General features: G+C 41.0%; 1 protein-coding gene across 3 annotated transcripts; it reads right to left on the bottom strand.

Annotated features, from left to right (window-relative positions):
- Positions 1 to 64,637: 64,637 nt before the first annotated feature.
- SNX13 (sorting nexin 13) lies at positions 64,638 to 128,230 on the bottom strand. Of its 3 annotated transcripts, XM_033165645.1 has the most exons (26): positions 127,991 to 128,230; positions 106,494 to 106,606; positions 105,067 to 105,169; positions 103,789 to 103,878; positions 100,609 to 100,730; positions 98,183 to 98,304; positions 97,100 to 97,201; positions 96,564 to 96,652; positions 93,615 to 93,698; positions 92,345 to 92,483; positions 91,726 to 91,814; positions 90,598 to 90,697; positions 89,905 to 90,098; positions 89,109 to 89,213; positions 87,954 to 88,086; positions 86,518 to 86,555; positions 84,956 to 85,025; positions 82,524 to 82,696; positions 81,354 to 81,461; positions 79,023 to 79,133; positions 75,368 to 75,529; positions 73,464 to 73,535; positions 70,939 to 71,084; positions 69,735 to 69,803; positions 68,659 to 68,771; positions 64,638 to 68,385 (listed from the first exon to the last, which is right to left on the bottom strand). In XM_033165645.1, exons 1-26 carry the CDS (start codon positions 128,000 to 128,002, stop codon positions 68,138 to 68,140), a joined length of 2,907 nt encoding a protein of 968 aa, XP_033021536.1. In that variant the 5' UTR covers positions 128,003 to 128,230; the 3' UTR covers positions 64,638 to 68,137. The 3 variants fall into 3 exon arrangements, with proteins under 3 accessions (XP_033021536.1, XP_033021537.1, XP_033021538.1); XM_033165646.1 differs by lacking the exon at positions 127,991 to 128,230 and having other exon boundaries at positions 82,524 to 82,663; XM_033165647.1 differs by lacking the exons at positions 75,368 to 75,529; positions 127,991 to 128,230.
- Positions 128,231 to 129,333: the final 1,103 nt, after the last annotated feature.

Here is a 129,333-nt window from a genome sequence, read left to right as displayed (position 1 = left end):
GAGTTCAGCATGGTTTATTTCTAGGAAAAGGTGCATGACTGCAGCCAGAATAGCATTTGTATGAATAGCACTTTCTAAGAGAAAGTTTTGAGGGTTGCCGCCATAAAAATCCAGACACCAAAGTTCTTGAGCTCTTTTTTTCAGAAACCAATCAATCTTTATTACGCTGAAAGACCAGACAGCAGTAGTTAGCAACAGCAACGTATGCCAAATCTGCATCAAGACGCGGACGTAATTACAAACTCTCTATAAACTTATTTACATTAAAAATAGCACTCCCTTAGCTAACGTCTGTATTCCAGAGAATAAAATCAGTACTCATTGGCCGTCACTATCACCACAGCCTGTCTTGTCCTCGTTGCCATAAAACAGAATTTCGTGACAGGTCTGATGATATCAAGAAATCGACCAAACAGTTGTTGAGGGGTTTTATTTTTTTTTGGGGGGGGGGGGATGAATCTCAGAGTTGCTGAGCTTCTTAATTTGCCTCCCCAAAAGCAAAGAGTGATACTCAAATACACACTTCCTTGTTTCTTTGTTGTACACCACTTTGAGCATTATTTTTTTGGGGGGGGGGTGGCAAAGCAGCATGAAATTAAACTGACTGAATGAATGAATGAATGGGTGGTGGTTTGCTCCATAACTGGTTGAATGAATACCACGTTCCTGAGCAAATGAGCTGTTGATCAGCTGCACCTCCATCTTGTCAGGATTAAGTTTCGATTTATTGGGAATAATTTATTAGGAGGCAACCAATCAATCAACACTGGCTATTGTTTCCTGAACTAGCAGTAGCAATGCATGCAGTGTGCCCTTTGATGAAGTCTGAAAGACGGCCTTTCTTTTTTTTTTTTTAAAGGGACATGATGTCATCTAGCCAAGCTGCTGGTGGGCAGCCTTGCATTGAGAGATATCGGGAGAACCGAGCAGAGAGCAGAGCTATTCCAGCAACAATGCAGTATGCACAAATGGATATAGACAGTGCACTCGAATTCTTTTAGCTAACCCCTCGGGCTTGAGGTGACAACCCCAGAGAAACAGATTTCCCAAAAGGGGGCCTGCACAATGTTTCCCCTCTCTGAAAGAGAAGCAAAAGTCAGGGGGACGTCACAGTCAATGCTTGTTTATTATTTCTCCCTCTCTCTTTAGCAAGAGGGACATTAATAAGGTTGTGGAAATATCCGTCGACTCTAGTGGAAGGATGTAAATGGAGAGAAGAAATATTTAATCAGGAGACTGAAATGGATCTTGGCTGCGGTTTTGAGAGAGACTGAAAATCTACAAAGAAGGATGTCATGCTGAGCCAGAAAGCATTTTCTTCTTTCCTCTCCCCACCCCCAAACTAATGTTTCCTATATTGTAAACATGCTATTAGTTCTAACTAGGGTTTCGGAAAGGTAAGTACCGAAGGCTTATCTTTCCTTTGGCCTTTCTCTTGCTGAAATAACTTGCACAAGTCACTTAAGCAGTCAGATATCTTTTTTTCCCCTCCCTGCAAAAGGATAGTTATTGATTTTTTCATCTTCTGAAAGCAATTTGGATTCCCAGGAGGTATGCAGCCTACCCAAAAGTCTGTTTTCCCTTCTAAGTAGTCTAAGTGAGATAGAGTTGCCTAATCAATGTTAAGGGGAGGGTGTGGAACAGCAGGTTTCCTCTGCGCAAATTAACCTCCTGTCAATTTTAGCCTCTGTTCCCTCCCAATGTTTAGATTAGCAAACGTTTTAATTGTCCCCAAGGCCACATGGATAAAAGAGATTCCATGTTGCATTTCAAGATTTATTTATTTTTTTAAACAGATGACTTAACCACCCTTCGCCACAAGGTCCCAGAGCAGGCTATAGCCATAAAATCATACACTATTAAAACCCAAAAGAACAATTTAAAACACAGCAAAGAATGCAGATTGGCAACGGAGGTGATGTCACAAAAACCACACAAATCGTAAACTAGCAAAAGGCCAGGATAAAGAAAGTGTGTCCTCAGGCAATTGTGAATTCATCATCAATAAGAGGGATGAATTATGTGAAGCTGCAACAAACTAGGTGATGCACTTTTTAAATTATTTAAAATCATCCCACGCCCACACTTTTGTAAGCTGGCGTGTGCCTCAGTAGACCATGATGCTGGAGCATTAGCCCACCTTTAACTAAGCAGGTGCTATATGAGCCAGTTCTGTTTTGTTTGGCCTCCCCCTTCCTCTTCTCCTCTCTGTGACACAGAGTCGAAACTAAGGCCGTAATGTGAAAGAGTCTGGTACAAAGCAGCACGGTCTCCTCTGAAAAGAGGATTAAAATAAAAACATGTTTGGGCTGAAGCAAAATTAAAAATAGCCTCTAAAATGAATGTGCTTTTAAAAGTTGTCTTTAGGAGGTTTCATGAAGCTTTTGCTTCTTAGAGCGATATCTATAATCTGCCCTGGATATAACCCAAGTTTTCTGAGCTTACTGTGGAAACAGACCTTTGCTGTCCAGTGGGGAGGGGGCGAATGCTAGGAAGACATTCCCTCTTCATTCTGTTTTGCGGTCCAGTGATGGAGCCAGGCATCATCCAAACATACAGTTGATTCTTATGCTTACTTAACTACCAGTAGGAGTGAACCCCATGGGAATTATTGAGACTTACTCTTAAATAGATAAGCACGGGCTTGCACTGTCAGACTTCATTCAGTTCTACTTTCTTTATTGTCATTATTTTAGAGCTGCTATTTGATTGATTTCAACCAAATTACATTTTAAAATAATTAAGAATACATGTTTCGCACATGAAACTAAGATGCCACCCTATATCTGCCTAGTTTTACATGTATATCCCATTCTTTTATCACCGAATTAACAGCAATATATAGGATTCTGAGGTGGTCCTTCTGTAGTTTAATAGCACACAACAACTGAAAAGTAAATACCATTGAGTTCTAGGAGGCTCACACTTCCAAATAAATGTGGATTTCAGCATGAAACACCCATATTATCTTTCTTTTTGGGCTTGACTAGTTTATATGGTAACGTAAGAATGGTTTGCTTCCATTAATAATATAATGCTTTCTTAACTAATTTTGCTGACTTCTATTGTAGCATCACCCGCGTAGGATCACAGCAACATCCATGTCACTTCATTGTTACTGGTCTGGCCATTCATGAGAATTTATTTGCTAGGCTATTAATCAAAAACTAATGCCAAAATAGGAAATCATAGCTTATTTATCTGGATTGTATCAACAAGAGACATTGCTGTCTCACAGAATATCTACACTAGCAGGAAAGCTAATCCTTATTAATACTGGCTCTTTCCTTTCGTAGTAAATAGGATCCGAGTCTGTTTACATAACCTTGGTCATCATGTTCTATTGGGTAGATAGACACATATTGGTCTTTCTCTTTTTCCTGCATCATCCTCATGATTGCTTCTCCCAAAAGTGCTGTGACTCCACCCACCCTGTCAAGCCACTCCCACAACCAGAATCTGACAAGCCAAGGGACAGAACCTGGTGGGTTCAGGGCGGAGCTTAATGTGCTTAGGAGGTGCAAAGATTGCATATAGCTTACAAAGTCCTCCGCCTTCAAGCAATCCCATCCACACACTGCTAGCAGGTCACCACTGATCGATCAATCTAATCTTTAGTGCACTTCAGACCACAACTTTGCCGGCAGGAAGAAACTACGAAATAGAATGCAGGCAGAGCAGGCAACATAAGAAAATTAGAAAATTCGCAGGCAATAGATCCCACATTATATTCATTATATGACCAAGAAAGTAATAATTTAGACATGTGCCCATTATGGAGATGGGGAAGATAGAATCATAGAATTGTAGAGTTGGAAAGGGCCCCAAGAGTCATCTAGTCCAACCCCCTGCAATGCAGGAGCCTCAGCTAAAGCATCCATGACAGATGGCCACCCAACCTCTGCTTAAAAACCTTCAATGAAGTAGAGTCTGCCACCTTCTGAGGGAGTCTGTTCCACTTTCAAACAGCTCTTACCGTTAGTTGGAATCTCCTGTAACTTGAATCCATTGGTCTGGGACTCTGGGTCCTAGCCTCCGGAGCAGGAGAAAACAAGCTTGCTCCATCTTCCGTGCAACAGCCTTTTTTTATATTTGAAGGTGACTATCATATCACCTCTCAGTTTTCTCTTCTCCAGGCTAAACATACCCAACTCCCTCAACTGTTCCTCATAAGACTTGACTTCCAGACCCTCTAAACATTTAAACAGAAACCCAGATGACAAAAAGTAGAATCTTCTTTCTCTGACTTAAACACAGATAGGGTTTACATAACCACATCAAACTCATGCACCTTAGGAGCTTCCATCAATGAAGTTGTGGCCTAATTCAACCCAAGACCAGTCTCCTGTGTAAGTTGTTTCAGTCCTCTGCACCACCTGTGGACATCATGTGCCTGTGGCGGCAACTGCTGACACCTGGTGGGTGTGGGTGGGTGGGTGGGTGTTTGTTCCAGACTACAGGACCTCAGAGAGGTTACTTGTAGAACAAAAGCACACTAACAAATACCCATCAGCCCCTTTGAAAGTAAGGTGAGCACCACTAAAACCCATAGGACTTCTCCAGAATTTCCACTGGAGAGCGGTTTTAAAAGTTATATAATTTTTCAGCACAGCACTAGAAACAAACATCCTTATGAACTACTGCTGCCGTGAGTGCATTTTGACATTCTTCAACCCGAGCTAAATAAGAACATAGGTGGCCACAGATATCTGATTATCTTTTCTCTCTGTGTGTGTGTGTGTTTAATGCCAGCAGGGCATTCCACAGGAGAGTGTTTGGAAAAGCAAACAAAAGCATACTGCAGGGTTTGTAGGTAATTAAGTTACAGAGCTCTGAATATCATGTAAGCACTCGCTGATTACACAATGCATGCACTGTGTTCATTAGGTAATGTGATGTGTCTGGAGTAATTGCATGTTCTTGTAGATAGCTTAGAAATCCAAGGGAAGGAGGGGGCGGAATCTCTATAGTTATTTGACATTGCGAGAGGCCGACAGTTCGCACCGGACTTCTTCAAAATGTAAAAATGAATCTCTGTACAGCAAGTGTGAGCGCCAATGTTCCATACAGTAATTGCTCTAATCAGCGCAAATGTTACCTGCAAAGAGGAAAGAAATCAAGTAAGGTTATTTTTATTAAAAACAAAAAACAAAAAATGTGCACACCCACCGTGCCTCTTTCCAGTCAGAGGAAACCTCAGGCACTCTTGCCTGGAAGAAAGCTCTGAGTCACAGAACAAGCTCTGGCAGGTTCAAATGATAATAGAACAAGTTCGTTGCAGTTCAAGTGTTACGGCTGAGCGGTTTATACTGATCAGAGAAAATACATTGCGGCTGGGAGACAATAAATCATTTTAAGAAGATTTCTCTACCCCCCCCCCCCCCGGTAGCTGAAACATGATTTTCTCCCAGTTGTCTTTTGGGGTAAATATTAATTCACTCTTCCTTTTTCTAATGGTACCCAAGAAAAAAACTATTTAGTGCTTGCTGAATATATTGGCACCTAGTTTTTCTGAGTGTTGATGTTGGTGCCTAGTTTTTCTGTGTGTCGTGCCTAGTTTTTCCTTCTGTGTGGCTGAATCTGGTGACTTTTGAAGTCCTCAGGCAGGGAAGATTAAAATAACACCCCAAATCTTTTTAATAACTCAGTGCACAGTCCGGTAATGAGGGTGGACCAGAAAAAAATAAATTATGGAATTGCTTTAGAGTAGCTAAATTAATTATCCGGATGTCACGTAAATGTCCAAAGAAATTGGATCCAAACTCTGGACTGTATCTTAACTAGGATCCTATCATCACCATGTGTATGGACCTAGAAGTCACAGCCCATCTCTCAGTATTCATGTTACGCAGCACTCCATTCCAGCTGCCCTCTTTTTATATTCTAGAAACATCAGAAATTTCTGATGGTTTATAACAGTATCCTTAGTAGGATAGCTATCATCATCATCATCATTATCAATCAATCAATTTATTTATACTGTTTTTTCCCCTGACAGTGATTCATGTGTCCTACATTGCAGAGGCAGGCCCTCTATTTTTGAAGGGCTAACTGGCTTGAGTCTGGTTTAAAGATACAGAGTGTTAAGAAGGGCCTTGAAATTCCCTATCAATAGTTCACACCTGAGGAGCAAATTATGCTGGCACCCAAATCACCTGGTCACACTCTTCCCTACTGTGGTCAGTTGAATTTTATTTCTCTTTAAGTAATAGACATTATTTAACAGCAGCAGCAGCAGCAACAACAACAACAACAACAACAACAACAACTTTATGATTTGTACTTTGACTAGGTTGCTCCAGCCACTCTGGGCGGCTTCAAGCATATACCAAAACTTAATAAAACATTACACATTAAAAACTTCCCTATATGTGCGCTCATAGATATAAATTTGTATTTGCAAATGTTATGCAAATCTCTCCTCTGTGTATGTTCTGACTTAATCTCAGGCATCTTCTGTATTCTTCAATGGCTGGAAATGTGTTGTGTTTGGCAAGAATCTAATCCCCTTACTGGTTTTCGGGATCAATAGTAACATTCTCTCCGTTAAGTGACACAGCCTCCCCCAATCCGGTGCCCTCCAGATGTTTGGGACGACAATTCCCATCAACCGCAGCCAAGACCGGAAGGAACCAAGTTGGGAAAGCTGATGTAATGTATGTGTTTATGGGTGGAGCACTTACACAAAGCCAACAAAGAAGAGGGAACGTTAAAGTGTGGGCTCCATCTACCTGTCACAAATTATGACAATGAAATTATTTTCCTTATGAATAGGAATGCAAACCTGTGTTTGGTTTTTTTAACCAGCCCTTGATGCAATTTGAGAGGGTCACTAAGGATGGATGAGCACACGACATTGCTGTGCTGTGCGGCTCAGATCCTGGCCTTGTCTGAACTACAATTTACACCTCAGTTAGAACTGTGTGTCTTAAAAATGCTCCCTCGACGGTGCTGACTGAGAGCTTTGTACATCCTTTTTTTTCTGAAGGAAAAAGTTTCAGCTACCTCCAAATGCACCTGCAGCCATAGGCTATAATTATCTTCACTTCTCAAAAATGCTTTATGGGAAACACGTAGAGGGCTTTGCTGCCTTTTCCTGTCTGTTTTATGTTTATAGCAAAAAAATAAAGCTGTTAGACTTCCTCTAACAGATGGGTCAGCAAAGCATTTGATGACACTTTCAGATGTATCTGGGATGCAATTGGCTCCAGGCAATAGGTTTTCACGCAGTATGAGTTACCCATTTCAGGATAAAGAAAAAGATTCACCAGTAGGAAAATAAATGTATTCCTTTTGTAATAACTGGTTACCGGTAAACACTGTCTCCAGTTATTGTGGGTTGGAGATAAGACTGAACCCTTTAGCTTGCTCTTGTGAATACTTCCATTTTTCTTATGCCTTAGTCAGTCCATTGGGCATAGGAAGTGAGTAACCTTGCCTTATATTAAGTGGTGTTAGGAAAAATCAGATGTCAGATTACCAGTAATTTAATCCAGAAATAGAAGTATGGCAGGAAAGACTGAGACACTAGATTGGTACCTCGGGTTAAGAACTTAATTTGTTCTGGAGGTCCGTACTTAACCTGAAACTGTTCTTAACCTGAAGCACCACTTTATCTAATGGGACCTCCCACTGCCGCTGTGCCGCCAGAGCACGATTTCTGGTCTTATCTTGAAGCAAAGTTCTTAACCTGAAGCGGTATTTCTGGGTTAGTGGAGTATGTAACCTGAAGCGTATGTAACCTGAGGTACCACTGTATTTCCTTGCTGATGAAATTGCTGAGGGTGACAAAAAAGGCAACCTTTCTCAGTGTTTATGGCAGTAAAACCTATTCCCTTTAAAGAAGCTGAGCGCAACCACAAAATCCAGGGCATAAAAATGAGGCAGTGTTGCCAAAGATCTAGTTGGACACCTATAGGCCAAGGCCAAGCATAATTGTGGTATAATTCAAATTCCATAATAGGAAGGGCAATCAGGGTGCAATCTTGTGAGGTGTCTAAACACATTTGGGGGCACCACATGAGATCGCAGCCCTGAAAAAGTGCTTTTTGGGGGGGGGGTGAGATCACAGCACCCAAAATGAACGCCGAGATTTCACACAAAAAGGGTTGTCCCGTTTTTTCCCCAGGAACTTGGAGGATATGCATATGGTAGTTTGGGTTTTCCATGGATTTTGCTCTGATTCTGCAATAAATAGTGGGTTTTTGCGGGGAAAGCAGAAGGGCAAAAACAAAAACTGCTTAGACACTGCCCGGGAAAGCACAGGCCTGTGCCCAGAATTGTGGAGCAATGGCAAGTGTGGATGAGCCCTAACTGTACAGTTCAATAATTATCCAGTAGGCATGAAAATAGATACAGGGCTTCTATTACCATAGTCAGAGACAAGACTTACCAACAGTGTAAAGGAGGGCTTAGTGAAATTAAGGATTTACACTGGGGAAAATATCCCAGTCCTATGATCAGTAAGCATTCCAGCCATATATTAAGTGAAATGCGTACAAAATGGTGTTTTAATGGAAATAACGCACAAGGATGCATATGAATATTCATACAGTACTTTAAAAAAAAAAAGCTGCAGAATGATGCGGAAAAGAACTTAAATTTGGAAGAATAAGAAATCAGAATGGACAGTTTCGCCCATCCTAGTTCCTAAAGATTTTTTGTTTTTGTTTTTATTTTAAGACTAAATTGCTTCCATTAAACTCTTTTCCAAAATAGAGCCTGTAGGATTTCAGCCTTTCCATTGTCTGGAGCCTGTTTAATTCTGAGACTGTTTCCAGAGCTTTCAATGAAGAGGCAGACCAAAAAAAAAAAAAAAAGGATGAACATGACCAAGGGAAACAGAGCTGGTTTCCCCCATGGCCATCCTGTGGGTTTGCCTCTGACAAGCTATGCAAGTTCTTCTGGTTCAACAACCTCACTGAGGTTTAAGGGGTCATACTGTCACTTTTCAGCCCTGGCAGTTGAAAATAATGCACACAGCAGAGCTAGATCAAAGGCTAAAAAAAACCCAGTAGCAACCAGTAAAAATAAAATATGAAAATGACTCTTTGGTTACATGTAGATATACAGAACCTGTAGCATCTTCTGTTTGCTGAACAAATATTTATATGGTTTTTCTGTGTGTGTGTGTGTGTGTGTGTGTGTGAATAAACTATGGAAGCAGCTCTGGGGTTTTGAAGAATATTCACCCAGTTTAAATGCAGACACATTTCAAATATATTCAAACACACTGCCTGAGTGACTCCATTCAAGTGGACAGGAACACATTTTTCGTGAAGTTCCAACAAACCAGAGGGGATTCCATTGTATGCAAAACCCAGAGGTTCAGATAACCATTTTTGCTCCAAAAACTTAGTATAGGAAGGAGTCTTCTGCCAGTCTTCTGGTCCATCTTGCTCAGTATTATCTACATGGATTAGCAGCGGCTTTCTACGGTTTATGACAGGGGTATCTCTCAGTCATATCTAGAGATTCTGGAGTTTGAACCTGACACCTTCTACATTCAAAGCAGCTGCTCCACCACTGAACTGTATCCCTTCCTATGGATGGTGACTCTTGCCATTGCTGAGAATCCAGACGACCTTAAGGTAATATTGTCATGATCTTTGTGGCTGCAGCAATTTCCACAACTTCGTTTTCACAGCTTGCCCATTGTTAGATGGAGCTCACAGAATCATAGAATTGTAGAGTTAGAAAGGCTCCTGATGGTCATCTAGTCTAATCCCCTGCAATGCAGGAATCTTTTGCCCAACATGGAGCTCGAACCCACAACCTTGAGATTAAGAGTCTCATGCTCTACCAACTGAGCTATCATAATGCATTCACCCCCAAATACTGATGAAATACATTTGTATATCAGATACAATGTTATATGTGCCTAGGTGTCTCATGCTAGATGTCTACACATACAGTATCATAGACAGATTAGCCCTTGTGTGAAATTGTGTGAAAACCTCTTCATTATTATAGCCACTAAATAATCTACGATCCCATTATGCTGAAGGCAATCCATATATTGTGGCAAGCTGCGCTTGACAGCCTATTTTTTTGCAGCACTCTGGCAGCAGCCACAGAATATTTATCAAACTCTTGATGGGCCAGGTGGGTTACACGCAAAATCCTAAATCACCCTTGTTTTGCTAAGGGGAGAATGCAGGCATTTTGAATGAGCGGCTTCTTGAGAAAGTTCCTATAAATATGTTTTCCTTCTCCTAATTCGTAGTGTAAACAAGAATTCCCTGTTTCTCCTCATACGATAAGCAGACTAAATCACAAGGAGTTCAGTCATTCAAATTCCACCGTAATCTTAAATGGAACAAGAGAGATTGTTGGAAGAGTGTATCTTTTATCAAGTTTGGAAAGTTGGTTTTCATCTGGAATTTCCCCCTCTGGCAATCTTGATCTTTTTCGCTTAGCGGGTTCTGTGACCTTTCCTGGGGTAATATTTGTGTTGCTATGGCAAGGTTTGCAATATTATTAAAAGGTGCTGTCAAAGCACATGCTTCTGCAGCGAGAAACACTTCAAGGGAGAAAAGCTGGCAAAATATTATACACAATGAAAGGAAAGGAATTTAGAGTTTCACCAGAATGGTAAGAAAGTAAACCAGAAGACACCCATATGCATATTTTTTTTGAAAATCTATAATGCTATTTTGCACCAATTGAAAATAATCAAGTGCCAAACTTGGGTTAAAATTTATGACAAATCTAGCAAAATATTTGTAAAGTGAAGTTACTCATCCAGAATTGTTCAGCATTATAGTTTCCTGCAATGGCTCTCTGAGAATAAAAAGACACGACTGAGGGCAGACGAACTGAATATTGATTTCATTTCCACTGTTGGCATCTCACTGGCTTTGTGGAAGTTGCACAGGCAATTTCTTTTTCTTAATTATTTTTTTGTTTCTTGATTGCATTTATATCTTTCCTTTCCAGTGTGGTGTAGTGGTTAAGAGCGGTAGACTCGTAATCTGGGGAACCGGGTTCGCGTCTCCGCTCCTCCACATGCAGCTGCTGGGTGACCTTGGGCCAGTCACACTTCTCTGAAGTCTCTCAGCCCCACTCACCTCACAGAGTGTTTGTTGTGGGGGAGGAAGGGAAAGGAGAATGTTAGCCGCTTTGAGACTCCTTCGGGTAGTGAAAAGCGGGATATCAAATCCAAACTCTTCTTCTTCTTCTTCTTCTTCTTCTTCTTCTTTCCTCTAAGGAGCTCAAAGTGCTGCACATAGTTCTACTACCCATTTATCTCCACAACAACCTTGTGAGGTAGGTTAAGAGACAGTGACTGGCCCAAAGTCGTCCAGTGAGTGTCATGGAAGGATTTGAACCAGGTTCTCCCAGGTCCTAATCAGACACCCTGTTTGCTCCTTCTGGCACAGAATAGTTCAGCATAAATTGTTCTATAGTTTAGCCTGAAGGGGTGTCTCATAAGATACCCATAAGAAAGGGAGATACTCTCTTATTTTTAAACAGACAGGATCACAGCCTTGATACTGGATAATTTCTCCATTCAACCCTTAGATCAGTGAGTCCTTTATTTTGCCAATTCCGATCTCCAAATGATATGCCATGCTCACTGTGTAACCAAGATGCAGGAGATTGTAGACAACACACATACACATACACACACACACACACACACACACACACACACACACACACACCATTTCCTGGAAAATGCATGGTCCCATATAATCCACCCCAAGGAGGCCTAATTAAGAGGATGCTCCATTAGAGTCCTAATAACAAAATGGTCAATTGTAAATGACTAAATTGGACCATTCTTTTCAATCACGGTCTTTAGTAACAAACCAACACAAAGATTCTTAGCACACTATAGAGACATTCCTCTTAGCCCAGACCTCTTCCACCGCATTCATTTTCTAAGCAGCTTAAGGCAACTCATATGACTAATGCAATCCTGCTATTCCCATCATTCATCAGTTTATTTTATACCTGTCCTAATGGAAACAATAATTTAACTCTGATTTATGGCATAGTGAGCAGCAACAAGAGCCTTTACACTTCCTATTGTTGCAAAATCAGATTTCCCATCCTTATCATACTAAATAATTTACTGCCCAGATTCCAGATTATTTAACACCAGTAGTAATTAGCTACATTCACTTATTAGCTAAACAACTCCTCATTTCTGTTGACAGTGGTGCTTCGCCAAGGAACTACCAAGATTTGTTGGCCGTTGCTACACGGAAGCTAATAAATGTGAATAGGATCAGGCTGAATGCATACATAGGATTGTTGCCAGGATCAGTTGTGAAGGCTGTGATCCTGGATCCACTTATTATACCGCACAATACGGATGGAACTCCATGGGACTTAACTTCTGTATGCACATGCATAGGATTGCGCTTCTACAGTCTTCAGCAGTCTATGCAACTCCCATGTAGAGCAACACTGAGTAGTCACTCCGCCTGATGTCTGTGCGTAAAACAGGGTGCAGCTGAGGATTACCGCTTCCAAAAAGGAAGCTCTCTCTGCTTTGGGACTGTGTACATTAATACCTGAATGCCTTGGTGAGGAGATGGAGTGGTCCTCCATGTTGTAACTAATACTTACTAATTAGAATCAGGCGTTCTTTACACTAAGAGGAATAGAAGGTATTATATTTATATGCTAACATTTCAGCTTCACTTCACTCTAAGGTCTGTGAGAAGGTGCTCTTTTAGATGGAACGGGGATGGAACAGGGAAAACCATACAAGTGAGTTTTCCCTCACCCTTTTTCCCGGAGTGCCTGTCTTTTTTAAGCAGCAATAAGAGTAGCAGTTTTAAAGTGGTCCTTGGCCCTATTCAGGCATTCACCATTCCATAACAGTAGGGATATGCAATCCCCAGTCATCAGCCTATAACTGCTTAGAATTACGGCTCCTTTTTTGACCCAGCTTACCACGCCAGCCTGCAGTCGCCACTTACCTTCATCTCATTTTATATAATTACTTAAATGTTTATCATAAAACAAACCATAAGTGTAGACTAGCAATATGCTGAACGTATATCAAGTATATATGAAAACTACCTTTTTGACAGTGAAATAAACAATATCTACGGCAGCTCCTGAAAAGGCAGAAGTGCCACAGAACTCTCTTTATTGGCCTAATTAATGAGACAAAAAGCCATTCATGCAAGTTGAGTTGTGTGGTCAACAAGAAAAGGCTTTCTACAGAGCCAGAGTTCAAGTTGCTAATAGATTTGGAATGAGAAACACTTTCGTGGTCAGCAGCAGGCTCAATGGGGCAATTTTGGAAGAGTAGGCTGTGGCAGGGACTGGCCCTGACTCCTGTATAGGGGTCGTTACTCCCTGGCGGATGGTGAATACATGAAGGGACAATGCAAAGCTTGAAGAGTGACTTCTGGGTTACATCACAAAACCAACAAACGAATTCCAAGCAAAGACAGAAATCCTGTTCAGGATTGTGTTATCAACAACGAAACAGAACACCACTTCTTATTGGGTGCCATTGAAACACAGGATCAGAAAGACGTTCCAGAATAGCTTCATCAGGCTGAAGGAATATGCTTGCTGTAAACAAGGCTTCCATATAGATAGACTTTCTCTGGAATTCAGGAATGGCTGGGGCAAAAGCTGAAGGGAGTTATGCCTTCCAGAAGGGATGAGGTGCAGTACCTGTGGCCCTCCAGATGGTATTGGGCTGCAGTTCTCATCAGCTAGATTGGTCAATGGTCAACGGTGATAGGAGTCATAGTCCAGCAACATCTGGAGGCCACAGGTTCACCATTCACCTGTGACACAGGATCAGCTGGTCCAAGCTTTCAAGGTGAAAGGAAGGACTTCCACATTCACTTCAGCATAGGAGCCATTTTCTCCCGTACAATGGAGATACACACATAGAGCCATTGTGGACACTAAAGCGAAAACTCCTTGTCACACACAGAAAGTATCTGTGTGTCTGAATGTGCACTATGGCAGCAGGTACAGATTAAAAGCACACTGGATAAAATAGCCTTCGTTGTCTGCCAAAAGCCAGTGGAGAGTTTTGCACAGTTGGGACAACACAACAGAGAAGACCTACCACGATTATGCCTACCTGCCACACCTCAGACAGCAAATGAATATTGAGGAGAGCATCTGGGCAGGCACACACAGGAGAGCCCTTTGTAATCGTCGGCACACATGTATTCACTATGTTTGCTGGTTCCCATCCACAACCGTATGGTCACCTGGTTCTTGAGACTCCTCTGGTTTCCATGGCGATTTCCAAGGAGCTGCTGGAAGAAGTGGCAGTTTAATAGACTGTGTTTGCATTTGAGCAAATCTGTCTTGGCAGAAAGCCAGAAGAATGGAATAGCAACAAGTTCATGCTCCCAGCCTGGATCTAGACACGTCAAAAAATGCATTTCAGTTTAAAGCATTGTAAATTTAAACAGGGAAATCAGGTAGAGAAAAAAGGAACTCCACATCGCCTTCTGGTGGCACAATGTTATATCACACATACAAGGCATATAAATTGCTGAGTCCCCAGACAGCATTCTGGGAGGTTGGAGAGGGGAGTAGTGGAGGGGGGTGTTTCACAATGCAATAGCTGGAATCATCCCCTGTTATGGAGATTTGTATCAAATTTGTACTGTGTGATGAAACATGTTAAACCAATTACTCTACTATATGTTGATAGGCTGTGATCCCCACTATCTTCCTCCTAATTATCACACCTAGTTGCTAGCTAGGAAAAATGATATCCTTTCCCAGATACTCTACATAGTAACTAGGAAAGTGAGCTCATGGTTTGAAGGCACATGAGGTCATCACCTTGCTGAAGCTAAGCAGGTCTGGGTCTGATCAGTGGTGGCTTGCTGCTTTGAGTTTCATAATGGAGGGGAAAGCAATCAGTCTTCTTTATGGTCCAGTTTTCACTTCCATACATTACTAGTGTATATATATTTTAGTGGAATAGACTCCACTAAAAATAGGTAACATGTTTGATTTTATTATGCATGAGAACGTTAAAGTTTATTTTTTATCGGGAGCTTTAGAAACCCTGAGTTAATATTCACCTAAGCAAAGAGACCCAACTTGGATAGCTTAGACTGTTCCTATTGACATCATGTGCAATTGATTTCTATAATCTCTGTTGACTGGAAAGTCATGAGGTCAAGTGACTCTTCTTAAAGCAGGCTCCATGTGACACACAGAATAATATTGGGTGACTTTGAAGCTTGTAAATAACTGCAGGCTGGGAGAATATGGAGTTTTTAGTAAGTAGCGAAATCCATTGAAAAGCGGATGATTTGTCAAAGGATACTGATTCCTAGTCAAGAGGAAAACTCAATTCTCCTGTTTGCTAGACCTTTGCCCCAGTCGCTGGCCACATAATTTTATGCCCAAAGGGAAAAATTAGCATTGATTTGCAAATCACAATCTGTTCTATTAGCTCTCTGAATCAAAACATCACTCACACTGTACACCAAGGGCAACTAGTGCTGCAGGATATTTGTTTGAAATGCTTCTCGTATATTGTCATCAAAGCCGATTACTGATCCCCGAACTCATAAATATAGATGGCAGAATTTGTTTCTCAGCTACAGTGTATCTAGCCAACCATTTGTCAACATTTTATTTAAATGTCAACTTGCAGGCTACTTTTATTAGATTCTATCTGGTTTTCGCATTGAATATTATTACACAGTGCCATTTCCATATCAGTTCCAGCAACACAGAATCTATATTCTTAGTTATTTTAGTTTTTTTATCAAATTGAAGAATACCAAAGATTCTTTCTACCTCCAAATCAGTATTCAGAATTTATGGGTTGCATGCAATGTTAATCTCACTCAGAGTAGACCCACTGAAATGAATGAACACGACAATGGGCTCATCTATACCTCTGTTTGCCCTGCTGCTTTCCCCCTCAAAAACTCTGGGTTTACCGCTAAATCGGACCTAACAGCAATAAGGTTTTCTGCAGAATTCCGTTTCTTCCGATTCAGCGGTACTGCACTGAGCATGCTTTCCAGGGGAAAGCTGCATGGAAACTGCAAAGCTGCTCAGATATGTGCTTTCTAGGCACAAGAAAAGTAGAAGTGTGGATGAGCCCTGAGTTAGGTCCAGTAGTTTCAATTGGTCTACTCTGAGTAGGACCTCATTGGCTATAACACTATGGATCAGGCTTTTTCCAAATGATTCCCCCCCCAATCCTTCCATCAGTAGAATTGGGATCGGGGCCATCTTGATAATTGCCCCTGCAGCGTCCTACCCACAAGCCACCTTTCATGCTTTTCTGATGGGTCACCCAACCTTCTGCAGAAGATTCTTGGGGGGTTGTGGGGTGCCGTGGAGGGCAGGGAGACCCCCTAAAGATCGCCTTGGTCCCTGCCCACTGGCAGATGGCTCTGTGGGATCAAAGAGACTTCCATCAGCAAAGAGGCACCAAGTGTTCTAATTAGTGTGCATACTTCTGCAGTAAAGTGTGAAGCTGCCTACATTTTCAACACATATCCTTGGAAAAATGTAATTCCTCTCCAGACATAACTGAATGGTGATAGTAAACACATGGTTGGGGGGTGGGGTGGGGCAGGGATGGCCATGCTAATCCTGCCTCCTCCATTGCTGTTTTTGTTACCTTCCACATCAAGGTGACAATATGTAGCAGGGAGACTTTTGTAGCCACGGGAGGGCATGTTAGACTCTTGTACAATTCAGGTTCCAAAATGCCCCCATACATTCAAAAAATGCATTGGTTTGTATTCAATACTCAGAGCAGATCTGTTAAAATTAATGGGCATGGCTAACTTAAGTCCATTAATTTCTACTCTGGGTAGAACTTAGTTGGAGACAGACCAGTTTATTTGTTCATTTCCTTACACCTCTGCCCCACCTTTCTTATGACATGGAACCCAAGGCAGTGTACAGATGGTTCCCTGGTCAGTGGACCAGGCCCACACCTGTTTAGTTTCAGCAAGGTGGTGGCCTGCTTCCAACTCTTACCTTCCATGCCATCTGTCATTGGAAAATTATTATTATTTATTTATTGAATTTAAATATCGCCCTATACCCGGGGGTCTCAGGGCGGATCACCCAATAAAATCAAGATATAAAACCACAAAATACCTAATAAAAATAAAAATAACAACCCAATAGCCCCCCCTTCCCCAAAAAACACACATTTTAAAAGGGCATAGGATGTAAATCGGATCAACCAAAGGCCTGGTTAAAAAGTAACGTTTTTGCCTGGCGCCTAAAGGTGTATAATGAAGGCGCCAGGTGAACTTCCTTGGGGAGGGCAGTGTACAGACAGGAAGCCACTGCAGAGAAGGCCCGTTCTCGTGTTGACAGAAATGGCAACTGAGGCAGTGGACCTAGGATGCTCAGCTGCATATAACACTCCTCACATATTTGCTGTAGCTGTTTAGTAATGCCTGAAGAAAGCTGAAGAGAATGGAGCAGCAAGGCCTTCAGGTTCCTGTATGGAAGACCAGCAATTAATAATCACAGGTGCTTTTATTCTGTGAAGCACCCAGAGATCTTATGATGAAGGGCGATATATAAAATTGAATAAGAATAATGGACCATGCGGTTCAAACTGGCCCAGCCTCACCACAGTTCCACTGCCTCATATGTCCACTGCCTCATCAGAACTAACTTAGTCCAGTGGTCTTCTTCACCAGAACTTAGTGCATCTGGATTTGCCCTAAGGGGGCAAATTATGCCATTGCTTCCCTGGTTCCTGCCTCTGAACCACCGACACCATAGGAAACTTATTTTAATCTAATAAGGATAAATGGAAAGTAATAACACACAAATTGAAACCCCCTACTTTGCCATTGTGTTCTCAGAACAAAAGATGTCTTCTGAGAACAGTTCTCAGTTTTCAGATCAGCTGCTCTTGTGGTTAACCAAGCTCTTTCCAGTTGTTATTACTTATTTCTGCCAGTTCCCTTCCCCCCACCCACCCAATAGGTTATTGCCAGTTTTTGCAAAGTATTTGGAAGAGGGGAGAGGGGGAGAATCACATTTTAACAGTCCTGGAAACCAGATGTTCTTGCAGCTTCAGCTCCAAAGTGGCCCAATACACACCGAGAGCCCAGTTCTTGCACTGCATCGGATGAGGTGAGAAACGTGAATGGGGAACTCGGCTGATTCAAGCAGCGAAAACTGCTCCAACAAACACTGCGGTCTCTTTTAAAGTGTTCCCTTCCCATATGAACGCCACTTTACATGGAACGAAGAGCCGGCTCTTGAGCCTAGCATGGGTGTTTTGCAACTCAAGGCACTGAGCTGAGGAAGGATTTCAAAACAGCCTTGAAACATTTGGCCACAATTATTGTGCTTGTGTTCCAACACAGAAATGTCAGCTGACACTAATCGGCGTCTCAAATATGTTGCCTGAGACGCTGTTGAACAGGCCCGTCGTAGGCTTGTTTTGAGATGCTGACACAGCAGCTGATGGGCTCAGATGGTGAGGACCCCCAACAACACATTAGTGCTCCTCCGCAGTCAGAGGCAGTAGGCCTCTGAATACTAGCTGTGGTCCCAGTCGCAGTGCCACCCTCCCCCCAGCAGTGGTTAAATTAAGGGGCGGTAAGATGAACTCAAGCAGACAATGATCTGGATTAAAAATGGCCACAGCTTTATTGACTACAGGTGTTGGTGGAACTTTGGCTCAGCTAGTTCAGGACGCCCAACCAAGAAAGGGGGTAAGTGGCCATTGGTAAGAATCGTGGGAGGGGAGAGTGTTCTTGTGCTCTGGTCCTGCTTCTGGGTTGTCGTCCCCCTCAGTCCTCTGTTTGGCCACTGTGAGAACAGGATGCCGGATTAGATGGGCCACACAACGTAAGAACAGCCTGCTCGCTCAGGTCAATGGCCCATCTAGTCCAGCATCCTGTTCTCACAGTGGCCATACAGAGGCCTGTGGGAAACCAGCAAGCAGGATTTGAGCACAAGAGCCCTCTCCCCTCCCGTGGTTTCCATGCCACTGGCATTCAGAAGCATTGCTGCCTCCAACTGTAGAAGCAGAGCATAGCCAATGTGGCTAGTAGCCATCAGTAGCCCTCTCCCGTAATCCTCTTTTGTGGCCATCTCTGTTGGTGGCCATCACTGCCTCCTGTGGGTTGGCCTGATCCAACAGACTCTTCTTCTGTTCTTACGCTGCAAGGAGTTTTGCTTTTCCCAGGTCCATAAAGTTTTGTTTTGTTTTGTTTTGTTTGCCAGAGTTGGCCATGAAGGAAAGTAAGCAGGGATGACTAGCACCAGATCCCAAGAGCTGTCTGAACCAGGGACGCCCGAGAAATTTTGTGTGGGTTTTGAGGTGGGTTTTGGTGACACAGGCTGCAAGCCAAACCTTCCCCACCTGCTGCTGGCAGGGCTTCCACAGAGCGCTGCATCCACAGCCTTGCACACAGCGGCTGGAGCAAAAAGTGTGGGGGTGCTAAGATTGCTACACCGGCCTTGAGCTAGTCTGGCTAACAGACCCAGATCAGGCCTAATGTTCTCACATGGCAGCCATGAATGAGATTAGCTTGGCATCCAACAGATCCTGGGCTAGCTCAGGCCCTTTCTACTTTTCAAATGATCCATTTGCATACCCTCCAACATTTCTCCAATGAAAATAAGGGTGTCCTATTCAATAATAATAATAATAATAATAATAATACCCCACCCATCTGACTGGGTTGCCCCCAGCCACTCTGGGTGGCTTCAAACATATATAAAAACATAATAAAATGTTAAACAGCTTCCCTATACAGGGCTGCTTTCAGATGTCTTCTAAATGTTGTATACTGGTAGTTACTTATCTCCTTAGCTTGTGGACCGCACAACTGTATACCCTACAACAGTTCTCCACTGAAAACAGGAAAAGCGGGGCATTCCAGGATAAAATCAGAAACTGGGATGGCTTCTGTAAATCCGGGACTGTCCCTGGAAAATAGGGACTCTCGAAGGGTCTGCATTTGGGGGTGTTTTGTAGGCTACTACAGTGGTACCTCAGGTTACATATGCTTCAGGTTACATACGCTTCAGGTTACATACTCCGCTAACCCAGAAATAACGCTTCAGGTTAAGAACTTTGCTTCAGAATAAGAACAGAAATCGTGCTCTGGCGGCACAGCGGCAGCGGGAGGTCCCATTAGCTAAAGTGGTGCTTCAGGTTAAGAACAGTTTCAGGTTAAGAACGGACCTCCGGAACGAATTAAGTACGTAACCAGAGGTACCACTGTACCAGCAATAGCCAGTAGGACCCTCACCTACCTGCATGTTTGGTTGGCAGAAGGCCACACATTCCTGGCTATTGCGATTCCCTTGGAGTATATGAGTATTACAACTTCTGCTATAGCCATTCATGCACTTTCACTTACGCACTCTTGTCAAAACAAAAATCTTAGCCAAATTACCTGCCAGAGCTTTGCCACAGTCACCAATAATGTATCTACCAGCGATGAAGATTAAACGTAAATGTCTTATCAAAAGCCCGGGGTTTTGAGTATATTGAAGATGGATCAGTAAGCTTCTATTTCCTGTTTCATTGGACGATATTTTTTATTTTTTATTATTGGGCAGACCAGAAAAGAGCAGATTCCAGATTTCCACTTTAAAAGTCTTTTGGAATGCATAGCTAATTTCCTGCAGACATGAGTTTTAGGCTTTTATGTAGTGTTGCAATAACTTGTCCAAAATATCAGTGGGAGAAACGTCTACACCAAAAGGCATGATGCAGCCAAAGTTGAGCAAAGTTTTGAAGGTCCATTGATATCAACTGGGGAGATGTGTTTTCTTTTGCCATTGATGTCGATGGGACTAAAAGTGCTTAGCTTGGATGGATGAATCTTAAGGCAAGTTCCCAAGAGCTGGCATTTCTGTGTGTTGGCACCATCAATGTATATATCGTGAAGCACCGTAGAATTCAGGCTGTCAAATATAACTGAAACTAAATTCTAAGTTTAGTTTTTCTCAGCAAAGCTGTTAGGTCTAACAAGAAAAGTGCTGTTCTCCCACCTGTTATCAGTAATTCTGAATGGCACGACTGGTATGGTCAACTATAGCTTTAAATTGACTCATACCAGCAATCAGAAAGGCAAGAGGGACAGATTTTGGCCAATCATGTTGAAAGTCCACTATCTGTAGGAACTGATTCAGGCATCCTTGATTCACCAGATTCCCAAAACTGGCAAGAGTGAAAAATAATTGATTTTGTGAATTGTGCAGCTCTGTAACCCCAAGGAGAATGAAAATAGATTTTTGGAGTTCATTCCACATTACTGCAAAATTCCTTTTCTGTTATCCACCATGATAAGCTTTCAAATGGTCTTGTAGTTCAGAATTATACACAGCGCTCTTGTATAACAGTGCCTTTATCAGTCAGTTTACCATCTGTTCTCTGTTTCCAAACACAGACATGTGTTCCTCTTTATCCACTATGTGTCACCAGTTTGCTACAACAAATTTAGTGAAGTGTGGAAATCAGGTCAAGGTGAAGTTTATTTTATGTGCTTACATTCCAGTTCATTTGTATAGCTCGTCACGTGACCATCAGTTGTATTTAGAACAGCAGTTTTTTAAAGCGTGAATCCACAGTCCAACTTCTCAGTGATGTAATTGCTCCGTTCAGTGAATTTCATTCATCCATCTAAGAATGACTCTGGCTTATGATTCAAAGAGTCTCTTAGACGTGCACAAATATGTTTGTACATGTTCTGAGGCTTTCCCCACTTTTTTCTTTTTATTTTCTTTTTACATATACCTCTTTGCACAGTTACACAGATCACTCCTGAAGCTTCACTGAGTTTGGGGCACAGATGGGATCAGATGGGTTGCAGTCAGCAAACAAGTCAGGAAACATGAGTAGGGCTCATCACACAACCTCTGCTCATGGATTCCTTGAATGCATCTAGGGGAGCAGGGCAGGATCCCATCTATGGCCACATTCCCAGCAGCCATGAATAGTAAGGTAAAGGTAAAGGATCCCTGGACAGTTAAGTCCAGTCAAAGGCGACTATGGGGTTGCAGCACTCATCTCGCTTTCATGCCGAGGGAGCCGGCGTTTGTCAACAGACAGCTTTCCAGGTCATGACTAAACCGCTTCTGGCTCAACAGAACCCTGTGTTGGAAGCCAGAGCACACAAAAATGCCGTTTACCTTCCCGCTGCAGCGGTACCTATTTATCTACTTGCACTAGTATGCTTTCGAACTGCTAGGTTGGCAGGAGCTGGGACAGTGCAACGGGAGCTCACCCCATCGCGGGGATTCGAACCGCTGACCTTCCGATTGGCAAGCCCAAGAGGCTCAGTGGTTTAGATCACAGTGCCACCCGCGTCCCGGGCAGCCATGAATGCTGTGTTAGTGAAAAGTGGGCCCTCTGCAAGTACAGCTTCCTGCCCAATCAGGTCTCTCAGATAGTAAAGGAACTACACATGTACAGCCTTTCTTGCTAGGGCTCAATGTGCAGCCATTTGGGAGGCATGGCAAGTAACCAAGGGATGTGACCAGTGGGCATGGTGCTTTTCCATCCTCATGTGTTCACTAAATACATGGGTGGTCATGTGAAGACCCTTCGTTGACATAGCTTTTGGGAGTAGTTAAGAGCAGCCTTTCTCTGATGCATGTGGCACCCTCTCAAACTGCTATAGCTCTAAGAAAGGGTGGAATTTTGCAGTGGGCCAGTGCTCCCCACAATTTGACTTACGTCAACAGACGGTGAATAAACAATGGTGTGCGTGTCTGTATCTTGTTTACAGAATGCAAAAAAGTAATTATGCATATTTACCTTCTGCTTTTAATATAATTTTAATTTAAAAGGGTCCTACTTTGCCCACTCTTGGCATGAGACTCTTGGAAGGCTGCCCATGAGGGAATTTCTCGCTCCTGGGTTAGAGACATTGCTTTTAGCAGAACCTTGCCTGCAGCATTTTTAAATGTATGGATTGCCAAGGCACCATAAAGCACATCAAGGCCCCTTGCTTCAACTTGTGCCACTTCATACAGTTCCCGCTTTTCATCTGATGAGCCAAAAATCTTTCTGAGGCAACCCGCTTCCCTCACTGGGATTCAGGATTCATCAGAATCATAGCTGTCAACTTTTCCCTTTTCTTTCGAGGAATCCTATACAGAATAAGGGAATTTCCCTTTTTTTAAAAAAAAGGAAAAAGTTGACAGCTATGATCAGAATATGTTGCACCTCCCTGGTTCTTGAAAAACATATTCCATCATACAGTTGGGCTGGCAGGCAGAATAAATGTTATTCTAGCTAAGTAACTGGGATGGCCGGTTACACAGCACCGAAAAAGAAGACAGAAGACGGATTTGTCTAAAATTTGAAAATAATTTAGAAATAATGGCTATAATTTATCTAACATTGTTATGAATCTCACCACACTTGTGTTCTTTGTCTTTAATTTGGACCTGACAGTCCTTTGAATAGAAAATGCCTTAAAAGAGGAGACTCAGTGACTCAACCACCTGTATCTTTCCTGAGGAACCAACAGCCCCACTTTCTGATGAAGAACATTTCCATGGGCCAGGCTCCATGGTTAGGTCCCAGAAAATTGACTCCAGTTGTCCCAATCACAGATAATGTTTAAAGACCAAGTGAGACTTGGAGATTTGTTGGGTAACTAATATTAGTGCTACCATAGAACAGAACCAGAATCGCGGGGAAACAATTATGGTGTTAGCAAATTGGGTTCTCCCCTGGGAGAGCACGCGTTGCGGTGGGGGCTGGCAAGCCACCTCCCTGGCAGCTGGGCAGGGCTAGCTAGCTGGCCACAGCTTCCATAGGACCCTGGGTGTTGCTGGGGTGAATTAAATGTTGTAATATTGTGATGGACAGCCCAGCGTCCTTTATATTGCTCTGCACACAGGGTGATCTCTCTCTTGGCTGCGTGCTTCGGACCCTCCCTCCCTTTATTTTAGGCCTCTGCATTGACCTTGCAACTGCCTGTCATGGGGACGTCTGCTTTTGGGGCAGGGGCCCAGTAGGATTTTTTTTCCATTTGGCTGATTGGCTGTTGCCATCTGGTTTTCACCTACTGCAGTAGCAACTAGTCATAACTTGTAAGGTTGGCGGTTAGGCATTGGTTATTGTGTTGGTACTGGTGGGGTGATGCCCCCCTCCAGAATGATGATAGTGTGCAGGGAATTTCATTAAAGGAATCCAAGGGCTCGACATGCTTTTGTCCGAACCCCCGGTAGGGGGACAGGGCCACACAAGAGCCCCTGGGACCTCTGGGGAGAGGGAGGCTCTGACCCCAGCCTCCTTAACTCTCCCCAGGTGGCATTCTCCCTTTGCTGACCGAAAGTCAGATCTGTCCCGGTGGACAGCTAGTCTGAACCAATGCCTACGCAACCACTTACATGATTTGTATTTGAATAAAGTTGTGGCCTAAATTATTGCTAAAAACCCAAACAAAATTATGTCTGCAGTGTGAATTTCTTGGGGGGGGGGTGGTGGCTTGGGGACCTGAACATGCAAATACTGTCACATGTCCACTCCTGGGTTTGTTTTGTTTTGGTTGGTAGGAGGACTATAGTAGAGAAGTAAGTATCTGTGAAATGAAGGGGCAAAAGTATTTTCCTTCTGTTTGGTCAAAGAGGCAGGCAGCAGTGGGTTGGATCTTAGTGAGTTAGCTTCCATCTATGTTTGGACATTTCCACAGGCCGCAAGAGCAAACCGAAATGGAAGCCATTTCACAATAGTTTGGATAATATTTCTATCCAAAGAAATTATCAAACCAAAATAATATTCCATAATTCTATAAATAACATGGATCTGTTATAGAACTAAAAAGGTAATTGTCATTGCCGTTTTTGTGGGAAAAAATAATCCTTATGGTAAAGCAATTAGCTTGAGGGAGGGAAATTCAGTTACTGGATTACGCTAAGTAGCTGACATTCTGTAAGGCTGCCAAAGGCCAACCTAAACTCTCATTATTTTCTCTGTCAAAACTGTTCAACTGTGTAAATTTCTGGACCACCAGAAATACCTTTGGCATTTTAATTTAAAACAAAAACATAAACATAAACAAACTAATGATAGTATTGGGGCTTTGAATGGTGAGGTTATTTCTGCTCACTTTCTGCATATGTAGGCTACTACATCTTAAAAGCAGTCCAATTTTTGTATTTGTTTAATTGCCAGCTTAATGTTTGTTTGTTTAAGGAATTGATTTGCTGTGCTTCAGATCATCAGCTAACATGGTTGATGCATTCAAGCAACAAATTAAAAGGCAGCAGAAAATAGCAGCAGTGGAAAAATTAGTAATCTGGACTATAACATAGATTAAAATTCAGAATCTAAACGGTCCTGGCAAGTAAGAAAATCCTGGTTGTAAAAAAAAAAAGGACCTGATATTTGGAACTAGACAAGCTTTCCTAGGGAGAGCATTCCCAATCTGGGTGCCACAACTAAAAAGGCCACTTTTTGCCTTAACCTTGTGCACTGATTCTCATTTGAAAATACCTTCCCATTATTCTTTTAGCCCTTTTTCACTGCAAAACAGGCTTCCAAAATAGGTCAGCCAGCCCACTGAGACAGAAAGGAGGCACATATAGGCTTCAGTCTGCTTCTTCTGATTTCTCAAAAAAGAAAAGAAAAGAAAAGAAATGCTTCTATATGTGTCCTTAGCTTTGTTATGTTCACAAGTCTGGATTCCTATACCTGAATTGTACGCATCTGCAGTTATAGTTTTCTCTTTTTTTTAATTGATCCATTTATTCCTCAGTAACGAAGCCATAATTAAAATGGCATATGGTTAAAAGATGGGCTTTTATCCATATGCCATTTCAATTATGGCATGCGGCATTTGGCTGGCGTTTTGCTTGTCGATCCCATGTTGTAGGGATTTTATGGCTGTGCATTGCTGAGCACCCCAACTTTTTATGTGAGCAAGAACATAGCTGCTCCGCACACAAAGCAGCTTGTGCTGATCATGTGTTGTGAATTCCTGCCAAGTGGGGAAATCCATGTCCCATGTGCTTACTGTCAACTTGTTTGCAATATACATTATTAGAAGTTACAGCCAAACGTTTAGGCACATAAAATTGGGCCAACACAGCTGGCTCAAGGCTGGTGAAACTGCCACGTAGGCAAATCAATCCAATCTCGATATAATAAGAATTTATTAAATTTTAACAATAAAAAAGAACACATAAAATACAACAAACACTACAAAAAAGACTATAAAAATACAAAAAACTTACAAACAAACACTTATTTAACTATCCTTCTCCTATTTATAAACATTATTTTGGGACCTCCTCACATCCTCTCTTCTGCGTTCATTTCTAAACTTTTTTAGTAACTTTATAACATTGTAAAATCTTCCTTCTCACCTAATCTTAATCTTAATCATTATAAACATTAATCAACATTTGACTCTATTTTTAATCCTAATAAAAATCAACGTAACATAATTCTAACTACTTCTTATATCCTATCTTAACCTAACTTCTGATATTACTGTAGCCTCAAATATCCTCTGATTTCAATTTCAAATGTCTATCTTTTCACGTCGTTTCAAATAGTCTTTGAATTTCTTCCAGTCCCCTTGCACCGTTTCTTCCCTCTGGTCTCGGAGTTTCGCAGTCAGTTCTGCGAGTTCCATATATTAAAACAATCCAACCTCATCCCTGTCTCTCAGGCCCTCTTTTCTCCATTCTGGGCTGAGGAACGACCCCATTCCAGGACCAGTTGTGAGCAATTAAGGCCACATTCACTCCACATATTTATAGCACTATGATTCCGCTTTAAATAGTGGCTTCTCCAAAAGATTCCTGGGATGCTGATGCATCCAGATTGGCCCATGTCGGACCAAGGCAAATAATTTCTGCACAATGCAGCTGTGACACTCCTGTATACCCTTCAAATGTCCCAATTTTCCTGGGATGCTTCCAGAATTACCAAAGCCATTTCAGCTTCTGATTTGATCCCACCGCCTCTGCCCTGCAATACTTGCTCACCTTGTACATTTGCAAATCTATAGAATACAAAGAACATTATATGCCTTCAAAGGAAATGGAGTCTCCTAAGTTTTCCCTCAACACCCCATTTAACCAAGGAAAGGGGATTGCAAAGCAGTGAAATAACCCCAGTCTCCATCTTTCATTTTTTATTGTGTGGTTTACAATTTGAGAGAGAGAAGCAAAGCTCACATAAAAATTAAAAAATGGAGACATTTGGCAAACCTGTATACAACCCAAAAAAGAAGACGAAAAGTGCTAGGAACACTTCTGAATCTGCTCTACTATAGTAAGAGAGACTCGTGGTAATCTTCACTGTAATGGAAGTGTTGGCAATCTGCTTTTGTTTTCGTCAGTCTATGGGTTATATGAAACCCAGACTGTTGCCCATTTTTGCTCATTATAGATTGTGACCATGAAGAAGACTAAGCAAAGAAGACTAAGCAAATGCTTCATGCAAATTTTTGTATTTGTTCCATGGACTCCAATAACTGTTCCAGTTCCTGTGGTTGCAGTATCATAATGGCGAATGTTCAGGCCTGCTGTGAAACACATAATAAAGTCCACATCTGCATGCCTGCCTCAATATTTCCCTAGTTTTGTAGATAATTTTGGCTAGATCTTGATCCTTGAATGTAACCGCTGCCCTTGCCCTATAGCCATCATGGTAAAGGTAAAGGTAAAGGGACCCCTGACCATTAGGTCCAGTCGTGGACGACTCTGGGGTTGCAGCGCTCATCTTGCTTTATTGGCCAAGGGAGCCGGCGTGCAGCTTCCTGGTCATGTGGCCAGCATGACTAAGCCACGGCTGGTGAACCAGAGCAGCACATGGAAACGCCGTTTACCTTCCCGCCAGAGCGGGAAGTATTTATCTACTTGCACCTTGACATGCTTTCGAACTGCTAGGTTGGCAGGAGCTGGGACCGAGCAACGGGAGCTCACCCCATCACGGGGATTCGAACCACCAACCTTCTGATCGGCAAGCCCTAGGCTCTGTGGCTTAACCCACAGCGCCACCCGTTTGTAGCCACCATGGTACAAACATTATATGGAGATAATATCATCTGGCATCATTGCTCTTAGTAGAATATAATTTATAATAATAATAATAATAATAATAATAATAATAATAATAATAATAATAATAATAATAATAATTATACCCCGCTCATCTGGCTGGGTTTCCCCAACAAAAGATTAAAAATACATTAAAACATCAGTCATTAGAAACTTCCCTAAACAGGGCTGCTATATGCAATATGTTATGCATTCTGTCCAGGTAAGAATTGGGGTAATTTGTGATAACTAGTTTTTATGGAATTATCATCAAGTTTCACCTTTTTTCTGATGAGTGTCTCTCTGGGCCTCTGGGTAATCAGTTTTATAAATAGTGTCTTCTCTATTTGCATGCCAGTCAACTGTCCCCATTTGACCGGGACATCCCAGAATTATAGAAGCCTTCCCGGCTTCTGATTGGATCCTGGGATGTCCCTTTTTGGTGCTGCAGTCTCACGTAGGTCAGCTGGCTCATGCAAGAGCTCAGCACTGAAAGATACATGTCTTTTGCACAAAAGAAGGCGACGAAGCAGGGGCCCGTGGAGGTAGAGGAAGGGAAGCTGCTGGTGGTACAGGCCAGGCTGCCCCCAATGAGCCCAGATGCCACACCTCCTCCGCTTGACAATGCAGAGGAGGAGCTAGAGGTGCTGCTTCAGCACCCACTGGGAGAGCAGCTGCTGGTAGTGGAGATAGGGAAGCACCAGTTGGCTTGTACGGGAGTGTGGCATTGAAAGACACTCATTCCGATTTTAATCAGCAAAATGTTGGAAGGTATGCATCTGCATGATATATTTAAAGCACTATTGTACCACTTTAACAGTCATGACTTTGCTGCAAAGCATCCTGGGAATTGTAGTTTGTTATGGGTTCTGGGAGCTTTTAGGAGGCCCCTATTCCCCTCCCAGAGCTACAGTTCTCAGAGTGGTTTAGCAATCAATCCCTCTTGCCAAGGAACTCTGGGAATTGAAGCTCTGCAAAGGAAACAGGGATCTCCAAAGAAGAATGGTTATCCAAGCTGACCGAGTACTTGGAACTCGTGAAGCTAACACAAATCTAATACTGTACAACAGTTAAGAAAGAATGGGATCATTTAAACAACTACCTGATGAATCAAGGTTCAGCACCTAAGAACTGGTTGTGCCTAGAATAATATAGCAATAGTGTCCTAATACCAAGATGAGGAACCAATTGTAATTACAGGAAAGTATCTTTACTAAGAACAATGAACTGTTGTGGTATTGACAGAAGTCTTTATTTGTTGTTTTGTAGGTAGCTTTGTATGTAGTTTTCGGTGTTTTAATTTAAGAATCCGTAAAATATTTGTCTAACAATGAGTGATTTACTGTTATCCTAGATGATAGATAGATAGATGATATATTCTTTTTTTCTTCTTTTCTTCTCTTTTATACTTCTTTTTTTCCCTTCTATATTATAATTTTACTTTTCCTTATTATTTTTTAATTTTTAATTTATTTACTTAATCTGTTTGACGACTGTAAGTTTTTTTCTAATTGTTTGTGTATGCAACATAATTCAATAATAATAAAAAGGAAACAGGGATCTCCGATCAACCCTCAATAGTCTTAACTAACTGCAGTTCCCAGGATTCTTTGGAGGAAGCCATGACTGCCATAGTGCTTTAAAAGTTTGTTGTGGAAGTGCCTTTCATTTGTGTTCCTATATCCACTTATATGGGATTAAGCCCCATTGAACTTATTGGGAGTGACTTCTCTGTAGGCAAGGATAGGATTGCACTATCAAATCATTAAATCCTACTTCTTACTTATTTCGCCAGCCCTTTATTAGGCATTGCAAATATAGGCCATCATAAAACATCCATATATAAAATGTTAAAACGTGTACAGTGGTACCTTGGGTTAAGAACTTAATTCGTTCTGGAGGTCCGTTCTTAACCTGAAACTGTTCTTAACCTGAAGCACCACTTTAGCTAATGGGGCCTCCCGCTGCCGCTGCGCTGCCAGAGCACGATTTCTGTTCTTATTCTGAAGCAAAGTTCTTAACCTGAAACATTATTTCTGGGTTAGCGGAGTATGTAACCTGAAGCATATGTAACCCGAGGTACCACTGTACAAATAAACAACCATGTAGAATATGTAATAGTGATGATTTTCCTTGGAGTTTCTTCCTGCTACAAACTATTGATAAAAACTCAGCCACCCTTGCAGTTACTTCCGGGTTAATGTCAGACAGAATCTGATTAAATCTGAAGACTAATATCAAAGTGCCATGGGTACCCCATTAAAAATACGAGTGAATGTACATTATAGTCTGACAAAAAAACGCCACAGACCTGGAGGCAGGGCAAACTTCACTGTCTCTCTTCCAATATGCTTTGTTTGCAAAAATGAAGATAAGAATCTCAGTGTATCTTTCCTCCAACCACCACTGCTGCCGCTGCCGCCTTCAATTCAAAGTTGACTTGGAGCCATGTTTTGCTAGACGGGAGGTCTTGGGTTTATCTAAATTAACTTAATTGCAAACATTCTTTAGAGAGCTTGGGAGGAAGATGGCAAGAAAGGCTTTTGTCTAAAAAGCTTTTGGTTAGAATTGCAGGCTCTGAATGTCCTGTAGCATATAAGACAGAGGGATGCAAAAAGGTCTTCGTGGTGGTTCTTGAGAGAAACATTGATGACTGAAAGGTATGGCAGGGAGGGAGACCTAGCAAACGGCTCATTTTATTGCTGTGAAAGAGCTATGAGATGGTCCCCATCAGTTCCAGAGCCCCAAACACTTCTCCAGTTTGCGCTTTTTATGGGATGCTGCAGTCCTAACTAGTGTAAGTACAGCCTGTCTGCAGTGAAGCTCTCTGTTACGTATACAATGACTATAAACTAATCATAGGGTCAATAGTTATAAAGAAAAGGTTTCTACACAATAGCCTTTTACACTTATACAATGTGAAATGTATGCAAATTTATTTTGCAAGGAAATGAAAAGCAACACAGTGGACGCTCGGTTTGCGAATGCGATCCGTGCGGGAGGCACATTTGCAACCTGCAGCGTTCGCAACCAACAACGCCGCTTCTGCGCATGCGCGGGTCATGATTCGGTGTTTCTGCGCATGCACGAAGTGTGATTTAGTGCTTCTGCGCATGCGCCGAAACCCAGAAGTAACCCATTGTGGTACTTCTGGGTTCGGCACGAGCGCAACCCGAGAAAACATAACCCACAGCGTTCGCAGCATGAGGTATGACTGTACAAACAAGTTGTGTTTTCATTTTCACAAAAAATGAAGAAAAAGCAAAACAAAATCCCATTTGCTTCATTGCTTCCAGTTGCTGAAGACACTGTTTTTCATTGTATACATACTTTGGAACACAATGTACAGTTCACAGCAAGGTGATAGTGATGGGTGGAGGTGAGGGAGTGGTAAAACGGACAAACTAGAAACTCTATTTTTAGTTCAAATAGTAGGTTACATCTGTGTTCCTTTCTAAACTGTACATAAAATGGGGACACTTTGTCCAATCTATCTGAAATTTGCCAGATTTGATGCTTTAGAGGGGCACTATAAAGCTTGTAAATTTAATGCTATTTGGATGTAAAAAAAAAAAAAGGAAACCAACAGATTTTATAAACAGAAGAAGGGCAACCGGGTTTCCCATTTAAAGTAATGGGAATCTTTAAATTGGTTCTAAAACCGAGCCTCATTGTCCAATCTCTCCAAAACTTGGCAGGACTAATGGCGTGGTGCAGCAGTGTGGCACAGTAGAAGGCCTGCAAATTCCACGCCACTGGAATTGAAAACACCAAAGATATAAGTGAAACAGAAATTTTAAAAATGAATGAAGTAATAATGAATGGAAAAACGGAATCAACACAATTCAAACCATCAGAAACAAAACGAATGGGAAAGCTACAGAGAGAGGTTTCGCAGTGCACAGAACTTGATCCCCTCTCCCTTCCTCCAGATTATTCATTTTCATAGTCATATTAAACTTCATCAGTCTGCCTTATTAAAATTAAAAAAATAACAGCATCAACGCAGTGGCAGACCTTAGTGCCTCAGATTTCCGTGGCGCCCTGGGCAACACCCAAATCTGATGCCCCCCTCACCTCTTGCATTTCATTGAACGTCTTAGTCATGGCTAATGTTGGGGGCCCATTGCAACAGGACCAGCCATGCCCCCTACATCCGCCTTTGATCAATGCTTCTGGTTACTGAACCATTTATGCGACTATGGTTTTGTTGTTGTTCTGTTCCTGTTGAAGTTCTCATCCTTTGTTTTGAACCAACGTAGCCCATGTGGTCCCCTCCAGGTTTTGCTGGGCTAACTCCCATCATTCCTGATCATTGGCCTTTTTTTGCTGGGCCTGATGGAAGCTAGAGACTAACAACATCTCACAGGCACCATGTCAGCTACCTCAGTTTTGAACTGTGGCATAGTGATTCAGGTTCAGCTTCATTTCAGAGTATAACTCGGTTCTGACTTTCCATTCTGGTTTGATGTGATTCTCTGATTAAAATAAGGAAGTATCTATTTTGATACTGATGCCTATAAGCAAATATGATGGACCATTTTATCTCCAGAGAGTACTTCTTTCACAAAAGGAGGAAAAAATCTTGTCGTGTGCTAATCTAAAAATGTCATTAAAAAAAACACAAGTTAAATTCAGTTTATTTCAATGGGATTGAACCACATGTATTTCTCTCTGGATTGCAACTGTTACTCCTAAATAATTCCATCACCACTTGGCACTCTCATCATAAATACATTGACTGGGACAGACATTTCACAGATTTAAGGTGCTTCCAAGTGAGGATCATGGTTTTAAGCAGTCTTACAGCTCAGTCCAGAACGTAGTTAAATCAAACTATTTGGAACAGAATCAGAGGCTGAGATCCAAGGGGCTGCTTGGGATCACAGAAAGGTTTTACATTAGCCAAGTGGAATTTATTTCCTTTTGTTATTTGGATAGTTGATTTCCCTCTCCCTTTAGGGAACAGCTATAACTCAGTGGTAGGGCATCTGTTTTTCATGCAGAAGATTTCAGGTGTTCCATTCCCAACATCTCCCAATAGGGCTGAAACCCAGGAGAACAGCTGTCGATCAGTACAGAACAGGGGTAGCCAATGTGGTCCCCTCCCATCACCGCTGACCATTAGCCATGGACTCAGAGAACTGTTTTCATAGTTTTGGAGATCCTAGCCAAGCCGACTTTCATTGAGTTCAGAAAGAACAAACCTGAATGAATTGACTTAACTAGATAGTTGGTTGAGGTGTTAGCCAGACTACCCAATGAGTGAGGACCTGCTTCTTGAAAAATAAGGAAAGTGTTATTGGAGCAGAGTTCATATTGGTCTGAGTTCATAAAAAAATCACTGCCTCTGTGTTTACTACAACCATCGTCTTTTTCGGCTGCTGCGATCGAACCTATATAAAATAAGGAACACCTCAGTTGAAAACACCTCCTCGATTGCCAATGCGTATTTTAAATGCTTTAACCACAGATCACAGGCACACAGGACCCAAATGTAAGGAAGCAATTAAGTCTGTGTTAAAGCGCAGAAGAAGCACTCCATTTTTTGCGTTCAACAGTATATCTTCCAGGGACAACGGAAAGAAACAAAACCGCCTTTTTAAGTGAAATGCCTGTCCCCTTGCCCGGGGCTTGGGCTGACTTTCAAAGGAAAAAGCCAAATATTAGATAAGCATAACTTGGCAGCGTTTGTAGAGTTTGCTGCCAGACGGGTTACAGAACTCAAGAGAGTCACAGAAGAAGAATCATTTTTATAATGACAGTGCCTTGGGATTCGAGAATGAAAACCTTCTCCTCGGTGGTACATTTCTTTTGTAATTAAACTCTTCCACATTCTTTGAGAGATTATGTAATGAGGTGGTGGTATTTTTTTTTTTTATTATTCCTGCATCTGCGTACTTCAGCCATAGCTGTGATCTGTTAAGTTTTGTTTTGACAGACACCATCTATCTCTACGTATTCTCTTTCTGGAAACAATGGACAGTTGGAGAGTGATCCCACCCGTTAGGAATTTGTGGAGATGAACCGTGTGGAGGGTCAAACTAAATGTTACTTTAATTGCACAGTTAACAACCACGTCAGGAGATTTTAAAGTTTATTTTTAATGTAATACTAGGCAGAGGAAGGCAGTGTCCAGTAGGACCACAGCACATGGAGAGGGAAAGTTTAACCATTCCTAAGTCATGATCCTAACAAGAATCACTCCCCTGGCAGCAATTAGACTTAGGGGCAAAAAAAACTCCCATTGGCACCCATGGGAGCTTTTACAGATAAAGCTAATTGTTAGGCAGGGTAGCAATTTGTGTGCAATACTGCTGCAACTGAACAGCCAACCTTCTGATTGGCAAGCCCAAGAGTCTCAGTGGTTTAGACCACAGCACCACCCGTGTTCCTATTTGGTAACCTAAAGAGATTAATGGTCATGTAGGATTTTTAAACCTAGCTCAGCTACACCACACTGGCTCGCAGTCCTGGCTAGTTATGGTATTATGGACCAATGTAGAGTTTACTCTTCCTCCCTGAAAAATCTCATTGAAGAAGACACTAATTAATACCTCGGCTTTCCTCAGTCTGGTGTTCTCCTAACGCTGTTGGATACCAACACCCATCGACCTCAGCCAGCCTGGCCAATTGTCAAAGACGGTGGTGGCTATCTGTGTTCCAGGGAAAGAGGTGAGAATGGGCAAATGAAAACCGAAATACCTGCCCGCACAAGGGATTCTGTGTCTCGAGATATAAAACAAACGTATTATTTGGGGAGAGGGAAGCAGGAAGGTCTTTGCCTCACTTCAGTAAAGCTGCAATTGATTTGCAATCCTTGGTTTAAAAATACACATGTGTTTATCCTCTACGGAGAGTTCAACTCTTGAATGTGCGATTCAGTATATAAAGATCTATAACATTCTGGCTGCAGGTACTCAGTGGCTGGCAAACATGTGAAGAAAAGAGCTTGAAAGTTACAGATGTTGTCCTTCGACTCATGAGAGAAAGGTTCGTGGTTTTAGTTTTGTAGGTCTGTGGTTCTGGACACATTGACAACTGGATGGTAGCATGAGATCAGCACTCACATCACACAATGGCCAGCCCCCTTATATTTAATGGCATCCATCCCCTTAAAATTACTGTTTTTGGAAAGCAAGAATAAGGCAGGGGGTTAGTTAATAGGAGTTGTGGTTCACATTAAGGGCTGCCTACCTCCCAGTAGAATATGAATTGTGAACCTGTGGCCCTCCAGATATTTTTGGACTACAGTTCCCATTATACCTGACTGTTGACCATAATACCTAGGGTGGATGGAAGCTTGGAGTCCAAAAGCGTCTGAAGTCCCACTTGGTTCTCCATCCTAAGCATCTGCAGGGATTGCTCTCCTCCTGCGGAGGCTTGGGGGCAAGCTGCATGCATGCCAGCCATATAGTTGGTGGGGCACAGCTTCCATCCTAAGCCTCTGCGGACGTGCAGGAGGGAAAGGGGAGGCAAAGCCGCACAGCTCCCCCACTTGCTGGGGCTCCCTTGAGAGGCCGGAACCTTTTCCCAACGGGAAAGCGGCTCTGATCACCCATCTTCTACCCTAACAGTTCTGGGAGTAAACAAGACGGGTGGTGGGATCAAAAGGCTAGACACTAGAACTTGTGGACACTCAATGAAACTGGAAGTTGGAAGACTCAGGACAAATACAGGGCTGCAGAAGATGACCTCAAGGTCCAGAAAGGTTCATATGGAAATAGGCAGTCCTTGGGGTATTGTGGTCCTGAGCTGTTTAAGGCTTTATAGGTCAAAACCAGCACTTTGAATTGGTCCCGGAAACAAATTGGTAGCCAGTGCAGTCGGACCAGGATCAGTGTAATATGCTCAAATGGACTAGATAGATGCACCATTGGCCCAGTCCAGCAGACTCTTCTTAAGGTCTTATGAGAAGCATGGCAGGAAGGCTCACAGCTTCATCCTCCTTTCCATATGTTGGGCTGTTGAAGATACAGCTGGCTCCGTGGGGTTGTAGCAGGGATGCTAACTTGAATAAAATATTGGGGGATGGAAGGTAAGCCCTGCCCCACATAATCGATCACAAGACATGGTGCGCAATCACCCCGGGGCCCTTGCTTAGAAATATCAAAAGGGCTAGAGTCTTAACATGGGGCGGGTGGAACTAAATATGAGCATGGATACTTTCCATTTCCATTTTTATCTTTGGGTGTGTTTTTATTCTTGCTGGAAGAACTTGAAATGTATTGGCAGTTGAGCCGGGCCAAAAAAAGTCAGCACTCGTATGTTCAGAAATGTAATTGAGCAATCCTAGGCTCCCGGAAAGCTTACGTTGGGCTTGAGAAAGAGCTCTTGATGGGAAGAAAAACAGTTCCTCATGAAAATGGCGGTGCTTCTGTTTCTGCTTTGGCAACAAATGCCAAAATGCGAGTCCTGAAGCTGGCACTATTAGTTACGTCGGGAGCCAAGTAGGTATAAGAGAGGATGCAAGAGAGATGGATGGGCTGTGTCCATTGCCTTCTGTCCAAACATCCGTGCCTGCCTGCCTACTGTGGTGTTCGATACAGAGATTACACCACACTGTGTTTCCTGCAGGGATGAGTGCTGAAATCAAACAGCAGCTGAGTTCCCCAGCTGTTCCCACACTTCTCCCAAAGGGCCTGCTGTGTGTGAAAATGTGCTCCACATAGTGCAAAATACCCACGAAGTGTGTTTGGGAGGGGAGAATGCATCCCTGTTGCTAAAGGAAAAGCAACAGTTAACAAGTTGCACCAAGACAAGGAACACCCATACTACCAAGGTAGAAGATTTAATCCAGCAATGGCGACGTTCCTTCTCTCTCTCCCGCCCCAACTGAGGGTAAGGGGTTGTCTTCATTTGCCCTCAGTGGTATCACCTCCTAGTTGTGTCCAATAGCATTGTCATAATTTCTTTGTGATACCTGATTGGCTAGGATTCCTCCAGGGAAGAAGAAAGAGGCCTTATCATGGTGCCAAACCAGAAGCAGAGAGGCAGAATATTTGGCGGGGAGGGGAAATGCGAAAGGCACAATAATAGTATTTTTGTGGGGTGACTTTTTGTACCCCTGGAAAGCCCACTTTTTGCCTTAAGTGCAGAAATCTTCTGGAGGCCGCATGACAATGGTGGGAAGGGCCAGAGGCAAAAGAGACAAGAAAATAGATACTTTTCAGCCATATAAAAACCAGAGGTTTATATGTAACACACTCACGCACATCTCTCCATCCAGACAAGCAATGAGGTCTTAGGACAAAGTCCAGTCAGGCAAAAGCACCAGAGGAGGGCATGGAGCAAGGGCTGTTAGGAGAGTGGCCTAGTGAAAGTTGTGGCCTGATATGATGTGTTTTGGGGGGTTTCCTAAAAATAAAAAAACCTGGACAGTTTCGTCGGTTTTCTTTAAAAAAGCTCACATTTGGGGGGCCTTTCCCCAAAATGTTCAACAACTTCTGTGGTGTCCTGGCTTTTACTTTTGCGGAACTTTTCTAGTGCTCTTTTTAAATTTGCTCTTAAAATGTAATCTGGAGAGATGTTTTGGCTCAGCCTCAGTGTTCCCCTCTGTCTTCCTCACAAGAAGATGTTACACTTAAAAAATAAGCCAGATCTTTTGTTCTGAAAAAAGCCACAAACCAAATGCAAGCACATTCCAAAATAACCCCTGGGGCGAGCAGCCCACAACAGACAACTCTCACCCACAAAATGATTTCTGGATGTCTGTACACTTTTCCGTTTTTGTCCAACATGACAGATAGAGATTCAACCCCCCCCCCCCAATGGCTGGGTGCATTTAACATACTTCAGAACAGAGAAAGTGGTATGTACCTTAGCCAGAGATTAAAATGACGCTAGCCTACAAACCTTAATGCTCATTGACAAGCTGACACAGAAATGTTCTGAAATGGAAGTTGCGAGTATGGTAAAGTTACCGGCAGTGTGCGTATAAATTTTTCCAGGACAATGAACATATGAAAGAGTTGCTTGATTTGGTCAATGTTGCCCTCTATAGCAGTGAAATGCCCACAGGGCCCTATAGAGACTATTTCAAACACACCAGTCAGTTTCAGGGCTCATCCACACACCACAGTAAAGGGCACATTTTTGTTGGCATCAGGTGAGATTCAGGCGTGTGTGCTTAGATGCTTATTGTCCTAAAAGTCCTGTCCTGGAAATGAGTGCTTTTAATTCTTGCTGTTTTAATAACCTTCTTCAGCCAAAACAATTTTTAAAAATTCCTTCGTGTGCATGCGAAATCTCATACCAATAACAAACTTAGTTGGTCTCTAAGGTGCTACTGGAAGGATTTTTTTTTATTTTCTTTCGACTACGGCAGACCAACACGGCTACCTACCTGTAACTTCTCCAGCCAGTTACCATTCAATAAATATTATTGTAAAGCACAGCTATATGTTATTCCCACTTAGCTCATCCAAGGCAGTTTTTTCTTGGGATCTCAAGTGCTAATTGCCATTCCTCCATTAACAGATTCACTACAACCCATAGGGGGCAAGGTCCCTTTACCCCCCCCCCTAAAATATTTGAGGAGGCCACCCCCAACCCCCAGTTGATGGGCACTGGCATTCAAATGGTGTGTGTGCACCACGTATTGTGGTCAATTATGTGGGGCAGGGCTTACCCGGACCCTTCCCCCAATATTGCCATCCCTGCATTCAACCAGCTTGCACAAGCTGGTTTGCATAAGCCAACCCAGGGATTCCTTGTCTGGCACAGTACAGCGGCTTACATTTTGCCTTCTTATCCCCAAATATTAGCTAGATTCTGACATTCATTCATTAATTTATTTGGTTTAGGGGATTCTCTCCCCTCCCCAAGATTCAATCACTGCATCCTCTGCAAAGCCTAGGCTTAACTGTGTGAACAATTAGTTGAATCTAAGCCTGTTGATTTCAGTGAGCATAAAGTGTGTAACTATGCATAGGACTGGCCTGGCATTTTCTTCAGCTTTGAATCGTTTTCTCTGAAATCTTCAAGCACTGCTAAACTATTATTTAAAGAGCTGAATCGCCTAAACTTTCACATAGGCACATTATTTTTCTGATTGCCTGGATCTTTACAGAAGGGAGATAAACAGAAAAAAGCACCAAATAATTTTGTGGATGTGCTTGAATTTTGCTTATTAGCTGATAGATTTGTTGGCTGATATGTTTGTTTTTAAAGTTTTCAAACACTTTCTTACCCAATAGATTTAGAATTCAGGGACTGGTTGGCCTACAGCTGTCTTTCCACGAAGGAATCAAAATCTGGTTTAGATCTAGACTTAGGGTGGATCTAAACACAGGGGGGGGGGAATGCTATAAATAACTCAGAAATTAGTTTGTTACAACAAAAGGAAAAAATCTCTATGGAAAATTGTGTTTTAAAATTTCCTGCTCTCTGGCACCATCTGATGTTGCATGTTTATAGCTCATTCAAATCACTGTTTCTTTACTAATGTACTTATCCTTAGGTGCCATTGAAGTCACTGGGGTACATTCGTGACACTGTAACGTAGTTCCCATTGAAATCAATGGGAGTTAAGGTCAACTCAAGTGTAAACAAGCAATGACAATCCCCATGTAATGTTTGCCCAAAAGCTTAATTTAGAAATACATTGAGTTAGACATCCTGGTGATATTAGCTTTGGCCTTGCTTTTGATAATACCAAGTTATCAAGATTCAACACCAAGTTTAAACTTGTCAAGCTTAAAGCATAGCCATAAACTCTGTGCAAAGAGCGGATCTTCACATCTTTACAGCACTTGGCTACACAGTGGGATCCAAGGAATAAATTTGCTGGTGTTCATTGGCTGTGAATTAATACTGATCTCCAAAGCAAACATGTTCAAAATGTGTAGACAGACTGCAGGGTGGGAAAAGAGCAAACTTTGTCACAATGCCCTCTGTTTACTGCCATTCAGTGTTAAGATAAAGGAACATTTCTCAGACGATGGGGAATGCAAGAGGAATTCTTGGATTTATTATATTTAAATGCATCTTGGCAGCACAGAGCTATCCCACATCCTGTTGACAAGTGTAATATAAGATATAAGAAAACAAGGAGAGTGTCTTGAGTGACCAATCCCAGATCTGTATTGCTCCGTATTGTAGAGAACATACTTGGGTAGCTTGAAATGTTATGAAAATAATGTTCACCGTCTGATTAGGTTTCTATAATACACACAGAAAGGAAATTTAGAATTAACACTGAAACTCCATCCTTCACCCACACAGCTGTGCTTATTGGATGGAATCTTTGGGTCTGATGGAGAACACTGGTTCCTCCTTATCTCTGAATCTTTTGTTTTGTTACACTTTCTCCTAGACCCTTGAAATTATATAATCCTTAATGCATGCCACTTTCTTTCACATCAAATATTTGCAAATTGGCTACCATCACCATGCTAGACCTTGGAGACTAGTGGTGGCTAGGACTGGGCTTCACATACCCCTAAGCTTTTTTTTCCTTTCCAGCATGTTTGAGCCAAAACTGGTAAGCAAAAGCCTTGAAGAGAGGATCTGATATCTGGCTGCTTCCTCAAATAATTTTCTAAACGTATAAAATTAGAATTTCCCAGGAAAGGCTAGCTGAGCACTTCCTCCTCAACATCCCAAGCACTTGTTTACGTTGCTGGAGAACATTTATTTCGTTTGAAAATTATTCCACTCTCCTCTTGTAGAACCCAAAGCAGCAGGCAGCAACCAATTAACTGCAGTGTCAGTAAATAAAAGGGGGTGTGTGTGGAGCTACCAGCATCACAGCACTGCCTGGACAACAACAGCTTCACATAGCAGCAAAAGTCATAGTATAATCACTGTGGCATAATACTTCCAAAAGTGGAGGTTGAACATAGGCATGAGGGTTTTCCGCCTTTGTTTTAGGGTAGAGTGGTCCAACTTTTCATACCAATTGGGCCGCAAGAGTACTTCAAAATGGAACCTGTGGGCCACACTCTGCCTTGTTGTGTGGGGAGGGAGCGAGGCCAAAATTTGATGTCCCTCTCCCCAGCCCTTGTGTTGCCTTCCCAATGCTGGCTAAGCAAGGTGCCAGGCTTTGGGAAGGAGGCACGAGGCTCTGTCAGGGCCCTAAAGCCCTCCCACCTCTTTCTCAAAGCTGGGGAAATGCTAACGAGGTTTGGGGAAGGAGGCAGAAGGATTCTAGGACCCTGTCAGAGCCCTCACACCAAAGCCTTGTTTACTCGGCATTAAGAATGCAGTGAAAAGGCATCAAACTTTGCCAAGGGCCACCAAAAAAAGGTCTCAAGGGCCACATGTGGTGCTCAGGCCATGTGTTGGACGGCCCTGCTGGAGAGCAAGCAAAACACTTCCAACATTCAGACATTCAGTACCACAGGCGACCGGAAGTGGTAAAGCTCAGCAACAGATACATCACACAGGGCTTCTACCTTTCTGTTTTCACTCTGAGAAGAGCCCAGCTGAACATGACCCCGCAACTAGTGTTTCTTTAAAATAAAATAAAAAACCCACCGTGAGCCTAATTGGAAGGAGGGTTTGGGATTTATATTTGCAAGTAACACCGTGAGTGGCAATTCCTCTTGGAGGCGTAGCAATGGGGTGAGAAAGATTCAGGGAATTGCCACTCTCACTCGTTGGCATGTCAGCACACACACACACACACACACACACACACACTTTATTGCCAAGTCATCCCGCAAATCTCTAATTTGATCACTGAAGGCTTTATTCCCCTTCTTCCCCTGGTGATCAAAGTGTTCATCAAAACCAAATAGCTTATGTCAAATTGGATTGAAAAGGAATCCAAATTCCAAAAGAAAACAAACTCCAGAAACTAAGTATACAGTGCAGTAGCTCTGGGAGTTTGCTGGTTGAGTGAGCTCGTGGCAACCCAGTAGATGTATTGAACCTGACACTGCTGTGTTGAACTTGCAGGCTTATTACTGGGAAACAGTGGGATTTGGCATCATAATGGTCCCATTTGTCCTCTCATCTCTCGTTGGAATAAATCAGCAGCAACCATTCCACCTCTCCAGTTTTAGGGCAGAGCAGCCCCAAAGGAAGATGAAAGATGTCACCGTTTTTGCTTGTCAATCCAGATGCAAATGATTGTCAGGGTGGGGAAATCACTCTGTGGCTGTTTGTTTTAAAATAACTTCACACTTAACTAATGTGGAGTGAGCTGTGAGGGGGAATGCAGTTAAACACTGGAAGCATTGTTGGGAAGTACTGACTGATTGGCTTATTTGATGTTACAGGACTTCACTCTACCAAAAAACAAGAAGTCCGTCTTAGAATTCACTGCTCTCTTAAATGATTCAGCTACAGTATCATGCTATGCTGTTAACATGAGACCATCATTATGAATTCACTGTGAATGAAAGAAATATGAGGAAATAACTGAAATCTGTGAAAATGGCAAATATTACGCGCGAGAAGAAAAGCAAATAAATTCTCGTCAACAGTACAAGGGTCCCAGGCTGTGGGGGAAAGGAGGAAAGAAACTACCCAAGTATGATGTTTGAGATTATGCCAAAATAACCTAGGATCTCTCCAGTGCAGAAATAGAAGGCGCAACACAAAAGGAAAGGGAGGGAGGAGGAAATAAGCAAACTTGGGTACTAGTTTTTAGTTACCAGTTCTTCTAATCACCAGTTGGGGTAGAAACAGATTGTAGGAGAGGAGGAGCCACTGGACTGGGCCTGTATAGCAGTTTAAACTATAAAATTGAACGTCAATTAAAATGCCTGATGGGATAATGAAAGGCTTTAAGTAGGGAAGTGGCCCGTCTCACCTCAACTAGAATAGAGTTTTAAAAAATTAACACGTGGTTCCTGGCGGATACAACCCATACATCTGAATCATTGAGGGATCGCTAACTGTTTAACCTCTGCCCAGGACTTCCAGGATTAGGCAGGGGTGTAAGGGACTGAGCAGTCCTCAAGGCACCCTGGACTCAAATTGTCACAGTTCTCGTGAATTAATAACAAGAACGTTGAACTGGCCTGGTGGCATATGGGCAGACAATGCACATTTCAGCATGGGAGTTATGTGCTGGCAATAGTCTGTCCCCATCAATGGTCTAACCACAGAATTTTGCACCAGGCCCCCATGTTACCAAGCCCAATTCAAGGTACTAACTGTAACAGATAAAGCCCTACACGACTTGACAGGAACACCTCATGTCCATACCAACCCCACGTCCCAAGCCATGAGATGGGCAGAGGGAGCCCTGCTGCTGTGCCTGCCAATGAGTGTTGCTCATTGTGCAGTGACCCAGAAGAGGACCTTCTCTGTGGTGGTTCCCCAGTTATGCAATTCTTTCCCAGTGGAAGAATCAATGGCCACAACATTAATGGGCTTTCGCAGGTTGGTGAAAACAAAATGGTTTTCAAACACCTTTGGAGGCTGCCTGTCCTTTTCTTTCCGTCGGCCCTTTCTCACAACGTTGTTAACCGAAATTATATTTTTATGAATTACAGTATCATGCATGCTTTGTGTTTTATGATGTTTTATTGATTTTGTTTTTATTAATGTGTGCTTTGGTGGAAACCGTTTTTAGGTCGGCATGATATAAAGCAGTGCATAAGAATTTTAAATAAAGAAAACATAGGATGGGCTGCATTCTAAATGCTGTATGGTAAACTTGCCTACATAGGACTGCAGTCTTGGTTTCATATGGGAAATTGTGGTGAGTAAATGGGCAAGGACTGTACTGCATGCAATAAATAATAACAACAATGTGTATCATCTTAAGAAACTGGCCAATACCAAACTTTTTGAAAAAGCCACACCCAGTTCCTTGGTAGAGCACAATGCAGTGATCAGCCCAAATTAATTCCCTCCATAGAGTTTATTTATGCAATGCCACCTTTACCTTACACTTCCTTCTGGTGGTAAGAGAAACCTTTCAGAGCAACAGTTCTGGTGCTTGTGGTCTAATGCTGCAGCTTGAAAACACAAATTGCCAAATCCTTGGACCTAGTAAATAAGCATTCCTTCCAAGTATTGCATAATTCAATTATGAGCTTTGTTTAATGATTCGGTGCGAGCTTTAGATCATTTTTCCAACCAGCTCTTTAACAAAATAATCGCCATTCTCTTTTTAATGGGATTAAGAGATATGGAGTCATTTACTTAAATTACAAGAGAATTAGTTCAACTAATCATTTGAAGAGATTCAGTACGGAATAGGTGGAAGTAATTTGAATGCCAAGACTAATTTCCTTAATTTCACAAAAGAATGTGTTCTTCTGATATTAATTACCATGCAGTAAAAGATTGTCAAGACTATAGTTGCCAAGCTATTCTTTTCAAGTTGGTTTCTAGGGATTGTAAAGTTAAATGTTCCAAAGCAAGCTCCAGAGTTACTGGAACATCAACAATGGCACAAATCCCGACTAATATTTAGATTGCTCAGCTCTCCTGTTACAGGATATTGGGACTCATTTGCCAATGTCCTGGTACCGTTTCGTCAGTGTCTGCAGAAACTTTATTTCAAGGTCTACAATCTCATTTTTCCAACTAGCTTGATGGATACCCAAACTGTGTTGATAATCAGGGTTACCACAATACTGAATTTATATGGGGGACAACGAATGAGTTTTAGGTCAGTTTAGAAATGATCCCCACAGTATAGCTGGGACACTGGTGGCGCCGAAGTCTAAAACACTGAGCCTCTTGGGCTTGCTGATCAGAAGGTTGGAGGTTCAAATCCCTGTAATGGGGTGAGCTCCCATTGCTCTGTCCCAGCTCCTGCGAACCTTGCAGTTCGAAAGCACGGCAGTGCAAGTAGATAAATGGGTACCACTGCAGCAGGAAAGTAAATGGCATTTCTGTGCGCTTTGGCTTCCAACATGGTGTTCCGTTGTGCAAGAAGCAGTTTAGTCATGCTGGCCACATGACCCGGAAAGCTGTCTGTGGACAAACGCTGGCTCCCTCGGCCTCAAAAGCAGGATGAGTGCCACAACCCCATAGTCGCCTTTGACTGGACTTAAGCATCTAGGGGTCCTTTACCTTTTTAACCACATGGACGGCAAACAGCATAGTTTAGCCCAGGAGTGAGGAAACCTCTGTCCCTCCATGTGGTGTTAGATTTCAACTCCCAGGCCAGATCTGCTTTTATTGATATTTTTTAATTAATTTCATACACAGGAAGCTCCCGTATACTGAATCAAACCATTGTTCCATCTAGCTCAGTACTGTCCACAATGACTGGCAGCTGCTCCCCAGGGTTTCAGACAGGAGCTTTCTCCAGACCTACCCTTAAATGCTTTGGGGTGGAAGCAAATGCTCTACCAACTGAGCTGTGCTCCTTCCCCAGGGAAGTTTACTGTTTTATGTAAACTTATTAGATTTTTTTAAAAAATTAGGCAGTCTATGCATTTGGCTAAATAAGTACAACTGTTTGTTGTTTTTGTGGGGATGATTAGGGAGGCAGGAGAGGATATATTATTTAATGACTAGTACATTAAACCCGTTAAATTAACGGGCGCTAGAAAATATATATTTTCCTCTTTGTTTTACATGGGTTCTCGGAGCTGTGGGACTCACGCGACTCGCAGACGCCACACGTCACCAGTTATTCAACAGTTTCGCCCACCCGCGCCTTCGCCTCCCCGGCCCCCGTGACACCACTGGGGCCGAGGCCTCACTGCTACCCGGGTCCCGCCCCAGGCCTCTCGCTCACCCGGCCTTTCTCCCTTCGCCGCCTCTTCCTCCTCCTCCGCTCACTTTTTATCCGGGCAGATCCAGTCGCCGTCGCTGACGCGGAAATTCTTGGTCAACATTTCGGAAGGCAGGCTCGGCCTGGTGTCTTGTTCCCCTCCTTCCTTGCTTCCTCTCCCCTTCCCCTCAGCTTCCCGGAATGACGTGGAGAGGGGCTGCTGCACCACTGCCAGCAAATGGGCCTCGGGTGAGGACCCCGGGGGGGTCCTTGCGGGGTGATGGTGCCGCCTCTGGTGCCGCCTGTGCCGCCAGGCCTGCAACTCTCACGCTCTCCCCTCCCCGCCGACCCCCGTGTCAAGCGCTCCCAGCTCTCGCGGCTTCTTGGAGCTGTGGGACTCGCACGGCTCGCAGATGCCACATGTCACCAGTTATTCAACAGTTTTGCCCGGCCGCCCGAAGTCTCTGCGTTCCAAGTCCCAACGGCTGTCCGTGGGGCACATACACAGTAGCACAATCCCACGGACACAGGGACTGGACGCAGAGACACTTGCACTTTATTATTGTAGATAGCCTTCCTAACTTGCGCTAGCAAGTTGCATATCTTAGCAGAGTTCCAAACATCCCCCTTTTTAAATTAGCAGTTAGCTTGTTGCTGACTCATCTGAGTCTTACTATTAAAGATTCCTTCCTGGTAAAATCCCTCCTAATTCCTCTTAAAAAGAATAAACACAAGAATCTGATGAACGTTAATATAAAAGTAGTTTACTCACAGATTCGTTCAGGTTCACAGACATATCCCTGAAGGCAGGCTTAGGTTACATAACAACTAGAACTATTCCATAAAGAAGTTGGTCCCAAGTGACTGAGACTTAAGCAGTCACTCCTCCAAACACACAGGAACGCACAAATTGGAGAAGACACACTGAACAGAACATGGAGGCCGGGTGCTCCTCCATGCTAGTACAACAGACCATAACCTCTTCAAGTCACACAAAGTGGAAGTCTGTCCCAGCTCAGGAAGTCTGTCCCAGTCTTCTCCTGAGCGGTAGAAAACATCCCCTAACATGTCCACTGTAGGAATGTTGTACTTGACTGCAGTTTACATCCCCCAGTTTTCATATGTTTTGATTTATTTATTTTATTTCACTTTTAATTTGTATATTGCTGTACACAATTGTTAGATAAATAGAGGCAGATCTAGGCATAGATATATATAGAGAGAGGGTGGGGAGAGATAGTAAATTGTTTGGAGACTTTTTGGTGTAAAGTGATATACAAGCTGGTCTGGTTGTTAGCATTGGGCATCGAGGAAATTCTGATGATGATGCCAACTGGTGCCAGCACTGCTCATAGACATGATGGGGGGGGGTTGGGAGCTTGAACGAAGGACCGCCTCTCATTGTATGAATGTAGCAGATGTGGGTGTTTGTTTGTTTGTTTGTTTGTTTGTTTGTTTGTTTCAGTACATCCTCCACATGTCCCTCAAAGAACACAATAGCATTTGAAATGAAACAAAATAAAAAATAAATAAAATTCCTTCCAGTAGCACCTTAGAGACCAACTAAGGTGCAGACCAACATGGCTACCTACCTGTAATTTGAAATGAAGATATGCATTTCATAACTCAACAGATGGAGAATGGCTAGGGTTCCTAGGTATATTTCTTCAAAGATGCACATTGCTCCTTTAAATATCACATTGCTCACCGTCTCTGCCACACACACACAAACACACACACACACACACACACACTATGAAGCCTTCAAAATTGCAAGATTGTTCCAGGCTGGGCATGCCAGCCGCATTCAGCCTGCGAAATGGAAATGGTAGTGACTTACCCCACACGGTCCCTATGAGAATAAAACTATGAAGCTGGACCTCGGCATTCCGAGAACAAAAGGTTGCGTCACAATTCAAGACAATAAACTAAAAAGGACAGAACGAAATCCGTTTTACTGGAGCATTCCAAGGGGTAGGTCAGTTCTCATTTCATTCAAGCCAATTCTATTTTGAGCCCCGTAATCCAATTGTGTACATTAATAAATAGCTATCGAGAGAAAGTGGATTTGCGAGTGCTCTTTTTATTTAATTTCTAGTTAGTGGATATTGTTAAGTGAGCCAGATGGTCATAAGGGAGCTAAACACTTAGAAGGATTTGAAAGCAGAAACCATTAGGAGGGCAGTTAAAAACAACAAAGGAGAGGGAGGGGAAAGAAGTGCTTGGCTATTTCAATGCAGCTTTAAGGAAGGCCTCCATCTGCACTGTACACTTAAAAGCAGTATTATACCACTTGTAACAGTCATAGATCCCAGGGAGCTAAAATTTCCTGAGTGGATTTGCAATCAATTCCTCTTCCTAGGAACTATTGGGAAAAACATGCAGACTGGTTTTCTCCATTCATGAATCTTGTTTATACTACTTTCATTATTTTTAGGGGTTCCCATGATCGGGGCCGTCTTTAGCATATGCGCCGCCGGGGCGCAAAGATCTGCGCAGCGTCCCCAAATTTAGTTTAGCTGCCCCCCAAATTAACTTTTATTGAGCTTTTGTTGGAAGGGGGAAGCCAAAGTTGTTGGTGGGGCAAACTCAAAAGTTGTCGAGCCTTTTTGGGGGGAGGGAACACTCACTTGTAACAACGACACAACAGGGGGAAAAAACAGCTTTTGTTTCCTGACTCGTTGGGAATATTTGACACTACACTACAGAATAACAGAGCGATGGGAGGGGGGACGACTTTCACTCCATTGCTTTTCACTGCCGCTGATCGAGAGGGACCAGTATAGAGTAGGTATACATTTGGCGCCCCCCAGAATTTGGCAACCGAGTGCCCCGCACCCCTTGCACCACCACCCCTGTAAAGATGGCCCTGCCCATGATGTTATCTGTTGTCCTTTCCTTTGGGACCTTCTCCTTTGTCTTTACCCCCAAATTTCCCAACAACCACTCCCAAAGGTTTCATATAGATGTTAAACAGCCTTGGGAACAATGTGGTAACATGTAGCAGCTCCCCACAAAACAACTACCTGAAAAGCAATCACCCAACACTCTTCATTGAAACCAACCCCAGAGATGGGATTGCAGCCGCTGTAAAACAGTGTCTCCAGTACCCGTCCTACTAAGTCAGGTCAGAAGAATACCATTGTGGAGGTTTAAAAAGCTACTGAAGATCAGACTCCCTGCTGCAGACATTATTCTCAACATGAGGACAGCAACGGGATGGGTCGGAGCAACACTGGAACTTTGAGATCTGGTCTAAAACACAAGCGCCTTTCAAACCGCTCCCCGCTACGCACTGTTTCATTGACTTGCTACTTAACTAGAAAGAAGTTGCATGAGTACTTGGCAGATGATCTATTTACCAAACACGAGCATAATTGGAAAACCAAAATAACTCATTGGCGCACCCCCAACACCATTTTACACAAGAGTTTATTTTCAGTCAAGGCCTCTTTTTGTGTTACATGGCTACATGGTTATGTGCACAAGGAAGCACATCTAGGCACTGACAGGGTGCATGCATTCAAAAAGCAGGTGTTAAAACTGTTCTGTGCTACATGCTCAAAAGTCTATTTTGGAATTCCACAGTATATAAATTAATTAATTTTATTAGTTTATTATTTTAACGTACATGCCCATTAAACAAATGGAAAATCAGAAGCTGGATTCTCGCCTGTTATTTCAACACAGTGTTCTCAGACAGCCACAATAAATGCAAGCTATGGGGGAACTTTGATGCTCCAGAGATGTTCCTCTTCTCCCTTGACCATCATATTCCATCCCTCCCCCCCCCTGTACTTAGCATTAGATTATAGCCACTGCAAACAAAGCAAGGTCATAATGTCATGCAAATGTTCCAGTCCTTCCTTTCTCATCACTTCCACTTCCTTATAGTGACACTTGCTGGTAGAAGATGGAACTAGAAGGAAAACCACAACGTCCCCTCCAAGCAACAGCAATACTAAAATAACTAAAGTACGGGTCCCAGATGAGGCTGGATTTGAGGTCCCATCAGTCTTCCAGTTAATGGCCAGAACTGATAGATCACCAAATGTGATGGGCCACCGGGATGGCTCTGACCTGAAGTTAATTGGTTAAACCTGGTTTATAACTGGAACCCCTCTTTGTGTCATTATTGTGGGATTTCTTTTAAAACATGAACTAGAATTTTAAGAAGATGGTGAAAGCCACCTCAAGTTTAGTAGTTGAAGGATAAAGAACATATTGATTCGGCAAAGCTTTCATTTATGGGAGTTTTACTGGTAATTTTAACTGCTAGTGCTTCAAGAGCAGTTTCAATTAAAAAGCAGAAAATGTGTTTTAGACATAAATTGATCCCATAATCGGGTTTATGGGGGGCATATATTTAAGTATTTGCTTTGGGGAAAGTCACATTCATAAACAGAGCAGCAGGCTCACTTTTATTTAGTTCCAAATCTTAATTAATAAGCAAAGGGGCATTTTCACCTGTTGCCTGTGAACAGCAATTGACTGGGTTTTTGTAATGTCATGGAATTGTCACAAACATTTCAACTGCTAAGGAAAGGTCAGTTGAGAAAACAATATACATGTGAGAGCAGCAAAAGGTCAGTTTGGGGTAGAACATACATTTCATAGAGGGCCTATGGACAGTAAAAACCTCAGTGGCATTTGCGGGAAAAGGAAGTAGAGAAGGAGGATGACTTTGAAGCAAGGAAGTTGAGCAATGCTCAAGGAAGCTGAATAAGAGGCAGTGAAGGAAGGAAAAGAAGAAAGACTCAGAAAGCAGAGGGACTGAGGCATTGACACTACTGAGAAGATAGTTGGAGAAAGCAGAGGGGTTAAAGGAGGAGCAGAGGAGGCAGGGATCTGAGGGAAGGACTATTCAGTGAAAAAATGGCACATAAGAAAACAAATATATTGAAGTGTAGGTGGGTTCCCACAAGGCAAGACATAGTGATAACAGCAAGAACTTTTATTGTACTAACAGAACTGGACAACAGGGACAAAGCAACTACTTATATACATTTCTGGAGGCCTGGGCCACTCCCACTCCCACTCACAACGTGATTGGCTGTCTAAACTCCCAAGCTGCAAATCATAAATCAGAGTTTAAGGGCCAATGGCAGAGGCCTAAATCCTGAAATGTTCTGTGACTGGATATCATGTATCGAATCAGAACACAGGAGGTCAGAATCCTTAGTCCAGACTCAAGCTCAGGCAACACAGACCACGGATACATAACATATACTGTACTATGTAGCAGTTATGAATAAGGGTGACTCTATACTATTGGTGAGCAAGACGGACAGAAACAGGAGCCATTATGAGTCAGTGAACAAGGGAAGTGGAGTGTAATGAAATATTATAATTTAGAAACACTTTCGTATATGGGAATAATAGTCAGCAACACTGACATTGAAATGTTTTGGGCAAGCCTTAATACCACACAGGGCCGTGAAAGCAGAGGAAGACATAAAGCTGTTGCATCCACTCTAGGGTCAACTCTGCAAATTAAAGTTGTTTTGTGGAAGCCCCCACACCTGTCTTTATCAATGAGCCAGGGCAGAGAGCCCAAAGGCACAGGGACGGGAGTGGAAGTCTTTAAAGAGCCAGCCAGATTTTTGGCTTTGGATTTGATGGCCCAATATTGGTGCATCCTCTAAATAAACAGGAAGTTAGTGAAATGCAGGAAAAGCGAAAGCTGAGGACAGGAAATGGTGATATATTGGAAAATAATGAATTTTCTCTTTGTATGCAATGTTGTATGCATAAAGAAGGCTGATCGCCGAAGAATTGATGCTTTTGAATTGTGGTGCTGGATGAGACTCTTGAGAGTCCCATGGACTGCAAGAAGATCAAACCATTCTTAAAGAAATCAGCCCTAAGTGCTCACTAGAAGGACAGATCCTGATGTTGAGGCTCCAGTACTTTGGCCACCTCATGAGAAGAGAAGACTCCCTGGAAAAAACCCTGATGTTTGGAAAGATGGAGGACACAAGGAGAAGGGGACGACAGTGGATGAGATGGTTGGACAGTGTTCTTGAAGCTACTAACATGAGTTTGGCCAAACTGTGAGAGGCAGTGAAGGATAGGCGTGCCTGGCGTGCTCTGGTCCATGGGGTCACGAAGAGTCGGACACGACTGAACGACTGAACAACAACAACAACAACAACAACAACAATGCATTGTTCAAATGGTTTCGGCCCAGGCCAGCACAGCTGCAGGAACTGGTTAGAGGGAGTCCCTGGCTAAGTTCCCTCTAGTGGGGCTCCTCCTATTAAAGTGCCCCCCGGCTGCTGCCATCCTCCTCTAGCTACCTGCTCATTCCCCTGGCCTCGGATTTACGTGGGAACAATGGAGAGGCCTGGGGAGCCAACTGCCATTTTGATTTTCCCATAATGCTGCAGCGCAACATTGAGCATTGTGTGAAAGTTGAAATGCCAAAAGATCTATGTACAAGGAAATTCTAGAGGGGCCAAACAACAACCCCAGTGGGCCCTGCAGGGGTGGCTTGGTCTCTGGCAGGCCTTCCTGGGTATTGCCACAGGTTTTGCTGGATTTGACCTAAGACGTTAATTATAGTCCACCTGGGACCACCTATAGAGGGAACTATCCCCCTTGACAGCCCCCTTGACAGGCCACGTGACCAGTGAGCTGCATACGGCCACTTGCCTCATTGGCCTGTCCTTAACCTTTCCTCCCTATTGATCTCTGCCAAATATGACAATCTAGTCCAAAGTGCAACTTGAGCATGAAAACGTAGAAGAGAAACGCTTCCCCCAGGACCAAAGCCAAGCTAGTATTTGGTTTCAATATTAGCTCTTCCTTCTATGAACACAAACAAAGAAGTCTTGTCACATGCATACTTCCCTTCAACAACAGCAAAAACACTGGGCATGAATGCCTAGCATTGCATGGCGAACGAAGACCCTTATATGTCAGCTGTTGTTAAATAACTTTGTGTGTGTGTGTGTGTGTGTGTGTGTGTGTTTATAAAAAGAGAAAGCTTGGTAGAGAAGTCCAGCTGGCTCTCATAGAGAGGGAGGCACAGATAAAGGTCCCTTCATTTATCATTTTTTCCCTCATTTCTGTTATTTTATTTCTATTCTGTTCTTCTTCCACAGGAGTCAGCCAGGTGGTCTCTCATCTAGCAGTGGAGGAGACTCAGGGCTGCTTAGCATTGGCTCCAAGACATTGGCTTCAAGACCACATGTCTCTGGAAACACTAATCAGTGGACAGAAGAGGGAATTTATGCAGGTACAGCTAGTTTTACAGCAGGGCAGGGGAACCTCAGGCCCAGGGCCAAATTTGGCCCTCCAGGCCTCTCTCTCTTGGGCCCTCTCAGCTTCTGGACAGTCTCCTGAGCCAGCTGGTTTTCACCTCCCTTGACTTCCACCCCTCCCCTATGACTGCAATGTGTCCTTGAATTCTGGCAATGCTTCTTGCCTGTATGGATGGAAAATGGAGAGGATTTGTATGTGTGAAGAAGCTAGCCTACTGTACCAAAGTCAAATTTACACCTGCATTTGCCTCTGGCCCTGCCAAGCCACGGACATGTGGTTCCCCCAGCAGGCAGTCCAGGGGGGAATGTGGCTCTAGGGCTGTGATGCAGGGATGCTTCTCCATCTGTCTGGCCAATTATTAAATACAGCAACAACCCTTAATTGAGCCAGAGTTACTATACCTATAAGGAGCCATCCATATCAGCATTGGGAGCAGGTAAAGGAGATGAGCTTTTATGGGGTTTTATGTTTTTCGGATTTTCTTGGTGTTTTCTAGAGATGGTTGCTACCTGCCAACAGATCCTAAGGGCGGGATATTCACAGTCTAAATAAATTCTAGATTCAGGTAGGTAGCCGTGTTGGGCATGTGCACGAAAGCTTATATCATGGGTAGGCAAACTAAGGCCTGGGGGCCGGATCCGGGCCAGTCGCCTTCTAAATCCGGCCCACGGGCGGTCCAGGAATCAGCATGTTTTTACATGAGTAGAATGTGTCCTTTTATTTAAAATGCATCTCTGGGTTATTTGTGGGGCATAGATATTCGTTCACCCCCCCCCCAAATAGAGTCCAGTCCCTCACAAGGTCTGAGGGACAGTGGACCGGCCACCTGCTGAAGAAGTTTGCTGACCCCTGGCTTATACCCAGAACAAACTTAGTCGGTCTCTAAGGTTGTTGTTGTTGTTCAGTCGTTCAGTCGTGTCCGACTCTTCGTGACCCCATGGACCAGAGCACGCCAGGCACGCCTATCCTTCACTGCCTCTCGCAGTTTGGCCAAACTCATGTTAGTAGCTTCGAGAACACTGTCCAACCATCTCATCCTCTGTCGTCCCCTTCTCCTTGTGCCCTCCATCTTTCCCAGCATCAGGGTCTTTTCTAGAGAGTCTTCTCTTCTCATGAGGTGGCCAAAGTACTGGAGCTTCAACTTCAGGATCTGTCCTTCTAGTGAGCACTCAGGGCTGATTTCTTTGAGAATGGATAGGTTTGATCTTCTTGCAGTCCATGGGACTCTCAAGAGTCTCCTCCAGCACCATGTCTCTAAGGTGCTACTGGACAATTTATTTATTTATTTAGTCTAAATAAAGAAAGACACCTGCAGGCATATAAGCCCCTTCAGATGCTATTCCACAACATTTACAGAGACCACGCGGTCTCGGTGGAGGCTGGTCCCTTAGGGCAACTGGAGCACTGCCCCACCAACCTCAGTCTGCCCACCTGACTGCCCTCTTACAACTAATCAGGCTGTGGCTCTGTCTAGCATTGGCTCTGCTGCCACCTGCTTCCAAGCTCCTTACTTTCTGCCCTACTGATCCCATTGGGCACCAGTTCCCAGGGTTCTTGGAGGGGGAGCCATGATTGTTTTCATGACTACAGTGGCACCTCGGTTCTTGAACGTAATCAGTTCCGGAAGACCATTCGAGTTCCAAAACGTTCGAAAAACGAGGCGCAAAGGGCTGTCTACAGATTCAGTTGAGAAAATTGAAAAACACGCAGTAGAAGCCGTTCAATTTCCGAGGCGCGTTTGAAAATGGAAGCATTTACTTCCGGGTTTTCGGCATTCAGGTTCCAAAACATTCATAAACAGAGACGTTTGAGAACCGAGGTACCACTGTATATACAATGTCCATAGTGTTGCTGGGACCTACGTTTCATGTATTCAGTAGGCCTCTCTCTCTCTCTCTCTCTCTCTCTCTCTCTCACACACACACACACACAGAGAGAGAGAGAGAGAGAGAGAGAGAGAGAGAGAGAGAGAGAGAGAGAGAGAGAGCGAGCCAGAAACAGTTTCCAACAGTTTCATTGGCTTTGGAAGTAGCCATTAAAAAGTCCTCTTTTGTCCCCAAATTGTTACCATACTAATCAACAACAACGGGGGATCAAATTGCAGTTTCTTGTTTTGCTTCTTGCCATAAAGCATTAAATGGAAACTGTGGCCTTGATGTAAACAGTCAGATTCCGGCAAATGGTATTAGTCATTCCTTTGTATGCCCGGCATTCAGTTACAAATAGCAAAGCCGGGGGTTGCAGATAACGTCCAGAGCTGCCAAAAGGATCCAAAAGCTTTCTTCAGAAAAACAGCCCTGGCGAGGATGAGTAAGACTTGACATTTTCAAGTTTGGAATTTTCGTAAATGTCCGCCTCCCAGAGGATAACTAGATTTCCAAATATTTGGTTCATTGTGGTGCGTCTCTTTTGATGCTGGAGCCATAAAATCCATCGGAGGAGCGCACTGAGTAGGAAAACAATTTATTTAACTCTTTGAGGACTAGGCATGTTGAACACAGTTATTTAAAATGACCAAACTAGCAGGGTGTTTGGGAGAAAGAGAGCATGGTGATGAAGTTAACAGGACAGTGTGCTGTAGTGGTTAGAGAGTTGGACGAGGACCTGGGAGACCAGGATTCAAATTGCCACTTGGACACGAGGTGGGAGAAGCACATGCACCACTTTGAGCAGCCTGGATGAAAGGTGGGCTGCAGATGTAACGCAATAATAAAAAACAAACAAAATAATCAGAATGATCAATTGCTCATGTGATCCACTGTGCATTGGGTTTGACGAAGTGTTGTATTTGTGATTGATGTTCCTTGTGTGCAGAGCAAGTGCTGAAGAATCCCTCCTTGCCCCCAGAGGCAAAATGTGAAATCTTTTCAAAGAGGCTGTTGAGGAGGCTCAATAAGAATTCACCTGTATAATGAACTTACATTACAATGGTATTTGTATCAAGTCTCTTGGTGTTTAATGACGTTGTGCTCTCCAGATACCGCTACAGCTCCCATTATCCCTGCCATTACTCATGCTGGCTGGGGCTGATGGGATTTGGAGTCCAACTTGTGGAAGGCCACAAATTCCCCATTCCTGGTTTTCAGAAAAAGTGTATCTTAGTACAGTGGTACCTTGGTTCTCAAACTTAATCCGTTCTGGAAGTCTGTTCCAAAACCAAAGCGTTCCAAAACCAAGGCGCACTTCCCCATAGAAAGTAATGTAAAATGGATTAATCCGTTCCAGACTTTTAAAAACAACCCCTAAAACAGCAATTTAACATGAATTTTACTATTTAACAAGACCATTGATCCATAAAATGAGAGCAATAATCAATGTACTGTACTATAAAATAAATAAGACAGTATTGTAGATGATAAAATTATAAAAAAAATATTTCTTACCTGCACTGATGATATTCATTGTTTGGATGGGGGTGGGGGCTTTTATCCATTTCCGGTCACACAATCAATCAATCAATCAATCAGTAGCTGTGTTCCACACAGTGACAAAAACAAAATAGCCAAAAAAGCTTCAAAAACAAAAATGCAAAATAAATAGCAAAAACAAAAGTGCCAAACTTAATCCGTTCCAGATGTCCGTTTGACTTCCAAAATGTTTGAAAACCAAGGTACAGCTTCTGATTAGTGCAGGCGCCCCGGAAACAATAACCGACAACCGCATCGGACGTTTGGCTTCCAAAAGACATTTGAAAACCGGAACATTTACTTCCAGGTTTTTGGCGTTTGAGTACCAAGGTACCACTGTATCTAACTTGTGCTGTAGTAATAATAATAATATTTATTAATTGTTCTCCTGACACACAAACATCAAGAGTACACAGATCCCATAGAAATGCATCACCTGTATATCCCCTAACAAAAGAAATATGTCTGGAACTATCAAAAGTGCATGGACTATCAAAAAGAGTAATCGTAGTCATTCTTTGGCCCCATTAACTCTCTCTTCACACATATTAGCTAGGTTTCAAAACTGATTCCACTGTATAAAAATCATGGCTGTGGTTTTCTGACACATATTTTAGATGCAAAGATTATGCCCTTTCCTGGGAAAGCCATCTTCCAGCATTTATAACATAAGCAATTGCATTTGAAAGGCTGCTGGCGACCACATGCATTTTTGCATAAAGGCATCATCTAGAGACTAAACAAGGTCAACATGATGAGAGATTTGGTGAGTCCACCTAGGAATAATTTCCTTTTAACATTTAAAGCTCATCCCCACACCCAAGTATTTCAGGAATTCTGCTGCATCATAGAGGAAAAAATAGCACATATACACCCTCAAGCTGAAAACCTCAGCGCATAAACAGAGGTGACCTTAAGTGGAAATCTGGCTTGGAAGTGAGAAGTGTTGTAAATGGCCTCTATATTTCTAATTCAGGCAATAAATTAAAGATGTTCTCTCCCGCCCCCGCCCCATAATAACAAAAGTCCATTAGTATTATCTTTGGACCATTACCAGTAAAGTTAACTACTTTTCATCCACCCACCCTGAATCTCAGCACACTCAGGCTCTAGAACAGGGGTAGCCAACAGGGTGCCATCCCATAAGCTCCAACCTACTTGGTCAGTGGTCAAAGAAGATAGGAGTTGAAGTCCACAGCATCTGGAGGGCACCATATTGGTGACCACTGCTACAACACTTGAGAGCTGTGGAGGCTGTGTGTGTGTGTGTGTGTGTGTGTGTGTGTGTGTGTGTGTAAAAGAGAGAGAGAGAGAGAGAGAGAGAGAGAGAGAGAGAGAGAGAGAGAGAGAGAGATTTCTCCAACGGCTGAGGTGCCCTGCGGGCAGGGCCGGATTTAGGTTTGATGAGGCCCTAAGCTACTGAAGGTAATGGGGCCCTTTATATGTCCAGCTGTCCTTTGTCAACAACAATTTGTCGCTGATTTTTGTGTGTTGAATAGATGCCATATGGTAATTTATGGACCTAGTAGGCATCTAAAGCCATTTGCACATAACAAATAGGAGCCTACACAACACAAAACACTGTTGCTGTATGTAGGTTTTATTTGTTTATTATGTTATATTTTGGAAATGTACATCCAGCTTTTTTCCCTTTAATTTTTTGGGGGGGCCCGAAGAGAGTGGGGCCCTAAGCTATAGCTTGTTTGGCTTATACATAAATCCGGCACTGCCTGCGGGCCTCGTGCCACCCATGGCACACTCCATGCTGTGTTCTCAGGCAGTTCTGGACTCGCCTGCTAAAGGGTGCCTGCAGCCTGTGGCACGCCCCCTTCCTTTGCTACTGCTTTCAGAAAGTGCACCTTTGGGAGATTGGGTTTGAAATGAATTTCTTCCCCCACCCCAAATTGTAGTGTGGACTGCTTCAGTTCAGGATTCCAGCTACTCCATTTCCCCTCAATATAGTCAGTTGACATTCTGCAGCCACTATGCATGCTCAGTCCCCATTGTGGGCATCTTGGCTTTTAGAGATAGTACTTTTCTGTCTATAAGATGCCTCCATGTATAAGACGCCCCCTATTTTTGGAGACTGAATTTTCAGAAAATGGGGGGAGATGGCAGAAAGTTGTTGAGCTTTTATTTTCAGAGGATTGCCCAGAGTTGTTGGGCTTTTGGGGGGGGGGATCGCTGGGGGTTGTTGAGCTTTTGTTAGGGGGGAATGCTGAAAATTGCTCATCTGCACACATCGCAAAATCCGCCTCCCGTCTGACCCCTCGCCAGCAGAAGCTGCCAATCGCCCGCCCAATTGCCACAGCACTGGCCAATCAACAACACCCATTGACACAGCATCCAATAAAGCAGCGGCAACAACCAATCAAACACCCACCCTATACACTATCCATGTATAAGATGACCCCCCACATTTTAGCATGATTTTTAAGGGGGGGAACCTAGTCTTATACATGGAAAGGTATGGTATTTGTGTGCTTGTCGAATCAAAAATAGATTTGTCCATTCTTGTAGTGCTCACCAGGTGGCAGCATAAGCCTAAAATGTTTCTGCAGTAAACTATCAAATAACTCCTTGCAGCTGTATAAAAACCCTGAAAGGATATATAATAGAATGGTTAGTTCCAAAATGGACTTGGTTTCACTCTCGGCTTTTGTTTATCCGATGGCTGAGTGGAAAAGAAGAAAGAGCACGTAAAAAGAGCTAATACAATATCACAAAAAAATAGTTTCAAAAGTATAACAAAATGTAAGTACAAACAAATCATAGAAAAGGACCAAGATGTCCTGACGTTACTAAACTATTCATTTGAATGTTAGATTGTTCATATCTGTTTCACTATTTAATAGACCTTTCTAGCTATCCTTAATAATAACATATGTTGCTTCATTAAATCCCTCTCTGCCTTTTGAAATTGCTGAAGGGTTAATTATTCACATACCATTAACGTACAAACACATGCATAATGTTATTTGTGTGCTGCCGTTCCACTGTTCAAACCATGCTCAAGGGGGCTTACGAAAAGGCAAATATACAAAACTACAACGTAACAGAAATAGTCATAAACAGTAAGTAAAGCATTAAAAATACATAGCTGAACTGAACAATTTCCACACGAATCACAAGAAGATCTAAAATAAAAATATAAGAAACCAACAGCAACAACAGTAACTACCCCACCTGTGGCTTATGAAGGTGTAGGTATAGGGAGTTGTTATAATGAGTACCTGCATTTCAGAATTTACCCCTACAGCCACCTGAATTTGTTATTATTGAAGCTGTCTCAAAACCAGGAGGAATAGGGTGGAAGTATTTGAATTAAACAACTTGGCTTACAATGATAAAATATGAATCAAAAGTTTAAAGCCAAGCATTCCATCTCTCTCCTCCAATCAGGCGCTTATTCTCCTTTCCCCATATCTACCCCCCAACCCCATCTCCTCTGCTCAAATCTCACAGGATTTCCCCTCAAAAGTTGTCTGTGACAACTAGGCCTTGGTGAACTTTCAGCTAAGCCTGGAGTCTTGATCAAAGCCTGGTTCAAGACTCAGGTTTTCATCTCAGACAACAGCAGAAAAATAAATATTATTTCTCTTCCTTGTATGGGCACAGGGTGGAGCTAGAGAACAAGTCTTTCAAAAAATCATTTGTATGGTAGTTGAACACATCACCTGCAGAAGGAAAATGAAAGGAGTAAAAACTGCTATAACAATAATAATGCTAAAAAGAGACAGAGAAAGAAGCAGGATCCAATAATAAAACTGCTCCTGGGAGGGAAATAGAGGAAACCCTGGAAGAAGCCCTCTCCAAATAAATGTCGTTTTGAAATCTGTGTTTAAAATCTGTGCATTATCTTGATTCAAAATGGCCTCCAGTTGCATTTAAAAGTCTGCTTCTTCATCTCAGGAGCCATAATGCAAAAAAGGGCAGTTCTGCCAATGGAGGAATGTAGACAGGGGAATCCCTCAAGGATCGTTGGTGATACCTGTGCTTTTAAACTTGTTCATACACCACATAGAGTTGGGATGAGCAGCGAGGTAGACAAGTTTGCTGGTGATACTAAATTGTTCAAGGACAGCATCTTAAAAAGCAGAGACATCACCTTGCTGACAAAGATCCATATAGTTAAAGCTATGGTTTTCCCAGTAGTAATGTGTGGAAGTGAGAGCTGGACCATAAAGAAGACGGATCGCCGAAGAATTGATGCTTTTGAATTATGGTGCTGGAGGAGACTCTTGAGAGTCCCATGGACTGCAAGAAGATCAAACTTATCCATCCTTAAAGAAATCAGCCCTGAGTGCTCACTGGAAGGACAGATCCTGAAGCTGAGGCTCCAATACTTTGGCCACCTCATGCGGTGGAAAAGACCCTGGTGTTGGGAAAGTTGAAATGCCAAAAGAATTGTATTTGTATCTGATATCAGCCGTTTTATTTTCAATTCCTTTCCTAATGGTAGAAATCAATAGGAAAGGAATTGAAAATAAAACGGCTGATATCAGATACAAATACAAATCTCTGGCAAGCCCACAATTCAAATGCTGAGCACAGCTCTGGCCATCTCACCTCAAGGAGGATGTTGTAGAGTTGGAAAAGGTTCAGAAAAGGACAACAAAAATCATCAAGGGGGTGGGGCAAGTCCCCGCGAAGGAAGGTTACAGCATTTGGGGCCTTTTTACTTTAGAGAGAGGGAGAGTAAGAGGCAAACGTGATGCAAGTGTATAAAATAATACACAGTACAGAGACAGGGGATACAACATAACACAAGAACTCAGATGCAGCCAATGAAACAGAGCAATGGGAGATTCGGGACAGGCAAAAGAAAGTCTTTCCTGCACGCAGTGCGGTCAAGCTATGGAACTGGCCTCAAGAAGAGGCAATGGTGGCCACCAATTTGGATGGCTTTGGAGGATTGGAAAAATTCACAAAGGCTTATCAAAGGCTATTAATCCTTCTGGCCATGTTCTACCTCCACTGCCAGAGGCAGTATGTTTCTTAATACCAGTTGCTGCAAACCCCCAAAGGGGAGGCTGCTGTTGTGTTTAGGTCCTGCATCCCAAAGGCATTTGGCTGGCCACTGTGAGAACAGGATGCTGGACAAGATGAGCCACTGGCCTGATCCAGGAGGCTATTCTTAAATAGCTTGGGCCCGTTTACTTGATGGAACATACTTCCTAATATACACACACTAAGATTTGCTTGAGGACCCTGTCCTGCATCCCACTGGTGGGAGTTGTATGTTATGTTGAAACATGGGAGAGGGCTTTCTCCACTATGGTGCCCAAGCCATAGAGCACTCTCCCCTTGGAGGCTTGAGTTGTGCCAACATTGACCTGGCTGTTTACTCAAGCATTTGGGGTTGTTGATTGCAACTTAGCATCATCTGCTCACTGCCTGATTATTGCTGATTATATTATGAATTGTTGGTTTAATTGATGTGTACCTGGTGCCCAAGATATGTGGCAGGTTAGATTTTTTTGTAATTATATTTTATTAATTTTCAACATTTTAAACATATAGTCAAAACACAATTTCATCTTTTCTCTTATTTTTGTCGACTTCCCACCCCTTTTCCCATGGAGTTGTTGTTCTTCCCATTCTGTTGCACCCTATCTTCTATCAAATCACAACCACAATATTATAATCTGATTACTTCTATTGCTCATAGCTCAAGTCCTGCTCATACTATATTTCTTTTGTCCAAAAAAGGCATCCATTCTTCTATAAAACACTCGTCATTAGTATTGCTGTTAATTTTGCCAGTTCAGCATAGTCCATTATCTGACTTATCCCTTCTTCTTTGGTCGGAACAACTTCTTCCTTCCATTTCTGTGCATATACAATTCTAGCTGCTATATTATTAATTTCTGACCCTATAATCCCTAATGGGTTAGAACTGTTTTAATTAACTAGTGAACTATGGTACCCAAGATTCCTTTTGTAAACTAGGATTGCTAGCTTCTTGCCCAGCAATGGTGTACATGCTCCTAACTATCAAGCAGGACTATAGACACCATTTCCCCACAAGTCCCAAGGTCTGTGTTCGTCCCCTGCTTGTGATGGGACAGAGTAGTGAGAGTGCCCCTAGCATCATTAAACCCTGCCAATCACTAACTTGCTAGGAATTCTCTTTTTTTAAACCATCATCACACCTGAGCAGGACAGCATGTAACATGTAAAGGGCAACTTTGTGCCAATGAAGAAAGAATCAAAAGCTTGCTCCCATCTCAACCAACCAACGTCAAATTGCAGTGGTCCTTTGCTGCTGACCTCAGCGACGTTTCAGATCAATCTTGGTGCTGCTTCTCGCTTACCATCTCATATAGTACAGCCAGCTCTCACTTGACAACATAAAAAGTTCACTTCAAACATGCCGCTCGGCCCTTAGCAGGTGCTCTCCGGGAAAAGGTGCTACCAGGGAGTGTCAGCTGCTGGAATTCACATTTTGGAGCTGCTCTTCCCATTAGATGGGTGTATTGGATGATCAAAGCAAAACTTCGAGGTCACACCTCCATCTGCTGTGTCTTATAATAGGATTATTATTTGAGTTGTACCCATGAAATGGAAACCAAATAGCTCTTCAGCCTTCAGAGCAAGCATGCATAGGATCTGGCTGTTAGGGAGTAATGTAGAAGCGTTGTCGCCATCTGCAAAAACAGTGTACTCTGGTTTGCACCCTAAAGGGTTTCTATTATTATTATTATTATTATTATTATTATTATTATTATTATTATTATTATTATGAAAAATTGTAGAGTTGGGATGGGAAAAGATTCTGAGGCACGTTAAAACTATGCCTACTCTATTTCAGAGCTGAGAATTGAATTACCCTCATGGAGCGAGATAAGATGCCGAGAAAGCAGAAGGGCTACAGGTTCAGCGCAGCCCTGTTAATTTGCTTGGCTCAGTGGCTGGGGCCTGTTAAGCCCTTGATAACACAAATGGAATGTGTGTTGTATAACCCTGGACAGCTGGAAGGAGAAAAAGGCCAGTCACAAATTAAATTAAGAGGTGTAAAATGCCGTGAGAAGAAAAACAAATTGAGATGGCGAAAACAGGTGCTAACTGACATTTATTCCATATTCAGTCACACTTTCTTTTCTCACTGTGTGATTAGCAGCTAAGCTGAATTAGGGCAGATTTCATGCTTCCGTGACCTCCATGAGCACCCGTAAAGAAAAGGGAAAAACACCTGCAGGTAGATGTATTTCCAAAGAGCTAAAATAGTAAAATCCCCAACTACTGTTGAACTGGCTTGGTGAAATGCTACCCGGAGTGAAAGGGCAACACTGTGTTCACATGGAGAGATTCAGTCACTGGCTTAACACACTTACCGGTATGTACTTTAGTAGGAGTTCTTAAAAGATCGTTTCTGTTGTATTGAAATGTGCACAGAATATAGAGAACTATTTTCTTGCTTCTTTCACTTGCTCTTGAATTACTTCAAGAGAATCATGAGCTCTCAGAAATGGTTTATTTAGGTTCATTGCTGAAACTGTGGAGTGTCCAGGCTAACACTGGATGGTACAGAGAGGAAGCTGCTTCTCATATTCAGAAAAAGCAGCACAAAGTTTTTCATAAAATTAAGTTTAATTGTCATGCTATATAAGATAGGGAACTCCTGATCACTCATATTCACCAGCTTGCATTCATAATAATTTCTTAATGATCACTGATCTCTCACATATGCTACGCTTATGATCCAATGTACTCTGTAATCTAAACACATAGGATGATAACCATCCTCAAAGTAGGTGCACTGATTTCAGCAAGTCTTTTGTAAGTATAAGTAACGTTGGATGCCATCCATACTGGTGTCCCGCCCCCCCCAATGAATTTACTTTTTTCTCAGGACCAATTTTACTAGATACCTGGGTAAGAAAAGAGCTACAATAAACATTTTTCAAGGGGACAAACAAGTGACATTTTAGAAACTTGATACTGTGGAGTTGGTAAGATTGATGTGAAACAGCTGGAATTTTTTTTACATGTAAAGTAGAACAATAGTTCTTGCATACAGGTCCAGCTGTTGTGAAAATAAAACCTGGGGGGGGGGGAGAACCCCTATCGGAAATTGTTGCACTAAAGATACACAATACTTTGCGGAAGGTCTGCTATTATGTATAGCTAATGTGGTTGCATTGCAGGTGCACTGAAGTTTGAGGTTCATTAAGTTTTCTTACGACACGTTTATTCTAAATCAATTGCTATTACACTTATACTTCATTCAGTCCAATAACTCCCCCCCCCCCAATCTCCTTTATTTTGTTCTCCTAAACATGAGGTCACCATTGCAAAGATCTAACTGCAGCAAATCTGCTATAGTCAAATTAAGCAAATAAGACAAATTCAAAGTTTTCTTGTTAATACTTTTATTAGTGTACTTTTCTGAACTTCTCTATTGGACAAACATAATGCAAACTCCAAATAAAAACTTAGAGTTCTTAGCCGTCAGAAAGAGAGACCATGGCATTCCAAATTTGTTTTCATTCTTCATTAAAGAAAAAGGGGGAGATATTGAAAGAACCATTAGGCACACAGTTGACACATACTGTACAATGATATGCACAAGTCATTTATTTAACAGCTATATTCAGATGTGCTCTTTAGATTTTGCTCCTTGCAATGTAAGAACCATGCTCATTCGAGCACAGAGAAGTAGGGATTTACAAGGAGTGACAAACCAGACTTTTAAAACAAGTCCTTAGATAAGCCAACACAGCAGCAATAACAGAATATACATTGTTGGTTAAGACAGTATACCTTTGATCTCAAAACCTTAAAAACTTTCTCTCTTTTTTTTAAACAGTTATTCAAATACACATGCGTTACAGGAAAATATTGCACTAAATTAAAACTGAGGTTGTGGAATTCGTATTTTACTTTTAAAAATTATTACACATTCTGGTAGCATTTAAAATTAATTGTTTAGTCATAGCAAACACCAGAGGCAGAAGCTTGAGGATGAACCATATGAAATATTCCACCTTACTGTTCATTCTCTCTCAATTAAGGCTAAAATAAGTGCATTTTGCTGGACAATGGCACATTTATTTTCAGAGGCTGGTCACAGCATTCTCAGACCAGGTCACACCTGGCTAAGTATCTGCTGCATTTACACAATCAATTCTGGGGCGCTTTAAAATAACACAGGGGCTACAGTTGAGATAATGTGAATGGACAACATGGGAACAATGCATAATAACTAATCAGGAAGAGATGTACAAATTGACTGCTTCTGTCTACAGGCACGCTCTGAAATTAAATGTAGATGGAAAAAACCCTTTGTGCAATAATTGCGTTCAAAGAAACAACACACCTTTGTTTCATTCACACATTTTCTGGATATGTAATCAATTTTAAAATTCAACAATTGAACATAATTCTGAAGTCTAATGTAGATGGCCCAGGGGTAAGAGATACCACATACTATATTGATTGCTATTCATTTCCACTTTGAAGTATTGAAAAATAGTCTCGAGTCATATATTGAGGCTGTTACCTGTATTTTAGGCCTGCCTTTTCTCCTATTATCCAGTGTTTCACATGGATTATAGCATTCTATTGTTTTAGAAGTCAAACTGGGCAGGAATAAAGGTCATTAAGAGATGGCATGGGCCTAAGTTTTCATTGAGTAGTACACCTATGTAGATCATTCAACTTCAAATTGCAGGTGATGCCTGTAGACTGAAAACTAAATTTACAGGGAAAGATCAGCAAGCTTATTTCGCCCCAACATGATGGGTTTCTGTTCTACCTGCAGTGCTTTTTTTTTTTTTTAATTAATCATGCAAGTCCTCCCCTGCAATTTAAAGTAATAGATTCCAGACAGTTCTACTACCTCAATTAGAATTAGGCCAGAGCCTGAGGAACAAATCTTAAGATTATTTTTTTTAAGTGTGTGTGTATATATGAGAGAGATTCAAGTCAATTGCCACCTATATTTAAAAGCATTGAGGAGGCTACAGAAAGAATACTTCATACATGTTATCTTAAGCTGTTCTGATTCTGGTAAAAGGGAATTACACGTATAGTATGGATCTGTAGAGATGGGGGGAGAACAATTGCACTTGAAGACATGCATACTGTAATTAAGATGTAAAAATCTTTTTTTTTTAACAGCTTTGCCATTACTGAGTAGGCTTCACAGCAAGAATGGAATCCAAATAAAGATAGTGGGTAGGAGAAGGGCTGTAGACTTCCTTGTTCATGCCTTAAAAACACATGTATTTCTTGGATACCCTCCCAATGAATATTTCTTTTTCTCTTTCGAGGTTAAAGCCATTTTCTCCTGATTTTTTCCCTACATGGGAGGACCTGTTTTGCAAGATCTTTAGGCACTGCATTTACGCCCAAACCTGAAACACATTGTTTTTAAGTCAGCCCCGTTGAGTAAAATCAAATGTGTTTAGTATCAGAGCATTAAATGACTACTATTTGGGATATTTTCTCGGGATCGTAAACAAACTATATAGTAGAATATTAAGGGGGTTATACCCAATGCTTTGAAATTCCTTGATCATGGGAGGTGCTCATCAAGGAGATTCGGGAAAAGGAGATTCCAAGATAAATTAAGGCTCAGCAAAAGTAGTAAATTATTACTTCATTCTCAATTAGACATTATGTCTGGAAGTAAAGAGGATAGACAGGGGGCTTTTTGTGTAGAAGAAGTTTATTTATTAAAATTTTACATTATGCAAAAAATAAAAAAGATTGTTATTTAAAAAAATATTGTTGTTGTGTCTCTTATTTTCATATATACACTGTGGTGCATTCAGGAATTTGCAATTGTTTGCATATGACTGTTCAATGAAGTCCAGAAGACTTATGTCAGTAAGAAACCAAGTCATTTCAGCAATTTTCCTCTTGAGGTGAACACACTTAAATAAAGCTAAGGGTGACAATTAATGGCATAAAGTGAAACCATTCTGATAATAGTTTCTTAATGTTGAGAACGTTGTATTTTAATTTGCTTCTGTTTCCTAGCCCCCAAAACTCCTAATAAATAAATGTGATAATCCCCTTTTTTAAACATCTGTCCTTCCCTTCACTAAGTGCTATTATGAGCCTTTCTTCTTTAAAAATTATATGCAGAATACAATAACTGTTATTGAAGAGCAAAACAAGATCACTAAGCAGACTAATTCAAACCAAGATGTTTTTCTTTATGTGTACCCATCCTGACTAAGTAATAAAACCAACGAATATAATTTTCTTAGTTATTTATTATTATCATCATTCTGGAAAGTGAAGCTAACACGGCTTTCGCACATATTACTTCAACCTTTAGTTAGCAAATGTAGTTTGGGAAAATCATAAAATTTCTCAGAACCATCTGTTCAAAAGACTTCTTTCATGCTAGCTCAACCACTTCAGAGCCGCTCAGCGAGACCTACATGGCCTCAACAGTCATAATGCAAATCAAATTGCCCCTGATTTTCACATTGCACAATCTCCCAGTTCCGAGCAAAGCAGTCAAGTCCTCCATTGCTATCACCACAGTTGTGCTTTACTTATCACTCAACTGACACAGTCTAGCACTTTTCATTGCTGGCAATCATAGATTCCGTCAAGAGTGGAAGGAACAGACATTCTTACAGAGTGGGCTAATATTCTTCTCAATGTTGCATGAAGGTGCACCAAATCATTTAGACACATGAACCCAGTTCATGGTAGTGGTTGCATAAGAGAAGGAGGATGAGAGGAACGATTATCTCTTATGGATGCATTAATAATCTAATATGTGACACTAAAAGACCGGTGCCGAAATAACAGCATGAGAGTTTTAAGCCCCAGAGAACATGCCCAAGTCCTGGGCAAATGGACACCAACATAGAAATCTGGAGTGTCACCTTTTCTGTAAAGAAGGCGCTTGTGTAGATTGCAGTCTTTGCTTATATCGCTGCAACTGCTTTGAGGGTGAATGCAGTTTTTTGAAGAGTTCAGGGAATTCATTTGCTGGAAATAAAGTTTCCAAGAAGCCCTCCAGAAAGACGTATACCATCCTCTTATTCAGCTGAGTATGCTGAAACATTTCAAAGACTCTGAGAATGCCTTTCCTTGTTGTCTCAGCACCTAGGATATGCTTCAATTCATCTAGACAAATCACAAAATGATGTGACAGTTCAGTAACAATTCAATCTTCATGTTTATTTGCTGTAAAAGTAAAATTTTCTTAAAATATTCAAGAAAATAACTATCATTCCCTAAATAGCCCTCGCACTAAATGCAAGGTTGCAAACTGCCTCAGAGAAATAGTTTCTCAACACTGTTCACATGCAGGCAAACAAGACTCTGCTTCTTTAAAACCTATGTGACACATCTAAGGATATGTTCCAATTCGGCTCAAGGAGAAATAATTTCACATACCTGGCATCATCCCCAGTAATTTTGTTTTTCCAGCAATTCTCGTTCGCATTCTAATGGCATTGTCTCTGCGGGGAACAGTCTCAGCTAAAATGCCATTGGGCCAAAAGGCATCTCTGCAAGCAGACAACTTTACCAGTTAAAATAAAAATCAGGTTATAGTTCTCCTCTGAAAACTCAAAACACATCTTGCACATGCAAATCTTAGGTACTATATTAAGACCTCAATATTAAAGTAGCTTCTCTAGATTAGCTGGTGTGTTTCTTCAGATCTTGGTTATACAACAAGGATGATAAACCTGCATCATTGACCACACTGGCTGTGGCTAATGAGAACTGGAGTCCAACAACATTTAGAGAGCCACAATATCCTGGTTGTGCACGATTAATCACATCCAGTGATAGTTAGCCTAGACAAATGACTGAAGCCCGCCAATACTCACCAGCCCCAGCCAGCAAATCCAATCCACAGGGATGATAGGAACTATGGTCCAACAACATCTGGAAGGCAATAGCTTAGCCACTGTTGCTGTAGCCTTTTCAGGTGCTTACTAGCCTGACCAGAGCAGAATAAATTAGGAGGAATAGCACTATGCTGGAGGCCCAGTGCCAACTAGGCTGGATGTCACATGCAAAGACAGCTAAAGCTATCTCAACAAATCAAGATATTAAAAGCCACTAGTGCAAAGGAGAGGAATGTAGAAAACTCCTAATGATATCAGTTTAAACTTTCTACGGGAAAGAGAAGTTAAACTAACTGCTACAAAACAAAGCTGGAAAACATACAGGATATAGGTATTATTCACTGTAACCAGGAAGGCTGATAGTAAGATTGCACATTAGGCAGATTTTTTCCCCCTAGGTACATCTATTTTTCAAGTAACTTAACATATTTGCAAAGGAGGCTTTCTATAGAGACCGCCTACCAAGAAAAGGTTAATCATCTCTTTAAACCTAGCAGAGAAAGTGGCTCTCGTGAAAAATAAGAATAGTTATAACATCGTATAGATGTGAACAACAGGAAATATAGGCAGGAAACATAAATTGCTTTGGGTACAGCATGCGTTAAAAGGACATACCTGAAACGTTTAACGGCATCTGCTACTTGTTCAGGAGATGTCATCCAATCAACATGATCTACTATTTTTCTGAAATTAAGATGGGCATATTGCTTTAATATATCGTATTCTTTAAAATCGAATGCAAGAAATAAAAGGGACAAATCTCATGTCCAAAATTCATTGATATAGCAGCACCTGAAAGGGTTGGCAAGACCTGTATCTCTGCAACACTTACATCTACCAAATACATTTGTGGGGCTGGAAGGGTAGGTAGGAAAGGAGAGCACACCATTTCTCTAAACAAATTTGCTGCTGTTTTAAGTGCTTCTATACCTTCATGCAAAGGTGCCTACAGCAAGCTGAGCTTTAAGGGGCTGACTCCAGAACCTTCATTTCTCCCCTACATATTTCACAAAAGTAATTATATTTAACATATGACTATCCAAAGAAAAGCTGGATAGTTGTGAAGTATACAGTACCAATTGCAAGTGCAGGAATAGTCCTAAGAGACTGCTAAGGCTGTTTTGCATGACATGGTAAGCCAAATTCAGTAAGATTTGTTTTTGGCTACAGCTCATGGTTGGTGAGGAGAGAGCTTAGCCATGACTTCTGGTCTGGATGACACGCTAAGCCAATCCATGGCTTAATCTTCCACAGGACAGCAATAAAGAGGTCAATGCAGAAGCACAATGACTGCAAGTTCCTCTCTGACAGATAGCCTGCACTAAAACATAGTTTGACTTACAGAGTCATGCAACCAGGCCTGAGACTAACTCAATGCCAAATATCAAGCTTCACAGCTGAGCAGGAAATTGATCCAAGGTGCATACCACATGAATGCAGCATTCAATCCATTACCCTACCCTATCTAAGATACATGAGGGTAGGGTAGGAAAGGAATTGTAATTTTACTAAGTAAATATTGGTAATCTCCCACAAAGACACACTGGACCCAGGTGATATGCTCAAAAGCTACCTGGGTCCAGCACGCCATCATGCAGAAGCACCCTTCTGGTGAGACTAATGGATCTGTTTTATAAGCTAGCTGGGTAAGGAAACAAGACAGACAGCAAACACTGTCTGGAGGAGGAGGAGGAGTAAGAGAACCATTTATCACATCACGTTTTGCCTCCAAAATGAGTGCTTAAAAGACATAGGTTTTTCACATGTACTTTACAGAATTAACATGTTTTGTTATAATTATAAAGAAGGAAGGCAGTACTTATTTATTGTATATCCATGCATTGCTCTAATAAGCTGCTGAAGCAAGTTTTTGATATTTCGTCGTAGCCATTGATTTCTCTCCTTTAGATCAAAGATTTCATCCATGAGTAGCAGCATTATTTTAAGAGGAACATTGTCCTCCACCTATAAAATGGGGTGAAAAGGTTATTACTTTTTGGCAAGTGAATGAATCTTCCTCATTTCAGTAATACATATCAAAACTCTGAAGAGCTTGCTTTGTTCAAAAGTATGAAACTATTGGAACATTTCAGCTCAAGGAAATACACAAGGTTGGATCTAACACAGTCCTTCTTCAAATGAAAGGAGTCCTGCTCATGAAAGTGGTTTGATCCAGCAGATGCTTCCACAAACAGAAAGGGACAATTTTCATAGAGTCTCCCTGCACTGTCTCCTGCACTGTTCTTGAGGGTTCTCAAATCCAATCACAACAGCAGATTTTGGGAGAACAAGAGATCTCAGGGTCCCATTGTAACCCCTTCATGTTATAATTACTTTAAACACAAAAGCGATCTGGTATTTACATACGACAGATTCTACCCCCATAGATACCCTGGCATTGAACCTTTTGTGGCATATTTTTCAAGGTTAATATCAATACTTGGAATAAGACCCAGAGAGAGACTGGAAGCCATCACAGAAGACAAAGTAATGAAATAATGTGTTTATATCTGTCAGTAATAATTTGTCAACAAAGTATACAAATTTAGCTCATAGGCCTTCATTTCAGATTCCTGTTTTTGAAAGTTATAGCCTAGGAACATTAAATCATATTTAGCAACACTTTTTTCTATGAAGGAGATCAAAATCGAAAGGAAAAAGATGCTCTATGAACTACTGGCCCCTTGGAATTTTTGACTTTTTTTCAATGAACAGCATGTTACAAACTGAATTTGCATTATCAGTTTCAAAAATCTTTTGCCGCTCAGCATGGGAGGTTGTTGTTTGAAGAGAAACAAGTCTGAAGCACTCCCGAGTGTGTGGAATCAGCTGAATGGCCCTTGGGATAGTGTCTTGGTAGCTCTTAATTTCAAACAAAACTTTGTGGATCACTGATACACCCACAGTGTATCTGAATATTACGAGCTGACTAACACATTCTTCGGTGACATGAAAACACTGAAAGATGCAAACCCAACCATATTTAGCATTTTGGGGGGAAATTATTTTGCTTCCACATACATATGTAGAATCTTCACACTTCATTACTAGCAAGATGCACCATAAATCAAAATCAGTAACAGCAATGAAAGAGAATATAAGCTCTTTCTGTGATGATCAAAACTATGAAAACATGAAACATGTAATGCTCCTAAAGAAGGGTTTTGTTTTTGCTTTTGCTAAAATCATAGCAGCAGACAGTATTCAGATATAGAGACTGGAATGCTTTGATGTGGCAAGAAAAAGATGTGAAGTGTAGAACAGGTGCAGATTTATGACCATGACAAATCTGCATATAATCAGTGGTAATCTTATGGTCCTTCTGTCCTCATTAAAGATAAAAGATTTTTTTTTGAACTGATCTTCACATATTTAATCAGTGTTTCAACCAAATCAGAAATTCCCTAGTTTATGAGAACATCAGGGACTTAGCCTTTTAATCTTCACCTTTGTATTCTTACATACACTCACTTTGGAGCATTTAATAAGAAACTCAACTACATCTATGACCAAAGAAGTTGTTTAATGTTTTGAGGTCATGGAACTATAATAAACTCTTATGAAAATGTAGTAAAGGAAGCTATCCATTTTTTTTAATAGAACTGACACAGAATTTGTTGATCATTTGAATATTGTAGGAGTGGGGGGCATCTATCTATCTATCTATCTATCTATCTATCTATCATCGCTATAATTAAGTTTTATTGGGATCCAAAAAACTATTCAAGTAGCTTTGCACACCTGATGGGGTTTGGGGTCACGTTCCTTTAACAGGAATCCCCCCACGTGACATGGCAATCAGGGTTCAAAACTGAGATTTCCTTTACATTTTAAATAAGGCATGAAGGCTGCTGTCAAAGGGCGGTGAGAATCCCATGATGCATGCTGCCTTTCAGTTTGCCTATACAGTAGTGCCCCGCTAGACAAATGCCTCGCTGGACGAAAAACTCACTAGACGAAGGCATTCGTCTAGCGGAAGGCTGCCCCGCAAGACGAATTTGTCTATGGGGCTGCCTCGCAAGACGAAAAAAAAAATTTTTTTTTCGTCTAGCGAAAACCGCGGTTTGCACTGGTGCTTCGCTAGACGAAAAAACCGCTAGACGAAAATATTCGCAGAACGAATTATTTTCGTCTAGCGGGGCACCACTGTAGTTGTTATTGGGACCTTAGCTAGAGGACTTTACATATTTATCCACCACTGATTCACAGTAATACCATGGGTAAGTTCTAGTGTGTACACATGCACATGTATGTGTATATATATAACATGCACATATAGACACATGTATACATTTCATTTATAAACAAAAGTGAGGTTAGTTTAAAAGCAGCTATCAAACTCACATTGTCTTCAACTTGTGCTGCAACACGGCAGTGCTTAGGATCAACGTATGTCTTCTGCATTAAAGGAGGATCCTAAATCCCAAAGAGAAATTATTGAAAGCGAGAAATAGTGATAAAAAAATATCCTTTATAAAGCCATAGAATTCTGAAACTCAATTCAAAACCAATACTTTTATGAACTTTAGTTCATAAAATACTTTTAAATGCTTGATATAAAATCTGCTAAGACACAGCACTGCGGAAGTGCTTTAATAAAAATCCAAAACAAGTATTGTAACAAATTAAGCAGCATTATGAGTATCTAATAGTCACATAACAAAAAGCCTAACTGGCCTGCATACTCACACTTATCATTTTATAAATAACTTTTTCTTTGGGATTTTTTCGTATCAATTTATAAAATATAATGGAAAAATAAGACTTGCTTTTGCTTAAATCTCATATAACACAAATAGTTTATGCTTCCAAAATGCCTTATTCCTAAAGGCATAAACTACTGCTTAATCTGCATTTTCAAATTTTACTTTAGTCCATTTTTAAAGAAAAGGTTCCAATATTGTTTATTACTATGCAGGTGCATTTGTTAAAGATTAGTAAGGCCCTACATTGCTGACCTTAGAACAGGGGTGGGGAAATCTGTGGCCTGTCAGAAATTGGCCAAGCTATCTGAAACTGATGGGAATTTGAACCCAGCAGCTTCTGGAATGCCACAGGTTTCCCTGCCTCAGTTCTACAGCAATATTTACGCAATACAACGAAAAGAAGAAAAGGAGATTAAAAAAAAACTCATCTTGCATGGTTTTATTGTAACATTACACACTTGAAATATTCCGTTTTGGGAAAGATGCATTAATGTGTGACATAGCAGAAGTGTTGGGTTAGCAATGGCAAGGCTAAATGGAATAAATATATTTTATTCAAGGGTGGGGAAGGGGATTGATGGAAAGCAAGGTCTGGGGGGGGGGGAATGGGAGGGAAAATTGCTTCAGACATTTGTCTCCCCTCTCCAGCATCTCTAGTGTACGCACAGAGCTCTTGATGCACACATGATGCCTGATGCAAGCCAGAACATTCCCTAGCATGGAAACAGAGGACGGCCTCTGCTTAGGCAGAGCATCGTGTGAGCATTGAAGCACTGAAAAGCTCTGGGCTGCAGCCAGTAAGTGGAAATGTGGGGAGGAAAACTATGTTAAAATAAGCCTAGGTGTTCTGGTAACTCAGTAAGGGTTGCAAAGTTGACAGTATTTGAGGAAAGTGCTGGAGCACAGACAGTGTTCTGAAATTAAGAATGAGAGTGTGCATTTTCAGTAGTGGCCCACCCTAAATTAACTACCGTAATATCAACATTAGGGAGCTTTACATGTCTTTGAAACAAAACTACCCTATACACTGATGTAACTGCATATTCAGCAGTATATTGGTAAGGCAAAAATGATTAAAAGAAATGACAGGGTGCACCATTTGTGAAGAAGATGGCCCACGGTTGCCAAACGCTCTGTTTAAGAGAACGTTTGGCAACTTAACAATCAAGCTTCTCAACTGATGGTAGCAGCTGTATTAATCTACGTATCTGAACCCACAGACGTTTCACTCACTCTGCAACATTTTACAGTGCTGGCTTGCAAGTATCACTAAGCCATGGTTTAGCATTACGTGTATAAGGTGAAATGACCCCAAGTAAGATTTGGGCTTGCACAGGGTCCATGTGTCCAGAAGGACTTTGGCAGGATTATGTTCTTATGCACTCCTTCCTAGGTTATTTTTTTTCATTCTTCCAAATAAAAAGAAAGGCAAGACTATTAAACATAACTGTTACCTCACATTTTGCCTAGTCTGATCATGTTTAAATGAGGAGGCCCAAAATGGAACCAAGTCTAATGTGCGTTACTTCAATGCATTCTTACCTTGAAAAATGATTGCTTTATGTCTTGTCCCAATCTTTCTGACATTTTGCCCATGTTGTCTGACATTTTAGTCATCCCCTCTGCGAAGCTGTCAGGGAAGGACTTGACAGCATTTGAAACATTTCTCATAGAGTTACGCAGTGGGTTTACAAATGTGTCCATCTGAAGAGGAAAACATTTACCACGATTGCATAAATCTATGAGGATATGACTCCAGTCATCCAATAATGTGTGTTGAAAACATCACACTGTTTTGGAGAGCAGTAATACAAAGCCATTACTATGAAAAAACATCACTGTGTTAATTTCAGGCATCAGTAAGGCTACCGTAGTTTTGTAAAATACATGTCCTGACTTTGAAAATGATGAAAACTGAGAGAAATGTCATCCACAGACAGCAAGTTTCTTGGGCAAAGGATTTGCTTTTGTAACATTACTATGCAAAGTACCATGTTTGCTGGTGCTGAATAATATTAATGGAATGAAAGCTAGAGAGCCCCTGCTCAAGCAGAAGACATCTCCACCCACACAGAAGGGGGTCTCAGATTTTCCCCTCCAGTTGTATCCCCCCAACCCAAAGTACATACTGTTCCAAAAAGTCCCAACACCCTTAAGAACAGCTTTTTGGGAAGCTGCAACAAAAAGAAGATGAGAAAATAAAAGGGAGAGGAGAGAGAGAGTGTGTGTGCAAGAGCGCGTGCACTAAATTAAAGTGTTCATCCATTGAAGTGTACACACCAGCTACTGGGGATAATAGACCCTTGCTCTTGAAGCAGAAATATGTTATCCTGTGTGCATTTATTTGTTATTTTGAAAGAGAAAGATTGTGTGGAGTTAGTAAAAATCTATTTGGAATTTAAATAACGGCTACACATTCCAATTAACAAAGCACTGCTACTGAAGATGGTAGCCATATGTGATCTTCCTCCACCTCTGTAATGCATCAAAGAACTAAAAAGAACCAATCTAAGTTTAAATACTACACATCAGCCAGCCCCATCAGACTATAATATGGGGGGGCCAGGGGGGCAATAATTCTGTGGAATCAAAACATAGATTATTTTCTACTATACATTATATAGGGAAATAATTTGAAATGGGCACATTGTTTCTGATAGATCATAATGTGTGATTCTATATTACTAGTTTACTTCTATAATGTAATCTATACAGTTGTTCTAAGCATTATTATCCACACTTCTAGAGTAGGTTCCCTGCCAAGCTAGAGTCCCTGTTTTGGTCCAATAATCTAAAAAAAAAGTTGTTGTTTTTAAATGAGGACTATGTTATTTGCTAATTTCTGTTGTTTCCATATATCTAAAATCCATTGCAACTCAAAATATATATGGTAATGTGCCTCATCCAAGATTTGTAATGCAGTGGGCATGTTTGCAAAATGTTCATGAGCTGTTTGTAAATCAACTCTTTGGGAGGAGGCAAGACAGGTTGTGGTGTGTGCACGTAAGGGACAAATGCCTGTGTGCAAGAATTTTTCCAAGTGAGCAAATATAATTGATGGGGCATCTAGGAACCTAGAAAAATGTAGCATCAAGCCTACTCACACCTCTAAAGCCAGCCAATTACAGCCTGGCGTGAAATTAGACCTCTCTTTCCAGATGGATGCTCAAGTATTCTCTGGAGCGTTTGGTTGATTGGCCAGGTATGGCTTTTCGTGCAATGAAACTCCACTGACAGCCTCAATTGCTGAGGCTGCCTCTGAAGACTGCTTGGAAACTACAACTGGGGAAAATATAGCTGCTAGATGGTCAATTGGTTCTAACATGAGAGAACAGGGAACATTTAAAGAACAGTGTCAAAAGGCAAATGAATTGATATTGATTTCTATATAATTTTGTCTTTAACATTTTTATATGTAATTGTGTGTTTTTCTTTAGGTTGTTTGTTGTTGCTTCATTTTTTTGCACACCACTTACAGATATTTTTATATATTAAGCTGTATATTTTTATATATTAAGCTGCCAACGTAACAGTTCCTGCCAACCTAGCAGTTCGAAAGCACGTCAAAGTGCAAGTAGATAAATAGGGACCGCTCCGGCGGGAAGGTAAACGGTGTTTCCATGCGCTGCTCTGGTTCGCCAGAAGCGGCATAGTCATGCTGGCCACATGACCCAGAAGCTGTACGCCAGCTCCCTCGGCCAATAAAGCGAGATGAGCGCCGCAACCCCAGAGTCGAGAAACCCCAGTTTCTCGGCACAATTTTAAGTGCTGTTTCTGATCGCCAAAGCCCTAAGTAGTCTGAGACTGGAAAACATGACATCTACCCCAATACCTTTTTCTGAGGACTTGGTCTGAGTGTTTCTGCTTCTGGATGTGTTGACAATGGCTAGAGAGAGGGGCTTTTTATGACCCCTAATCTCTGGAATGCCCAACTTTGCTTGCCTGCCAGACAATGGGGAGGACTGTTTTTTTTTCCTTAGTTTTTATTAGAGTTTGATATTTCCTGTTGCTACCCAACAAAATTTGCCCAGTGTTTTATAATCCATTAACATTTTGTTGTGGTTTTATCAATATGTTGTTGTGTCCCTGTTGTATGTTAGTTATCTTAAGAATCCTTGTGGGATAAATGTGTAAAATACATTACTTGCACTCCCTGATTCAATGTCCATATGGCCCTTGTATAATATCTATAATGGAATTGCAATGCAGGATCATGCAAAATACAGAAACTTCTTTCAGATATAATTATGCATTTGGATTTAAAGCCCACCATCTTTTTAAGGCACAGCGATTCCTGAAGTGACAACATGGTCCTCAGTCTAGCCCTCAAGGGTTTCTGTGCAAAGTCTCTCTCTTTTTGGCCAAACAAGAAAACTACATATTTTTAAGTGGCATGCAAATGAGCTGAGAGGAACTGTACAAACCACGGCACAATATGAATATGCACAAATTTAACTGTTTCGGTTCAAATGAAAAAGTTTAAGAACAACAGGGATTTAGTCTCCAGAGAGTTACAGAAACTTGAATCATTTTAGACACATGTATTTTAGTTCAACCTCTATTTAAATTTAATTTTTTAGAATAGCACAGCAAGCTGTGCCTAATTTATAGAAAGGAATTGTGAGGGCAAAAGGGGTAAGTAAGCATGTAAAATCTGCAAGTTGATCTACTTCAAGCACAATTACTATACGATCAACTTTGACAAAGTGCTGCATATTAAAATTTGGTGCTTAGCTCCTTTTGCTCTTTGATGTGAAACAGCCTCAAAAACCAGTCTTAGAGGGAGACATGCATTCTCTCTTTTGAGCAGGTGGTTGGAGTCATGAAGCATGTGGTGCCTGGAATGGGCAGAGGATTTTAGGGTAAATAAAAGGGAAGGGATATTTACATCTTTCAACACTAGGTGCATCTCAGGCTTGATTACAAACTTATAAACAATACAGAAACTTTTTGTATTACAATTCTCTTCTGCAAGTTTGGCTTCTTTGCCGATAAATAAATGCTTCTGTTTTAAAAACAACAACCCCTTATTTGCATACTGCATTTATGCCACGTGTCCATTCATATATAAATCATGTAATACAAGCTAAACAACAAAGGGCATACAATATGAACAACAGATTATGTTGATTGATTGTGCACAATGTTGTAGGACAGCCATCACTGAGCCCTGCTAGACAACAGATAGTATTCTTACCTTCCGAGCAATCTCTCCCTTTCCTTTACTGTATGCCTTGTTTTCCAAGAAGTCATACACACAGAGTATTAAAGCTGGATAACATTTCATCACTTCAGGAGTTAACAAAAGCTAAGAAGTAAAGGAGGCAGGTAATTTTGGAAGGTGAGCATTTTGGTTCTGAATGATAAAACACTTTAAAGCACAGCAGAAATAAGATGTTTTAAATGCTTTTGCATAGCTCTTGCTTCCTAAAAGAACTAGTAGTCCTTCTCCTAAGCAGAATTGGCCAGTTCAGTCCCTCCCCCATTCAAAAAAACCCCAAACCCATGCCCTCAGAATAAGCTAGTATGTCTGTACATTTATTATGATTCCGTCTAAAAATATAAAGGTTACAGGAGTACCTTTACTCTCACATTTTAAAGGCATCTTCCACAAAAACAACTGAAACTGTGCCTAAAACTAGAATTGGTCCTGACCTCTATGGTGTCATGGGGTCACTGGATTGGGCTGCAACTCCACTTTGATCATGAGGCAGGACCAAAGACTCTTTGGGGAAGTGGGTGGCTCCCAATCAGTTTTATGGACTCACCAAGCTCAAACACTCATCGGAGTTTCAGGTAGTAAAGAAATAAAAGATGCCCAGTTTTCCCTTAAACAACAGGGCATAGAACATGTAAGAAAATGAAGAGGCACTGCAGTCCATATTAGGGAGTGGCCCCACTGACCCCATGATGTCACAGAGACCTACACTTCAGATCAGTACCAATTGTACTATCTTCTACTAGTATCTTTTTGTCTTTTAAAAAAATCTTTCTTTGAAGAATACTGAATGGAAAGGAAGTAAGATAAAAGGTCTCGCAAAGTTATGAAGGAATTGTAGAAAGAGGAAAAAATAGCTTGAGGAAATGTAAGAAAAACAGGAGCTAAAGGCGATGTGATGGCTTTGATCAAGCAGCAACAGAAAAACCGAATGGGAGCCGCCCACTTTCCCAGAGTCTTTGCTCTTGCCTCATGATCACGGTGGAGTCAGAGCCCAATCCAGTGACCCCATGACGCCAGTAGAAGATTGTGACATGTTTCATACCATCAAAAATAACTACTATGCCTGAAAACACTTTCAATTGTAACATATCATGTTATTGTTCCGCCCGGACACAGAGGTCCAGCTCCGAGGGCCTTCTGGCGGTTCCCTCACTGTGAGAAGTGAGGTTACAGGGAACCAGGCAGAGGGCCTACTTGGTAGTGGTGCCCACCCTGTGGAATGCCCTCCCGTCAGATGTCAAGGAAATAAACAACCACCTGACTTTTAGAAAACATCTGAAAGCAGCCCTGTTTAGGGAAGTTTTTTGTGTCTGATGTTTTACAATTTTTAATATGTGCTGCAAGCCACCCAGAGTGGCTGGGGAAACCGAGCCAGATGGGTGGGGTATAAATAATAAAAATATTATTATTGTTATTTCTTCCCCATTATAGTCAATGGGGAACCACACCCTCCCAAGGCTCTGGAACCAAGGTGACCCTCTGCTTAGTGTACCCAAGATGAAGCACAGTGTTGCTCCAAGCTAAGACAGCACACTTTCTAGGCCCTTGAAGTGGGTTCAGAGCCAATTTTCTTTCAGGGGACAGCTCTAATTGGAAACTAGTGCAGATGTTCTCGAATGAGCATAGTACCCTCAGACAGCCATGTTCTTGTGGAAGCCCAGCTGCTAAAATCTTCCAAGGGCACTTCAAAAACGGCTTTAGAATACACTGCAATAATTCGATCTTAATGTATCCAAGGCATGAGTGTTACTGTTCAGCCTCAACAGAAGCTGGCACTGAATATGAGACTATGCTGAGCAAAGCTTCTCCTGGCCACAGCTGCTATCTGAGCATACAGTAGCAAGGCTGGATCCCCTATGTCATCTTAACATTACCTTATGTGCTTCCTTCCAACACTTTTTTAAATTTAAAAACCAAATCAGGTTTCCAAAATACTGAAGATACCAATATCAAAACATAATTACTATTAGCACAATTATTAATAATTTCTTCATCTTCCTCAGCCACAACAAAACACGTCTCTCCCGCATCGGTCTCTACAGCCACAGGAGGCATTGCAACCTGCCAACAGTCTGAGTTTGACTTCACCCCAAAGGCACACTCTTCCACTGTCTCCAGAAACAGATGGGTGTCAAAAAAAAACACATAACACCGATAGTCTGAATACCTTGCAGCTACGCTAAACAATTTTGGATACAAATATTAGCCCATCTGAGTTATGAACTTTGCTACAAATTTTCAAGAGATCAAATTAGGACAAAAATTATTAATGCACACATAATGAAAAACTTGAATATAAGAACATACCTGCAAATATGCATTTAAATCATTCTTCCTTTTTTCTAAGAAGTCTCTGTCCATGTTGTTGAATGTTTTTTTACCAGGAAGCTTTAACATACTTCCTAGATTTTCAAACTAGAAAAGAACCCATAAATTTTTATTTTAAATACACACCTAACATCTACATCCAAACTGAATTACTATGCATTCATTTCATAAATACATTTCGGGTCCATTTCACATGCAACACTTCCAATCTATTTACTTTGTTTAAGAAATCAAGAAGAAGTTCCCTCATTCACCCCCAGATCTAACTGTGATGAGAAACATCTGGAATTTTACATCTGCACCAATGCTAAGAATGTTTAGCATCAACTGGACAGGTGAACAACTTGTTTCTAGACTGTACCACTTCGGGCTAACAATGTGGGTTCATGCAACTGAATGCTCAACCATGCAGAATAAAGGACCATTAGTTTTATCCGTTTATCTGTGAACACAAGATACCCTTTACATACAGGAAATGAAAATGTCAAGGATAGATTTAGCTTAGGTTTCTCCCTGACACACTCTTTTCCCATATGTGTGTGAGCATACAAGATACTTCTCTGCACAGTAATGTGATCCTAAATATCAATTCTGTAGTACTATCAGAACCTAGGAAGCTGCCTGATACCAAGTCACACCATTGGTCCATTTGGATCAAGGGTAGCCAATGTGATGCCCTCCAAATGTCTGTACTACAGTTTCCATCATCTGTGACTACTGGCCATGCTGACTGAGGCTGATGGGAGTTGTAGTCCAAAACCTCTGGAGGGCAGCATGACTCTTAACTGGCAACAGCTCTAAAGGATTTCAGATTGGGGGTCTTTCCCACCCATACCTGGAATTGCTAGGGACAGAATCTGAGACCAAAACATAAATTATCATTGAACTAAAAGCTCATTTAAATTAGCAATGCAGCTGAAGTTTGGAACAGGATTGTTTGGGATACTAACTTTATTCTGAGGTCACTACAAGCCAAACCATAACTTTTCCTAAGTTAGTACTTAGGTTATAGTTAGTTTATCCCAGCTCCAGTGGATTATCAGGAGCTCAGACCAGCAGGAGCTCAATGAATCTCTTTCATCACTAATTTCAATTAATTGAGGAAGCCATCTGCTCTTTCCACACACACATTTTAACTGCAAATATTACCTGCTCAATAATCCTCATGTGGAAGTCGTGGAAGTCACTGTAGCGACGATATGTTTTCCATACTTCATCACCATTTGGGGTTCGACGGCGAACACTGATAGCATATAGCGCGTATGTCTTGCCGTGGTCATTGCAAACTCCTGCCACAGTATATGGGTCATAATCAGCATAAACTAGCAATTTAAAACAAAAAACGAAAGAAGAAAAAAGAAACACAAAAAGAGGAAGGCGAAAGGGCAGAAGAGACATGAAATGAAGTGATGTTGGAAATGACAGGAAGTGGAGACAAAATGGACATGCAAACTGAGGAAAAAAACAAACTGCCTTGCTCTGTGTATGAAATCATAACATCCTATAATCAAAACAAAATAAAAAATCCTTCTAGCAGCACCTTAAAGACCAACTAAGTTTGTTCTTGGTATGAGCTTTTGTGTGCATGCACACTTCTTCTGAAGTGTGGTATCTGAAGAAGTGTACATGCACACGAAAGCTCATACCAAGAACAAACTTAGTTGGTCTTTAAGGTGCTACTAGAAGGATTTTTGTTTGTTTGTTTCAACTATGGCAGACCAACACGGCTACCTACCTGTAACTGATCCTATAATCAAGAGATACTTCAGCAAAATGTTTTTGTCTAGATCAGGGCAATCCAAGCGGCAACCTGAGGACTGCATGCAGCCTTCAAGGCCTTTTTGGGCAGCCCTTGACAACATTTGACACCTAGGGTCCTCCATTCTTCTTCCCAAAGCCTAATTAGCAGCTTTGCTAAATTTGCTAATTTGCTAATGAGAAGGAGGTGGGAGGGCTCTATTTGTACAACCAAATGCTGTATACCAGTATACAATGCAGCTGCATACAAGTTACTGCATTCATTTCTGGCAGTGAAGTCACATAAAATTTGCTGAATGGACGCAGGCATACTAGGAGTCTTCTGACTCCTATGATGTACCTGGGCAGGTACTTGAAAAGGGATATCAACAACAGGAGGTTGATCCCCCTATTCCATTGTTGGTTTAGGTTGTATCTGTAGCTACTTAGGAACTGGATATATCAAAGTAACCGAAGCTGTATGTGGTAAATACCGGTATATGAGGTTTGAAAGCTAGGGAGCAACAACGGTCATATATAGAAAATAAACTTTTGTGGGGACACACACACACCCACACTCCCACACACCCACCCACACACCCACCAAATGAAGAATTCCTGACTCCTAGGAAGTTGGTTGTGTCTGTAAAGTTGCCATAGTCAGTGGTTATTACCAATAACAGAATATGAAGTGTAGTGATAGATGCTTATTTATTTAGCAACTATAGGCATATTTCCACTTGTGTACGACCAGCATGAGCGCCCCAGCTGACATGCACACTGTTTTCAGTGCCAAAAGGGGGGCAGAACAGGAGATTCCCACATAAGTGGTGATTCCCCTGTAATATTAGGCCATTTAACTTACAGGCATGCTTCAGTTTCAATTTTAGGCATATTTTCATTTCAAGCTCTTTTTATATTGGAATCCAACTTACTGCTAAGGCAATCGTTCCATCAATAATTTCTGCTTGTGAAATTTGTCCTTCCATGCACCCCTAAATCTGTTTGAGAGGTTCCTACAAACTTCTGGAGCAGATCTGGGAGTGGGGAGACCCACTGTGTAAGTGGACATCCTTGATACTAGAATACCACCCATAGATTCAACAATTTAAAGTGAGTTCCAAATCACAGCTGAAAAAATGGTTGCTAGTATTCATGCCTGGAATGAAAAGAGCTGTTCCCATCCCTCTTTACTGTTTAAGAAAAATATCTGAGTGTGCTATAATAATACAAATGTTTGCTTGATGTAAATAGAAGGTGAATGTTAGATGTGAACAAATGAAATTATGGTGCAATACATGCAATTTAATGGTGGCATTATTGTACATTAAATGAAAATGAAACAAATGCAGTCTTATATTGAATAGTCTAAGGCATTCATGGAATTTCAACACAACTAAATGACATTTTAATAATATGGGAGGGGGATCCAAAATTAGAATGGCTTAGGAGCCAAGGAACTCCAAATAATTCCATAACCCCAAGAAGCCTATAGGCTTGCCTGGAAAACTGCTTTAAAACTAAGGAAAGTTTCAAAAGCTATTGCTAATATGTTATGAAGGGGTGCTGTGGCAGCTGCTCAAAGAAAAAAAAAACTTTTAAAATTTATGGGGCTACATCAAGCCCCTTCATGAGCCTTAAGCAGTTCTTTGTTCCTGGGGTTTGTGAATACCAATAACCAAGCAGGCCGAGATCATGAGGACAAAAAGGTTATGACGGAAAGTATTTAGATTTAAAAGAGGTACACGACAGCAGAGTTAATCAAGGTTTATGAAGAAAAGTAACACAACAGCCAAGATATTATGACCAAATATTGAAAGAGAAAGCATCACTACTGAACTCACCAGTATCTGAAATATATGCATGTAATTGTATTGACTCATCAGCAGGCACATTTGAAAGATCATCCAATGACTAGAAAAAGAATAGCCACAGTCACAATTTTAGCAAGAATGAGGAACTGCTTTGACAGACCAGGAGCCAATATTGTGCAGCATTTTATTTCTGAAAGCCTACAGTGGATGCCTCTACAACTTTGCAAGCAAAGATAAAAAATGGCGGTCAAATGCCATGATTGTCCTAGGCTTCCAGTATTCAGATGTATATTTTCCCTGGATATGGAGGTTCCACTTAGGTATCACAGCTACAAGTAGCCAATAGACCTATCCTTTAACAATTCCCTCCTAAGGCTGGTATCTAAATTGTATCTTATAGCAGATCTACACAATACTGAGAATGAGGTCTTCATTTGGAATGCAATCACTTGAGATTGTAGAGGGAAAACCATATTTCTGGATGCTTTCTAAGTAAAAACAGAATGTCCTCCAGGCAATAAACTAGCTTGCCTGAAAGGTTAGCATATCCCTCTCCTTGATATGTTAATAAACTAGCTTCAAAACAGATCACTAGAAATAAAAATAAAACCCCCACCAATTAAGTCCCACCAGCATCAATTAAATTTGCTTCTCATTAATTATATAAGTAAAGCTTTAGTTACATAATCTCCCAATTAAACAATTACAGGTGTCCCCCACTTACACGGGGATTACATTCCAGGTCCCCATGGGCATAGGTGAAATCACATAAGGTGGGGAGCACCACACTTTAATAGGGAGGGTGAATGGGGATGAGAGCAAGAGGATGAGGGAGAGGGAGAGAGGCAGATTCACCCGGGGCCACTGCCCAGCTTGTCCCAAGCCTGCAAGCTTGACTGCTTGCCTCTGTGTGAGCCAGTATGCGAAGTAGCAGTGGACAGCCGTGGAGGGTGAGGGCTGAGAAGGGCGCTAAGCATTACTGGTGCCAGGATGGGGGCACGGATGTGCAGCAGAGGTAGGGAGAAGGTGCCTCCCGCCCTGCTTCTGGTCGATCAATGGCTGCAGTCCTGAGCAAGAGAAGGCCTATTTATTTACTTATTTATTTTGCAGTGGCCTGCATAAACGCAGTCACGTATGTGTGGGATATGGGAGCGTGTCTGTAGTTTGAAATGACAATAGAAAATGCTACCAAAAAAATGTTGCTATGTTTTTCCTGCAACTATCCTTACTTATCTTTGGCAGAAGCCCAACGTAAATTTAGGTGGGTGAAATTTTCCTGGCCAGGATAAAAGTTGTAGGAAAGCTTCAACTACCAGTAATTTCTGTTAAGAGTCAGGAGCAGGGTCAGAAAAGGAGATGCCATAGGATACAGTTGTCACAGCTATGACCTTTCTCTTATTGATATCCTCACTACTTTTTGTTACTGAATGACACTGCTATACAAGCACCTGTATGTTCCCCACCCCCCATCAGATAAAGAGTCACGGATGGTGATATTTATTTGGAAATAGCACAAGGAAAGAGTCCTGTTCCCCCTACCCTACCCCACCCTGCCACTCCTGCCAACATTACAGTTGAAAAAACACACTTACCAAATTAATGCTGCCAGTTGGAGAACCATTGAATGATTCTGTCAAAATAAGAGACAGAACTGTACGTCAAAACGTAAATGTTTAAACAAGTTAACATGCAAGGTGTTACATATCAGGATTTCTTCCTGAGTAGAAAGTGTAAACTAAGATCTAATTACAAAACATTACTGACATCCACATAGTTTAACTTAATGATGAATTTTAGGATAATCTGAAAGTTGCATGCATCACAGTATTCTTATTTAGATTAGAATACGGTAAACTCTATTAGCAGGCATGCAAGTATGGCCCCAATTTTAAAACTTAAAGGTATTACTAATCTATACCACTAGGTGGCAGCAAAGCACACTTGTTATTTGTCTACTACTATCATATAATATTACCCTATTTGACATATTCATAATCAGGAATGGTTATGGTAAAAAGTTTAATGACTTCCATGCAGGAGAAGTCTCGGGTTGCAAGTACACAACCCATCAGAGGAAGGCATATAAGCTGGAGGAGGGGAGAGGCCCCACAGCTATTGCAACTGTTCTGCAGGTACTAGACCTATAGACAGCTGCCTAGAGGCTATAAGCATGTGATCATCAGAGCACTGTGGAACTTGCTGCAAGTGCTTCTCTTGCCAATGGAGTTAACTATCAGATATGTGTCTTCCTTATCTAGGATGGGCCACAACAATACGTGTTCATACAGCAGAACTTAACTTAATATGACAAAGCACGGGGGAGGGGGGAGAAATTGTAGAATCACACTTGAGTGTTCTTTTATTGAGCAAGCTACAGACTTTTTGCTACAGACTTGAACAGCTTGCAAGATAGTTTGATATTCAGTTTACTAAGGGGCTGTTTGTAACATGTCATAAATACCAGGATGAAAGAGATTGGATACAGATCATAATTATATTTTGTGATGTTTATATATTTATCTTCCATACCATAAAGTGTATAGTTTATCCAAAGGAAACTGTTCTCTATTCATGCACGATGCAAGCTCAATGCAGAATGACTACACATTTTAAAAGTCCTATGGGTATGGTGCACAATTAACCCAACAGTGAAACTTCCTTCTGCTAAGACAATCAGCGCCTGTCATCTTAAAAACACACACACATGCACACGCACACAATGTGGGCTCCCTTTTGGAAACAGGAACTGAGTAATCAGGTTGGGGTTTAATGTACTTTGGTCTCATTTTACTGGACTTATATACACCTTGGTTCTTATATCGTTACTGGGCATACAGGATGAGACGGAGCAAACATTTAAACAGATTGAAAGACATCACACAGTAAATCTGATGCTGCAATGATATCACAAATAAGCATAAAATGTAACAATTGAAGTCTGGAGTAAACATTATTTTTATTTTACTTATTAAATCTGTATATAGCCCTTCATCCAAAGATCACAGGGTGGTTCACAACATAAACTTACCCCCTTCACCATCATCTGATCCTCTGAAGCTAGGGTCCTTTAGCATATCTAGCTCAGCAAGCATTCGGACGTAGAGGACATTCAGTCTGAATGAAGGATAGAACCGCTCGTCCCGGAGCATCATATCATATACCTTATGGAATTGAAAGTTCAGTATTACTCACAATTATGGAATCAATCAGATTAGACTTTCAAAGGTATCCTAAATTGTGGGGGAGCACCCAAGGAAGAATGGCAGGTCTTAATGGGTTGAACAACATTGCTTACCCAATTATAAACCTGAGTATCTCAATTCAGAACACAGCTCGGCTTTAGGTGCATGAGTCATGGCAAGCCTTCAGCTCACAAACTTCCCACCTCCCCTTCCCTTTCTCCTTCATAAGCACTGTAAAGCTTCTGTTTTCAATTTGTAGTGAATCCGTCTCCCTTTTCATTCATACCATAGTCAATTAACTAATGAAGGTCTAAAGCAGTTAACTAATGAAGGTCTAAAGCAGAGCTTTCCAAACTTTTCATGTTGGTGACACTTTTTAGATATGCATCATTTTGCGACGCAGTAATTAAGTTTTACTAGCAAACCACAGGTTAAACTAACCACTTTCCAGCCCCGGGAGGAGCGTGGGGAGTGCTCGCGGGACACACCTACACACTGCAGCCAACACACTAACGTTTCGTGACACAGTTTGGAAAGCTCTGGTCTAAAAACTGGGTCAATGTTTAAACTAGCCAAGCAATTTCTCTGCCATGCTGTTAATAAAGCAGTGTTCTCCACACAAAATTGCCCCCAGGATTCTCCAGTCTGCTGGGCTGCTGATGAATTTGCTGCTGTGCATTTTGGAACTGAGAAGCTGGGCACGCCCTAATTAAAGCTTAGTCCAGTTATGATCAAATTAAGAGCAAACTCAACATGGCACCCTAGTTGACTCTGAAAAAAAGGAAGCGGGGGAGAATTCATATGTGGGGGCACACCATTTTTTAGATGTTTGGTACTTTTACATCTGCCACGAGCCACAGAAAGCAAGCTACAAGTTGCATGTAATGGAAATGCTGCAATATTTCTGGAATACTTTGAATTTTCATCAAAAATCAACAAAATCAGTTCTTAGCAACCAACTTCCACCAATACATATGAAAAGGAGAATTAACATACTATACCTTTCTCTGAATCTCATCAAAGATTTCAGGGGTTGGATCCTCACTATTCAGTTTCTCTGCCAGTTTTGCAACCAAGGTATCATCAATATTGACTCTTGGTGATGCCTGCCATAGAGAACTCAATAAATTTGTGCACCACTTGACCTTATTTTAATGCTATCCATTTGTAAAAAAATAAAACTCAAATTATTATTGTTGGGGGGGGGGGTGATAAAGCTAGAGATAGACACCTAACAAGTAAAGACTGCAAGAGTTATTTTCATCAAACCAAGATCACTAGTCAAGGGAGAAAGATGTTGAGTTATAAGTAATTTCTAGAAATGCTAGTCAGGACCTACCGTTTCCACCTCTAACTCGTGGCAAGAGTGAAGCAAGGAAGATGAGGGGATGGTGCCTATAGATGGCATTTAGTTTAATGTGCTTCTTAAAATGTATCTGAAGAAAGTACATTTCTTAAAATGTATCTAAAATGCATGTATGTTAGTCTTGTCTCTTCAAGAGAAATAAAAAAGGGAACCAAACAACTAAAGACTTTGTCACATTCGGTCTGAATCCCCAAATTCAAACTGACTTGCTCAAAGCCAAACATAAGGAATAAAAATGAAGGACATTATTCTGAGTAAAAAGTAAAGGCTGATCCTCTATAGTTCAATTTTATTAAGTTCATCAGGGCTTCTGCATCTTCAAATATTGGACTGAGGTTCAGCAGCTTGATCTTAAGGTGCCCATGCAAACAAACAAATGTTTATAATACAGCTATCATACATCTTAATTTTCCTTTAAAACCCATTCTTACCTTCTCTGACAAATATTGATCATAAATTCCAACTGCAGCTGACTTTAATAGGCCTTTGGTTTCTGTAGTCTGATGCCTTCCATCTTTCTGAAGACTCAATAGCACTTCCAGCTGCTGCTGTGCTGTAACCCTGTATCCTTCTACAGTCATCCAGAAAAAGAGATGTGCTTGGCCGCCCATCTGCTGCATGTAATCTACAAATAATAATTCAGTCATATCTATTAGGATACAAATATCCTACCCAAATAATTTGCCCTGAAGAACTATGGCAGATAAAAAAATTAAATTAGCAAAGTGATGCTGATTTTGGATCAGAATAATTATAATCAAAATTATATGCTCAGCATATTTACGAACAAATTGTTCTGAACTTTGGTGTGTACATGCTGCTCCCTAAGTCCTATCTACTGCTTCTTTGCTGCTCTGGAAGGAATCATGCTACTTTAAAAATGGCAGAGTTGACAATATATTGCAGCTCTTTAGCCTTGGAATTAAGTGAGCTAATCACTTCTTTTTTCTTTTTTTTAAGGTTCTGCTCATCTGTGTTATATAGTATGGACAGCAAGGTTTGGTACTGAAGTGGATGAGGCCAAAATTAATTTCTCCTCTCTTTATAATTCATTAGTGCCTACTGCAATATATGATGGCATTTCATAGTTTTAAAAACACACAACTACAGTACTGTTCTCTTACCCATAAAAAATTGTAGTGCAACATTGTTAACAAGAATGGTGTCCAGAGGGACTGTGCAAAGTTTTCCGAAGTTTGCAGCCAGTTTCACAGTATCTATTTCCTGGATAAAGACCACATCATGTTAATAGGTTCCTAGATTAAAATCAATATACAATCACAATGTAAAACCATTTTAGTAGCATCATGCGTGTTTTCTTCCCAAGAAACTCTCTCTTTTGCCGTAGCAATATTTCCAGCAATATGGAAAGTCTGCTGCCCTTCAGCTAATTGGGGTGGGGAACCTGCAGCACTCCACATTTTGTTGCAATCCAACTTCCATCATCCCTGGTCACAGGCCATACTGCCTGGGGCTGATGGGAGCTGGAGTCAAACAACATTTTGAGGGCCATAGGTTTCCCTTCCCCCAAACTAAGTACAACTGGGAAACAATGCAGGGACTGTGCAACATTCTACTATACACTTCAACATTCTATGCTTTGTTAAAGGCGTTAGGAATAGATTCATTGGGCTGAGGAAGTCATTCAAATTATGATGCCTATGAAACTGTCAGGAACAGTTCAGCAGTGCTTCCAATACCAAGCTGGTATATAATGGGCTTTGATACTAACTAGGCTTCGTGGGGGGTGGGGGGGTGGAAGGGACTACAGAGAGCATCAGCAACCATAGCCTCTGCTCTCTTCCTCTGTCAAGAGCATCACATGAATGGAACTCCCACCATGTCGGTGTGGGACAGAGGCAGGGGACCAGGAGAGTAACCCAGGAGAGGAGACCCGCGATGTTATAGATCAGGGACATCCAACTTCCAAGAGACTGTGATCTACTTACACGATTAAAATCTGGCAGAGATCTACCCCTTTTGGGGGGGGGGGTTCAGGTCAAAAATATGAAAAGAGGCACTCATTGAGAGATCACTAATGAGACAGTCAGCCTCACTAAGAAAACTCCGTCTTCTGTTCTAGCAACCTAGAGGACGGGGTAAGGGGCTGGGGCCGGAGGGAGGAGCCAAAGATCGATCACGATCTACCAAAACCTAGCGGGGATCAACCAGTCGATCCCAATCCCTGTTATAGATTATACGTATATACTTGGATTGATTTTAACACATTCTAGGAGAGAAAACAAACTTACTTTTCCTGACTGCAGCCTCAGTATTCTTGAATCACATACTTTCTTCACAAACAATAAGCTATTTATCTGATTTTTTATAGTGTTGATATCTGAAAACAAACACACTAAGAAGTAAGACTCAAAAAGACAGGAAGTATTTGGAGTATTACAATATAAGTATTGCTTAAAGCTGTCTGTACAGAAACAAGATGACCAAGAGACACTGAAGCAGTGATTTCACAAATGGAGGAATATATTGATTATTATTTTTAACTTAACTAACTTAAATGAGACAAGGTTGTTGCAGAGAAAACAAGCTAGGCAAATAAATGCTACCAAAGTGTAATCATCATCTCTAGCATGCTAAGAATTACCTCAAACAAAAAAAAAGGTGCTTTTGCATTCCTTGTCTGTGCCTTCTAATCCAGTGCACCTCTTAAAATATCAAAAGTCACGCTATTTAGCTCAGTTTGCCTAGCCATTCAAAGGGGGGGGGTTACATTTTATGAAAACACACTTGCAAATATGGTTTTCCCTCCATGCATCAGCTCTCAAACTAAGAATTCTCAGTCCTTTACATATTTAAACCAAGTAGTATGTTATTGATGCTTTAATTTGCACATGTAATTTAAATACTAACCATCTCCAGCTGTATCTAAAGATCGAAGATACTGTAGTTCTTCTGCTGCTTTATCCCTTACTGCTTCCAACTCCCCTACTTTGTCACTTACTTTAATAATGTTCATAAAGGCCTCATAGTTGCAAATTGAATCACGAATCTAATGGAAATGGAAAAAGATAATACATGTTAATCTACTGCTTCTCAAGCAGACTAGACTGATATCTCAAGACATACAGGTGAAACTCGAAAAATTAGAATATTGTGGAAAGGTTCATTTCTTTCAGTAATTCAACTTAAAAGGTGAAACTAATATATGAGATAGACTCATGACATGCAAACCCCAACATTGCAATTGTTAATTTGGGGTTCTCATCAGCTGTACGCCATAATCATCACAATTATAACAAATAAAGGCTTGACATATCTCGCTTTGCATGTCATGAGTCTATCTCATATATAAACTCCAGTAGCTAATGAAAACAATTGCTTACATAAATGGACTTTTCCACGATATTCTAATTTTTCGAGTTTCACCTGTAGTTCCTTTCAATGCATTACAGTCCAACCTTCCTTTTTAAGTTCCCCTCAACTGGGTGTTTGTTAAATCTTCATATTGCACCTTCTAAGCAATAACCTTCATAACCCAATATTCACTTTCCTGTTATTAACACTGAACAATTCTCCTAATTTCAAACTATGTTCCACTTCTACTAATGCTGCTTCAAAAAATTAGTAAGTACTACCTTGAAAGAGATTAACAGCACTGGGTGTTATTTTTAAATGATTACACTGTCAACTTCTACAATATATCTGTTCTTATTTAAGTATATTAAAAAGTGAGAACATAATGGCTTGGGTCCCATCCCATCTCAATTTTAAGCAGTTATGCTTAACTATGTTTTACAGGTGAACACACAGTATGATGGTGTGCTGAGCAAAGATTGCAGCTGCTGCCACCCTGCTAATAGCTACATCATGGTTGAGATTAGTGTTACGTCCAAACCCAGGTAAACTAACAACAAACCCTAATTGTAAATTTTGGGGGGGGGGGGTTGAGTGGGACAGACTACAAGCTGGGGGTCGGATGCAAGCACTAAGCCCAACCGTTACTTAGCTCCTTGCAGTGTGCCAGGAATGGAGGAGAAGCAATGTGGGTGTATCATCATCAAGCTTTGCATGCAGCTTTAATTCCTAGTTTAGCTTAACTCTGGTTTGAAGTGACATGTAAACCAGCCCTATGTGCATAGACAAACATTCTAAAGATACTGTTCAAGTGTAAAAAGCTTACCATCCATATGAAATACTGATTAATATAATCAGGATCACTGAGCTGATTTATTAATGGAAGAAGAATTCCTCGAGCAAGGATTTCCTGAAAAATAAGGAACAATAAATTGGCCAGACCTCAACTAAAGCTAAAACTAACGCAAAACAAGCCGAATAAAAAGAAAATTAAACAAGAAATAAAATTCACTATCAACTTTTTTCTAGAAAAAATATTCCAGAAAGCCACTTTTTGAAGCCTTGTCAGCTTCAAAGAGACAGATTTGTAAACCTATACTGTCATACTTTGGTTTTCAAATTTAATCCGTTCCGGGAGTCCATTCGACTCCCAGAACAGTTTGAAAACCAAGGTGTGGCTTCCAATTGGCTGCAGAGTGTCCTGCAGACAATCAGAAGCCACACTGGACATTTGGCTTCCAGAAATTGTTTGAAAACTGCAACAATCATTTCCGGTTTTCAATCGTTCGGGAGCCGAAATGTTCGAGTTCAAAGGTGTTTGGCTTCCGAGGTTCCACTGTATTTATATCCAAACTCAAACTGACATAAAAGCACCCAAACAGAGCAGGGTCGTCTTCCCTTGATTCAGAGAATGCCAGTAAGGCCAAGCTCCTTTTACTCCATGCAATCATAATAATGGGGGTGGAGGGCGGGGAGAGACAGAAAGACACACACACACACACACACACAGAGAGAGAGAGAGAGAGAGAGAGAGAGAGAGAGAGAGAGAACAGGGCTGTGTCAGTTTTATCCCGACTCCATCAGCCCAGCAGCAACCCACCCACCCCGCCACCGCTCCACTATCCAAATATTACTAAAGAAAGGTGAATTCTGCTGAAGATATGCAGAAGCACATCATGATCTGGAATGCTCAATGATCACTTGGAGTGCCTACATGTGTTCAGCAGGCTTTTCTATTGCAGACATCTCAACACATAGATGGGGAAGGGAGAAGGGGAAGCATTGCTGGTGGTGACGGGGCAACAGGTACAGCCTTGTTCTCTGCCTTATTGCAATCGCAAAAGGGCTCATGTTTAGCAATGTAATCTTACAAATGTCTTGTCAGGGGTAAGAAGCAGCTGAGCTGCTCAAACAGGAGATAAGGGTTTAATTGTCATAGCTGGCAACTCTGCAGGGCTGGAGAATCCTAGTATTATTAGCAAGTTCTGCTTTGTACTTAATGGGATACAATAGAAGATGTGACCTCCCTCTATAGCACAGGGAGAAAGGTTCTCAAATAAACTGATATTTGCAGAGCCTTCTGACTGATTCTCCACTGCAACCTACCAACCAATATAAATTCCTTCCTCCCCCAATTTATGATGTGACTGACAAGCAAGAACTCTAGGACTTAGGCGTCTTGAGAGGCTTGCCACCACTATTCCAGCTCCATCTTCAAGTCAAAACATAATTAAATATGTAAGTTAAAGATGGAATTCCTTTCTGATCTGTATTCAAACACAAGGGAGCGGGAAAAGAATAAAGAGGCAAGGTTGAAAATAGTACTGAAAAGTGTAAGGAACTCTAATAAAACAATAAATTGCCGAATGCATTTCAGCAGCAACCTTCCTCAGGGGAAATGAAATGACAAACCACAATTCAAAGAATGCAAAGTTGTTCATAATCAAATTGTATGTTATATAAAGTTACATATTATAGTCAGACAGACCATTTTTAAAATTTCTAAAACCTATAAAACATAGAGTGTGTCTTAGTAAAGGTAGCCCTCCACCTGTACTAATCATAAAACAAATCATGCTCAGCCATTTCTTATGCACTTGTTTTTCATTAAGACTATAGTTACCCAGTGCAAAGCCAATGTTATAATTGTAAATTGCTCTATATACATAAATAAATTAAAATAGTGCAATTCTATACATGTCTGTTCAGAAGTTAAGAAACATTTAATTCAATGGATGTCATTTTGATCAAGGATTATATTAATTTAAAAATATTACCATACAGCAGCTCTTATGTGGTATGCTGAATGTACATGTAATTAATTTTAAGATTAAGGATTAATTTTATTAATTTGCTTACCTTTTAACATAGATTTAATATAACTAATGACTATGAATACCATATACATTTTGCATTGTTAATATTTTAACATTGTTTAAATTATGATGGTTCATTCAGTGCCCAAGGAAGGTTTCCACAGTCTACTGGGCAAATTAATATTCTGTTAAAGCTTTTCAGTACTATTTTCAGGCTTGCCTTTTCTTCTTCTTTTACTCTTCTATATTTAGAGTTAACTGACTGTTTGAAATTAGAAGTTATTTCTCTCTTAAAATATCCTCTTTCTTCTGCTCCTTCAAAAGGTACAATACTGTATGCATCCTTTGTATAACAGGCGTGATCTAGCTCACCATGAGTGCAGCAGCTCCACCCATATTTCCAAATGCCCTTCCTGCCCTTGTATGTATATTAGAATACATACGGGAAGGCAACGTAAGTAGTAATAACTTCATCTAGCCTCCCCTTGGACATGACAGGCTGGCCATCCCTTAACAGCAAGCACAATGCGAGTGAACATGAGCATATACAAGTGGTGAGTATACATGTCTGGTGGTAGTGGTGGCAAGGAGAAAACTGGGCTTTAGTTGTGGGAACCTTCCTTGCTTGGGTACCCAGTGGTGGACGGCCATTTCATTTTTAATGGTCTTTTTAATCATTCCATTTCATTTTTAGTTGTTTCACACTCTACATTCATATTTAACAGAGGGACACTATATTGGCCTACTCAGAAATGAGGTAAGTAGGTACAGGATAGCAACCTAAGTCGTTTATACCTTAAAAACAGATTACTGAAATTAAACAGAGAACTGCAAAAGCTTTCATTACCAGACAGATCTAGATATAAAAATCTTATGGTGCCTGATTATATAAACATCATACAGTTCCTAGGCTAAGGAGTATTGGACACTCCTGGAGTAGGGTAGGAAACTAAATTTACCCTGACAAAATATCTCATGATCTTGTTCTGGAAGTCTCCAGGAGGTAGCAATAAATACAGTAAAACTTCACACAGATCCCTTAGGAATCCTAAAGGTACAAGATATAAAAGAAAACAGTGGATAACAAAATCTAATATTGTGTTAAACATATTCCTTTCAAATATTTTAAGCATTAATAGAAATCATTATGTACTACAGTAAATCCCACCACCACATTTTGGATGGCAATAATTCAGAAAATCACTTCCTGGTAATAGTTTTCTAGGAATACAATATTAGGTTGCAATATATAACGTACAGCCACAAGTCTCACTTCTAAACTAATAGAAAAGCATCTTATTTTTCTGTTACAAATATATTATTCCTACTACTAATTAATAACAAAATTCAATGTCAAACCTATGCAGCAGAAGTACACTTATTTAATACGAAGGAATAACAATGATCCACTTAGAAATCTCAGTTTATTTCTAGGAGACTGGTTGCTGCTCTAATTTAATCACAACGTAACTGAAGAAAGCAAGGGGGAAAAAACCTTCTTCATCTTTGGGAGATGTGCAGACGAGATCACGGCAGACTCTCTTTTCCGTTTCAACTTCAACTTCAAAAAATGTATTTACAAGGTCTTCTGCCCCATCTAAATAGAATTGGAAAATTTGAGCACATCAGCTACACTGAGATTCTTTTTCCAAATGAACCTCTATGAGAAACTTCTGAACTATTTAAATATAATTTTGCTTAGCAATTTAACTTTCTTTTCTCATGTGTGACAAGATATGTATTTCATAATGAGGAAAATCTTAAAGCTCAGTTCAGTGACTACATTGTGTGCACTTCCACTACAGTCAAAACAGAAGCCAAGGGTTCCAAGCCAGGAAATGGCCACAGCAGGGACTCTGGTCCTTGTGTTTGGTAGCATACACAAAGAATAATCACCACAACTGCTTTCCTTGAAAATGGAAGTCTGTGTGACAGGAAGCAACTGCTCTCTCATCCATTAGAGTACAGGCTGTACTGTAATTTGTATTTCTGATACCATAAGTTTCCAGTTTAAGTGCTTAGATCTTTCAATTGGGAAAATCACCAGAAGACTAAATTTTTTGCATCCAAAACCAGTGAATCAACTAATCTGCCTTTTCAAGCAGACTTATGTTAGCTACCAGTCAGAATACATTTATCTAGACAGAGAAAAGAAAGCTTCTACTGCGGAGGAGCAGCTATCTTGCCCAATGACTTCTGTCAAGACAGAAGAGGGCTGGCATACAATACTGTGTTCCCACAAAGATAATTTCCTGTTCCCTTTGCCTGCCTGAAAAACCCTTCCTGGGGAGCAAGAGAATAGGAAATCAGGAGGAATATGAGTGGAGACAACTTGCACTCTTGTGTCAAACAACGGAACCCAAAACGTTTAAACCTGATATTTATTTATCACTAGTAGATACATATTTAATGCCAAACTAAGGCACTTGTGGCAATTAAAACCACTGTAAAAGAAGATAATGCACACACTAAGCTCCTATCTGTAAGATAACAGCAGCTGAATGCATTGAGAAATAGCTTTTACACAACTCAATTAATTACAAATTTTAGCACAACATATGAAAGTTATAGGCATTACCCTTAATCTGATCCTCTTTCTCTGTTATCCTTTGCTGAGCTTTTCTGAATACTCTTAGATGAGTGGTAAAATCATCTACGAGCCGGGTAGTAAAATAAGGCTGCCAATCTACTTCTTTTGACCTTTCAAAATAAAGAAATACTACATAGACATGATGTTATAAAACAGAAAGTGCAATTTTAAACATGTTTTCTCACATTGTGCTCAAAAGTATCCTTACTCCCTAGTAGCTTAAAGTTTGTTTGGAGAGGGTTTTTTGTTTGTTTTGCTTTGCTTTGCTTTGTTTTACAGTGAACTGTTTTGGGAGAGAGGAAGTATGATGAGTAATATTAGCATGTCGTTGGTTACAAAAAAATGAATTCAAGTAATAACAATTCTTTCCAGTACTTAAGTTGCACATAGCAGAATACAACAGCAGGTGGCAACCTTACATAATAATGCTGTTCAAGGCCTCTCAAGCACATGGATGGAGGAGGAAGAGATCTAGAAAGCTGTGATCCTAAAGTAGACACCTTTGATTGAATTGGCCAGGAGGATCAATGCAGAGATCAGAGCAGGGGCTTGCTCCAAAACTGTACTTTGCTGAATTCCTATTCTCTTACGGAGTTGTATGTAAGATGGTCTGAACTTTGCCTTTCTGTTTCTTTTATTTCAGCCACCTAAGAGCCACCACTACTACTACTACTACTACTACTACTAATAATTTATTATTTGTACCCCGCCCATCTTGATGGGTCTTCCCAGCCACTCTGGGCGGCTTCCAACGTGTGCTGGTCTCCAGCCATCACATGTGTAGTAATCGAAAAAGCAAACCTTGGTGGTGTGATGTTATTCTCAGGGAAACCTTGCCTACATTTTATGAATTTTATACTCAATTGCCCCTAAAACTAAGGGGATGTCCCATTACTCATAAATATGTAAAATGTACATTAAAATTCCTTTAAGGGCAACAGCATGTCATCCAGACCCATCACTCTCAGAAAGACTTGCTGCATTGATTTCAATGCACGTGGTGGCAGAAATCTTGCATATAATCAAACAACTCAAGCATCTGGAATTACTTTTTAAATACATCAAAATGTGACAGAAATACAGCCTTTGGACCACCTCATGTTCTTTTCTAAATTTTTATGTTATAAACTTCTAGATTTTAAAGGAAATATATAGTTTTCTCTTTGAAAACCCATGCAGAAACAGGATGGAATGGAACTTGGTCTTATCCCATGACAAACTTTCCCAATATTTTTTTTCCTGGAACTATCCCTATGCTAGAGAGACAAAACAAAACAAAAACCAATCCAAAACGTATGGCATTATGATCTGTAAGTTATTAGTAACACCTGGTGAACAATCTAACCATTCAACAACTGAAGGTTATGATGTTAAAACTGTTTTGTGTAACACAATAAAATGTGTACAGTTCTGTGAAATAAAGTATCTGAAGATGTATTGGATCTAAATAAAGAGTCCCACCTAAAGAAACTTGCATTTAATGCCTAAAGGGAGATCAAGTAAGTTTGAAATGGCTAATCAGCATCTGTACATATTGGGTTAGAAGCAGATTAATCTAGTTACACTTTGCTCCCACTGAAATCAAAAGGATTTAAATCATGACAAATGATTCACATTTATTTCAATGAGAACTAAATACAAGTAATCTACTGTGGCTCCAACCTATCTTTACATTTTTAATAAATGCTGAAAATATGAGCTGGAAAAAGATGTCCAACTTCTTCCTGCTTGTGAGAACAAGCAGTGAAACAACTTATTATATTTTAGTGAGCAGAAGTGAGTAATGTTAACAACTTCCAGGATATGAAGGGTCATATTTCACAGTATAAAGATGATAATATTTGGCTGAATTTCACAAGTTACACAGCACCTTATTGCCACTTAAATAATTTCTCATGGTGAGATGAAAAAGTGGTTTCTTTGATCAGTAAACTGAAACAACAAAATAAGTTCATACGTTTCTCCTACCATTTGATATAAGCAAGTTTCCAACAGTTGTTAATCATCATATGAAATGTCAATTACTTATATACATCCAGAGATAGCTCAGTTGGTAAGCATGAAACTCTTAATCTCAGGGTTTTGAGTTCAAGCCCCATGTTCGGTAAAATATTCCTGCACTGCAGAGGGTTAGACTAGACAACCCTTGTGGTCCCCTCCTATTCTACAATTCTATGATTCTAGGTCGGAACCTATGAAATATTCCCCTTCACAGCAACCGGCAGTAACACAAACTCACAAAACATGATATATGTGTGCAACCTTTTGTGATACCGTCTGTTTTTATTGCATGCAACTTACTGATATAATGCAAGGAAGCATTATGGACCATTTTTAAACTACTTTTGTAAGCTACTGGGATAATTTTAGGGAAAGCTTTCATGATTTGTTTGAAAAACAAAAGTAATTCTTACCTAGAAGAAAACTGAATTAGTGCATTTTGGAGAGCTTGCCTGATTTCAAGAAGAAAAGATTCATCGTCACTTAGTGTGTAATACCAATACTGGACATAGTCACGCAAGGAAAACTGGATAACCTAAAATTGTATTAAATTAGATAAATAAAATATTAAAACATTCATGTGTGAAATTGTTTCTACATTATCTGAAAATTGTGCTAAACAAATAATGCTTATAAGGGCTAAAGCTGTGATACTGGCCTGGTTCACACAACACAGTAAACCAAAATTTACACAACTTTGTGGTGTGTTTCCCTCCTCCCTGCTGGCATTTGGAGAAAACAAACTACGATCCTTGGCTTAGCATTATATCTGAATTAGGATTCATGGTTTGCTTTGCTCCTAGCAAACCTCAATCTGTAGCCAAGGTTTGTTCTTGGGTTGCTGACCATAGTTTGTTAGGAGCAAAACAACCCTTGATGCTTCATGAACAAGCAGATAGAACCAAAAGCCCCATCTTAGGTGTCATTACAATAACTTATCAACTGTAGTTCATGATAACATGCAAATGAAGTCATTATTGTGCGACACAGCTGTCCTTCAGATTGTGAGAAATCCAGAACACTAACATGAATCGCAATTCTGGGTGTGCTCATGATCACAAGCACACTGCAGAGCTCTCCTGCTGCTGGTCACTGAACACGCTGGCACAAGAGTACTTTACCTTTCATGTTCTGGATCACAGCCACTTGCTTAAATTCAGAGCTTAATTAGGCTTATCAGAGTGAGTTTTTTTGCCATTATCTTGATTTACTTAAAATCAGGTTGGTTACAGTTGCATTTACACAGTGACTCTTGGTACAGTACATCAAGGGAGAAGGAATGTTTGTGCAGGAGAGAGAAGGAACATATGTTGCACGATTTCACAAGTCCACTCCCTAAATGCCTAGTTTATTCTACATCTCTGTTACATGACAATACTGAAAAGCTTTTTCTGACTAAAGTAGCAGTCAGTGCATTTTTAAACATGGCATACTTCACAATTCCTTTCCCCAAACCTACAATGAACTGCGGCCACAGGTACCTATGATGTAAAACTGCCATCAATAGCGTTTTCCAAATCTTACAAATATCTCCACAAGGCTTACTTTGCTTTTTATTTTAATTCCACAAATCTTAGAATTAAGCACTTACATAAAGGGGTTATGCTCTCATTAACAACAACAATATATAAAAGCTTGTTGTTGTTAATGAGAGCTTAAACGCCTTATGTATTTTGCAACAGTAGAGAATAATACAGGGGGAGGGGGGAAGGATCAAAGCTTGAAATGTTAAGACAAAACAGCAAACAGTAAATTACGCTTTAAATCTCCAGATATCCAAACTAATCTCAGTATTTGTCTAGGAATGATGTCAATGACTCAAAGACACCAGGTCATGAAATCCACCCAGTGCTAATGCAAATTTACCACCCCCCTACAAAAACATACAAACCCCCCACACACACACTATACAGAAGTTTCCCCTTAGCTAATGAGTACAAAAGTATTTCCACCTCAGTAATCATGCTGCTTGAAAGCTTTGAAAGACTTTGAAAAAAAAAACCAGCAAAGCTATTTTGCATTTTGAGTATGACCCAGGGCAAGCCTTGCGTACATGTCCTCTTTCCTTCTCTTACTTAAAGTGGAAATAAAGGAGATTAGAAATCTCCATATCTGTTTGCAGCAAATGATAGTTTACAGCTTGGTCTGGGATCCTAGTTTTCTTTAACCAGAGTTTGTTGAGTTTGGATTAAAGAGCAAACTGTGGTTTGCTGCAAAAAAGAAGGAATGGAAGCTTCTAATCCCCTCCCCTCATAAATGGAGAAGGGATAAGCAGAGTAGGGAGTATGCAATTTAAAAATCCATGCCTGTTCCTATCACTGCATTTTATAATTGATTGGAATGCTTAATATATATTTTAGCCCTGATAAAGAGTTCTGCTCAAAATTCATAGAGCATTTGACTCTTTTTGGAGGGGTGGGGTACCATTTATTAAATATTTGTGTCCTCCTTTACATCCACAAGTGCATTTCCTCAAGGGTGCAGCACATGTCCTTTCAAAGCATGAATTTACATTAAATATAATGTAAATATAATACAGCATCAGAAAGCCTTTAATTTTTCAAGTTCTAAAAGCCAGGGAGCAAGCAAGAGTAGTGATATACATTCCTTAATTGAGGAAACCATTATTCAATTCTAGATCTTGTTTGATGCTTCTGTAGTTCTGTGCCAGTTCTGTGCTATCTGTTTCTGGTTACATACATTAACCATGTCTGGGGCAAAGACCGTAAGTCAAACAGTAATCATCGTCTGCCCCTTCCCCCCACCCTCCACTTCAACCAGAATAACCAAAGTTTACCTGGTGATAATTCAGAGCATAATCTAAGCATGTAGAATGGCTGAATATAAACCATACATATTTTATTGTTTAGCAACTAACAACTGCTTCAGACCATAGTTTAGCATTACATGTAAACCAGCTCTTTTATTAAGACCTTTTGGAGTGGACTCACAACAAGGAATGCAAAAACAATCTGGACAAGGTATTATTTAGCCAGTTTGTTTTCTTACATTTTTAACCCACTTTTCTTCCATCATGCATGCCACCTTGGGTACCATGTGGTACTCTGGCAGACACTGATTCAGGGGCTAGCCAGACACAGACCTGCTTAGCTTCAGTAAGATGGTAGCTTTAGGTACCTTCAGGTTATATTCATGTACTTATGGGGGAAATGTTTGTACCGGCTATCTACAACTTCAACACATATGTCAATAAATATATGAGACAGATGTGATCCAACGAAAACACTAGTAAGTCCTTCAGTTCCTTGGGATAAGAGTCAGAAAGTCCGAGCTGCTTCAAAAGGGGCTAACCACATTTAGGACATGATTTCTTACCTGATCTATCACCAGAAAGAATGTGAAATGTAAATTGGTCAAAGACATACCATATTCAAATAAATGTGATACAGCCCAGAATGCTCATTATTTGAGCCCCAAGGAGACAAGGAATAGGACTATATGTGTACTCAATATATACTAGCTTGAAAGTTCTCCTAATTCAGCATCCCACAAAAAAAATCTTACTATAACAAATGTCACAGAATATCATGGCTATAGTCTGATTTACAATTCAATTATTTTTCAAAACTTACTTGTTGCAAAGGTTCATCAATTATATAGGCTCCAGTCAACCTCCTATCAATCTTAATAGGCTTGCTTTCCTGTTTCATTTCTTCTATGCACTTTGGGAGAGAATGGACACACTTAGTCAATTCATTAAAAAAATTAAATTCTGACACATGTTTATGGTTTACAATGCAAAAAGGATTCAGCAAAGGACACACCTACTGGATTTTGTATTTCTGCTTTGTCTGTCAGCAACCCTTTGTGAGGATACCATATTTAAAAACCACATGGAAGTGCTGTTAAGGATAGCCATGATCAAAATCCACTGAGATTACAGAGCTTGTAGCAGGTCCAGTGTTAAACAGTGCATTAATGTAGTATAGTTTTCATCAATACAGTCAGACACAAGAACAGATAAACATCTAAGCATATTTTAATCAAACTGCAGGAGGAGGACCCGACATTCAAGATTAAGTTTTAGGCAACAGCTTCTAGTTAATCAACTAGAGAGAGCTTCACTGTTCATACCTTGTCTATCTTAGCAACTTAGAATCTAAACCAAAGGCAGCAAGTTTCCCTTATGTACTACAAGCACCAGCTTTACTTCGCTTTTCAGTCTAAGACTATGAAAGTCCAATTAAGTCAGCTGAAGAAGCAGATGTATCAACTTATAAAAGATTAAAGGTCTGGTATGGTGATCCTGCCAGGACAGGCAGCAAAAACCACTTTGGGGCTAATTTGCAGAAAATATACATAAAATACAATATTAGAAAAAGACAGAAAGCTAAACTAAGTTATATGCAAAATGCAATCCTGCATTTAATGTATCTGGGTTTGTTCATTGCTTAAAAAATAGCAGCTGTACCACTCTCCAATCTGGATTAGACCAGAATGAAATAAAGCACTAAACTCCTCTCTACATGCCCCACAGTCCCAAACCTGATCTACCTGACAGAAATGCTATCACGCATTTCATGTATCATCTTGTTGAAGTTTCAGAGAGAAATCACATGAGAAAAAAGTCATTTGGGATTTCACACATATCATCATGTTATTCTGTTTATAAAATACTTCACGATTCTTATTTTATTTATGACTTCATTTTCAGTATAACCAAAATTGATATATCAACCATCAGCAGAAGTTGTTTAATAACAAAGGTTGGGGGTGTTCTTTAAATTGCCTATAATACCTTTTCTTTTGTTGTTAACTTGAAAAGGAAATGTGGCAGATAGTATGACCACAGTAAAGTTTGACTTGCAGAGAATAAATTGTGAAAAATAATGCCAGCATATTTTGCTTACCTTACTAATACCAAATGATGTTGGAGGAAGATAGGAGTGTTCACACCGTTCAAGGTACGTCTCTGAGTTGTTTTTCCCAAACAAGAGTGTTACCACAAAGCCCCTAGAAGAATGAAACTATATTGTAAATTTCAAACAGTGAGATAATCTACTAATATTCTTAATAAAAAATAGTCAAAACTTCCCCAAGCTTTCACCTACTCTGTGCTAAATGAATGTTGTTTAAATACTGCAAAAAACATTTGTATTAAACAAACATATTTTTTGGAACACAAATCCTGCTCAACATCTTTGAATTAGCTTCATTCTTGAGAATTTACCAATTCATCCATAGCAAAAGTTAATTCAATATGGTATTAACTTATGGTAACTTATTCACTTACCTTTTGCTCCTCACTTTCCAGGCACACCTCTGTGCTTAAAAGCTCTAAAGCAGCCCCCCCCCCAAGAGCTTTCCCTGTGAAAACATGCTCTTAATAGAGCTCAATTGGAGCAAACATCAATTCAGGTTTTCTGCAGATTGACATTTGCTCCGACTGAATTTAAAGATGAGATTTTGCAGACAAAGCTCTGGAGCAGCAGCAACAACAAAAAGGGCGCTTGGACACAGAGCTTTTAAGTGCAGACTGTGCCTGGAAGGAATGGAAGTGTGGATAAACCCTAAGTTGAGTTGCAGCATTCACAGAAAGAAATGGGTTTATAGGAATAGATGAAAACACAACAGATAAATTATTTATGCATTTAAAGTGATTTCACTTTAACCTGTCTTGAAGTAAGCCTTGGGTGAATATGGGTTCTACATTTTCATGATAGTTAATTTGTCCTTGACTGAACTCTTCAATTGAGGCCACCATACAGTCAAGGTCTGGTTGAATTTTATCTCATAATGGGTGTAACAATGTGCTATCAAAAAAAGGTGCAGGTACAGTGAAGTAATTTACTTAAATATGCTTGATTATCTTGAAAAGAAGCAGAAAGGATGAATAATACTGCCAAACAGATGAATAATAATAACAAGGTTCTTTATCAATGTTCTGTCTTTGCAGACACCAAGAAGCTGGGCACCTATTTAAGTAACTTGTCCTGCTGACTATAATCTCTTTAGATAGATAGATTTATTTATTGTCATTGTCCGTATATACACAGTATACACAACAACGAAAATCAAACACCCAAAGACCGGATTTACCATACACATTTGCACATATCTCCAACACTCTCATCCTTATTAATAATCTATTAAAACATAACATAATCCAGAGTATAACATAACCTATTAAAAGCATAGCATAACCTAAAAGCCTGTCTTTTTGTTTGATCCTTCTTAAAGGGAACATATTTATCAAAATAGTTCTAATTGCACTGCATCATTTTATGTACAATGCTTTCTTTACATATATCAAACACACACAAAATAACATACTTACCCACCCACGAAGCAGAGAATATAAAATGCAAAGTAAAATATAGCGAATGGTCCAAATGTTATTAGAAAAAGCACAACGCCAAGGCTTCCCCATCCCCATATGGAAAGACTGGTCTGGAATACAATAAGACACAAAACAAGCAATGTTTACATTTTGTATCGGAAACAGTAATAGCCAAATCTTTCCTTACACTTTTGCTACTTAACAAAACGATGTTTCCTTTTTACTGAAATAAATCTCAATCAGATCATATATGAAAGATGGCCATCCATCTTCTACCTAAAAACCTCCAAGGAAGGAGAGTCCACCACCTCTCATGGGAGTTTGTTCCACTGTCGAACAGCTCTAACTGTCAGAAAGTTCTTCCTGATGTTTAGTCAGAATCTCCTTTCTAGTAACTTCAATCCATTGGTTTGGGTCCTAGCCTCTGGGGCAGGAGAAAACTAGCTTCCTCTATCCTCCATAACAGCCCTTTAGATATTACATTCTTAAATATAAAATTAATATTTATTTTATTTTCTATACTGAAGTCAACAGAATATTCTGAATCTCTCAGCAGATACTTTAGGTTCAGAGAAAAGAAACTCGCAAAAAGCACTAAGCAAGCACAGATTCAAAACAGAGTTCATGGAAACACCTACAAAGAGATTATTAGGTATGAGGAACACAAAGATAAGATATTAGGTGTGGAAAAGATGCATTTAGAAGCAGTTGCTTGTTGTTTTTTAAATTACCATATTTTTCCATGTAAAAGACTATATTTTTTCCTAAATGTTTACGTTTAAAATAAGGGGCAATTTCATACACAGATAGTGCATAGTGCATTTTCTTAATTTTGAGTCCCAAAAGAATAGGGGGCGTCTTATACACAGGGGCGTCTTATACACAGGGGCGCCTTATACATGGAAAAAATATCAGAGTGATGCTCTCTCTTAGCCACACAACTGAAAGAGGAAACAGGAAGCAAGAATGGGTACAGCTGGGAGGCAGGGGGCACAATTCAGCTAAAGTTAGGATCCTTAGAGTAGCCTATCATTAAATGTTAGTTAATTCTTCCACCAATATCACTGGGCTCAAAGACCTTTAATTTGGCACGATTATTTCATTAGTGTGTGAGAAAATGCTGCAATATAAAACATAGTTATGACTGCTGTACATAATTCTGTACATACTTCTCTTCCCTTCTCCTTCCCTCCTTTCAAATGCAATCCCTGAGGGGAAGGGGGTGGGGGTGAAAGCTAAACTGTAAGCCTTTGATGCATCAGAGGTTTATCTAGGTTAGTTATGTCACTTAAGAGTTAGGATGCCAACAGCAGCACAGCCTGTACTGTAAGAGATGTTTATGCTGCCAGTGTGCTTACTTAGCCTTAATATCATTTTGCAAGGATTTGTAAGATATACATCTTACAATATCCCAAAGAAAACATAATCCTCAGAACTGTGGTATGCATGAAAACCATATCTCTTTTTTAAGAAAATGGGAATATGAGCACCAAGGGACTTCAGTACACTTTAATGCTTACTAATTAAAATAATTATGTTCACTGGTAAATGTCAACACTACCTTCTCTACACAAGGTGCTTACAGGCAGCATAGTTGCTTTTCTTCTTTTTTTTTAATAGTCCTTTTAACAGCAAGAGAGAACCCGGCTCTGCATTAAACAGAATAATAGAATCAAAGAGTTTGAAGGGACCCTAAGACTAATCTAGTCTAACCTACTGCAATGTACACACACAGCAAAATTCCAAGATTGGGAGCAATGCAGAAAGGATCATGGGATAATCTCATAATGTTTGAGAATAAGGAAAGGAGAAACAAACTTCTGCTGGAACTTCTGGGCAAATTTCACCATGCTATTTCACTGAATAGTGCCTGGCTTCCCCAGTAGCAAAAGTAGGATCAGGTTGCTCCTAGAAAAAAAGCTAGAGCAATCATTCTTTTTTTCTGCAAGACAGATAACTGAACTGTGAGTGATAGAGTTTATTTAGATGGAGCCAGCTCACTAAAAATAGAGCATGTGAATCTATAAATAATTTCATGCAAAGCACAACAGAAACCATTAACTACCGGTATGCTACTGTAGGATGTGAAACTTGCCACATACACCAGTATATGAAAATGAAGAGGAAAGATGTTCTATAGTTTTAGTAACACATAAATGGGAGTGGGAGATATCTATAGCAGAATTGTCTCCATCATGATTGACTTTATTCCAACCACTAGGTGCCCAGGCTACTGCTGCATTTCATTTTTCCAGGGACACTGTTGACTAGTGGAACTCACTACCCCTTCCCTAAATTGCTTCATTATGTAAGGAAGACAGCATTGCTTATCAAAGGGTGATGATCACTACCTCACAGCATAGCATAGCCTCTTTCCCTCAAATATAGAGCCTCAGTGTCTGGATTCAGTTATTTTAGGCTACAGTGGGCAAATGCATTTTCTCTGCACACAGCATATGTAGGAGAAGATATATTCCAACTATGATTTTGTTCCCGATGCTCAGGAGATATATATGAGAAAGAAACAGTCAAGCACTCAATCTCCCATCTTAGCTAATTAGTACAGTGAAACAAAAGCAAAATAGCATGGTATGTACTTCTGCTCCCAATATGCACACATTAGCTTCAGGCACTGAGACAATCCTGAAGGTCTGGTCACTAGACTGAATGCACAACATAAACACAGCAGCATCTGTTGTCCCTGCTATACCAGATCTTACCACATAACCATAACACATAGCCATAAACCAAATTGGACCACAGAAAAAGCAAAGAGAAAAGGTTAGTGCGTACATACTCTTGCGTAGCCCACAACAGAGAACATTTGAACTTAGACTAATCCTTTTCATTTCCAAGCCAAGAGATAAAGATCACTCAGGTGCAGTTTATTGGTTAAGTAGATTATTTCTATTTTGAGTTTTACTAGTGTCACATTACTAAAAGTGGGGTTTCAAAACACACGCCACAATGCTACCAAAGCTAAGTACCTTATATCTACACTGAAAAACATGTTAAACTCTCCAGTTGAAATCACTGGAGCTTACAAATGGTTCATTCATAGATATAGATATAATATCACCATTCAGCTATAATCCCAGGACAGTTTATAAAAACCCCTGAAAGTTAAAATCAGCTAAAAGCCATAACATTATAAAAGCAACATCATTAAAAGTGCCGCTTAAAAGCTCAGGAAAATGAAAATTACTTTTCCTGGTGCTAAAAGAATAATAAAGTGGGAGTCAGTGCATTCAGCATAGCAAAGCATAATGCAATCATAATCCCCAGTCCCCGTTAATAATGTAACAGCTTTTTTATGAACAAAGTGTAGTTTCCAAACAGTATTCAAAAGTAGCCCCAGGTTTAGAACATTACAGTAGTCTAACCTGAAGGTTATGAGACCATGGATAACTGAGACCAGGCAATCTCTGTTCAGATAGGCTGGTAATCTAGCTGCAGCCCTAAACTGGTAAAAGACAGGCGTTGCTCTTTAAAAGCAGAGCAGGAGGGGCATGTCAAGTGTTGGGACAATGCCTTTGCTTAGAACTTTCCTTAAGAACCGTTGCACTGTATATCCTGTACTTGTTGGTGATACTGTGTGCTGATGGTATCAAAAATGTTTTTGGGATTTGCTTAGCCAAGCATCTTTCGTCTGAGGGTGGGAGACTAGACATTAACAATCCTGCTTGTTAAATTCATTTGTATTGACTCTAGAAGCAATTTGTTCTAAATCTTGCAAGATTTCTTCATCCTGGGAGAGAATACTACTGTAGGAGCAATATTTACCAATGGTAGAGAAGCCTACTGTAGAGATCAGAGCTAATCTAGGCCCATGACCACTAGCTGACCCCTCATAATTCCAGACCAGAAGCAGAAGAAATGTGTGGTCATAACAATGGCTTTTGCTGCAGACCACTTGGGAGAGTGGGGTATCTTTCATTCTTTACTAAAACACATAATCAAGTAAAATCAGTTGCTAAACCGCTAATTTCTTGAAGTTTATACATAAGATAATGGGAACTTAACTGTGGCAATCAATCAGTTCCTCTTAATATTTTCACAATATTTGCTATCATTACCTCTTAAGTCTGCTGGGGGACAGGGAGCAAGAGAAAACTTCCTCCCTTAGACCAAAGATCCTGGAATAATATCTGGAGACAAAATGCATCTCATTTCCACAGTCCAAACTACAATATATATCCACTTTATAAGTGCTCAACTTTCTCTAATTAGATTGCAAGCAAGTCCAGAAACATATTTTAAAACCCCATGTTTCATAATCATTCATTTGGAAACAGTACTAAAATAAAAATTCTTAATGAGGAACTAGCCTATTAAATTTTAAGATCTTATTTTTTGTTATAGGTTATCTTTGTTATCTTCCCTTTATTCAAAAAGAAAAGGCAACAAGTGAAGAAGTACGGTACTTTGGAATCCATGTATAGTTTACCATTTAGATTGATTATTCCCAGAGGGAAGTGAAATCTGTAGGTAGATCACCACCATATCATCAATAAACAGGAGATAGTACACTATAGGGAACTAAGGAATGTTTTGGGGAAATGCTAACACATTTTGTCCAAGGCTGGAAATGACAGATGGATCTTGAACAATCCAGGACTCCAGCAAGAGTAAAATACTCAGAAAACAGGTCATTTTACAATGTTGATCTAGAATTGAACATAAAAAGAATACAGTCGTACCTCGTGTTACGAACACTGTGTGTTGCGTTCGTCACGGGTTACGAACCTGCCAAACCCAGAAGTACCGGAACGGGTTACTTCCGGGTTTGGAGGTTCGCGCATGCGCAGAAGAGCCAAATCGTGCAGCGAGCATGCGCAGATTTGGCGCTTCAGGATGCAGACCTTTCAGGTTATGAATTGGGCTCCGGAAGGGATCCCGTTCATAACCAGAGGTACCACTGTAGCCCTGTTGGATCTGGCCAACACCTCTTCCTAGTCCAGCATCCCTGTTCTTGCAGCGGCCAACCAGATGCCCATAGGAGGCCTGCAAGCAGAACTTTTGCACAAAGGCACTCTCCCCGCCTGCCATTTCCAAAAACTGGCATTAAAAGTGATGTATGCCTCTCAGTAACATGTCACTTTGTTTTATGCCCTGCAGCTGCAGAAAAATAATTTTGTTTCCTGGTAGATTATTCTCACCTTCCCACAGAGTATACTATACAGTACCATAGTGCATAGTGTACTATGCAGGTATGACGTGGGCCCAAATAGATTGCTTTTCACTAGCTGGCTGAAGAACGAACCAGAGTTTTCTTAAACTTGTAGTCACAGTACACAAACATCTTATTTCCAATACTATGGTAACAATGTTGACCACTGACTTTTGCACATAACCTTCATTCCTATTAAACTTTTTTATCAGAAAAAGTTTTTATCTCATTTTCCTTCCATCTCAAGAATTATTGAATTGCTTGTAAATCACCGAGTCAAACATATCCAGATTAATGGTTTAAGGCGGCTTCTTACAATGTAGCATTCTCCAACACAGGAATGCTTCTAGAAAATTCCCACAGAAGCAGTTCATTTGGAAAAAAAAAAAAAAAAACCTTTTGTTAGAATTGGACATAAGATTCCCACCCCCACCCCCACCCCAATATTGAGAGATCCAGAATACTAATCTTGCATTCTATGTTTAGATCTGTCTTTCACAGAAAACAGCATGGTTGATTAATTTTAACAACTTGCATGTTAGGTTGTACTCTTTCCTGCTGTCATGGGGACAGTATCAGGAGATATTTAAAGCATCTGAAGGTGCAAATATATATGATAAAACTGGTTGTGACATGTACAATGAGTTATATTTCTCAAGAGATGTGCTAAAAGTATGAACAACTTTTAACAAACTATGAACTTGTAATAGACACAGACACTAAGGCACATGCCTGCATATTTCAAGGATCACCAGTACTGCACAAATGTATTTGACTCTTAAATAAAGCCCTGTAATAGAACTTTAATCCCCAGAGAATTCCCAAATAAGGCCAGTATAGCTGGAGATAAATATCCATCTTTCTCTCTTCCTCCTCCTGTCAGTAGCCAAGATAAGGCAAGACATTAAAAACCGAGGGCATGATTCAAACAAATGAAAGCACTTCAAAGTATGATTTCAACATACTATCAATTGGCTTAAAATCTCCCACTGAATTACGGGAATTCAAATGTGCTTAATTTTTTGTTCCATTGAGTCCTATCTGCCAAGTTCACTGCATTTCTTCTATTATGGACTGCGAACATATCATTTTTAAAACAACCTTAAAAAGAAATTCCACAATATTGCCATTTTCCTAGCATTAAACAGGTGCATCATTAAAAAGTACTTCATTATTCAGCTGTCCTCATAATCTTTCACTTCTCTAACTAAGAACTGGTGATTATGGGCTGGCAGGCAACAAGTTCATTGTTTATTATGACAATTGGCATTGCCTTGTTCTGTTCCTGTAAGAAACTCATTGTTACAATGTAAACAGTTCAGGTCAAGGACTATTGTGATCTATTAAAATAAGAGTAAGAAATAATAGTGGCTTTGAAATCTTTCACCTTCAAGGAACGCTGAATGCTGACTGCCAAATAAGCCATGAATGTCAGACACAGATGCATTGCACGTGGCAGAGGATCCTATAGCTTAATCAGCTTATTTAGAGTAGTGGCCATGCTTTCACTGTAGCTTCACATGAATGTATTTTATTGCATACCCAGCACTCCTTCTGCAACTGTACTTCAGAAAAGCTTGTCTGTCATTATTATTCTCCCATTGAGGGGACACCTGACAAGCCTTTAAGGAATTTTAAAACATAGATTGGTTGTGTATTCGTGCACAGGGGTAAATATATTACCAGAAATAGTTCATGTCATGCTGCTTCCAATATTGTAGCATCCAAAGTGCCACCCATAAGCAATTTCACTCACCAGGGAGGAAAGCCCCTGCTCTTCTTGCAAAGTCTTTCAGCAGTTCCCAAGTACAGTTTGAAGAACAGAATGAATAGTGGGATTTTCCACCTCTTACCAGAGGGTCTGAGAAAGTAAGTTTCCTCTCAGTACATGCAGCAGTTTGGAGAAGATAAGAAACATCTGGGAGAAAAAAGAAAGTGCAGTAGACAAATGGTGTTTGGAGGTGGGGAAGAGGACTATGCTTTAAGGTGCCTCTTCTCATTCTATGAACAAGTAAACAAGACTATCTGGATCCAACAGAAATCCATGAATGGAAATTTGTTAGTACAATCCTACTTGTGATTTCCCCTCCACAGTACATGCTGAGATATTTTAACACAAAATCCTAATCGAAGTTTTACAGATAAGTCCTACTGAACGCAATGGATTTTCAAGAACTGTGTTTAGAACCAGGATGGAAAACAGCACATCAGATTACAGTAGTATGATATAGTTCAGAGCACTGGGCATGGAGGAGGAAGACCCCATAGTTGTTTTTTTAAAGGATGGTAATGTATTTCATTGCTGAGTTGCAGAAAAAAATTACCATACACCAAGGACCAGCCTGTGAAATAGGGATGATTTATTCATTACTTATTATCATCTATTTTTACAACCATGTCTTGCTTTTAATTACTGGTTAACTTCATATGCTGTAATTATATAAAGGTCTTGTTTTATTTCTTTGCATTCAAACTTCCTTAACATAGTAATTACTTGATTTTAAAATTCTATGAAATTCTGATTAAGCATAGTGTTCAAATAAAAGCTGAATTTTCAGTTATTTGCTCAAATTATTTTTCCTTCAGGGTGAATTACAGTACTGAATTTTCTGTTTGACATTTATATTAAAAGAAAGATAAATAATTAAAAGAAAAATATTTTCAATTTTGGTGTGATGATTAGGGGTTCCACCAATTCTGCTCTTTGTGAAATAACAAGAGGACAATAGCATTTAGACTGACAACCTAGTCTGATGTATATTAATTAGGCTGCAATCATTGTATACACACTTGAACTCAATAGGACTTACTAGTAAACATGTGTTTACATTATTGGAAACAATACATGAAGGTGGTATCCTGGGTTAGGTTTTGCAAAAGTATGAGCTATTCTATAAAAATAAAAATACTGGCTTCATGAAGTCTAACATCTTCACTTCATGTTGACTATATTTTAAAATGTTTCTTTGAATGCATAAATAATGTGTTTTAACTGTCTTGTTCAATGCTGACCAGGATGAGAACAGAAGAACTCCAACAGCATCAGTGAGTCAGCGACAAGAGAAAAAAACCCACTGCCATAACATGCAGCATACCTGCTTTTTCCACCAACTGCTGCTGTTTCAGCAAACTGACATGAACTGCAGCCAGACTGGGACTGATTAGAAGCTAAAACCCAACACCTTCCAGGTGGAGCTCACTAAAACTGATCTGGCTGTGGGAGGCAACTTGTAGGCTGATCGTGTTGAGGAAACAGCAAAGGGTGTTAACCCTTTACAGAATCATTTGGGGGATATCATAGGGACAGGACACCCCCCCCCCACTCTCCACAAGCTGGTGGATGGTTTACTAGTGTAGCTCATAGTGGGACTCGGAAAACTATATAGTGCTTCACTGAATGATAGTGCAAGTGAGCATACTTCAGTTCTTTCTGGTGAGTGGCAGGGTTGAACTTGTGTGAGATATAAATTAGGACCCCAAATATTTTTTGAATATCTTGAGTTTTAAGGTGAGTTATAAACTGCAGTTGTGTAGCTACTATAAGCAGTGCTTTTTTCTGGGGCAATGCAAAACCCTAAACATTTTGTGAATCTAAGTTTGGCCTCATTGAGGGACAGTATTTCAACATGAATAGGAAAATGAGAGTACACCTAAACATTTTTTTTAAGAAAAAAAAGCACTGACTATAGGTATAGTTCACTTTTGAAGGTTTAAATGTTTTACTAGCTTAAAAGTTTGTTACACTGTTTATTTATTATTTTGGTTATTAAAACTGTTTTCTGCAACTATTACTATTGTTTTGCATATACAGTTGTACCTCTGCTTACGTATCCTTCTGGATACGTAAACTTCAGGTTGTGAACGCGGCAAACCCGGAAGTGTATACTTCTGGGTTTCTTCGCGCACACATGCGCAGAAGCTCTCTGCACACGTGCACAGAAGTGCTCGATTGCACTGCGTGTGTGTGCAGAAGGGCATCTCCAGTTACGAAGTTTTCGGGATGCAGCCGGGCCTCCGGAATGGATCCCGTTCGTAACTGGAAGTACCACTGTATTGATGCTCGGCACTTTAAGTACCTTGCTCATATGACACAATTTAATAATTCTATTTCCATTCTTTATATGTACCAATGTGATTCACTGCATTATAGCTGTTTTTGTTAATTGCATATTTAGTACTGTACTATGTGCCTGCATGAGCCGAAAATGAGACTAGGGTGCCTTTACTGGTAGGGATTAGAGGAATGTCACAGTATGGCATTGGGAAACTCTTGACAAATTAAGAAAAGGGATGGCAGAAGTAGCATCTGCTTTCGTGGCCAGGCTGGCCCCCTCCCCCATCATCTTTGTTTTGCATGTTTAAATGCCAGTTGAATATATTTTTGTTTATGCAGACTTTTACAAACTGAGGTTAGTTTGCTTTAATACAGCTGAAGATAGTAGTATGTTGTGTTTAATGGTTCTGAGTTTTGCTGATGCTACAGTATATTGGTTATTGCTAGGTTTTATTTGGGATACTTATTCCACACCCCGTATTTTATTGTACATTGCCTTGGGATCCCTTGGGAGGAAGGGCAATCTAGAAATGTAACAAAGAATTCATCTCAATACAGTTGGTGACCATTTCAGGTGGGGGTTCCATTCCCAGCCCCTGTGTGCCTTGCCCCTGTCCTAGTCACTGTCTGTATACAGGTGAAACTCGAAAAATTAGAATATCGTGGAAAAGTTCATTTATGTAAGCAATTGTTTTCATTAGCTACTGGAGTTTAATATATGTGATAGACTCATGATATGCAAAGCGAGATATGTCAAGCCTCTATTTGCTATAGTTGAGATTGTTAATTTGGGGTTCTCATCAGCTGTACACCATAATCATCACAATTATAGCAAATAAAGGCTTGACATATCTCGCTTTGCATGTCGTGAGTCTATCTCATATATTAGTTTCACCTTTTAAATTGAATTATGAAAGAAATGAACCTTTCCACGATATTCTAATTTTTCGAGTCTCACCTGTACATTATTTTGCATCTTACACTGAATTTTATCTGCCACTATGCTGCTTGTTTGCCCACTGGGCTCTTTGGAGCTGTTCAATCATGTTGAGATATTGCTGTACTGGGTGATTTTGTCAACCAGGTTTATTGATACCTGAACCCAAATGTCTTTTGAACATCTCCAGGTAGGACTAGGAAAGAGTCACTGCTTCGCAGGGTAGACAACATTAAGCTAGATGGACCAGTAGTGTGACTTGGCATAAGGCAGCTTCCTATGTTCCTATGATTGCAGACTGACTTGGCATAAATTATCATGACCTAAGTTAATGAACTGCCCTATCATGACCCAGCTGTATCAATCTGGCTATCTGGTATAACACCAGTCTAGACCAGAAAAGCGAGGAGAGGGTCAATAAGAGTTGTTGGGCAAAAAAACCATCGTGGTCCCTTCCAACTCTATGATTTGATTCAATTTGATTCTCTCTCTCTAATATGCTGAATTCTTCTCAGGGTGAATTCTTCTCCCGAAAGAGATTAAGCATGCTCAGTGTTGACAGAATGCAGAATCTGTCTTGGGCTGCTCTGAGGAATTCCCCATCCCTTAAGGCGGATATCAGGGAACCGCCACCTGGCCCACTGAGGGGACCGGAGGCTCTGTTAGGCTACAGAAAGCCCCGATGCCAACTGAGCAGCAGTACCTCACCCAGCGCGGAAAGCCGACACACCTCCAGTGGGGAGGAAAGGGAAGGGGCCAGCCTGGCGAGGAAAGGGCTTGGGGATGCCACGGAGAGCCCCAGCGCCTCATCCAGCCAGGAGCAGCAAGCAGGGAGTCTGGCAGGAAAGGGGCTTGGGGAAGCTACAGAGACCCTGCACTCACCCTGCCCGGCTGGTCAGGAGGGAGGCACACCATTTCTGTCACCCCAATTGCACAGAGGGGTGAAACGCAAGGAGGGTAGGAGGAGACTTGGGGTGCCAAAGTTCTTATGCTGGGGAAAGAGCCGGAAGGGGCCACTCCCGGATTCTGTCAGCGACTGAGACAGACATGTACTTTGAAGCTCTGCACTGTAAATATTTTGCACAATAAACCTGTAAAAAAACAGGTTGGGCTCCTGCTTCGTTACTCGTGAGGCACCACCACACAACCCTAACAGCAGCCTTCCCAAGTTGCTGCCCTGACCGTTGCACCTGCTAGCTGCAACTGATGGGAGTTGAAGTCCAACAACATCTGGATGACACCAGCTTCCTACAGTTTTTACAGAATCACTATGTTTTAATTGAGGATGCTAGCTGTAGTATGTCACAATACTACCTTTTCTCTTCCATAAGAAAAACAGAGTGAGAGAAGGACGCAGTCAATAATCTGCAATATGCTTACATTAGCAAATTAGGAATTAGGGTGGATATTTATAGGTGGCAAAGATTTTCTGCACATTGTCAGGAAGAAAGCAATTTAAATCATATGCATACATAGTAAAGTACATATTAAAGCTCAATTCCACTTCCTGTGATCTGAGCAAGGGGAGACCATGAATTACGACACATGCAACATACCTCAAATTCAAAAACAGGGATTCACCCAACTGTATTGCATAGTTACTTTCAAATCAAGGGTCAAATCAAGGTTTCCAACTCTAAAATACATCAAGCAAAGAGATTCAAGTTACAAAACTAAAGGTGTGCTTAGGATTCTAGGCTTAGACTACAAACCTGTGCATAGGTCCTACTTATTTGGCAGTACCACTGAACTCTCCACCAGCATCTACTTCTGAGAGCACATACTGAGAACTGCACTTTTAGCATATCAGCTGAGCTAACCCTTGATGTCTGGGATAAAGGTGAGCTCAAGATTACAAAACCTTATATTGTTTCTATGTGGCTGCTTTTCAGTTATGATCTAATTCTACCTATGACCACAACATAGAATTAATTAAACTTCAAACCTGTTGTCTTCCAAATAAAGTCATCTGAGTCAGACTAAATTTAAGGAATTAACAAAGTCATGAGTGAACAGTGCTATGTATAACAAAGCATTATATTGCTCCAAATGATACTGACCTTCATCTAAACACTACATTACCATTTATGTTGTCTATTATGGCATTTACCTTGTGACATCAGCCTTCTATTATTTTAATAGTATACTGTTGGATGAAATCGTGCTGTTGGACAAGTGAAACAGCAACATAAAGCTAATGTTGAAACAACTCCTACTAGGCAAGTAAGAAATACAGGACTTCAAACTGGTAACTAGGTATTACACACATGGGTGATTAGTGTTATCATGATGCTTTATTACGTATTTAGAAATAATTTCAGCAATATAGATTCCTAACTCCCATGGTGTACCTGCAGTAAGTAAATACAAACAGGTTCAATATATAAATATTTTTTCCCATTACAACTACAAGAAAAGTTCATTAAGACAGAGACAAGCAAAGGCAGATTGATCTCTGGATTATTTGCATTGCAGAGGCATGTTTTCTGGTTCCCAATTATTTAACAACTACAATACATGCACAACCCCCCAAAAAAATTGTCAAGGAGACGGTTATAATTTCCTGATCTGTGGTAACTCAGGTGTATATCTGTACTTATATATGCAAGTTCCTCTAGTTCACAGTTCATTGGGTTTAGTAGGTAATTGGCCCCATCATTCAGCTGGGTCCCATTGGTGAACCTCAGCATTCCTGCAAAAAACAAAATAGATCTCAACACCCTGAAGTCTGCCCGTGTCTGCATTAAACAAAAATAGAAGCTTGTGAAGATGAGACTTGTGCCTCATTATTTCAAGTTGACATAATATTTTAATCTACAAAAATAGAACCAGTCTATTAAAAGTTGTAGAATTACACTGAAGAGAGATTTAAAACTTAACTCAATTTTTATTTTTATTATTATTAACAAGAACAATGACTTTAGAATATGGAAGGTATGTTGAGATGACTACCTACCGAAGTTGGGTGAGAAAAGCAACTAGAGCATTTGAATTAATAATGATGGAAGGAACAGGGAAGATATACAGATAATCCTATTGCTTTGTCCATCTCCTTTCAGTTTCACTGTTCTAAGATCCCCATTTAGCACTCTTCACCACCACTTTCTCCTGAAACAAAACTAGATACTATAGGCAACATATTTCGAGCCATCTGCATCACTAATGAACATTTTATAAGGGTCAACCTTCCCATCTTAAAGTGCTTTGTTAAAAGCCAAACATTGTTGTAAGCATTACAACAGACACATATAGAAGCACTAGCCTAGTAGTCATAGGTAGCCAGGAATTCCATGGAAGGCAAGTGTACAGAACTACCTGGTCATCTTGTGATCAGCTGTTTAAAAGTTCACTTGACCTGATAGCATTTAATAATATATTGTGACTATTGAGGAAATACTGTTTTGAGAAGTTCTTTTCTCAGGATTGATGTACATTTTTTGGTACATGTCAGACAGTGAGAAGGTTTCATGGAAGGAACCCATCCCTCCCCCAGCAGCCCACTTTGTCTCTGTACCACCTGAAGAATGCAAGTCTACTCTTTCACAATCCGAAGGAGACTCGCAGATCACTCATCCCTCCTCCGCTAGTCCACTTGTTATAAACCTTTTTATTTGCCTGCTAAGCAGCTTAACCTCCTAAAGGGCAAGCATGGAAAAGAAGGCTACTGATTTCTTAGCAAACTAGTAAGAAAAGGAACTGCAGTCTAGTAATTATTGCGAGCTTATTTACAAGGCTGCAGTATAGTACCTTTTAACAATGCGCATGACATTACACATTATGATACTATTAACGATGCACGTGACAATACTTCAAATTCAATGGCAGCCTACACGAGAATAGTAAAATTATAAGTAGCTTATAATTAGCAACTAAGATTGATATCAAGAAGTTTTTACCACTTAATGCCCTAATTCTAAGTATCTGCATACAGTATTTGCCTGCAATACTGAATAATGTTTTGCAATTATATGCTTACTTGGGCATAGCAGCAGCTACACACAATCCTAACCACTTATTTCTCACCACTCAAGTTCCTGTGTCAAGCCATCAGTTTTACAAAGAAGGGCTCCTGCCCCTGTGCTTAAAAGCCCCAAAGCCCAAAGATTAACCTATGCATTCTAAGATTAGATCTTTTCAGCCAAGCATTTGCAGCAGCAGAAGTGTGAAGTCAGGAACTTTTTCTTCCTGGGTGTGGTAGTCATGGGTTATGCTGCTAGTGACCAACTGCTACCAGAGTACGGGAAGCACCAGTGGCATAGTGTGCATGGAATTCTGTGTGCAACTGCAACCAGCCATGATTAATGCAAGTTGGTGTCCACTGGGGTAGGTTGGACAGTGGGAAGGGCAGTTAACAGCAGGCAGAGCCAGGGCTAACAATCGGCAGGGCTGGTGGTAGGCAAAGCACTGCAACTCTGCACTTGTACATGTACTCCAATGACTGAAAGTCCAAATGAACACAATGGAGTTTCTTTTGAGTAAAATGCATATGTTTGTGTTAGAAATCACATTATAATTAATAATTACATATAGTGCTACCATATCATTCCTATAGAGAAGTCAGAAAATATTACCTTCAGAAAAGAATTTATTTTACCACACCAAGTCCAATCCAATGCATGTTTACTTGTGCCATCCAATAATGCTTATAGTTCCCATGCCACTACTCTCTCTACCATCTGCCCCCAAAAGTGGGTATCTGCAACTGATTGACAGTTTTTCCAGTCCAAGATGTCCAGGACTAGTTTCTTTAAGAGTGATTGCATCATTACAGGAACCACTGCCTTACGCAAATGAAACATTCACCATGCTCTGAACCCAACCAGTCAACACCTGCTCCCCACTAGATTTAATATGCCTTGAGGGCACATGGTCAGATGTGATAGCCGCCAGCCCCTTAGCCACATCAGCTGACTGCATAAACTGAAAATACCGGTAATCCTACAACATGCGGGAGAGACTTTGGTGTTCATCTTTCTTTTTCTGGAGGGTTATGGGGTATATACCCAGGCAGTAGTGGTGCACACTCCAAGCAGAAAGACATAACATAACATGGGTAAAAGGTAAAAGAAGAGTAGCCTCTGGCTCTGGGTTGCAAGAGTGGCAAAGTACTGTCCTTTTTGCCCTTATGGGCCAGCCACTGAGTGGGCACTTGGAAAGGTAAAGGTAAAGGTACCCCTGAACATTAGGTCCAGTTGCGGACGACTCTGGGGTTGCAGAGCTCATCTCTCTCTATAGGCCGAGGGCGTCAGCCTTTGTCCACAGACAGGTTCCGGGTCATGTGGCCAGCATGACTAAGCCACTTCTGGCGAACCAGAACAGCGCACAGAAACGCACTTGAAAGGAGGTTGCTAAATACCAAATGGCAAAGTTTTTTGTGTGCATGATCACATATTATCTCATATTGTATCCTCTGCTTGACGTAACAAACAGGATGACAATGTGGTCCTAAAGCAAAGGCCTGGAGAGTAAATAACAAGGTGTCACCCAGCTTGTTTTCACAGTCAGCTCTTAAAATCTATAATAGAAGTATGACTCAGTTATGGTGTTTCACAATTGTGCTTGTCTATGCAGTTATAAATCACATAATGAGAAAGGCCTATAGTGTTTGAACTTTTCACTTATACTTTATAAATATACTAGAATTTTATTTAGTCTGAAAAATTCTAATTGTTTTATTTAAAATCAGTGTTAGATACAATTGTCTATCTCTGTGGATATATAAACATCAGAACTACTACTTAGATAAGTTCCTCAACATAGGAAAAAGATGCTCTTCAAAAATATTTGCACTAAGTAGGATAAAATGAAACTTTGTGACAACAAGCTACAGCTGATGGTGCAAAAAAATACTGAGAAACTCCCATATTCTGCATTAGGAAAAATGTGTTATTTAAATACATTGTGCCAGTTTAAATTTGCACAAGTTTAGATGGTAAGCATAAATTATTTTGAGGACATTAGTTTTAGTAAAAATTGGCATGGATGGCTGGGAAATCAATACAGTGGTACCTCTGGTTGTGAGTGGGATCCGTTCTGGAGGTCCGTTCGCAACATGAGCAGAGTGCAACCTGAAGTGCCGCGTCTGCACATGTGCGCAGCGAGATTTGGCGCTTCTGCACATGCGCAAAGCATGATTTTGTGCTTCTGCGCATGCGCAAAGCGCCGTACCCAGAAGTAACCCGTTCTGGTACTTCCAGGTTCAGCATGTTCGTATTCTGTGACAAATGCAACCTGCAGTGAACACAACCCAAGGTATGACTGTAATCATAACCATAGAGCCAAGGTAGTGGTGGACCTCGGCGTCTCAAATTTCAGCGGCGCCCTATGAGATGCCAAAAGCCAGTGCCCCCCCCCGCCTCTCACCTTCCATTGGAGTAATAGTGGTGGTGCCTATTGCAGCACTCCAGAACAGAAGCTCCATGACTGGTGTGATTACACCAGTCATGCTCCCCTACAGCTGCCTCTGGGCGAGGGACACTTGGAAGTAAGGAGGAAATTGTATGCATCACCTGGAAACTATATTGTACCCTTTCTTTGACTATTACACACCCTGTCCAGAGCACTTCTAGCATCCAAACATCCATGCAAAAAATTGCTTAGGTCTAAATTCGCAATGGTAGAGGCATATGTCAGCTGTGGAATAGGTAAACATGTGGCTGAGCTAAAGGAGGTCTAAAGCGGATTATGGTGTTGTGAAACCTAGTACATACCAGTACATAAAGTTCTGATCAGTTGATTGTGAGATCTGCTAAGCACTGTGACCATGGTTTTGTAAACTCCAACTATCAGCAAATTGTCAGGGCTTGCAAAACTCCAAACATGAGCCTTCACGTGTCTTCACTGTGCCTTATCTACTTTATCTACTTCACTGTGCCTTTATTTTTACTTGGGTGTCATTGTGGCATCAATTGATTGCAGAATGGTGAGTCAGGTAACAACACAGCCTGCTGGCAAAATCCAATTTCCTACCCATTATAGTGGGTGATACTTAGTAAGTCAGTAGACATACTAAAGTCAACAGACTAACATCAATGGAGCCATTCCGAGTATAACTAATGTTGACTATAACCCAGTAGCTTTAGTTATTTAAAACTAGTGATTTCTGACTTTTGTACTTTTTAGCAACTTAATTTTATGACTGATATAGGCAGGACTGTGTGCATGTAATTGCTTTGATTTATTTATCATAGTTTGTCCAACCCCAAGCAAGATTGCAAAGATGCAGTTTGCATATATAAATTCTAGTAGAGATAAAACAATCATTGTTATTGGTACCCACATCTACTAACATAGTGTGAATGATAGTAATAGAATGATAGAACTATTCAGCTTTATCTAATAAAGTTATTTTAACAATTTATAGCTTATTTTCAAAAGTAGAGTCAGGCTCCCTTTAAGAAATGTAGACAGTCAGCAATTCTCCTCCTATTCCCAGAAATAATATGTCCTAATTTTAGTTCTATTGTGTCATTAATGTGAACATCAAAAATGTGTAGGCTGAGGACCATGTGATAAGCAGACTGATGTTCCTAAATGACTTGTGTTTTTTGCTTCTTTCCACTTTTAAGCTCAGAAAATCTAGACCAAAACATGATGCAGTTTGACATTGATCTCATCTGATGATGGTTTTTGTCAACCAAATCAGTCCAGCCCATGCTGCTGTTATCAGCAATAATCTGTTGGACCTGGAAAACTAGAGGACCAAAGAGGACCATGATTAATGGCCAGCCCATCAGCCTTAGAAAAGAATGGGTCATCAAAGGTTGCATTTCTTATAATACAGATGTGAATGCCCACATCTTATAGATAACCTGTTGATTCAAAAGGGCAAACTACAACAAGAGAGCACTGAGCTCCAAGATCCTTGTTGTTGTTTAGTCGTGTCCGATTCTTTGTGACCCCATGAACCAGAGTACGCCAGGCACTCCTGTCTTCCACTGCCTCCCAGAGTTTGGTCAAACTCATGTTAGTAGCTTCGAGAACACTGTCCAAGCATCTCGTCCTCTGTCGTCCCCTTCTCATGCCCTCAATCTTTCCTCACACACCACATAAGGATCCCACAGCTACACAAATTCTGGAGCTGACAATCAATGGGAACAAGTTTTTTGGTGTTGGGAGGAGAAAACCAGAGCAGGTGAAAGATGCCCACCCTCTCCTGCCCCAGCTGCAGTGAGTTGGCAAAGGCATATGAAATGGTTGTAACTCCACCATGGAATCTTCAGAAACACATGCATTGCTCTGCAATCCTTCCCTCCTACTATAGACCCTGCTATAAGTATTAGCAAAACAATTGCCTAGTAGACAAATATCAATCTTATATTTTAGAATGCTGAAGTTCATTAATCAAAGCTGACTAGAAGTTGTGAACTTTGCCAATGTGGATAGCATACCACTTGTAGGTCAGAGTGGTGAGTTCGGGGGGGGGGGGACTTTGTAACTATAAGAAATGTTGGTACTGCACTGGTGATCCCCTTTTTCCTGGAAATTTGCTAAGTATGTTTGTATGTTTAATTTTAAGTTGTACAGGCTTCCACTGCAGGCATTTCAGATACAAGATATTCCATTCAAGGTAGAACTATGCAATCTATTTGGTTCTCTCCAATGTTATGAGCTTTTTAAAAAATGGCCGGGAGAGGGGGACTTTCTATAACTACTATCTAATGAAAACACCAGTAAAACTGTGTTACAATACTTATTAAGCAAGTATTGAAACTCAGAAGCTATTTTAGGACTGCAGTCCTACACATTAGGGAGTACAGTAAGCCTCAATGAACAGAGCAGAACACACTTTAAAACAAACATGTAGTGCTGTAAGCAATTTAAAGATGACATGTGTGTCATATCATGCTTGCACATTTCTGATTTTCCCCAAACTAGATCTTTTAATCAAAATGAGTTGCAAGGCTGATACAGAGGTTGGGTGCCAGTGCTGCTTTTAAGTTCCTTTCATTTTACATAGATAGCAGTATTAGTCAAGTGCTCACTGTGCAAGGCATCTCCGTCTCCAGCTCTTATGCTGATAGAAATCCACTAGTACCACCCTGCACCTTTCATTCTGGAATGTACATATCTGAACAAGACGAAAGAGACAGATCAAAATAGAAAGTTCCTGTCCGACATGTACCAAAAATGTACATAAATCCTGAGAAAAGAACTTCTCAAAACAGTATTTCCTCAATAGTCACAATACATTATTAAATGCTATCAGGTCAAGTGGAACTTTTAAACAGCTGATCACAGGATGAACAGGAAATGTAAATAAAAACCGTATTTTACTGCAGTTAGCAAGTATGCATCTGCCTCACAATGATTAGGCAGATCATTATATATTAGCCTAAGCCCATATGCAATGTGGAAATAATAAGAGTGAATTTCCATACAGGGCTATTGTAAGCATTATCAAGGCATATATGTGAAGCACTTTAGAGCGCTGAAAGCACTATATAAATGCTATCTGTTACTATGTGCTAATAATTTTTTTCTACACCACTTCAGTGAATAATATGTTTGCATCTATCTCCACTGTCAGAGGCATTATGCCTCTGAATACCAGTTGCTGGGGACTGCAGTGACTACTCATGTCCTGTTTGTGGGCTTCTTGCAAGCATCTGGCTGCTAATTGTGAGAACAGGATGCTGGACAAGATGGGCCACTGACCTGATTCAGCAGTTTCTTCTTACGTTATCATTTCTGCTGGTGAAAAAGCATGCAAGCTTCCAAATTACATGGAAATATCTAGTGCCAGCAGCAGTAACCATGTTATTTGGTTGTCACGTATAGTTACCAAATTCATATACATAGTCCTCAGATTCATACATTACAGTTTGAAAAGACATGAAAGCAGCAGCAAGGTATCTTATTAATCATTTCTTTTGCATAATTTAATGACAAGAGTGCATCAATTGCTTTGCAACCAGGACCCTAGTTGCACTTATCAATTAAAAGAATTTGTGGGAGCAGGGTTGAGAAAACCCAATGCCCTGGACTCCACAAAACTGGTCCCACTTAGGAACAGGCAGTACTAATTGTCACAGAGTATGAAGGAGCTTCATATGTTCAGAATGCTCCAAGCCAATACCTTTAGGGTCACGGCACTGGTGAGTGACTTCAGAGTTATCACAAGGTATTCAATGTATTATTCAACAATACCTTCCACCCATTAACCACCAGCAACTGGGCAGCCTCGAGCACTTCTGTGTAACTTAAAAGCTTGCAGACCCTTTTGCGGAAAACATAACAAGGTGGCAATCCTATGCACACCTACCTGGGAATATGTCCCACTGAACACAGCTAGCACACTTTATACCAAAAGCATAACACTAGCTTTCAATCAAGTTGCTGCTGCTATTATTTACTTAGTACAGGAAGTAATTTTTATCCCCCCCCCCAATAAAAAGTCTCAAAGCAGCTTGAAAAAAATAAAAACCAGACAACATTTAAAAACACAGAGATGGCAAAACACATGAAATGCTTTTCCGGCAACACATTTGTAAGGGCCCCAAGTCCTACCCACTCCACCAAAAGATGAGCAGCAACACAGGAGGCAACACTCAAAAACCACAATTCTAATTACCCTAAAAAGTTTAAGCCATTGAGGCTGGCTGAGTCTAAGCAGCAGGCAATCCAGAGAAAACAAGACTTGAGTTCCTGTCCCATCACACACACCCAAACCACCCTCAAAAAAATAAAATAATTCGGGGTTGCTTCTTTTACACTGAGAAAGTTCCGTAACATTACCACCACCAAGAACAATACTATCAACAACTCGCTTCGCTTTCCCTTTACGAGATATGCTGCAGGGTCACGAGTGAAACTGAGGGAGATAAGGAAAGTGCCAAGCGGGTGGCCCCGAAGGAGTGGCCGCCTCTTTTTCGGCTCGGGGAATCACAAAGCTGCCCGGTGCTCGTCAGTTAACCGGGGGGGGGGGGGAGAGAGAGATCCCGAGAGGGGATGGAGAAGGAAATCCAGGTGCGGACCTGCATCCGGAGGCCAACGCCTCCTGAAGGAGGCCTACCGGGAGCAGCTGGGCATTCAGCTTCATCACACCGACGTCCTTATGAAACGACCCAAAGCCACCCTCGGCCGGCTTGCTGAGGGGCGGCGGCAGCACCCACAGGGGCCCGCGGTGGGAAAAAAAAAAAAAAAACTATCCACAGACCCAACGGCCCTCGCCGCCGCGGAAACGGGGCCCGAGGAGTCTCTCCCGGGCGGCTGGCCGCTGTCACGGGGGCAGGACCTCTCGGAGCGCCGCGCAGGTCGAGCGGCCTGCAGCCTCTGGGCCCCTTTTTTCTTCTCCTCCGCTGCCCGGTCCGTCTTGGCTGCGGCTCTCTTACCTCAGCTAACATCCTTGCTCGCGGTGGGAGCCTCCGGCTCTAGCCCCGCCGCATGGTGTTGCAGCTCGCAACGTCTGCCCGGGGCCGCCCGCCGCCGCCGCAGGGGGAACGGCGCCAGCCGGCTGCCACCCTCCTCAGCGGTGCCTCCGTAGCGCCAAGCCCACAGCAGCCGACGCCGCCTCCGCAGGTCGCTCAGGAGAGGCGGCCATCTTGAGGAGGCTGCGCGAGACGCCGCCGACGCTGCTGCTGCTGCCGCTGCTGCTGCTCCCGCCGGCGCGGCCGCCCATTGGGGCGGCGAGACACTGCTGGGCAGGCCTCTCTGGCCCGGCCGCCTTGCCGCCTCTCTCCTCCGCCCACACCGCTTCCCCTCAGGCAGGCACGGGCTGAGGGCGGGCTCGCAGACCCTCTCGACTCGGAAGCCTTTCTCTTCGGGACGTGAGGAAAGGGGCACTGAGCGGGACAGGCGAGTCAATATGTGGCGCGCTGTGAGAGACTTGAGGAGAGCTGGGCTCACGTTCACAAAAGCTTGCCGAGGTCGTTGTGAGGAGTTCCTTGGAATTTGGATTGGTGGCAAAAAGTCAGTCATGATTGGAAGCGGGAGAGAGAAGTGGCTCTGGGAGAAGTTGGAGGCACAGACATCCTCTGGACGCGCTTTCTAAGGAGTATGGCCCACTGTGTGAATGCAAGTGGGGTCCTGCTTCTGCTTAGGAATGTGTTGCCGTCCGAATTCCAAAGGAATCTGTTCCTTTCTTAATAATAATAATAATAATTTTTAATTTAAAAAAAATTATTTATACCCTGTGCTCCCCGGCCAAAACCGGGCTCAGAGCGGCTAACATCAAATGTATAGCACATTAACATAAAATCAGACAATCAATTAAAATACATATGATCACGCCTCCCCCAGACAGGGCCTTTTTCTCACACCCTTTCCAGCACTTTCTTATGGGTGTCGTCGTCTTTGGTGATCACTCGTAGCCAAGTGAGATTGTCTTCCATCTATGAGCATGATCTTAGCAGTGAGTCCGTAAGTGACTGTGGAGGCCAATTCTGGATCTACGAGTCCTTTCACAGTGGGGACATAGGTTTCCAAGCGGGTGTTGAACACAGTGAGGGTTTGCCAAATGTGCCTTACTCTTAGCACGTTTCTCCCTTTCGTCCTGAGTTCGAGCATCTTCAAAGCCCACAACACCTTTGGTAAAAGCTGTTCTCCAATTGGAGTGCTCGCAGGCCAGTGTTTCCCAGTTGTCAGTGTTTCTACTACATTTTTTTAGATTTGCCTTGAGAGAATCTTTGAACCTCTTTTGTTGACCACCAGCATTACGCTTTCCATTCTTAAGTTG

The sequence above is a fragment of the Lacerta agilis genome, chromosome 12 (genome assembly GCF_009819535.1).
Source record: "Lacerta agilis isolate rLacAgi1 chromosome 12, rLacAgi1.pri, whole genome shotgun sequence".
In the NCBI taxonomy this organism is placed as follows: Eukaryota; Metazoa; Chordata; class Lepidosauria; order Squamata; family Lacertidae; genus Lacerta; species Lacerta agilis.
Note: the sequence above shows the minus strand (reverse complement) of the source record. Positions and strands in the feature narration are given on the sequence as shown.

What these genes read in the sequence shown, in the direction of transcription:
- SNX13 (XM_033165645.1), bottom strand. An exon ending in CTAATTCAGTTTTCTTCTAG is followed by an intron (nt 98,305 to 100,608) that starts GTAAGAATTACT and finishes TTATTTTGAAAG; the next exon opens with GTCAAAAGAAGTAGATTGGC. An exon ending in CATGGATATACAATAAATAA is followed by an intron (nt 69,804 to 70,938) that starts GTACTGCCTTCC and finishes TCTTAATTTCAG; the next exon opens with AAAAATAGTAGATCATGTTG.